At 39.3% G+C, this 144179-nt stretch overlaps 5 protein-coding genes and 1 long non-coding RNA gene across 9 annotated transcripts in view; 3 read left to right on the forward strand and 3 right to left on the reverse strand.

Annotated features, from left to right (window-relative positions):
- Positions 1-5857: 5857 nt before the first annotated feature.
- EXD1 (exonuclease 3'-5' domain containing 1) lies at positions 5858-47368 on the reverse strand. 2 transcript variants are annotated; one of them, XM_027553584.1, is made up of 13 exons: positions 46692-47368; positions 44968-45040; positions 44377-44561; positions 37300-37368; positions 31625-31682; positions 31249-31376; positions 29175-29233; positions 25746-25832; positions 19253-19357; positions 19095-19175; positions 17380-17523; positions 16290-16481; positions 5858-7343 (listed from the first exon to the last, which is right to left on the reverse strand). In XM_027553584.1, the coding sequence occupies exons 3-13, from the start codon at positions 44507-44509 to the stop codon at positions 6684-6686; spliced, it is 1716 nt and encodes a 571-aa protein (XP_027409385.1). In that variant the 5' UTR covers positions 44510-44561; positions 44968-45040; positions 46692-47368; the 3' UTR covers positions 5858-6683. The 2 variants fall into 2 exon arrangements, with proteins under 2 accessions (XP_027409385.1, XP_027409386.1); XM_027553585.1 differs by having other exon boundaries at positions 44968-47368.
- Positions 47362-83021, forward strand: CHP1 (calcineurin like EF-hand protein 1). Its single transcript, XM_027553586.1, has 7 exons — positions 47362-47675; positions 54106-54178; positions 64424-64504; positions 68433-68560; positions 75784-75845; positions 80803-80925; positions 81069-83021. The coding sequence occupies exons 1-7, from the start codon at positions 47609-47611 to the stop codon at positions 81120-81122; spliced, it is 588 nt and encodes a 195-aa protein (XP_027409387.1). The 5' UTR covers positions 47362-47608; the 3' UTR covers positions 81123-83021.
- Positions 83022-88647: 5626 nt separating this feature from the next.
- Positions 88648-104911, forward strand: LOC113900120. The gene is made up of 3 exons (XR_003513069.1): positions 88648-88799; positions 90282-90362; positions 97191-104911. It is a non-coding gene; the product is annotated as an uncharacterized LOC113900120 (long non-coding RNA).
- An 885-nt stretch (positions 104912-105796) lies between these two features.
- OIP5 (Opa interacting protein 5) lies at positions 105797-116555 on the reverse strand. The gene is made up of 5 exons (XM_027553592.1): positions 116134-116555; positions 115837-115903; positions 113366-113488; positions 111083-111164; positions 105797-108542 (listed from the first exon to the last, which is right to left on the reverse strand). The coding sequence occupies exons 1-5, from the start codon at positions 116453-116455 to the stop codon at positions 108447-108449; spliced, it is 690 nt and encodes a 229-aa protein (XP_027409393.1). The 5' UTR covers positions 116456-116555; the 3' UTR covers positions 105797-108446.
- A 73-nt stretch (positions 116556-116628) lies between these two features.
- NUSAP1 (nucleolar and spindle associated protein 1) overlaps positions 116629-144179 on the forward strand; it is a 30404-nt gene continuing 2853 nt past the window's right edge. The window contains exons 1-9 of one of the 3 annotated variants that reach the window (XM_027553588.1): positions 116629-116927; positions 122583-122651; positions 123818-124012; positions 125488-125644; positions 130708-130806; positions 131937-132046; positions 135492-135682; positions 136837-136994; positions 139658-139774. In XM_027553588.1, the coding sequence (XP_027409389.1) occupies positions 116835-116927; positions 122583-122651; positions 123818-124012; positions 125488-125644; positions 130708-130806; positions 131937-132046; positions 135492-135682; positions 136837-136994; positions 139658-139774 (1189 nt within the window). In that variant the 5' untranslated portion in view covers positions 116629-116834. Of the gene's footprint in view, positions 116928-122582; positions 122652-123817; positions 124013-125484; positions 125645-130707; positions 130807-131936; positions 132047-135491; positions 135683-136836; positions 136995-139657; positions 139775-144179 lie in introns of all 3 variants that reach the window. The other 2 variants (XM_027553587.1, XM_027553589.1) reach the window with 2 other exon arrangements.
- The window catches only part of NDUFAF1 (NADH:ubiquinone oxidoreductase complex assembly factor 1), a 26801-nt gene continuing 19751 nt past the window's right edge, over positions 137130-144179 (reverse strand). Inside the window, exon 5 of the mRNA XM_027553591.1 lies at positions 137130-138713. Within this exon, the coding sequence (XP_027409392.1) occupies positions 138666-138713 (48 nt within the window). The 3' untranslated portion in view covers positions 137130-138665. The remainder of the gene's footprint in view (positions 138714-144179) is intronic.

Here is a 144179-nt window from a genome sequence, read left to right on the forward strand (position 1 = left end):
TGCCATTTTGGCTCTTCCTAAGGAATGTTTTCTTTAGAATGTGTTTCTATTACAAAGCTTTTATTTAGCCATCAGGTGGCTTTCAAGTTATAAACAGTAATGCTCTTTGGGGAATTTGAGAACTCCAGAATGTGGAAGTATCTCATACGAACCAGAGAGGCTATACTGTTGCTTTGTGGAGCGATCAGTAGCACTGCGCTTAAGTTACTGGCTCTTCTGGTTTGCATTACAATTAAATGCCTTTTATCCATTGTTCTATATGTACCAGTTTACACTCTAGTTCATTGAAGAAAACAGAGGAAAATAAAATATTGAAAGCATTGGGACTTTCCTCATTGTCCAGTGGTTAGGACTCCATGCTTTTACTGCTGGGGCCTGGGTTCAATCCCTGGTCGGGGAACTAAGAAAGATCCCAGAGCTGTGCAGTGTGGCAAAAAAAAAAAAAAAAACTTAAATGGCAAGAATACACAGAAGAACTATACCAGAAAGATCTTAATGACCTGGATAACCACGATGACAACACCAAAAAATGTTCGAACTACTACACAATTGCACTCATTTCACATGATAGCAAAGTAATGCTCAAAATTCTTCAAGCTAGTCTTCAACAGTGTGTAAACCTAGAACTTTCAGATGTACAAGCCAACATCTGCTGGATCATAGAAAAATTGCCAACATCTGCTGGATCATAGAAAAAGCTAGAGAATTCTAGAAAAAAAAACATCTGCTTCACTGACTACACTAAAGCCTTTGACCGTGTAGATCACAACAAACTGTGGAAAATTCTTAAAGAGATGGGAATACCAGACCACTTTACCTGCCTCCTGAGAAACCTGTATGCAGGTCAAGAAGCAACAGTTAGAATCAGACATGGAACAATGGACTGTTCCAAACTGGGAAAGGAGAATGTCAAGGCTGTATACCGTCACCTTGCTTATTTAACTTATATGCAGAGTACATCATGAGAAATACCACGCTGTATGAAGCGTAAGTTGGAATCAATACTGCCAGGAGAAATATCAATAACTTCAGATATGCAGATGACACCACCCTTCTATGGCAGAAAGCGAAGAGAAATTATAGAGGGCTTCCCTGGTGGCTCAAACGTTAAAGCGTCTGCCTGCAATGCAGGAGACCTGGGTTCGATCCCTGGGTCAGGAAGATTCCCCTGGAGAAGGAAATGGCAACCCACTCCAGTATTCTTGCCTGGAGAATCCCATGGACGAAGGAGCCTGGTGAGCTACAGTCCACGGGGTCGCAAAGAGTCAGACACAACTGAGCGACTTCACTTTAACTTGATGAAGGTGAAAGAGGAGAGTGAAAAAGTTTGGTTAAAATTCAACACTCAAAACTTAAGATCATGGCATCTGGTCCCATCACTTCATGGCAAATAGATGGGGAAACAATGGGAACAGTGAAAGACTTAATATTTTTGGTAAAAGGTAAGGCCACTCTTACCTTCTGAGATGGCCTACACTCTGTCTGTGGAGTATGTTTCTCTCTAAATAAATCCACTTCTTACCTATCACTCTGTCTCTCACTAAATTCTTTCTGCGATGAGACATCAAGAACCTGAGCTTCATTAAATCCTGAGACCAGATGTGTGATCCCAATTAAAAGAGTGGGTTCAAGTCCCAATCTGAGTTGCATGGTTTCATGGCCATATAAATTTTGGAATCATCCTGTCAATTTCTATGGGGCTTCCCAGGTGGCGCTAGTGATAAAAAAAAATCCACCTGCCAATGCAAGAGATACAAGACACAAGTGTTCTATCCCTGGGTTGGGAAGATTCCCTGGAAGAAGAGATGGCAACCCATTCCAGTATTTCTTGCCTGGAAAATTCCATGGACAGAGGAGCCTGGCAGGCTACAGTCCATAGGGTCACAAAGAGTCAGACATAACTGAGTGTGTCAATTTCTATATAAAGCCTGCTTGGATTTTGACTGTGATTGTAATAAATCTATGGATTTGGAATAAATAAATAAATATATTAGAATTTGGGAATAATTTACATCTTAACAGTACTGAGCCTTCAGTGGTATTTTTCATTTATTTATGTCTTCTTTAACTTCTTTCAGAAATATCTTGTAGTTTTCAATACACATCTTGCACATGTTTTATTAAACCTATCCTTAAAGGTATCATGTTTTTGTACATGATTGTAAATGGTATTTTTTAAAATTTCAGTTACTAATTGACCATTGCTAATATTTTTTTATACTCACAATTTTTTTTTATATTGGCAGTATACCTTGTAATATTGCTAAATTCACTTATGGATTCTAGTAGCATTTTGTACATTTCTTAGGATTTTATGTGCACATGATCATGTCTTGCAAAAATAAATTTTACCTTTAAAATTTCTAATCTATAAGCTTTTTCTTGCCTTATTGTACTAGTTAGTACTTACAGTACAATTTTAAATTGAACTAGTGAAAGCAAATGTCCTTTCTCATTCTCCATTATATGGGGAATACATTCAGACTTTCATCACTGTAAGTGTGATGTTAGTTTTTCTCCCCAATTTTAAAAAATGTGCTAAAGCATATATAAAATTTACCATCTCATTCATTTTTATGTGTACTGTTCACTGGTATTAAGTACATTCATATCATTGTGCAACCATCACAACCATCAATCTCCATAAATCTTTTCAACTTGCAAAACTGAAACTCTATAGCCTTTAAATAATAACTTATAATTTCTTCCTTCCCCCAGCCCCAAAAACCACCATTCTACTTTCTGTCACTATCATTTTGATTACTCTAGACACTTCATAGTTACTTTTTGTGACTGGCTTATTTCATTGACCATAATGTTCTCAAGTTTTATCCATGTCATAGAACATTGCAGAATTTCCTTCCCTTTTAAGGCTGAATAATATTTCATAATATGTATATACCACATTTTGCTTATCCACTCATCTATTGACAGACACTTAGGTTCACCCTTTGGCTATGTTCATAATGCTGCTATGAACATGTGAAACAAATATCTCTTCAAGACTCTGTTTTCAGTTCTTTTGGGTATACATCCAGAAGTGGAATTGCTGGATGATATGGTAATTATGTTTTTAACTTTTTGAGCAACCACCATGCTATTTTCTGCAGTAGCCGCATTTTTATACCACCATCAGTGGTGCACAAGAGTTCCAATTTGTCCACAACCTTGCAAACACTTACTTTCTGTTTTTGCATAGTAGCCATCCTAGTGGGTGTGAGATGGTATCTCACTGTAGTTCTGATTTGCATTTCTCTAATGATTAGTGATGTTGAACATTTTTTCATGTACCTGTTGGCATTTTGTATGTCTTCTTTGGAGGGATGTCCATTCAAGCCTGTTGTCCATTTTTTAATCATTTTTGTTGTTGTTGAATTTTAGGATTTCTCTATATATTTTGGCTTTGATTCCCCTATCAGATACATGCTATATATATATATATATATAACTACATACTATATATGTATATACTATATATATATATAAAAAACTATGCAGGGGGGGAAACCTAAGTATAAACACTGATATTAACAAAAATATTACCTGCTTTTTCAATGTGGTTAGAGAAATAATATATTTTTTCTTCAGTTCAGTAGCTTATTCATGTCCGACTCTTTGCGATCCCATGGACTGCAGCAAGCCAGGCTTCCCTGTCCATCACCAGCTCCCAGAGCTTGCTCAAACTCATGTCCATTGAGTCAGTGATGCCATCTGACTAAATTTAGGGGAAGCCAAATTTTTTCTTAGTTTCCCATTTTCCAAATTCTATTTAATAGCACATTAATTTTAAAATGAAACATGCTTAAAATGTTGGTTGTAAAAAAAATAATAAAATGTTGGTTGTTAGGATTATAAAATGGAAAAAGATATAAAAACACAATAAATGTATTTATGGTATGGTTATGACTGTGTGTGTGTAGAGATAGAGAATGAGAGAAAAAATTGACAGAAAAGTGCCAAAATGTTAGGAAGGGTTGTTTAATATGGGATGATTGTTGAGTACTTTTTTTCTCTTTATTTTCTAAATTTTCTGTAAGGTGTTTATTGATGTTACCTTTATAAAAAATATAAGTATACCAGGATAATCATCCTCAGGTCCCCAAGTTTGCACTAGGTCTTATCTTGGCTTTCTGCTGAGACTTGCTTCACATCAAAACAACGATAGGCCTATACATAGTGCATTAAAATTCTACTGTGTAATATTAGGATTTACCAAGCCCATAGCCAGATCCCAGGCAAAGCTGCTTCAATGATTTTTCACACTATAGTTGAAAGAACACTGAATGGACCAAGAAGCAAGAAACATTGTTTCTATTCTCAGAGCAGGATCCTTCTTCAGGGAACTATGAACTCAACTCTGTTTCCTAATTCCTAAGGCAAAAGGATAGATTGCTTGTGAGACTCTGTAACTGCAGATCACATACAGAAAGGTCAGCTCAGAAAGGTGAGATCTGAGTAGGACAGATGTAGAAACTTGGTGCAGAATGAAGCAAGACTCCAAGAGAGTTTGGGAAAGCAGGCAGTATGATTTATGAACTCTCACCTAGAAAAATACTGAGTAAGAACTCAACGAGTTGGGTCAAGAACCAAAGATTTCCCCAAATTCTGAGCAAACTTTAGACATCTGAGTAATGGCAGAGAGCATTAACAACAGGGCTTGAATCACCCAAGGATTTTTGTACATTCTATCCAGGAAAGGACAGAGTTTCATGGTAGGATCTGACCGCATGGAATTTAAGTAGGGACCCCAGGCTAGAAGGGAGAAATGTATGGAGAAAAATGCAGTTCCAGTTATATAAGCGTTTCACTAAGAAAATACTATGCTGAAACCCAAAAGTTTCCTTTAGTTCTGGGAGTGAAAGTACTTCTCAAAATAGCACTGTCCAATAGCACTTGTTGAAATGATGGAAATGTTCTGTATTTGTGATATTTAATACAGCTACCCAGGTAGCTCCTGATTATATGGAACTATTGAGTAGCAAGTAGTAGTCACTGGGTTTATGGAAACATATAGCAAGTGCAACTGAATTTTTAATTTTATTTCATTTAATCAATTTAATTTAATTTTAAATGTAAATAGCCACATATAGCTAGTGGCTACCATATTGAGCAATACAACAAAGGTCCAACAGAATCCTGTTGTTCTTTACAGTCATAGAACATAAATAATGAAAAAATTCTTTTTTTAGATATGAAGAACATTACATTTTTCTTTGTAGCCTGTATACAAACATGTATAAATGTGTGTGGTATGGTTCCATAGGTGCTAAATCAGTTCTACATATTTCACAGAAATCCATGCCCTTCCCAGAGTAAACCTAGATTAACCACTTTCTGGGATCAACCTGAAAATGCATTCATCCAAGATGAACCAGAAATCACCTTTGCTCCAAATGAGCTTCTAAACTATGGATAAAGTGAGACACAGCACCCACAGGGCTGAGTTGACAGCTCTTAGGCCTGCCGTCATCTTAAGCTCAGGCCAGATCTGGGCTCTGGGGTTTGGAAGGCACAGCTGGACGTTCATTCAGTGGTACTCACGACAGAATCAATGAGCACAGACAAGGATGTTCCTAACTGAAGACTGTCTCTAAGTGCAATAAATAATAGAGACCTGTATAGTAGTCAAATTAGCAAATTTCTAGGGAATTCCCTGGTGAACCAGTGGTCAGGGCTAGGCACTTTCACTGTTGGGGCCCAGATTTGATTCCTGGTCAAGGAACTAGAATTCTACAAGCTATGTAGTGTGGACAAAAAAAAAAAAAAAAAAACAGATTTCTACCCCAGATTCTAGACTTAGAAATGCAGAAACATTCTAATTTATTCCTACCCTGACACAATGAAGAAAAGTGAAAGATAACCTAATGCCAAAACAGGTTTATTGCTTATTATACACAAAAGAATGTGAGCAACTTGCAAGTATTCAATATAAAAAGACTCAGGACAACTTGCCTTTTTTTCACCCTAAGAAAGCACACCATCTCCAGGCAAACAGAGTGCAATCAAACTTAAAGTTTACATAAAAGACATACTTTAAAGCAGTCCCTGCTTTTTAGGAAAAAGGATAAAATTGTCTAAAAGTAAATGAAATGAAATGAAACTAGAACAGTTATACTGATTCCTGTAGTAACATTAACTATTGTTTGTCTATAACATAAGACAGACTGAAAATTTAAATTGAAAAATAAAGTTGGATTTTTCAGCTTTATTGAAGTATACCTGATAAACTTACTTATTAGTATTTTAAAAAGGAAAAAAGTTCTGATAAACTTGTTGGGTATCATTTTTTTTTAACTTCTGGCTAAGAGTTTTACCAACCCCCTTCAAACCAAAAAATACAACAAAAAAATTTAAAGTATAGGTTCTTCCAGACACTAAGTCCAAAATTTTTCCCTTCTTCAAATCTTTTAAACCCAAATTATGAGAAATAATTTAGTCTGGCCACAGGGAACATTTCTACAGAATGACATAATCAGAAAATCTACTTCTTCCATTATTTAACTTATTCGTTCCCATCCTAATCAAATTCCAGGAATACAGAAAGTAAGAGGATATAATTTTCCCTGAAGACTGTGACTGGGACAAAACTGAATTTACAACATGAGAAACTTAAGCACTGAGGAAGGCCCTGATAACAGTGGAAATAAACCACCTTAATGGCCTCAAAAACAAACTGCATATCTCTAAGGCAGATTGGGAGAATCTGGATTTAACCAGGAATCAGTCTTTTCCAAAGCTGGGCAGGGAGGAAGTGTGGGAAGCACAGCTTTCCTAAAAGGATGAAAAATGTCACTTGGAGACACTCTGGTTTCCTGAGGAAGGGAAGGAGACACTGAAACATCTTGTTTTGTACCTTTGAGATCTTCCTTATTTTCCACCATCAATAACTGTTCTATCTCCTCTTTCAAAGATAAACTTGTCTGAAACTCTTGTTTAGGTATCTTGAGGTGTTTTTTTTGAGTTATTCTCTGGTCTTTAACCCCCTCTGACTCAGGGTAATTTAGGTTGTAACTGGAATCCTCGCTGGCATCTTCCTTTGTGAGGGGTAGATATTGAGGCTCTACTGTGGTTTGTCTACTCTTAGATTCTTCTTTCAGTAAATCTACATCCTCACGAGATGTAACATTTGGGGCTTTATCTTGTGTAGAATTTTTACAAAGTAAGAAACCTCGTACCTTTCCCTCTTTCCCTGCTGTCTCTGTCACCGATTTCTTTGGATGTAGTACTGTTCTTATTAGGAGTCCCTGCGCATTTACTCTATATTCTTTTGCTGCTCGCTCTCTGCGCTGCTTCTGGAAGTCCTGGAGTTGAAGCAGTTCCTCCGGGAGCTCCATACATGTAGGCTAAGAAAAGAAAATGAACACAAGTCTACTATAACTAAACTTCTAAACATAGTCCTTAAAATCACTTCTACTAAACAGTATTTGGCAAGCAAGCATCTACTCAAATGTGTTCTTATGGCACCCTCTAGTGTCTTCAACTATAGCAGTATTCTTTTTCGAGTAATTTAAATATGTTGAATCCAGTTTTGCATGTTGTGCATGTGTGTATACATAAAGATTATAGGAAAAAAGTAAGGGTCCATTCCAATCTTGCCCCAACTGCCTTAGCAGGTATACCCTGTAAAAAGCCTTTGCATATTTGATTTCTTACTAAATATCTTTTCATTGGATTATATTTTTCAATTTTTATTTTCCTCCAACTTTTTATTTTGATAACTCTAAAAATATTTTATACAATTGGTAATATTATATTTTTTCCATCTTGATTTTTCCAACTAAAAAAATCTGTCTTAAGAAATTTTTCCATGTTGGCAATTTTAATGGCTGTATGGATATACCATAATTTGTTTAACCAACTGTTATGGATGGATATTTGGGTTGTTTCCAGTATCTTGTCATCACATAAATGCTACAATAAAGGATATATTAAGAAAATGTGCTCTCTGTTACGAGGCAAATAATTTTTCCCGGGTTGCTTGCCCTTTGACTTTGTTCACAGTATTTTCACTATACAAAATTTTTGAAGTCAAATATCTTTTTTGAATTCTGAGTATTTCTGTTGCATAGAGAAGCATTCTTTCATACAATTCAATAGGAAAAAAATAAATAATCTAATTTAAAAGTGAGCAAAGGACTTGAATAGACAATTTTCCAAAGAAGATATTTAGATGGCTAACAGGTACATGAAAAGGTGCTCAATATCACTATTCATCAGGGAAATGCAAATCAAAGCCACAATGAGATATTAACATTTCTTAAGATGCCTATTATCAAAAATACAGAAAACAAGTATTGGTGAGAATGTGGAACAAAGGGAACTCTCATACACTGTTGAGAGGAATGTAAACTGGCACAGCTACTATGGGATGCAGTATGGAGGTTCCTCAAAAAATTAAAAATACAACTATTATACGGTCCAGCAATCCTATGTCTGGGTACATATTTGAAGGATTATGAAAACAGGATCGCAAAGAGACAGGTACATTCCTTGTTCACTGTGCCATTATTAACAATGGTCAAGATATGTAAACAACCTGTGTCTATCAATAGACAAATGAATAAAGATGTAGTGTATATATACACACAAAATAGAATATAATCCAGCCATTAAAAAGAAGGAAGTCCTGCCATTTGCAATAATATATTTGAACCTGGAGGGTTATGCTAAGTGAAATAAGCCAGAGAGATAAAGACAAATGATGCATGGAATCACTGATAGATGAAATCTTAAAAAAAAAAAAGCACCAAACATGTTACTTCTTAAAAACAGAAAATAGAATGGTGGTTCCCAGGGGTTGAAGGAAAGGGAAATGGGAAGATATAAGTCAGAGGGTAAAAACTTTCAGTTTTAAGAAGAATAAGTTCTGGGGATCTAATGTACAGCATGGTTACTATAGTTTCTATTTGAAAGTTGCTGAGAGTGTATCTTAAGCATTCTCAGCACACACATAGAAAAAAGGTAGCCATGAGGTGATAGATGTGTTAATTATCTTAATCTTGGTAATGATTTCACAATGTATGTTGTATAATAATGATGTACACTTTGAGTTCAGTTTAGTCCCTCAGATGCGTCCATCACCAACTCCTGAGTTTACTCAAACTCATGTCCATTGAGTTGGTGATGCCATCCAACCATCTCATCCTCTGTTGTGCCCTTCTCCTCCTGCCTTCAATCTTTCCCAGCATCAGGGTCTTTTCAAATGAGTCAGTTCTTCGCATCAGGTGGCCAAAGTATTGGAGTTTCAGCTTCAACATCAGTCCTTCCAATTAATATTCAGAACTGATTTCCTTTAGGAGGGACTGGTAAGGGACTCTCAAGAGTCTTCTCCAACACCACAGTTCAAAAGCGTCAATTCTTTGGTGCTCAGCTTTCTTTATAGTCCAACTCTCACATCCACATATGACTACTGGGAAAACTATAGCTTTGACTAGACGGACCTTTGTTGGCAAAGTAATGTCTCTGCTTTTTAATATGGTGTCTAGGTTGGTCATAACTTTTCTTCCGAGGAGTAAGCGTCTTTTTATTTCATGGCTGCAGTCACCATCTGCAGTGATTCTGGAGTCCAAAAAATTAAAGCCTACCACTGTTTCCACTGTTTCCCCACTTATTTGCCATGAAGTGAGAGGACCAGATACCATGATCTTAGTTTTCTCAATGTTGAGTTTTAAGCCAACTTTTCCACTCTCCTCTATCACTTGCATCAAGAGGCTCTTTAGTTCTTCACCTTCTGCCATAAGGGTGGTGTCATCTGCATATGACATTATTGATATTTCTCCCGGGAATCTTGATTCCAGCTTGTGCTTCTTCCGGGCCAGCGTTTCTCATGATGTACTATGCATATAAGTTAAATAAGCAGAGTGGCAATATACAGCCTTGATGTACTCCTTTTCCTATTTGAAACCAGTCTGTTGTTCCACATCCAGTTTTAACTGTTGCTTCTTGACCTGCATACAGATTTCTCAAGAGTCAGGTCAGGTGGTCTGGTATTCCCTCTTTCAGACGGAATTCTCTTTCAGAATTTTCCAGTTTGTGGTGATCCACACAAAAGCTTTGGCAAAGTCAATAAAGCAGAAATAGATGTTTTTTCTGGAACTGTTTTGCTTTTTCAATGATCCAGCAGATGTTGGCAATTTGACCTCTGGTTCCTCTGCCTTTTCTAAAACCAGCTTGAACATCTGGAAGTTCATGGTTCACATATTGCTGAAGCTTGGCTTGGAGAATTTTGAGCATTACTTTACTAGGGTGTGCTGCTGCTACTGCTGCTAAGTCGCTTCAGTCGTGTTCGACTCTGTGCGACCCCATAGACGGCAGCCCACCAGGCTCCCCTGTCCCTGGGATTCTCCAGGCAAGAACACTGGAGTGGGTTGCCATTTCCTTCTCCAATGCATGAAAGTGGAAAGTGAAAGTGAAGTCGTTCAGTCGTGTCCGACTCTTAGCGACCTCATGGACTGTAGCCTACCAGGCTCCTCCATCCATGGGATTTTCCAGGCAAGAGTACTGGAGTGGGCTGCCACTGCCTTCTGTGAGATGAGTGCAATTGTGCGGTAGTTTGAGCATTCTTTGGCATTGCCTTTCTTTGGGACTGGAATGAAAACTGACCTTTTCCAGTCCTGTGGCCACTGCTGAGTTTTCCAAATTTGCTGGCACACTGAGTGCAGCACTTTCACAGCATCGTCTTTCAGGATTTTGAAATAGCTCAACTGGAATTCCATCACCTCCACTAGCTTTGTTCGTGGTGATGCTTCCTAAGGCCCACCTGACTTCACATTCCAGGATGTCTGACTCTTAGGTGAGTGATCACACCATCGTTGATCATCTGGTCATGAAGATCTTTTTTGTAAGTTCTTCTGTGTATTCTTGCCCCCTCTTCTTAATATCTTCTGCTTCTGTTAGGTCCATACCATTTCTGTCCTTTATTGTGCCCATCTTTGCATGATATGTGCCCATCTTTGCATGATATTTCCCTTGTACCTCTAATTTTCTTGAAGAGACCTCTACTCTTTCCCATTCTATTGTTTTCCTCTATTTCTTTGTACTGATCACTGAGGAAGGCTTTCTTATCTCTCCTTGATATTCTTTAGAACTCTGCATTCAGATGGGTATATCTTTCCTTTTCTCCTTTGCTTTTCACTTCTCTTCTTTTCACAGCTATTTGTGTAAGGCCTCCTCAGACAGCCATTTTGATTTTTTGCAGTTTTTCTTGCGGATGGTCTTGATCCCTGTCTCCTGAACAATGTCACGAACCTCCATCCATAGTTCTTCAGGCACTCTATCAGATCTAGTCCCTTGAATCTATTTGTCACTTCCACTGTATAATCATAAGGGATTTGATTTAGGTCATACCTGAATGGTCTAGTGGTTTTCCCTACTTTCTTCAATGTAAGTATGAATTTGGCAATAAGGAGTTCATGATCTGAGCCACAGTCAGCTCCCGGTTTTATTTTTGCTGACTGTATAGAGCTTCTCCATCTTTGGCTGCAAAGAATATAATCAATCTGATTTTGGGGTTGACCATCTGGTGATGTCCTTGTGTAGAGTCTTCTCTTGTGTTGTTAGAAGAGGGTGTTTGTTATGACCAGAGTATTCTCTTGGCAAAACTCTATTAGCCTTTGTCCTGCTTCATTCTGTATTCCAAGGCCAAATTTGTCTGTTACTCCAGGTGTTTCTTGACTTCCTACTCTTGCATTCCAGTCCCCTATAATGAAAAGGACATCTTTTTTGGGTGTTAGTTCTATAAGGTCTTGTAGGTCTTCATATAATCGTTCAACTTCAGTTTCTTCAGCATTACTGGTTGGGGCATAGACTTAGATTACCGTGATATTGAGTGGTTTGCCTTGGAAACGAACAGAGATCATTCTATTGTTTTTGAGATTGCATTCAAGTACTGCATTTCGGACTCTTTTGTTGACTTTAAGTATACATAATTTTGTCAACTCTTCCTTGATAAAGTTGGCGAAGACATTTTCCTGCTGTGAGATAATTTTCTTTTAATACTTTTTGCCAATAATTTCATAATTCCATTTTTATATAAATACTTGATCTGTGGGATTTACTTTGGTGTAGCAAAAGATGTAATAATACAACTCTGATTCTCCTTCTTCCACAATGATTAGTCAATTGTCTAAAGCCATTTACTAAATAATCTTTTTCTCACTGATTGGAAATTCTACCTTTATCCCAATCATTACTGATATATATGAGATCTATGTTGGGGTTCTCTCCTCTCTTCCACTGATCTGCCTATACATGTATCGCTGACATTTAACATAGACATATAATATGTTTTAATATCTGACAGGACTATTCTTCTTTATGCTTATCTATCCCTATAAACATTATAATCACAGTTTACCAAAATAATTAAAGTTTTAATATTTTTCCTAGAATAAAGTTAAATTTAAAAGTTAATTCAGGAATAATTGATAGACAAAAATACTTAATGTCCCCATGCATTTAAATCCTCTTTTACACCATTCAGTGATACTTTTTCTTTAAATACTTTAAAACATTTTCATTTCTATATAATCTACTTTTTGTTACAATTATAAATGAATGTTTTTCTCCCATTATATTCTCTAGCTGTATAAATGGTATATTCTCTAGCTGTATAAATTATAAATGGGTATATTAATTTTATGTTATATTTGTACCCTTTACCAAATTGCCTTTTTGTTTGTGGCAGTCTTTTCCAATCGATTCTCTTTAGTATTTGAATGTATCATGAGCAAGTCCTAATTCCTGTTCCTCTTGTTCAATTTTTATAGTTCATTTTTTTTCCTAATCCCACTGGCTAATAGCTTCAGAAACTACTAAAGTATTGGTTACAGTCACCAATTTTGTATTTTTTTATATTAATGTTCCCAATCAAATATTATGTAGTCTTCTTGCTTGAGATATGTTTTATCATGTTAAAGTATCTATTCCAACTTTAATCAACAATGTACATAGAAAATTATCAAATTTTTTCAGCAAATAACAGTGAGGGTAAAATATTAAAAAGATAAAAAACTGTCCTTTACAGTGATAAATGAAAAACATTAAAATTCTCCAATCAAACTAACTATGCAAGGATTTTTATGTTGTTCTTTTCTTGTTAAACAGTGAGAGCAAAATACATAAAAGTTACAAAATAACCTTCTCAGCATTTATGAGATAATCATAAGACATTCTTGGCCCTAGTAAAATACAGAATTTAACATAATATAGTCGCTCAGTCATGTCCGACTCTTTGCAAACCCATGGACTGTAGCCTGCCAGGCTTCTCTGTCCATCGGGATTCTCCAGGCAAGAATACTGGAATAGGTTGCCATGCCTTCCTCCAGAGGATCTTTCCAACTCAGGTATCAAACCCAGGTCTTCCACATTGCAAGCAGATTCTTTACTGTCTGAGCCACCGAGGAAGCCCACAATATTTTCTATCAATACTAAATATTATGAACATAATATTAAAGCATTCTTGTAACTATAATCCAGAAACATATTAATAGAAGAGAAAAGTATAGGGGTTTCCATGGTGACTCAGTGGTAAAGAATCCACCTGTCAATGCAGGAGACATGAGTTCTATCCCTGATCCAGGAAGATTCCATATGTGGCAGAGTAACTAGGCCTGTGCACTACTATTACTGAGCCTGTGCTCTAGAGACCAGGACCCCGCAACTACTGAGCCCATGTGCCATAACTACTGAAGCTCACATACCCTAGAACCTGTGTTCCGCAACAAGAGAAGCCACAAGAAGTCCAGATACCACAGTGAAGAGAAGCCCTTGTTCTCCGCAACTAGAGAAAAGCCTGTGCAGCAACAAAGATCGAGGACAGCCAAAATAAAATAAATATTTGTAAAAATTAAAAAGCGCAATACATTAAATGGAGTTTGTATCAAAAATGCTATTATTTTATTTAGGACTTTGCATCAATATTCCTAAATAAGAATGGTTTAAAGCAGCAGCCTGTGAACTTTTTATGTAAGGAGCCAAATAGCAAATATTTCAGGCTTTGTAAGCCACAAACATGGCTTCTGCACACTTTTTTTTTTCTTTATGGTAAAAATTTTATTTACTATTTATAAATACATTGCAAGACAAACTTTTCAAAAATACTTTTTTTCTCAAAAACTTAATTAAAAAAATAAAGGAAAGCTAATAGGTAGGCGGAACATCTTTGAGATCCCTTTGTGGGGGAGGGCTGTGTGCAGCATGGATCCAACCAGAGGCTGTAGAGGGGTGGCCAGGGACCCCTCCCTGCTCTCCTGCAGACTTGAGAGGGTGCCCCCGGGAGAGTGGCTGAGCCCCATGCACAAGCCCCCTCCCTGCACACTTTTTTTTAAACAATCCTTTGAATTCAGTTCAGTTCAGTCACTCAGTCATGTCCAACTCTTTGCGACCCCATGAACTGCAGCACGTCAGGCCTCCCTGTCCATCACCAACTCCCAGAGTTCACTCAAACTCACATCCATCGAGTCAGTGACGCCATCCCGCCATCTCATCCTCTGTTGTCCCCTTTTCCTCCTGCCCCCAACCCCTCCCAGCATCAGAGTCTTTTCCAATGAGTCAACTCTTCGCATGAGGTGGCCAAAGTACTGGAGTTTCAGCTTTAGCATCATTCCTTCCAATGAACACCAGGACTGATCTCCTTTAGAATGGACTGGTTGGATCTCCTTGCAGTCCAAGGGACTCTCAAGAGTCTTCTCCAACACCACAGTTCAAAAGCATCAATTCTTCGGCGCTCAGCCTTCTTCACAGTCCAACTCTCACATCCATACATGACCACAGGAAAAACCATAGCCTTGACAAGACGGACCTTTGTGGGCAATGTCTCTGCTTTTGAATATGCTATCTAGGTTGGTCATAACTTTCCTTCCAAGGAGTAAGCGTCTTTTAATTTCATGGCTGCAATCACCATCTGCAGTGATTTTGGAGCCCCAAAAATAAAGTCTGACACTGTTTCCACTGTTTCTCCATCTATTTCCCATGAAGTGATGGGACCAGATGCCATGATCTTCGTTTTCTGAGTGTTGAGCTTTAAGCCAACTTTTTCCCTCTCTCACTTTCATCAAGAGGCTTTTTAGTTCCTCTTCACTTTCTGCCATAAGGGTAGTGTCATCTGCATATCTGAGGTTATTGATATTTCTCCTGGCAATCTTGATTCCAGCTTGTGCTTCTTCCAGCCCAGCGCTTCTCATGATGTACTCTGCATATAAGTTAAATAAGCAGGGTGACAATATACAGCCTTGATTTGGAACCAGTCTGTTGTTCCATGTCCAGTTCAAACTGTCACTTCCTGACCTGCATATAGGTTTCTCAAGAGGCAGGTCAGGTGGTCTGGTATTCCCATCTCCTTCAGAATTTTCCACAGTTTATTGTGATCCACACAATCAAAGGCTTTGGGATAGTCAATAAAGCAGAAATAGATGTTTTTCTGGAACTCTCTTGCTTTTTCCATGATCCAGCGGATGTTGGCAATTTGATCTCTGGTTCCTCTGCCTATTCTAAAACCAGCTTGAACATCTGGAAGTTCATGGTTCACATATTTCTGAAGCCTGGCTTGGAGAATTTTGAGCATTACTTTACTAGCGTGTGAGATGAGTGTAATTGTGTGGTAGTTTAAGCATTCTTTGGCATTGCCTTTCTTTGGGATTGGAATGAAAACTGACCTTTTCCAGTCCTGTGGCCACTGCTGAGTTTTCCAAATTTGCTGAAATACCAAGTGCAGCACTTTCACAATATCATCTTTCAGTATTTGAAATAGCTCAACTGGAATTCCTTAAGACTCTACAAATCATTTTTAGCTTGTGAGCTGTATAAAAATGGGCAAGATTTGGCCTTAATGCAATAGTCTATCAACAATATAAGCTTTCTTATATTGTGTTGGGTTCATAAAAATAACTAACGAAATATTAAATTTACCCTTTCTTTGAAAGATATATTTACTGAAAATATAATTTAATATTGTGAAAAAGTTTTTACAAAATTTAACAAAGGAATTAGGACTTCTAGCACATCAACTTTTAGTTTTATTGAAATGCATGTCACCAGTTGTATCATATGAAATAAGTGTCAGTGATCATAAAATATATATATATATTTATACATATATAAATACATATATATATACATATATATATGGTGTAAAAAAAAAAAAGTGCTCAAGTAGCTGCATTAAGCCCTTCAAGAATATTTCTCATCAAGTCTGCTGAAAAAAACCTGGTGCAGCTGTGAAGAGTGGTATCACTGTGTGTCCCCATGAGAAAGCAGAAGTCTTTAAAACAAAGCCACAGAGTGGTACCTACCTCCATGCCTCCCAGTCGGTCTGCAGACCCTTCTCGGTAGGTGTTTAGGTATCCATCCACCAGGGTAGTTAGGTCAGACATCATTTCATCCAAGAGTACCAAGCGAAGAGGGAGCAGGTAGGTAGCTTCCAAAGCCAAAATTTTCAGCAAAGAAGGTGAAAGAGGTCGTGTGAACCACAGTTCTGGGTTTTCCTAGAGATATCAAAACAATTTTCTCAGAATCTTAAACAAAACTTTAAAGAATGGTTTATTTAAGTGTTGCTTAACTCCAATCACCATGACTGTCATTTTCTTCAGTTATTACCTTCTACTTTCACACTATGGGTAGCCTTCTGATAATAAACACACATACACAAACATACTGTGTGTATACATTTGAGTGTCAGTATGTAATGGGGGAAAAATGTGGGGGAGGGAGGGAGGGTATAAGGTGGACAGGGGGAGAGAGAGGGCTTGAGAGAGAGATCAGGGCTTCTCACGCAAAACTGGAAGCAGCAGGACTGATTATATGACCAAAACTGCAGCCAATATGATCATGACTTAAGTTTACATGCAAGGCTGTTAGAAGCTGAAGAAAATCTATCTAACTTTGGGAGAAGTAATTGGCATGATTTTTGTTCCAGTGTCTTAAGCCAAATTCCCAATAAAATCCCCTCTTATCCAACTTGAAAATTTATTTTAAAGTACTTTAACCAACAAATCTGGATGCTGGTCTTTTCCCACTTGAGACCACAAACTGCTCCCATTTGAAACAACTAAGATTTTGGCAATGTCCATATGAAGACTCTGATGCTGGGAGGGGTTGGGGGCAGGAGGAGAAGGGGACGACAGAGGATGAGATGGCTGGATGGCATCACTGACTCGATGGACGTGAGTCTGAGTGAACTCTGGGAGTTGGTGAGGGACAGGGAGGCCTGGTGTGCTGCGGTTCATGGGGTCGCAAAGAGTCAGACATGACTGAGCGACTGATCTGATCTGATCTGATATGCTTTTCATAGAAGCTGTCATTTTTCTATATAAAATGCTAATAATCCCACTCACAAAGCACTTGAAAATATTAATGTCATATGAGACATACTTTAATACTCACTCGAATCCATTTTTGTCTCACTTCCAGAAAGGAGAGATGTTTAGGGGCTATTTTAAGGTGTCTGATTAAACTTTCCTGTAAAGTACTAATGCAGTTTGGAAGAAAGCCTCCCGTTTCCACGGAAAATTGAAGGACATCTGCTACCTGTGGCATTCAAAAAGAACAAACAGACCAATTCATAGAATATATTACAGAGAGCTATCTCATGACAGAAATATATTTGGAGAAATGTCATTAAATACCATTTTTCCCAAGGACCCATGTGATAGACAATGCCATCAGAAAATTTTAAGTTGTTAGGTTAACTTATTCTTAGAAATTAGAAACAAAAAAAGGACCATGCAACTTTAATGTGTCCCTATTTTCTCTTTCACTTCTTTTAATTGCCTGCGTTATGGTTATTTATTACTCTTTGGTGCCTTCAATGAATGGGGAAAGGAGAATAAAATTAAAGGATCACTTATACTTATTAGCAACTCTGGTAAAGTTTTGGTAAGGAAAGCTAATAAAATTAAGAATTATAATCATTATTTATCTGTGTGTGGTATGCTAAATAATGGCCCCTGAAGATATCTACATCCTAATTTCTAGACCTGTGAATATTATCATAAATGGCAAAATGGACTTTGCATCTGTTATTAGTTAAGGATACTGAGATAGGGAGATGAATTTGAATTATCTGGGTGGGCCCTAAACATAATCACAAATGTTCTTCTTATAAGATGAGACAGAGGGAGATTTTATTACAGGCAGAGGAGAAGGTGACGTGATGACGAAAGAGGAGATTTGAGTGATATACTTGGAAGATGGAAGGAGTCACAAACCAAAGTACAGGCGAAAGCTGAAAAGGCAAGGAAACAGATTGTTCTCTCAGAGCCTCCAGAAGAAACCAGCCCTGAGGACACCTTGGCTTTCACCTGGTGAAAATGATTTCAGATGTCTGACCTCCAGAACTGTAGGAGAGTAAATTTATGTTTTAAGCCACAAAGTTTATGGTGATTAGTTACAATAGCAACAGAAAACTAATACACTGTTAAAGGAAGACAAATTGAAATAATTCTGAATTCCTGCTTCTTGAACTATGAAAATCTGAAAAGAAAAATATGGAAAGACATGCTAGGGATTTTCTGGTGGTCCAGTGGTTAAGACTTCGTCTTCCAATGCAGGGGATGAGGGTTTAATCCTCATTTAACCTTATTAAATATTTATTTAATATTTATTAAAAATAAATAACTTATTAAATATTAATAAGTATTCTTGCCTTGAGAATTCCATGGACAGAGGAGACCAACAGGCTATAGCTCATGGGGTCGCAAAGAGTTAAGACACAACTGAGCAACTGTCACTTTAACTGATACATGTGTGGTAAAGGCATAGACATGACTGTTCACCTCACAGTAAGAGTCCGTGTCAGATTTCCAAATGACCCCCAAATTGTTCGAGTTTCTGAATGTTCTAGAGCTTAGAGCTTGCTTCTTACTTGAAAAATTCTGGAGCAAAATGAAGGGAAAAAAACCCTAAATACTTACAAATAACTTTTCTGCAGTGCTTCTACAGTTCACCAAATGTTCTCACATATTGTACAAACATATTACAGGATAAGTGGGCAGGAATGAGGCACACACAAAAAGACTTCAATAATTCATCAGACAATGCTTATTTTCTAAAGAAACCATATGTACAATGGATTGATTCTAGCATTTCCCTGCATGTACCTGGGTGTCAAAGACATTATTCAGCAAAATTCCATACTGATGAGAGAGGCAATCAGAAAGCCAACGACAATCATGAATAACCTAAAGAAATCAGAAGACAGAGTTATTAGAACCTTGTTATTACTCTTACTAGCAGATGAATCAGCTGACACACTCACCTTCAAAATTCTCTTGTCTTCTAATACCATCTGAAGTCCATTGTTGAAAGCACGACTTCCCAGAAGGAAAATGTCAAACAAGTAAACCCGGCTATTTGTGGCCACCTGCAATAGACCATCCAGACACATATTATAGGACAGAACTAGGGAAGAGGAAGACATGAAAGAAGGGGTCAAGAAAGACCTGAAAATAACATTTAACATCCACATTTTTAAAGTAAACAATACATACTCATTGACTCTTAGGGAAATAGGTTTAAATTTATCTTAAGTTAAAGAAAAAAACCCACACTGGGATCAACAAGTCCACATTGCTATTTTTCTTTCACACTGCTATATTTAAAATGGATAACAAACAAGGTCCTACTGCATAGCACAGGGAACTCTGCTCAATATTATATGGCAGCCTGGATGGGAGAGGAGTCTGGGAAGGAATGGAAACGTATATGTAGGACTGAGTCCCTTTGCTGTGCACCTGAAAATATAACATTGTTAATCAGCTACACTCCAATATAAAATTAAAAAGTTTTTTAAAAACCCACAAATACACTATCTCTGTGATCTTTCAAAAGAAAGAAAAGGACAAGTTGGTGGTTTGGCCTTTAGCTTTTTTCTTTTTTAATGTTTTATGTTTCACCTGTGGCATCCTAATATTCCGGAATATAGGTTTAAGGGGAACTAACATCAATAACACAAAATGCTATTTCTCTGAATTCCATAACATGCATGGTCACGTTAGGTGTTACATAAAATTACTCAGAAGATCCTTGTCCTCTAGCAGTTTAAAACAGGCTGGCACAAACGGTAGGATGTGAAATACTGTCACTTTGATCAATTTTATACAATTTTAAGAATTATAGGTTGTTTCTGATCATAAAAGTCACAAAGGTTATATAGATGTATAATGTATTGACTCAAATAATAAAGGTAAGAACAGATCCAAATAGGTCTTGAGAGCCAGTAATGGGACAGGTGGACGGCATCTTTGTCATTTCAGGAGCTACTCTTGGTACAGTTACAATTACCAGGCCAACCAGGCACCCATTCTCAAATCTTTCACGTTGTTGCTAGAATGTGACACCTGAAATAGTCAATTTCTGCTCTTTCTCTACCTCTTTAATTATAAAAATTGAATAGATACATTATAGAAGCTTGGAAAATAATTCTTTGCTAGACTGTAAACTCTGTGAGAGAAGAGATTATGTCCAACTCACTACTTGTAACTGAAGCAACAACTAGAACAGAGCCAGGCCCACGGACGGCTGTTATCCATCTTTTCAGTGAATCAGTGCATCATGCAGTACAATACTCCCTTCCTTTTTTTCATATAAAAATGTATATGACTCTAATAATATGCATTCAGATCTATATCCTGCTTTTTTCTCTCATAAACTTTCAAACATTTTTCTATACTATATTTGTCAACTTTTGGCAGCCACATAAAATCTATCAAATATACTGTATTATCTCCTACTGTTAATTATTTAAGTGGCTTCTGACTTTTCATCACTATAAATGCTGTCAAGATGAACAGGTTCACACAGAATTTTTTCTCCATGTTTTGAATTATTTAGGATAGATTCCCAGAAACAAACATGAGAAGTGTGCCAAATGATTAAAAAAAAAAAAAAAAAAAACCTTTATGACTCTAAACAAATATTTGCTACCTTCACCTTAGGACACAATGTTATATTTGAAAATATTTGACCACAGATGAAGGTTAAACATTTAAATAATTTAAAGAAAAGCAGTGGGAAATACTGACAGAAAGAAAGCAGATTAGGAAAAACAAAACAGAACAGACAAAGAAATACAAAATGAAAATAAAGGTTTAGGAACTGAAGGTGCCAGATACTAAGAAAAGTGAGGAGCTAGAAATAAGGCGATGGGCTGAAGGTCTGTATAAGTAAGTCTCTAAGTTACCCCTTTCCATTCCCACGGAGGACAGAAGATATATTCGGATAAATCCAACGAGAGAGGTTCTAGGGTTGGGAATATAAGATATAGAAGAGGGCAGGGGGTTGGTAATGGAGTCAGAAATGAGTCTGCACACTGAATTCTGAGCCTCCAGGCCTCTTCCCTTGTAGCTTCCAGCTTTACATCACCAGCTGGCATTGGAACAAGAGGATAGAGGGCTCCAGGGAAGATGGCTTCAAGACAAAAATGCAGCCCAGGTTATCAGAATAGATGTAAGCAGCATATTGAAAAGCAGAGACATTACTTTGCCAACTAAGGTCCATCTAGTCAAGGCTATGGTTTTTCCAGTGGTCATGTATGGATGTGAGAGTTGGACTGTGAAGAAAACTGAGCGCTGAAGAATTGATGCTTTTGAACTGTGGTGTTGGAGAAGACTCTTGAGAGTCCCTTGGACTGCAAGGAGATCCAACCAGTCCATCCTAAAAGAGATCAGTCCTGGGATTTCTTTGGAAGGAATGATGCTAAAGCTGAAACTCCAGTATTTTGGCGACCTCATGCGAAGAGTTGACTCATTGGAAAAGACTCTGATGCTGGGAGGGATTGGGGGCAGGAGGAGAAGGGGACGACAGAGGATGAGATGGCTGGATGGCATCACTGACTCAATGGACGTGAGTCTCAGTGAACTCCGGGAGATGGTGATAGACAGGGAGGCCTGGCACGCTGCAATTCATGGGGTCGCAAAGAGTCGGACACGACTGAGCGACTGAACTGAATTGAACTGAACTGAAGATGGCAATTATCAATTCTATGAAAAACAAAAAGTTGGGCAAGAAAAGAATAATCTTACTGGCTCAACAGGGAGCAATGGTTACATAGTCATAATCACATACAGCCTGAATCGTGTCTTAGTCAAAAATTGGGATATAAATTCCCCCACCAAAAAAAAAAAAAAACACTGCACCAGAAACACTACTTTAAAAAGACACACAACCCAATGTTCAAAGCAGTATTATTTACAACAGGTTATTACCTGGAAATAACCTAAGTGTTCATCAACAGGTGAAAGGAAAAAAAAGTGGTGGGAGACACACCCATACACACACAATGGAATACTACTCAGTTATAAAAAAGAACACACTTTTGTTATTCACAGCAACATGGAGGGCCCTGGAAGGCATTACCAGACACAGAAAGAGAAATACTGTAGATATCACTTATATGTGGAACCTAAAAAATACAACAAACTAGTGAATATAACAACAAAAAAAGTCAACTCACAAATACAGAGAACAAACTAGTGGGGGAATATAGGGGTAGAGGAGGAGGAGGTACAAACTATTGGGTGTAATATAGGCTTAAGAACATATTGTACAACATGGGGAATACAGCCAACAATTTTGTAATAACTGTAAGTAGAAAGTAACCTTTAAAAATTATATAAAAATATGGGTTTCTCTGGTGGCTCAGTGGTAAAGAATTTGCCTGCCAATATAGGAGACACAGGTTCAGTCCCTGATCCAGGAAGATTCCACAAACTGAGGAGCAACTAAGACTGTACATCACAATTATTGAGCCTGTGCTCTAGAGTTTGGGAGCCGCAATGACTTAGCCCACTTGCGTTAGCCCAGGCTCCATAAGAAGAAAAAGCACCATGGAAAAAAAAGCCTATGCACCACAACTAGAGCATAGTCCCTGCTTGCCACAACGAAAGAAAAGCCCATGCAGCAGTGAGGCCCCAATACAGCCAAATTAAATAAATTAATCAAATTATTTTTAAAAAATCAGTTGTATTATTATAAAAAGTTATATGCTGCTGCTGCTAAGTTGCTTCAGTCGTGTCCGACTCTGTGTGACCCCATAGACGGCAGCCCACCAGGCTCTGCCATCCCAGGGATTCTCCAGGCAAGAACACTGGAGTGGGTTGCCATTTCCTTCTCCAATGCATGAAAGCGAAAAGTGAAAGTGAAGTCACTCAGTCGTGTCCGACTCTTCGAGACCCCATGGATGGCAGCCCACCTGGCTCCTCTGTCTATGGGATTCTCCGGGAAAGAGTACTGGAGTGGGTTGCCATTGCCTTTTCTGGAAAAAGTTATATAAAAATAAAAATTCTTAAAATTGGGATATAGCTACATTGGTAGGCTCTATGGAATGTGGGTGTTATAGAGAGCAAAATCTTTATTTCACATAATAAAAGTTAATAATTTGTAAAACTAATACAGAGAACAATGACAAATTATTAGAAAAAGGAAAACAGAAATATTTCAATATGTTAAAAGTCGCTGCCTCTGTATTTGTGTGTCTGGTTCCCTGGTTTTTGAGGCTGCTACCAGAGGATGCCCCTGGATGGCATGGCTCTGGTGCTGGGGTGGCTTGTATTTGTGGGTCCTACAGGACTGTGGCAACTGGAGGGCCAGTTCTTGGCAGGCTACCACAACCCCCACCCAGGGCACTGCACAGACAGTGAATGGGGGCACATGCTCCAGTCCTTCTGTGAAGGAGAGCTCTTTGCCTGTCCTGGAGCTTCAGCCTGAGGGGCAGGTTCCAGGGTTGGTACATTTTAGTGGACTATGGAGCTGCTCTCAAGGAACATAAGCTGGGGACTCCATCTCTACACTTTCCTTCGCTCCAGCTTGCCGATGTCACCCAGAAAAGTGCTAATACACTCATCCAGAACCCTGATTTCTGTAACTGCCATGCAGGGGACATCTCCAGATTTTCCAGCTCTACTGGCCAGCAAGGTTTATGCCTGTGGTCCCATCAGTTCAGTTCAGTTGCTCAGTTGGGTCCGACTCTTTGCGACCCCACGAACCTCAGCACACCAGGCCTCCCTGTCCATCACGAACTCCCAGAGTCTACCCAAACCCATGTCCATTGAGTCGGTGATGCCATCCAACCGTCTTATCCTCTGTCGTCTCCTTCTTCTCCTGCCCTCAATCTTCCCCAGCATCAGGGTCTTTTCAAATGAGTCAGCTCTTCACATCAGGTGGCCAAAGTATTGGAGTTTCAGCTTCAACATCATTCCTTCCGATGAACACCCAGGACTGATCTCTTTTAGGATGGACTGGTTGGATCTCCGTGCAGTCCAAGGGACTCTCAAGAGTCTTCTCCAACACCATAGTTCAAAAGCATCAATTCTTCGGTGCTCGATTTTTTTTATAGTCCAACTCTCACATCAATACATGACTACTGGAAAAACCATAGCCTTGACTAGATGGACCTTTGTTGACAAAGTAATGTCTCTGCTTTTTAATATGCTGTCTATATTTGTCATAACTTTTCTCCCAAGGAGTAAGCATCTTTTAATTTCATGGCTGCAATCACCATCTGCAGTGATTTTGGAGCCCCCAGAAATAAAGTCTGACACTGTTTCCACTGTTTTCCCATCTATTTGCCATGAAGTGATGGGACCAGACGATATGATCTTCGTTTTCTGAATGTTGAGCTTTAAGCCAACTTTTTCACTCTCCACTTTCACTTTCATCAAGAGGCTCTTTAGTTCTTCTTCGCTTTCTGCCATAAGGGTGGTGTCATCTGCATATCTGAGGTTATTGATATTTCTCTCAGCAATCTTGATTCCAGCTTGTGCTCCATCCAGCCCAGCGTTTCTCATGATGTGGTCCCATAGGACTGTATATATTTGCATACTTTAAAAAGCTGATGGCCAAGTGTCTCACTTCCAGTCGCCCTGAGTCAATGTGCTGAGATCATCTCCATGGGGACACTGACAGATCTTGGGATATCCTCAACTACTGGGAGTTATTAAAAGTATAACAGGCTGCTTAGACAGCAAAGAGGTTTGAAAGACAACTAGAAGCTGAGGCAGAGTTGAATAACAAGGTAGGCTGATGAAAGTCTTCATTCAAAAGATGGAGGACATTGGTTGGGAATTCAGCTGGCTTTTTTGGTCCATTCCCCCTTTAAATACCAACCCATGGGGCCTGAGTGGTGAAGAACCCACCTGCCAATGCAGGAAACTAAGAGATAAGGCTTCAATTCTTGGTTCAGGAAAATCTCCTGGAGGAGGGCATGGCAACCCACTCCAGTATTCTTGCCTGGAGAATCCCATGGACAGGAGAGCCTGGCAGGTTACAGTTCATAGGGTCACAAAGAGTCAGACACGACTGAAGCGATTTAGCACACACACCCCTTAAATACTGATGCTGCTGAGTTTGATCCAAACATGGTTACCCATCCTCTAGCTATTCAAGGCTCAGTACAAACTTCTTTGGATACAATAGAGACCCTCATCTGACATCTCCTTGATTCAGGAAAATGAAAATAATGTGGCAGAAATCTACTGTGGAAAGTTACCAACCAGAAGGAAAGATAAGAAATTCTCTATATATCTAAGGCAAGAGAACAAAGCTGAGAAAGAAGACCTTAAGTAGAGTCTATGAGACATCACCGATGATTATAAAGCTCTTTCCTTTTGAAAATAATAAACTGAGTACGAGGAAACTGAAAGACATTCCAAACTAGTTACAGGACAGCAACACTGGAGTGACATAAAAAGACAATCACAATAAATTTACTGGTGAATCTACAATTATTTCAAAAGTTTGAAGAACTCTCTCACCTGAAGCCAACATAGTTTCCCATGACGACACACATTAGCTCCTTCTGCTGCCACACTCAGGACACTTTGCTTCTTGATGTGGAGCATCTGGTGAGAAAAGGAAGAAAATAAAAATCTCCAGGAAATAAATGCTACAATTATGACATCATGAATGGCACAAGTAAAATTGCTATAAATAAACAAATTGGATCATACTTTTTAAACTTACAAAATCCCAAACACATTTGCTTCATGCACACACACACACACACACACACACACACGTCATACTGAATACCTCTGATCTTTTCAGTGTTCACAGTTATTCCACAACTGGAAAATAAATCATTCCTATCGCAAATGCTAATAAGAGTTGAAAACTCAGATACCTTTTGTCACCACTGATGTTACAGTAAACAATTTCTAGTCCTTATGGCAAGATTCTTCATGCAAAAAACAGCAAACTAATACAGGGCAACTTACTGTACCAAAAGGGAACTCAAACGGTGGCTGAGTCTCACAGTATCTACTGCTCAGAATGAGAAAAACACAGACTCAACAGATCCTTTAAAGTCTTGGATTCATTAAATTACTCAAAACTGAAATAAGAGTATCCCCAAAACACACATTGGTCCTCTTATTAAATCTACAATCTTATATTTCAAAACATTATACAATTCTAAAATCCCTACTCCATAATCCATGAAAATATCTATATGGCACAAGATTCTCCCCATTTTACAGGTAGAAAATTAGTCAAGAATAGAAGGGCAAAGCAATGTACACTAGCACAATATCTTTCTTTTTAGAGCATAAAGTTTTCTATACTCTGAGTATCTTTCATCAATGATTAAAAAAGGGGACTGAATTTCAGTTCCATTCTCAATCAACAAGAAGGCTGCAAAACCAGGAACAAAGGCTGTATTTCCCTATTGATAAGAATTTCCAACCAGCTCTTTAAATTTCCAGAGCAATAAGGTTCTCATCTTATTTTTTGCTGCTGTCATTGACAACAGAATAGATATTTCTCTAAAGAAAATATACAATGGGAAAAGAATCTCAAAAAAAAACCAAACAAGTAGATATATGTAGAACTGATTTACTTTATTGTACACCTGAAATTAACACAACATTGTAAGTCAACTATACTCCAGTAAAAATTTGTTAAAAATAGCCAATAAGCACATGAAAATATGGTTAATGCTATTAGCCTTTGCTGCTGCTGCTATGTCACTTCAGTCATGTCCGACTCTGTGCTACCCCATAGATGGCAGCCCACCAGGCTCCCCCGTCCCTGGGATTCTCCAGGCAAGAACACTGGAGTGGGTTGCCGTTTCCTTCTCCAATCCATGAAAGTGAAAAGTGAAAGTGAAGTCGCTCAGTCGTGTCCGACTCTTAGCGACCCCATGGACTGCAGCCCACCAGGCTCCTCCATCCATGGGATTTTCCAGGCAAGAGTACTGGAGTGGGTTGCCATTGCCTTCTCTACTAGCCTTTAGGGAAATGCAAATCAAAACCAGAAAGATGTATTATTACTTCATACCACTAGGATGGCTATAATTAAAATGACAGATAATAAGTGTAGGTGAGCATGTGGAGAAACTGGAACCCCCATGTCCTGCTGGTAGGAAAGTAAAATGGTGCAGCAGCTTTGCAAAACAGTACTGGCCAATCCTCAAAGAGTTAAACACAGAATCATTATATGAACCAGCAACTCCACTTTAATTATCTATCCAGGAGAAATGGAAACATATGCCCACACAAAGACTTGTACAATGTGTGTTCACAGCAGCATTATTCATAACAGCCAAAAAAGTAAAAACAACCCAAGTGTCCCTCAAATGGTGAAAGGATAAATGAAATCTGGTATATCTATACAAAGGAATATTATTTGGCAACAAAAATAAATGAAATACCAATATGTGCTATAACACAGAATTTGAAAGTATTATTCTAGGTGAAAGAAGCCAAACCAATCACAAATAACCATACATTGTATGATCTCATTTATATGAAGTATCCTAAACAAGCAAATTCACAGAGGCAGAAAATAGATGAGTGGTTGCCAGGGGCTAGGGGACTGAGGAGGGATTGGAGGTATTGGTTAGGAATATGGGGTTTCCTTTTGGGATATTAAAAATGTTCTAAAATTCATTTTGGTAATGGATGTACAATTCTGTGAATATGCTAAGAGCTGGTGAAGCATACATTTTAAATTGTCAAATTTTATGGCATGTGAATTATATCTCAATAAAGCTGTTAAAAAAAAAGAATCTAGTTGAAAGTTAACGCTCCATTAAAAAATATACCTGGGCATACATGAGCATAAGCTTGCATCTAAACAGAAAAACCTAATGACTTCCCTGACGTCTGTCTGTGAATCATAACCTAGGCTGAATAGTTACTGCCATATGTCAAATTAATGAATCGTAAAGAAATTGCCTAAACAGAGATCCAGTCTTTTTAAAATATAAGTAAAAAATTTTATGACTCTCCTCTAAAACTGCCAATGACTCTCTATCTTACTCAAGTCAAACTTGAAATCCTTATGTCTAAAAATCCCTACCTGATCTGCTTCCTGCCCACTTCCATTTCTTAACACTCTTTCACTGTGGTCCTGCCACAAGGACCTCCCTGCAGCCTCTGCATACAAGTCAAGTGTGTTTCAGCTACAGGGCCTTAGCTCTTGCTAATCATGCCTTCTTTAACTTTTTTACCTATTTATCCGCATGATTAGCTCCCTTACTTCTTTTAAGGTTTCTGCTTCACTGTCACCTCTTCACAGAGGTTTTCTGTCTACCCTAAATAAAATAGGAGCTCCTTAACATTCTATTCACCCTACTATACTTTTGTTTTCTTTATAGCATTTATCATCAATTGACATATAATTATTTATTTTCTTGCATTAAAATAAGCTCCTTCAGGGCTGGAACTTTTTGTTTTTTTCTGTTTTTCATATAGAATTCTTAAAATTAATTTTTGGTCACACTGAGTCTTCACTGCTGCCTTTGGGCTTTCTCTAGCTGCAGTGCTTGGGCTTCTCACTGCATGGGCTTCTCTTGCACAGGCTCTAGGTGAGCAGAATTCAGCAGTTGCTGCACACAGGCTCAGTAGTTGCGGCTCTCGGGCCCTACAGGGTATGCTCAGTATTGTGACGAATGGGCTTACTCTAACACACTTAGAATCTTCCTGGACCAGGGATCAAACATTGGGACCATGTCCCAACATTGGCAGGCAGATTTTCATCTGCTGCACCACTGGGAAAGTCCTGGAATTTTATCATTATTTTATCCCAGACCTCAGAACAATGCCTGGCACAAAGCAGGCACTCAGATATTCTGTTAAATTATTAGGGAAAACAGTTATCTTACAATAAGAGAAAAATGTATGAGACATAGACATGATACCCATTTGCAGACAATACTGAGGATGACTAAGGGCAATACTTACTGCAGCACCAAACTTCTGCTGGAACTGATCAATGACTGTGTATGTCACCTCCTCTTCCTCTACAGGAGAACAATATTATATATATTTGTCTTCCTTAGCAACCGAATAGCCCTCCCACTAATTTTAGCCATACTCCTAAACTCCAACTCAACTGCAACTCAAATGTCTAGAACTACTGAGACTATGTCTAGAATACTGAGAACTATTTCATTATCACCTGTATCAGTCCATCCCACTATTAGCATCTGACTTGTCAACTGAGAATAAACAAAAGCCCCAGTGATCATAATCTCATGAAGTGAAATATTTACTCATTTCCTGTGATAATCCATGTTTCCCTCATCGTTTATGTTTTGAATATTTCAAGACAAGTACTTCCTTTTTTAAAAAAATTTTATACAATTGTTAAAGGTTACACTCCATTTAAAGTTATTACAAAATAGTGACTGTATTCCCCAGTGTTGTACATATATCCTTATAGCCTATCTTACAACACAATAATTAGTACCTCCCATTCCCCCACCCATATATCACTCCCTAAACTGGTAACCATTAGTTTGTGTTCTGTATCCATGAATCCACTTCTTTTTTGTTATATTCACTAGTTTGCTGTAATTTTTAGATTCCACATATGTGATATCATACAGTATTTAAGGTGTTCCTATATTGGGCACATATATATTTATATTATATCTTCTTCCTAGATTGATCCCTTGACCATTATGTAGTGCCCTTTTTTGTCTCTTAAAACAGTGTTTGTTTTAAAGTCTACTTTGTCTCATATGAGTATTGCTATTCCAACTTTCTTTTGATTTTCATTGTTGTGTAATACTGTCTTCCATCCCCCCATACAGTATTTAAGACATATGCTTTCTAAAAGCACATTCATAATAAAAAGTAGCATTTTAAAATAAATTAGTTCTGGTAATGGGCCAATGTCCACATATTTGGAATTCTTTGGATCCTGAAAATTATTTTTCTAATTATATAATTTAAAATATTAGAGGTATAGCATAACATATACTAATGTATATGTTACATTAATAAAACATACACAGGAGGAAATCTTTGTGACTTTGAGTTAGGAAAGATTTCTTAGATATGACATCAATAGCACAATCCATAAAAGAAAGAAAATGGATAAACTGTACATCAAAGTTTAATATGTCTTCTCTTCAAGAGATTCTTTAAGAGAATGAAAAGGCAAAGCGTAGACTTGTAGAAAATATTTGCAAAGCATGTATTTGAGAAAAGACTTGTATCCAGAATATACATAAAAAAAAAAACTTCCAGCACTGAATAATAAGAGAACAATCAAATAATAAAATAAACAAGATATGAATAGACATTCACCAAAAATGTTAAGATGTCAAATAAGCATATTAAAAAATCCTCAACATCCTTAGTCATTAGGGAAATGAAAAAAACAACCAACCAACTTCCAATGGTTTCTCTTCTCACTGCAGAGTAAAAACCAAGTCCTTTTAATGATCAACAAAATCTTCCATGATCCACTCACCCCACCTCATCCCAAATTGTTCTCCTTACTCCAGCCATACTCATTTCCTTACTGTCCCTTCAAATCGTGGGATAGTCCTCTTTCAGGCCTTTGCATTTATTCATTATTTATGCCTAAAAACCAGTTCCTCCGATATTCATACATTTTGATCCCTCACTTCCTTCAAGATTTTACTTTAAATGTCACCATTTCATTGAGACCTTTTCTGGACACCCCAAAATTGTAAAAGCACCCTTTTCACACATTTCTTCTCTTTCATTTTTTTTTCTACTTAACATGTGGCACCAGCAAACTAAAAAGTATACTAATTTATCTTATTTAGTGTGTTTCATGAACCATAACTCAAGGAGTGTAGTATCCCCAGTGTCTGGCAGATAGTGTGCACGCAAATATTAAATAAACAAATGAATCGTGATCTTTTATCTTAATTTGGACCCTAGAAACAATGTCCTAGCTGAGAGTTCCATATAGGACTCTGATATTGGTTTATATACCAACTCTGAAGAACTCTGAATCACAAAAAAGGGCTAGAAAATTCAGAGCCCTAGTACTCACCAGATGGGCTGTACTTGAAGTCATTCAGAAGAGAGGTTATTGGCACCTCAGGGGCAGGAGAAGCAGGCTTACGTACATTTAGGTCTTCATCTTTTATTGTATCCATCTTGGTTCCTTCTGTATTTAGACTATACTTACAAAAAACAACACTTAGGTGAACTTGTTCTTTGTTGTTAATGCCATACACACATCAGTGGTAAGGACTCTGGACCTTTCATAGAGAACCCATTTATCCACTGCTTACACTGATTTGAAGATACCATCTACCTGTTTCTTCATTTTAGGAACTACACAACTAGTGAATTAGAGTTAAGGTTTCCTACCCTAATGTGTATATTTGGGTAACATCATAATTAAGAAAATCATTCCATCATACCTAACAGACGAAGCCTTTTCTCTTACTGCACCTTGTTCCACTTCATCCAGTAGTTCCACTGTAAAATAACCAGATGGATTTCAACAGGGCTTCCAACCTGAAAGCAGTTACTACTCCTCTCACGCACACCCACAGTTTGATTATGTAACACAGACAGTAATTGGGAATGAAATGTTAGTCCATAGAGGACTTCACTGACCAGTAACAAATAGAGCAGAAAAGACTAACCAAAGTACTGAAGACCCCTAATCTTATATCTCTACATAGCTTTCTTGGTCATTTAGCAGGATTAGGAAACTCTCTACATGTCCACTTTACCCTTTCTGTTCCAGGGCACAGTTGTGGTCAAGCAGATTGGTTCTAAAGACTTCTTTTCTTTCCTTTTTATTCCCATCCTAATGCGTCTTCCCTCATACTATGTACTGTTTGGGGTTTTACTCTTAAATCATTCACACTGACTCTTTCACAGGCTGGTACACTAAAGGTCAGAAACAAAAGGTAACAAAAGCTAGACTGGAAATCACAAAAGAAATATGAGAGAGACATTCCACAGAGACTCTGAAACCACTTTTTTTTTTAACCTAATGGTTCACGGAATACAGGGAAATATTATATTGATATATCATTGATTCTAAGATGCACATTTTAAACAGCTCTGAAATTGGAAATGACTTAAAGTAAATACACATGATAATTAAACTGGCAGCTTTTTTCTTTCTTAAGAGTGGAATAAGAAATAATGCACTTTATCACTGATGGCATCTAAGATTCAATTAAGTATACTTGGGTACTATTCAGTGGGGGGAGAAGCTTCTCAGGGGTCACTATGTTTCAAAATGTCTCTTTTTCCTACATTCTAAAAGCAATGAGTTTTGGTCAGAGAAAGCAAAATTCACTGATAACACGTATTAGTCAATTATTATCCTTCATCTTGATAGTTCTTATTTGAGGTGCTTTCAGGACCTTGGAGACCCCTCCATGGCTAAGCCACAGAGCAAAGAAAGAAGGAGATGACCATTCTCTGATCTTAAAATTATTAACAAAGTCCAAATCGTGAGAATGAATTTAGGAGGAAATGAATCCATCTGTACAGATTCCAGAGTTTGTCGGTCAGCCTTCTCCTGAGTTAGGAGATGGTAGGAGTGATTCCTTCATTTATTTTTACAAACTCATCTACAGCCTAGCTTTGTTCCAGTCCAGAACTCTGCTCTATTGCAAAGTCTAACAGTCAAAACACAATTAAGAATCGCTCTACTACCACAACCATCACCGGCATTTTGAAAAGGTGTTCAAGGGACAAAAAGTGTTTCCAGCAGTGTTCAGTTAGGTTTAGTCGCTCAGTTGTGTCCAACTCTTTGTGACCCCATGGACTGCAGCATGCCAGGCCTCCCTGTCCATCACCAACTCCCAGAGTTCACTCAAACTCATGTCCATTGAGTCAGTGATGACATCCAACCATCTCATCCTCTGTCGTGCCCTTCTCCTCCTGCCTTCAATCTTTCCCAGCATCAGGGTCTTTTCCAAGGAATCAGTTCTTTGCATCAGGTGGCCAAAGTACTGGAGTTTCAGCTTCAGCATCAGTCCTTCCAATGAATATTCAGGACTGATTTCTTTTAGGATGGACTGGTTGGATCTCCTTGCAGTCCAAGGGACTCTTAAGATCTTGTCTTCTCTAACACCACAGTTCAAAAGCATTAATTCTTCGGTGCTCAGCTTTCTTTATAGTCCAACTCTCACATCCACACATTGCTACTGGGAAAACCATAGCTTTGATTAGAAGGACCTTTGTTGGCAAACTAATGTCTCTGCTTTTTAATATGCTGTCTATGTTTGTCATAGCTTTTCTTCCAAAGAGCAAGTATCTTAATTTCATGGCTGCAGTCACCATCTGCAGTGATTTTGGAGCCCAAAATAATAAAGTCTCTCATTGTTTCTATTGTTTCCCCATCTATTTGCCATAAAGTGATGGGACCAGATGCCATGATCTTAGTTTTCTAAATGTTGAGTTTTAAGCCAATTTTTTCACTCTGCTTTTTCACTTTCATCAAGAGGCTCTTTAGTTCTTCTTCACTTTCTGCCATAAGGGTGGTGTTATCTGCATATCTGAGGTTATTGATATTTCTCCCGGCAATCTTGATTCCAGCTTGTGCTTCATCCAGCCCAGCGTTTCTCATAATGTACTCTGCATATAAACTCAATAAACAGGGTAACAGTACACAGCCTTGATGTACTGCTTTCCTAATTTGGAACCAGTCTGTTTTCTATGTCCACTTCTAACTGTTGCTTCCTGACCTGCATACAGATTTCTCAGGAGGCAGGTCAGATGGTCTGGTATGACCATCTCTTTCAGAATTTTCCAATTTGTGGTGATCCACACAATCAAAGGCTTTGGCATAGTCATTAAAGCAGAAATAGATGTTTTTCTGGAACTCTCTTGCGTTTTCGATGATCCAGCGGATGTTGCCAATTTGATCTCTGGTTTCTCTGCCTTTTCTAAAAGCAGCTTTAACATCTGGAAGTTCATGGTTCATATATTGTTGAAGCCTGGCTTGGAGAATTTTGAGCATTACTTTACTATGGTGTGAGATGAGTGCAATTGTGCGGTAGTTTGAGCATTCTTTGGCACTGCCTTTCTTTGGGATTGGAATGAAAACTGACCTTTTCCAATCCTGTGGCCACTGCTGAGTTTTCCAAATTTGCTGGCATATTGAATGCAGCACTTTCACAGCATCATCTTTTAGGATTTGAAATAGCGCAACTGGAATTATATCACCTCCACTAGCTTTGTTTGTGGTGATGCTTCCTAAGGCCCACTTGACTTCACATTCCAGGATGTCTGGCTCTAGGTGAGTGATCGCACCATAGTGATTATCTGGGTTGTGAAGATCTTTTTTGTATAATTCTTCTGTGTATTCTTGCCACCTCTTAATATCTTCTGCTTCTGTTAGGTCCATACCATTCCTGACCTCTATTGTGCCCATCTTTGCATGAAATGTTTCCTTGGTATCTCTAATTTTCTTGAAGAGACCTCTACTCTTTCCCATTCTATTGTTTTCCTCTATTTCTTTGCACTGATTACTGAGGAAGGCTTTCTTATCTCTCCTTGCTATTCTTTAGAACTCTGCATTCAAATGAGTATATCTTTCTTTTTCTCCTTTGCTTTTCACTTCTCTTCTTTTCACAGCTATTTGTAAGGCATCCTCAACCAGCCATTTTGCTTTTTTGCATTTTTTTTCTTGCAAATGGTCTTGATCCCTGTCTCCTGAACAATGTCACGAACCTCCATCCATAGTTCTTCAGGCACTCTATCAGATCTAGTCCCTTGAATCTATTTGTCAACTTCCACTGTATAATCATACGGGATTTGACTTAGGTCATACCTGAATGGTCTAGTGGTTTTCCCTACTTTCTTCAATGTAGGTCTGAATTTGGCAATAAGGAGTTCATGATCTGAGCCAAAGTCAGCTCCTGGTCTTGTTTTTGCTGACTGTATAGAGCTTCTCCATCTTTGGCTACAAAGAATACAATCAATTTGATTTTGGTATTGACCATCTGGTGATATCCATGTGTACAGTCTTCTCTTGCGTTGAAGAGGGTGTTTGCTATGACCAGTGCGGTCTCAGCAAAACTCTGTTAGCCTTTGCTCCACTTCATTTTGTACTCCAAGTCCAAATATTTCTGTTACTCCAGGTGTTTCTTGACTTCCTACTTATGTTTTCCAATCCCCTATAGTGAAAAGGACATCTTTTTGGGGAGTTAGTCCTAGAAGGTCATGTAGGTCTTCACAGAATTGTTCAACTTCAGCTTCTTCAGCGTTATTGGTTGGGGCATAGAGTTGGATTACTGTGATATTGAATGGTTTGCCTTGGAAATGAACAGAAATCATTCTGTCGTTTTTGAGATTGAGTCCAAGCACTGCATTTTGGACTCTTTTGTTAACTATGATGGCTACTCCATTTCTTCTAAGGGATTCTTGCCGACAGTAGTAGATATAACAGTCATCTGAGTTAAATTCACCCATTTCAGTCCATTTTAGTTCACTGATTCCTAAAATGTTGACGTTCACTCTTGCCATCTGTTTGACCCCTTCCAATTTACCTTGATTCATGGACCTAACATTCCAGGTTCCTATGCAATATTGCTCTTTACAGCATCGGACTTTGCTTCTATCACCAGTCACATCCACAACTGGGTGTTGTTTTTGCTTTGGCTCCATCTCTTCATTGTTTCTGGAGTTAGTTCTCCACTAATCTCCAGTAGCATATTGAGCACATACTGACCTGGGGAGTTCATCTTTCAGTGTCCTATCTTTTTGCCTTTTCATACTGTTCATGGGGTTCTCAAGTAGCATACTCCAGTAGCATACTGAGTGAGAAAGGGCAGCTAGGTAAGCTGGCTGGACTTGTCTGCTTTAAAGTAGGTCTGGACTGGCAGTCATTAATTTGGTGAGATTGTCATCTCTCCCTAAATTCTATTTAGCTCACAAAACAATCTTTCAAGACGTAGTAATCTCTCATTTACAGGAGTCCTTTTCCTTCCTTGTATCTGCCTCAATGATCAGAAATGCAGTTCTATGAAGTCCTAGGTCTTCTATTCCCAAACTCCCTTCCACCCAATACTGATATTTACTCCTCCCTTGGAGGGCTTTTTGCTTTTGTGTTCTTGAAACCAAGGACAGTTCTTGTTTGCAACCTTTTTCCTCTTGTTTCATTTGGCTTCTCTGAAGCACACTGACGAGTGTCTATATTCCTTTAGGCAAATAATTGGATCTATTTTTGATAAATGGTTTTTGCTGACAGAAATAAAGAGCGGGGCCACTTCCTGTAATTGCAAAACCCCAAAAGGTCTGAAAACCAAAAATTTTGTGTAACTCTTTTGGGAGCAAAACCTGAACTGTCGTACTACTTATAGTCCTATTTTATCCTTCTTAGTATGATTATCCACCCATTTTTCTGCAGAAATGTGTTATTAGAGTGCTGACCAGACCCACTTGAAGTGTTATGTAATATGACCAGTATATATCCTTTGTTATTGTTTAGTTGCTAAGTACTGTCTGACTCTTTTGCAACCCCATGGGCTCCATAGGAGCCCACAAGGCTCCTATGTCCATGGAATTCTTCAGGCAAGAATTCTGGAGTGAGTTGCCATTTTCTTCCCCAAGAGATCTTCCCGACCCAGGGATCATACCGGGGTCTCCCTCATTCCAGGCGGAGTCTTTACTGTCTGAGCCACCAGGGAAGCTCCCATACCCTTTGTTAAGTTTTCAAAAATCCAGAACTAGACTTGGGTTCTGGAACATTTGGCCCCAAGGTTTCAAATAATGTACTGTGGATGTACTGTGAACGTGTGGTGTTAAACTCACTTGCTGAACAAGATAACTCCTCTCTGTTCAGACTGATAACTCTGCCTGCAAACTGACCTCTAATATTGAGAAGCAGCTGTCCTCACATTGTAAAACCAAGATGATTAAAATTCTTTAAAATAGTTCTGTTCACAGTACCTACTGCAACAGTAAGATAAGGGACAATTCTCAAATACCAACTTTAAGAGTTCATTAATGCAAGACAACATCTTGCGCCACCCCCTCACCACCAAATATTGGAATGAGGCAGAGCAGTGAGCTTCCTGCTACTGCAAATCCCGATACCAGCAAGTAGGAAACATGAAGCTCTCACCATTCACAATCTCATGTCCAAAAAACATCTTCACTCCTGGGACACTGAGACCAGTCTCTACATTCTTCACTGTTATAGAAAACAATTCATTTGATTAATTAAAAAGTAATAGTCCCTAAAACTTTAAGAAAATATGATACCTCTCAAAATTGCCCAAATCTGAATTTTATAAAAACCACCAAATTCTCTTCCCCAAGGAATGAAGATTCAAAGCTAAAATACAGCTAAATTATAAAGCTATAACCTTGAAACAAGTAGTATAAAGAACAGAGGGAACCCCAGAATGATCAAAGATACACTGAAAAGGCAGAAGTAATACACCAAATTTAAACTTCTGCCAAGAATATCCTAAGGCCTCTGGGGCTAAAGACTATCTATTTATTATATTTCTACTGATTTTCATTCCACCTAACTCCAGAAAAAAATTTAAGGCATCTGACTACTTCTAGAGTCCATACCCTTTTCATGCTACATGCCTGATCTATGAATTTTCAGAGACAACAGCCCAACCCCTGGCCCAATTACAGGCTCTTCGGTGAGTAGGTAAAGGATTTAGAAGTTTAGATGTCATGTTTACAACACAGTGTCATTTTTTCTAGATGGAAATGCTCACAGCATCTGTATATCTCCACATCTCTCAGCAATTGAAAACAGTGGAGTTTCATTCTCACTAGTCCATTGAATATATTCTTTGCTGTTACTGCTGTTTAGTCACTAAGTCATGTCTGACTCTTTGCAACCCCACTGATTGTAGCACACCACGCTTTCCTGTTCTTCACTATCTCCCAGAGTTTGCTCAAATTCATGTCCATTGAGTTGGTGATACTATTTAACCTTCTCATCCTCTGCTGCCCTCTTCTCCTTTTGTCTTCAACCTTCCTCAGCAGCAGGGTCTTTTCCAATGATTCAGCTCTTCAAATCAGGTGGCCAAAGTATAGGAGTTTCAGCTTCAGTATCAGTCCTTCCAATGAATATTCAGGGTTGATTTCCTTTAGGATTGACTGATTTGATCTCTGTGCAGTACAAACTCTGCAGACTCCCAAAAGGCTTCTCCAGCACAATTCGAAAGCATCAATTCTTTGATGCTTAGCCTTCTTTATGGTCCAACTCTCACATCTGTACATGACTACAGGAAAAACCATAGCTTTGACTATATGGACTGTCTAGGTTTGTCATAGCTTTCCTTCCAAGGAGCAAGTATTTCTTAATTTCATTGCTGCAGTCACCATCTGCAATGATTCTTGAGTCCAAGAAAACAAAATCTGTCACTGCTTCCACTTTTTCCCTATCTATCTGCCATGAAGCGATGGGACAGATGCCATGATCTTAAGTTTTTTGAATGCTGAGTTTTAAGCCAGCTTTTTCACTCTCCTCTTTCACCCTCATCAGGAGGTTCTTCAGTTACTATTCACTTTCTGCCATTAAAGTGGTATTATCTGTATATCTGAGGTTGTTGGTATTTCTCCTGGCAATCTTGATTCCAGCTTATAATTCATCCAGTCTGGGATTTTACATGATGTACTCTGCATATAAGTTAAATAGACAGTTACAATATACAGCCTTGTCATACTCCTTTCCCAACGTTTAACCAGTCTGTTGTTCCATGTAAAGTTCTGACTGTTGTTTCTTGATCTGCATACAGGTCTCTCAAAAGACAGGTAATTGATGTCTGATATTGGTTGTCTGATATTTCCATCTCTAAGTGTTTTCCACAGTTTGTTGTGATCCGCACAGTCAAAGGCTTTATTATAGTCATTGAAGCAGATGTGTTTTTTTTTTTTAGAATTCCTTTGCTTCCTCTATGATTCAACAAATGTTGGCAATTTGATCTCTTGTTCCTCTGCCTTTTCTAAACCCAGCCTGTACATGTGGAAGTTCTCAGTTCATGTACTGCTGAAGTCTAGCTTGAAGGATTTTGAGCATAACCTTACTAGATGCAAAATGAGCACAATTGTACGGTAGTTTGAACATCCTTTGGCACTGCCCTTCTTTGGGGTTGGAATGAAATGACTTTTTCCTGTCCTGTGGTCACTGCTAAGTTTTCCAAACTTGCTGACATATTGAGTGCAGCACTTCAGCAGCAGCATCTTTTAGGATTTTAAATAGCTCAGCTGGAATATATCCTATGGTCAAAGATCACCAACTGCCTATTTGTAAAGTCCCCTGGAAGTTTACTATCTTATACTTGGCTCTCATGCATCCTTTGACAATACTGTTCTCTACTTTCTTGACTTACAAGACATTCTTAGTGTTTATTTCCTTTCCTACTAATTATCCAGAGTCATCATACTAAGCACCTAAGCTAGGCACCATGCTAATTAATTGCCTATGTTTAATTATCCAGTAACATAATGAGACAGGCATTTCATTATCTTCTTTATGGAAGAATCTGAGGCTCAGAAAGATTGAATAACTTGCTCAAGGTCACACTACTAGTAAGAGAGTCAGGATTCAAACCCAGGCCTCAGTGATTTTAATATGCATCTTATAACCAGCATTTCAGCGTCTCCCTGATTTGCTCCTTCTGGTCTCCTCAGCTGCCTCTACCACCACTGCTTGCCACTTACACACTGACAGTCCCTAGGTTATGTTCTTCATCCTTCTACCTTCTCCTTGAGTGATCACATCCACTTCCTAGTCATCCTAATCCCTCATTTCTCCAATATGGATTATTTCTCTGAGGTCTACTCGAATTTTCAACTAATGGCAGACTTACTGCAAGATTTTTCAAACTGATCATTACCTTCTTGCAGCAACCAACAAACCTGTTCCTCTTCCCATTTCTATCAATAACAGTATTATATGTCAAATCTCAGTCATAAATGTAGGAGTCATTTTCCATTGCACTTTGACTATCTAATTGATTACTAAATTACTAATCCCCTCCATTCCTTGACAAGATTAAGCTCTGACTCCCATTACTTCCTCTTTACTGGGTACCTTGATTGCCTGAATAGTTCCCTGTCTTATTCTCCTTGTCTCTTGTTTCTCCCTACTTTAAAGTTTCCTTCACACTGCTATCATAGTGATGTCACTCCCTGCTTTACCCAAATAGTACATAAAATAAGTAATTCAGTTCAATTCATTCATTTAGCCATGTCCAACTCTTTGAAACCCCATGGACTGCAGCACACCAGGCTTCCCCGTCCATCACCAACTCCTGGAGCTTGCTCAAACTCATGTCCATTGAGTCACTGATGCCATCCAACCATCTCACCCTCTGTCATCCCCTTCTCCTCCTGCCTTCAATCTTTCCCAGAATCAGGGTCTTTCCCAGGGAGTCAGTTCTTTGCATCAGGTGGCCAAAGGATTGGAGTTTCAGCTTCAACATCAGTCCTTTCAATGAATATTCAGGACTGATTTCCTGAATCAGTGTATCTCCTTGCAGTCCAAGGGACTCTCAAGAGTCCTCTCCAACACCACAGTACAAAAGCATCAATTCTTCAGCATTCAGCTTTCTTTATGGTCTAACTCTCACATCCATACATGACTAATGGAAAAACCATAGCTTTAAGTAAATAGGTATAAAGAAATACATTCAACTTCTTTAGGAATATTTTTTAAAACATGCCAAAATAAAATATCACTCTTTGCCTATAATACTAACAAACTCTGAGAAAAGATACACATTTGCATTTCTTAAAAACTCAAGGCTAGGTTATTTACTGAAATTCACTCACACATTACTAGTAGCAAAGTAAAAACATATAACCTTTTGAAAAACTATTTAGAAACATGCATCAGAAACATTTAAAATATCTGTAACTCTCACCCAGTATTTTCACTTCTAGGAACTATTCCTAAGACAATAATTATAAAATATAACAAATATAAAAATGTATTTTATAATTATAATTTATTATAACTCATAATTATAAAATATACAATTATATTTTAATTGTAACTTACTATAATTTATAATTATAAAATATTACAAATTTTTTAAGGTTTTTAAGCTTTTCATTTTAAAATGTTTAGCCATTAAACTGAAGTTTCAAATAATATAAGAAAATGTTACACTGCTAACTAAAAAAATGCATATATGATATACCCAATTTCTTATGTCAACTACATTAAAACTATATAATTAAACACTAGAGAGAAATATACCAAAAATTTCATCAGAATTGAACACTGTTGAACGAGCATGTGGCATTTACTGACTATTATCTACTTAGTGCCATTTATTCAGGCTACCAATGTGCTCATTCTCCCCAGACAGCAGTGTCTATTAAATTTCCAAGACATCTCTTTAAGATGAGAAACAACCCCCTACCCTATCTTTCCTCTTCCTCCTGTGTTTACTCCACCAGCTACTACCATATCCCCTTGAGGTTTGAAGCCATATGGTGAAGATGGTACTATAGAAAGACAAAGAACAACTTTGGGGAGAGTCACAGTAGCTCTGGGATACGTGCCTTCTTTTACATGATTTGTTTAGGCCACTAGAAGTGAATCTGTTTCTAGCAGCTGAGCACAGTTCCTAACTGATACAGCATTAAAAATTTCAGGCAAGTAATTTGAAAATCTATATGACTCCGATTTAAAAGATATTTCAGATTGTTTCTCTTTGCTTTCAGAAGTTCCAAATGTTATGACATGTGGAGGTCCTTCTGATCTGCCCCATGCTTATTTCTCTCTCTAGCCTTATCTCTCACCATATCCTCACACTGAAATTTACTTAGATTGTCTTTTGGGGTTTTTTTGGCTGCACCATAAGGCATGAAGATTCTCAGTTCTTTGACCAGGGATAGAACCCCTGTCTTGGGCAGTGGAAGTGAGGAGTCTTCACCACTGGACCTCAGGCAAGTCCCATACTTAACATTTTCTGAATGCACCAAGTTTTCAGTTCTCTACTTTTACATATGCTGCTACTTCTTCCTAAAACAATGGTCCTCTCAAAGAGTGTTCTCCAGCACAGAATCAGCATCACCTGGAAACTTCTTGGAAACACAAATTCTTGAACTCCACTTAAGACCATAAGAATCAGAAACTCTTTGAGGGGGTGGGAGGCATCAATCTGTGTTTGAACAAGTCTTTCAAGTGATTCTGAAATATAGATGAAGTCTGAGAATCATTGGCTTAAAACAACCTTCCCCGCTTTTCCCAACCAGTTAACTCTTGTGAAGTTACATCTAATTCCAAATACAGTTCTGACATCAATTCCTCCTTTGAGAAGCCTTCCCCACTGTCTTAGATCTAAATTAGAAACTTTGTGTTTCCATAGAGTCCTGTGTGTCCTTCTATCAGAGGATATCACACTGCATTATATCTTTCTACTTATTTATCTGTCTCCTTCAGTTCAGTTCAGTTCAGTCGCTCAGTCATGTCTGACTCTTTGCGACCCCATGAATTGCAGCACGCCAGGCCTTCCTGTCCATCACCAACTCCTGGAGTTCACCCAAACTCATGTCCATCGAGTCAGTGATGCCACCCAGCCATCTCATCCTCTGTCGTCCCCTTCTCCTCCTGTCCCCCATCCCTCCCAGCATCAGGGTCTTTTCCAGTGTGTCAACTCTTCATATGAGGTGGCCAAAGTATTGGAGTTTCAGCTTCAGCATCAGTCCTTCCAATGAACACCTAGGACTGATCTCCTTTAGGATGGACTGGTTGGGTCTCCTTGCAGTCCAAGGGACTCTCAAGAGTCTTCTCCTACACCACAGTTCAAAAGCATCAATTCTTTGGCGCTCAGCTTTCTTCACAGTCCAACTCTCACATCCATACATGACCACTGGAAAAACCATAGACTTGACTAGATGGACCTTTGTTGGCAAAGTAATGTCTCTGATTTTTAATACGCTGTCTTGGTTGGTCATAACTTTCCTTCCAAGGAGTAAGCGTCTTTTAATTTCATGGCTGCAATCACCATCTGCAGTGATTTTGGAGCCCCCAAAATAAAGTCTGACACTGTTTCCACTGTTTCTCCATCTATTTTCCATGAAGTTATGGGACCAGATGCCATGATCTTCGTTTTCTGAATGTTGAGCTTTAAGCCAACTTTTTCACTCAGGTCCTCTTTCACTTTTATCAAGAGGCTTTTTAGTTCCTCTTCACTTTCTGCCATAAGGGTAGTGTCATCTGCATATCTGAGGTTACTGATATTTCTCCTTACTAGTGTAAGTTTTTCAAGGACAGAGACCATATTATTCTTATCCATATCCCTGCTACCCAGCACTGTACCTGGGATATAAAACTCAATAAATGATTACCAAATGAATTAATATTGTAAAAGCCTGATATCATCCCATCCTAGCCCACAAAAGTTTAACTAATAATATGGCTTAACAGTAATACTAATCTCTCAAATGTCATTTACACCTTTCAATTGTGAACTTGAAACTTACTGTGCCAGGAAAACAACTACTCTAAGAAGTCAATATTCTAGCTGAATAAAAACTCTACATTGAGGCTTCAAGATGAACACATGGAAGAGGCTAAAAGGGTGGCATGCTTAGAGACAGTAGAAACTCTGAGCCCGTTCCCACAAACCTTGCCCTATAAATCTCCTCCATCTGGCTGTTCCTGAATTATATCCTCCGTAAAGGAACTGGAATTGAAACTGGGAGGTGTAAAGGCTACACTGTGACCGTGAGGATAACAGGCGATCACTGAAGCGGCAGAGTAGGAGCACAAGATGCCTCATCTCTCCTGGAATCTTTCAGCCACTGCACTCTTCCTCAGCAGTCTACCTCCGGGCTTCTTTGTGCATGACAAAAATTAGACCCTTACCGTCTTTGGAATTCGTCTGTTGAAGCCAAAAGCAATTCTATCTAATACAGTTTTCATTTTTAATTTCAAGGTGCATATGGAGAGAAATTAAAAGATGTACCCAATTTTAAAAAAACCTATATACTGAAATTTTCCACTATCATGTCAATAGAAGTACAGGGGTGGACAAGCCAGCATACACAGTCATATTGCTCCATTAGGGAAAATAACATGCTAATCTTCCTCCCACCTCTCCCCTAAAATAGGATTAATGCCACTCTTCCAGTTGCTAAGAGAGCCCAGAATCATCACCCAAACACACTTATTAGTCTCCTAGAAGGCCGGAGATTATGAGAAATAAAATGAGACCTTTCTTCAGAACAACAATCTTGTCAGGGTCCACATGCTGCAGCACTCCTTCAAAAATGCCACAAACTAATGTGAGTCTCACTCTTCTCCACAAAATCTGGTTGAGGAAATGGTAGTCACTGCTGAGATCCATGCTATTTGATTCCAAGGGGAGTCTTCAAATAGCCTTCTTTAATATCTAAACCCTTGAAAATAAAAGAGATCAATGATTTTTTAAATATTTTGGGAAAAATGAGGTTATTTTTCCTTTCATCATACTTGGGACAAGAAAAATAAAAATATTCGAGTAATTCTGCTTATCATTTAGAATTATAATGAGAAAAAGATCATTGCAAGTATCAACTCTAACTTATACATGGGAAACTGAAAACTATAAGACTTCAGGCAAAGAGGGTTTGATTTCTTTGTCTATAAAATGGCCTAATATCACCTATCCTTCCTTAGCTAAATGGAGCAAGAAGAACACTTAGAGGCCTTTCAAAAGCATATACATACACCATTTTAACATCAGCCAAAAAAACTAAAAGATCAAATGAAAAAAAAATGATATTGGCAAACACTTGACAACACATGTTGCAATGAATTGTTTACCCAGAAATGTCCAGGATCTAATCTCTTCTGGATATAACCTCTTCTAGATTAATAACACTTCCAGAGTTTCACACTGTTAACAACCAAAGAATAAGTGAGTTAGAATTATCACAATTTCTGCATTACCAATCCAGTTGCCATGTCACTCTGAGGGCCATTCCACCCCACCTTAGCCACAGCTCAGGGACTGGGCTGCTGTGATGTCACCAACCAGTCACCAACCAGTCATGTGCAGCCTGACAGATTAAACCGCCACACGCCACGCAACGGTTTTCTAAAATTCAACTGTTTTTGTAAAAATGATGTATGCTCATTATAAAAAGGATAACAATGCAGAAATGCACAAAAACTTTATCTTGCAGAAATAACTGTCATTCACAGTAGATACTCTTATATCCCTTAGTGTAATACTGTAATTTAAAAGATGAATTCTTTTTTAAAAAAAGATCTTTTAGAACAATCCTGTTATTTGGATGTCTTTGTATTTTGAACCTCAGCTAAGTGTTCCTCCACAGTGGTTTAAATTTAAAAGTGGCTTGCCTTCACCACACTTGGAATAGTCAACTAGTGAATTTTGCAACTTAGTTTAACTACAAAAGATTGACCAAATAACTAAGGCCCAATTCATCTAGGAAGAAGGTGAGAAGTTACATAGTGTTTTTAACCAGATAAATAACTTACACTTTAATATTTTAAGGTCTAGCAAGTGTTTTCACAACTGTTGTTTGTTGCCCACAACAACTGCCTGATTTACATATGTAGAAACTGAGGCTTAAATTAAGATTTAAGACACCTGCCCAAGGTTACACAGCTAGAAAGTAGTGGAACCTGAACTAAAACCAGGCCTCTAGTGGAGATGAGTGCAGCACCGAGTGTTATGCTTCCAGAGGGAACACAGAACAAAGTCACCAGAGTGCCTGGAAAAATCATTCTTCCTTGTTCCAGTCAATTCAACAAGCAAAAGGGGAATTTTTACAGAAATAAAAGACAATATAAAAATGGAAAAACCAGCCCTTACTAGAGATAAAAATTAACTTACATTTTTAAAAGATACATAAGAAATAAGCTTGTGAAATGCTTGGGGAAAAAAGGAAATTTAAGAAATGTTAAAGTAAATCAGAAAAACATTAACACAAAGCAAAGATAGCTCTACTGCGGACGACTGCAAAAGGTAAGATTCAAGATTAGTAAGGAGCAAGGTCAGGATCCAGAGATGGGCTTCACGGCATACTCAGAAAACGGACACTCAAGTTGCTGACAACACAGATTTTTCTACCGTACTTATTTATACTCTTAAGATAAAAAGAAGCTCCTGTGGCCGAGACGGGCATATCCAACATGTCACCCTTTGCTGATGAAGGCAGACATCATTAAGTCAGAGGAGAGCAAGTCAATCATGAAAATAACTCAGTGTAACTAGAACCTCCGTAACCTAAGTTGACTACCAGCCCTCTAAGACAGTCTTCTAGGGCTTAGGTACTAAGTGAGATCTGTCAGAATTTGGTTCTTCTGTAAGTGAAACCAGTTTTGTATAAAATAACAGGGGTGGCGAAGGGGTGTAAAGGCATTGAAGCCACAGCAAATGAACTGGTTCTCCTGAGGTGTACTAATTCGACAGGTGGCTTTAAACGTTTTCAAGAAAACAAACAAAAATATGCCATGAGAACAAAATCCAAATTTCCTCATTTTTAACGCAAAATAAGAAACTTAAACGGCGGCCATACGTTAAAATCTGTACTCCGCCGTTAGGTTGTTTTTTTTTTTTTTTTCTCCAACGGAAATTTGTGCCTGTTTCAGCCAAACGGTGAATTCCTAGAGCTTCAATCTTGAACTGAAAAGAGAAGGACTTCTTTTAAGGAAGAAATCTCGGAACGTTCCAAACCCTCGGTAGCAGTTACCAGAGGGCAATCCCGAAATCAACTAGAGAAAGTACGCAGCTAGGGTGCTGACACGCTGGAGCCGACGCCTACCGGCTGTTTCCCGAGGAGCCAATCGGCGCGCGGTCCCGAGACTGGCTCGCGAGCTCCCCCTGCGGCTTGGAGGAGAGAGAGCCTCCAGGAAAAAATGCAGAGGTGCAATGCAACTCCCAGCATGCAGTTCCCAGGAGACACACCCTAGCGTTCAACCGAGCCACGTTTTGCCGCTCTGTTTTTTGTTTCTCTTCGCAATCCATACTAACTGTAGGGTGGGATTTCTAGTGTTATAGTTCTGTGAGAAACAGGTTGGCTACACTGACTGCCACAGGTCAGTGTGTTGTAAAACAGTGGGTCAATGGCGTTGCCCTTTTAGTTGCGGGCGCTAGGCACAGTGTGGCATTGCCCCTTTAAGACCGGTGGCATCATGGTTCCGGGGGCGTGGTCTGTTTTTAGTTAGACCCGGCCCGGCGCTGGGCTAATTCATTCGGGGCTGGAGCTAGGAACGTCGACGTCGGCTCCAGCGCTGAGCGCAGCCTCACTCCCAATTGGCTGGGCCTCCGGCCTGCCTATCGCCGCGCACCACCCCTGGGTTCCCTTCCCAGTCCGCAGTAGAAATACTGCCTTCTCCCTTCTTTGACCCCGGCCCTTCCTCCCCTTCGTCCCTCCCTCTTACCGCCTCTGTCGCTTCAGGCGCCCCTGCTCCCAGCGGAGCTCCCGGCTTGGTGATGGGGTCCCGGGCCTCCACGTTACTGCGGGACGAAGAGCTCGAGGAGATCAAGAAGGAAACTGGCTGTGAGTTCGGGTAGGGGTTGGGAACGCGGCCGGGCGCCTCTGGCTGGCCTCACGACCGAGGGCGACTGTCGCTGAGATCTGGAGCTGGGGTGCTGAGAGTTTGGGGGTTCCTAGGCATCCTCCAGCGCTGGAGCTTCGGGGATGATGGAGGACCTGTTCTTACAGCTAAGGCTACCCGCGGTAGGACTCTGGCTCTTGTGCGGCTCCCCTTCTCATCAAAGACAGGGGTCGCGATCACCCGTAAATCACTGATCCCGCTCTTTTCTCCTTCCCCTGCTCTTGAAAGTCCCCGAACTCTTTTCCTTTGTCTTTCCTCGTACCAAACTTAAATTCAGGAACTCTGGATAGGTCTTGTAGAAAACATTGTCTTCTTTCCTGTGACGTTTCTAGACAAGGACTTAAAACCACTGACAACTGTGGGAAATCAGACAAATTCTTGCCGCAACTGGAAAAATAAATCTAGAAAGTGAGATCGTGTAGTAAGGTTTTTGAAGACGTGACCTGGTGATGGAACACCGTAAAGAGTCAGGAGTCTGAGAGTATGAGACTTCTTTCATTCTGAGCTTGTGGAGAAAAAGTGCAGATATTGTGACTACCAGTTTTTTATTTACACTGAGGATGCTAGCTGTCCTAATTTCAGATATATTGATTTCTACTATGCTGGTGTATTTCATGCAGTCGCCATGGAAATTGGATGTGCTCCAAAAATCTCAGTGAATTTGTAGAGGAACTGATTTCTGTGGTCTAATCTCTTCCTCTGAATCTGAAAGAGGCAACAGGGTTTTGTGAATTCAGAAGCCCTGTAAAACACCATGGTACATTTGTGTAGCCCTTGATAATGGATACAATATTTCTCAGTAATCCATTATGACTCTTGTATTTTACATGAGTTATGTAAGCATCTGGGCTCTGAGTCTTCATAATTTCTGTTTTTGATAATGAGATGGCCACAAAGTAACTCAGTGATTCATTTGCAGAAAATATTGAATGCTGGGGGAACCTCAGAATCACTCAGGCAAGGGTGGCCTGAGACCAATTAAATAAATACTTTGTGATAGCCCATGCTTTCTGATAGCCCAGCTTTCTAGAATCTTCAAGTTGGAAGGGATGTTATTTAGCCTCATCCCTTGTCATATTGGTTTACTGTTTTCAGCATCTCCTAACTTAGTCATTAAGCTTCTCTATAAAGATTTTAAGGAGCTCACCACCTACCAATGAGTCCTTTTTATGATTTTGAATGAAGACAAGAAAGTAGGTAGATGTTTATAATGTGCAGTACTTGTTTAGCCACTTGACCTTGTGGTCATTTTATTACTTACTCTGATTCCAAGAGTAGAAACATAGATGGTTTGGATTCAGCAAGCATTTTATTACATCTTGTGGCTATGACCTCTGGCCACACTTGTAAACATAAGAACTACTTTAGGTCTAAGGTGACACCAGAATTAAAGCATTCTTTCTTAAAATAAAGAGTCACATAATGAGGGAGTATAAACCAGAGTGCTGGTGGGAAAAAGCTGTTTTTCCCTCAAGAGGAAGGGAGCAGTAATCCCATTCTTGTTTTATTATGTTTCACCAAATGAAAGTGGCCTTGATTGCCTTGGGACTCTAGGTTTTTTCACTGTGTGACTGTGAGAATGGAGTACTCCTGCAGAGCTATTTTCCTAGTTGCCGAAAAGAGAATCCAGCCTGAGGGAGAGTCTCAGCCGCACCAGGACAAATGTACATATTGAGCCAGAAAGTGTAATGAAACAAGTACTTATTGAATTTTTGCAGCGTCTATACTCAGTACGGGGAGAAGGAAATGGCAACCCACTCCAGTTTTCTTGCCTTGAGAATCCTGTGGACAGAGGAGCTTGGAGGGCTGCTGTCCATAGGGTTGCACAGAGTCGGACACAACTGAAGCAACTTAGCATGCATGCATGCATTGGAGAAGGAAATGGCAACCCACTCCAGTATTCTTGCCTGGAGATTCCCAGGGACAGAGGAGCCTGATGGGCTGCCATCTATGGGGTCGCACAGAGTCGGACACGACTGAAGCAACTTAGCAGCAGCAGCATTCTCAGTACAATACTGGGTATTTAAAATAGGTAGTGACAAAAGATGCCCACAAGAGTTAGGATTAGCATCAAACATGCTGCTGCTGCTAAGTCACTTCAGTCATGTCCCACTCTGTGTGACCCCATAGACGTCAGTCCACCAGGCTCTCCTGCCCCTGGGATTCTCCAGGCAAGAACACTGGAGTAGGTTGCCATTTCCTTCTCCAGTGCATGAAAGGGAAAAGTGAAAGTGAAGTCGCTCAGTCATGTCCGACTCTTAGCGACCCCATGGACTGCAGCCTACCAGGCTCCTCCATCCATGGGATTTTCCAGGCAAGAGTACTGGAGTGGGGTGCCAAGCATCAAACATAAGATACCTGAAATTATGTAGCACCCCTTCCAGAACTCAGGGAACAGTCATTGTGAACTGGCCTTGAGGAGGAATTGGGCCATGATATATGCATCAATTGATTAGATTTGGATAAATTAAGCTAGAGCATTTTGAGTGGCTTCCAGGCATCTCCCCTGACCTGCTACGCTGTCATTCTGCTGTGGGAATTGAGCTGTCAGTTTCTCCAGTTAGTGCCCATCAGCCGAATTGATTTTTAAAGCAATAGTTTTAGCATGATGCAAAAGGTTTAGAAGAATAAAAACAGCAAACACCTGAGGGTGGTGTAGAGTGATGAAATTCGCCCTGTTTTCCTCTGCTTCTTGTTCTATAAAGAGTTTGGGGAACTGTCATTCTGAAACACTTCAAGTTAAGAACAAGTACAAGACATTTCACTACTCCCTTTGCCAGAAGAAAACGTACCATAAATAAGTAAAATTGACTTTATATGCAGTATGAAAGCTTTGTTATTTGTAAGTCTAAATTGGTTAGAGTTCATGTATGACTAGTTTATCCAGTATTTGAAATGTAATCTCTTAAGTGTTTAGAAAAGTACTTCTAAGTAAGAATTCCTTGTACACCTTTAGTTTCATCATCTGTAAATGAAAATAAAAATAGTACAACTTTTTGAATTCCTAGTGAGGATTAAATGAGAAAAATTATGTAAACTATGTAGAATAGTGTCTGGGTATGTAATAAGCACCAGGTGTTAGCTATTTTCATTTTGATCTATAGATAACAATCATCTTATCGTGAAAACACCATTAGCATATGCTAGTTATAAAAACCACGTCTAGTATATAACTGGAGAGGTGACAGTATTTTGCACTTTTTCTGTTTTCCGGAGACATTGGACTAGGAATCACGTTTTCCCAACTTGAAGAAATAAAACTTTGGAAGGAGTAGAAATCCTGATATATCCAAGAGTTAAAAAAAAAATACTGTCTAAAGACACGAGTTGCCATAAAACATTTGCTATATTGTCTTAGTTCTGTTATCTTCTTTCACACTTCAGCATTTCCATAAGTTAAAATCATTTGAGTAAAAGCTGTCAGTAGGGGAAAGGTCAGAGTGTCTTGGGAGTTTCTGAAATCTCCACCCTTAGTTCACTTAACTATATGGCAATAACCTGGGTGTGAATGACTTAAAACCTTTACAACAGAAAATAGCCACATAATCCTTGAGGAACAATTCACACCAGCTGAGTAGTGATAAATTCCAATTGATTTATTTTTAGTCTCTGTCTTCTGGTATGTGTCACGTGATATGGCAAAGGTGCTGAACAGGTTTGGGAAGTAAGTTCTACAGGCCAGTGAAGTTCTATTTGTTTGAAGGGGTGTAGTGATGATGGCATTAGTGTGGATTTCTCTGTAATTGTAACAAAGAGCACAAGCCTGGCAAAGGCAACTGCTTGAGAATAATTTCCTGAGCTAGAATGTAAGTGGAAGTTCAACTGAAGGCTGTTCCTGCCTCATGACACAGGACACATTCATGGCCCTCAGCTGCCTTGCCATGGTGCCTGAGGGTTCTGCCACTGCAGAAGATCCTGCTGTCTCCAGCTCCTACTGAAAGAGCATTGCACATATTACTAACATCTTCAGCTGATTTTGGATTAAGTGATTTGCAAAACTCTGTACCTCCCCCACCCTACCCCCCCACCTTTTTATGATGAAAAATTTCAAACATACAGAAAAGTTAAAATAGTATAATGAACATCCATATAATTCAACATTTTAATTCAACGGTTGTTAACATTTTGCTATATTTGTCTATTTGTATATGTGTGTGTGTGTGTGTGTATATATATATATATTCTTTTTGATGAACCATTTTAAAGTTGCAGATAGTCAAAACTTTTCACCCCTTAAGCTTTAAGCATATATTCCTGAGGACAGGGATTTGTTTCCTGCATAACCACAATACTATTATCACACCTAACAAAGTTTGACTCTGGCTAGGAAGACTGAGGAATTCGGGTGCTGGGGAGACTTTTCATTATGTACACTTTTTGTACTATTTTTACCATGTGGATAGATTGTTTTCTCAAACTAAAAAAAACAACCTAGTATAAAAAGAAATACAACTTGAATGTGATCATTGTTTAAGAAAAGTAACCTGAAGTATAATACTGTAAGTATTAAAAACTGACCCCATGGGCTAAATATTATGAAGTTTTTAAAAAGCACTCCAAAGCAATATAGAAAAATTATGAATTAATAAATGAAAAATAAGCTATTATAACTATGTAAAGTGCACAAGTGACATATTAGGTAATATATGAAGACATGAAAACAGTGGCATTGATATTGTAAACAAATTTTGTCTTTTCAAAAAGTCTTTTGAGAAAGTTAGTCATTCTTGAACCAACTTATTTTGTGAAAACTAAAAAAAAACTTTAGTTCTAGAGCAACATTTGAGGCCTGAGGCCATAGCCTGTTCAGGTTCCTGAAGAAGACAGTTGTGGCTGGCAGAATCAAGAGAAAGGTGGAGACTAATTAGTACAGCAGTAAAATTGTACCTGCAGGCTCACAGTATAAGGATAATGATGATAATAGCTAACCTGGCATGCTTACCAGGTGCCAGACCTTGGCCAAGCACTTTTCTCTCCTGGACTGAGTTAGTTCACTGCACAACCCCATTCACTCAGCCCTCATTCGTGAGCTGTGGTGCCATGTTTGGAATCAGACTGTCAGCCTGACTCTCAGAGGAGTGTTTACTGAGCTGCGCACACCTGCCTATCGGGCAGAAAGGTCCCCACCGGCTTCCTCAGTGTCTGGGCTCCTGCTGGCTCTGCCCTGGCAGGGGTGGTTCTGCCTCTTCTGCTCCCTGCTCTCCTTGAGAGCTAGCACAGAACAGAGCCCAGGCTGGCTTGAAACCTGAGGCTGAAGAATTTACTGCTTGGCCCGGGGTGTCCTCTCATACTAGCTTTGGGCCACTCACTTCCTGTTTCTCCTGCGTGTGCCTGTGTTAATTTTGTCCCATTGTTCCCAAAACTGCGAGTGGGTTTTTGTTGCATGAGCTGGGGGAGGAGGACAACTATCAGAACTCCCTGAGCCACCCCTTTACCCCTGAAGGTACAGCCTAGGACAAAGTCCACACTTGTCACACCCTTTTTGGCTGTTGTCTTTTCTCCTTTGATAACTATTTTTTTCCCTCCTATCTCCAGTCTACCCCGAGATTAAACTATTTCCCAGGAATTCCTTTTTTGCATTTTCAAAGTTTCATTGTCTACCTGTGGTTAGTCCCTCATTTTAATTGTCAGCTTGTACCTGAGTTAGTGCAAAATGAGGAACAAAGTAACTTCCTTGTAGATGTCATCTGAAGATAGCACAACCGTTTTACAGATTGCCTAATCTTCTTTCTTGGAACCCATTCCTTTACTGGGAACTCAGTGGAGCTCATGCAGTTGCAGAGAAAGAGGCTGACCCAAGGCTGTAGTGATTTTTTACCCAAAGATCAGCCCTGAGGGAAAAGATAAAAGTCACTGATGCTTGAGGAAAAGTAAACTAGATTTTAAAAATACTGTCTGTTTCACATGCCCTAGTCCTTAATTCAGCACATGTTACCTACCCAACTGCACAAGTCTGAAACACCAAACTGATTAATAGGGATGTGTTTTTGATCAAAGCTGGAATTTTCATAGCTTCTAAGTCAGGGTACTGAAAGGTGAAAGTTTCACACTTTCCTTTTAAACTAAATTTAGCTTTGTTTTGTTAAATTTTAACCAACTGACATTTAACACAGAGTCTTAATTAACCCTAGACTTCACTCTTGAGAGTCAATTTTGTTTACTCTTGATTTATTTTCTAACTCCTTTCATTCTTTCTGTTTTGACACACTAGAGGTGAGTTAGTTGAGACATCGCACCACTTTACTGACTTTGAAGCATTTAATGGTGAGCTGGGACCAGAAAGGCAGCTGGTTTCCAAAGGGCCACTCACATTCAGGTTGAATTTGACCAGAGGACAACTTCTCTAACTGCAACTAATTCTGTGTTCTTCAGTTTCTCACAGTCAGATCACCCGCCTCTACAGCCGGTTCACCAGCCTGGACAAAGGAGAGAATGGGACTCTCAGGTAGGCATTTCCTTTCTTTATTTCCTGCTAGTGGCTGAATAGCTGCTTTTATCCAGAGAGCTTACATCTGGCAGGCAGAGAGCAGGGACCATTTCTTCACGCATCTTTAAGTGTTATTGATCCACAAGGGACTTAAACAGAACAATGGATTTACATTTATCACTAGGTGCTCGCTGCTTTACCCCCTGCTCCCCTTAGTTTGATTGGCCATTACTCGGACACGACTGAGCGACTGATCTGATCTGATCTGATCTGGTCCTGGAAATGTACCTTCGGGAATTTCAGCTCTCTCTGCTTGGATTTTCCCACAGCCCTTCCCCAAACATGGTAGCTTTCAGGAGACTGATCCATAGCAAGCCAAGGTGATCTAAGTTGCTTTGTCCTCTTTTCTCTAATTTCTCAACTCAACCCAATCCCTAGGGTACATCAGTTTATATGTATTAATGTTAGATAAGGTGGTCAGTATATTTATCTAGAGCAGTGTTTCTCAACTAAGGGCTATTTTCCCGAGTGGCCAAATACCTGGAGACATTTTGGATTGTCACAGCTGGGGAATGCTACTGATGTCTAGCGGGTCAAGGCCAGGAATGTGGCTGACCATCCTACAATGCACAGGACAATCCTTCCTAAATGTCAGTAGTGCCAACGTTGAGAAACTGGTCTAGAGTAAGTATATGACTTCAGATTTACTGTGAAGCTCTATCATTTTATATTTGAAAATGTCTTGTCATAGTCAAATGAAATATCTCCTGAGCACCACCTCCCAACCTAATTCTTAAGTAACACCTAACTCTTGTTACTATTATTTCTCAGCTTTGATTGACTGATAGAACAAAGCTGTTTGCCTTTCTGGTGGATGGCAAGAAATAATGTAGGCTTCTAGCACAGGTGTGGGGTTAGCATAAAAGGGGAAAGAATATAGTTGCTAAGCCTTTGTGTATAATCCTCAGGCAGAACAGCTTAGAAATCTATAGGGCCGTGTTTGTTTAGAGCCATGTCTGGTTTCGCTGGAAGCTGGAGTTGACCAAGATCATGCTGTCCAGTCATTAAAGTCAACGATATGGAGTACCTATCATATGCAAAGACCACACTTGTACTTTGTCTTTTTAATTTAATTTTACTTTTGAGGCAAAAGACACATTACATAAAATTTACCATTAAAAAGTGTGCTTTTTAGTGGCATTAAACACATTCATAACACAGTTTAATACGTTCACGTGTTACCACAGTCTAGTTCTAGAACATTTTCATCAGCTCAGATGGAAACCTCATGCTCATTGAGTAGTCACTTCCCATTCCTCTTTCTATGGACATTTCATACAAGTGGAATCATACAGTGTGTGGCCTTTTGTTCACTCGCTCTTTTGTTCACTAACTCATTTTACATGGTGTTTTCAAAGTTCTTTCATGGTGTGTATCAGTACTTCTTTCCTTTTTACGGCTGAGTAACATTCCCTTTTGGGCTTCTCTGGTGACTCAGTAGTAAAGAATCCAACTGCCAATGCAGGAAATTTGGATTTGATCCCTGGGTGGAGAAGATCCCCTAGAGAAGGAAATGACAAGCCCACTGCTATTCTTGCCTGGGAAATCCCATGGACAGAGGAGCCAGGTGGGTTACAGTCCATGAGATCACAAAAGAATTGGACAGGACTTAGCAACTAAATAGCAACAACAGTATTCCACTGTATGCATAGACTATATTTTGTTTGTTCATTCATCATTTGGTGGGGATTTGAGCTGTTAACATCTTTTGCCTATTATGAACATTTTTGTGTGGACTTATGTTTTAAGGATATAAACTTAAGCATATGTACTTGAGCATATACCTAAGAGTAGAATTATGGGTCCTATGATAATTTTATGCTTAATTTATTGCAGACCCACCAAACTATTTTCCACAGCTCTGTACTATTTTACATTCCCACCAACAATGAAACGCAAGTTCAAATTTCTCCTCATCAGCACTTTTTTTTAATTTATTTTTTAAATTGAAGGATATTTGCTTTATAGAATTTTGTGGTTTTCTGTCATACATCAATAAGAATCAGCCATAGGTACACCCATGTCCCCTCCCTCCCCAACCTCCTTCCCATCTCCCTCCCCACCCCACCCTTCTAGATTGTCACAGAGCTTCTGTTTGAGTTCCCTTAGTCATACAGCAAGTTCCCATTGTCTATCTATTTTACATATGGTAGTGTAAGTTTCGATGTTACTCTCTCCATGCATCTCACCCTCTTCTCCCCTCTCCCCGTGTCTATAAGTCTATTCTCTATGTCTCTTTCTCCATTACTGCCCTGAAAATAAATTCATTGGTACCACCTTTCTAGATTCCATATATATGTGTTAGTATAAGATATTTATATTTCTCTTCCTGACTTACTTCACTCTGTAAAATAGGCTCTATGTTTGTCCACCTCATTAGAACTGACTCAAATGTGTTCCTTTTTATGGCTGAGTAATATCCCATTGTATATACATACCACAGCTTCTTTATCCATTCTTCTGTTGATGGACATCTAAGTTGCTTCCATGTTCTAGCTATTGTAAATAGTGCTGCAATGAACATCGGGGTACATGTGGTTTTTCAATTTTGGTTTCCTCAGGTCATATGCCTAGGAGTGGGATTGCTGGGTCGTATGGTGGTTTTATTCCTAGCTTTTTAAGGAATCTCCATACCATCTTTCATAGTGGCTGTATCAATTTACATTCCCACCAGCAATGCAAGAGGGTCCCCTTTTCTCCACACCCTGTCCAGCATTTATTGTTTGTAGACTTTGCTCATTAGCATTTATCGTCTCTCTTTTAATTTTAGTAGATGTGAGTGGTAGACCATTTTGGTTTTGATTGCACTTCCCTAGTGGCTAATGATGTTGAGCATCTTTGTGCTGCTTGACCATTTGTATGTCTTCTTTGGGGAAATGCATATTCAAGTCCTTTGCCTGTTTTTCAATTGGAGTTTGTCTTTTTTGTTGTTAAGAGTTCTTTTTATATCTGAGATACCAGACACGATCTGCAGATATTTTTTCTTATTCTCTGAATTGTCTTTTCACTCTCTTTCTAGTGTTTTTTGAAGCACATAGCTTTAAGCTTTGAAGTCCAGCTTACCTAACTTCTTTTGGTGTGCATGCTTTTCATGTTGATTCTGTGAAACCATTGCCAAGTCCACGGTCATGAAGATTGCCCCTATGTTTTCTTCTAAAGAGTTTTATGATTTTAGCTTTTATATTTAGGTCTTTGATTCATTCTTCATCACACCCTGCGGATTGTGAAATCTGAGTTCCCCTACCAGGATTTGGACCTGGGCCCTGGCAGTGAAAGGGCCAAGTCTTAACCACTGGACCACCAAGGAATTCCCTCATTTTTGAGTTTCTTATGTGTATATACACACAGAATTTTTTGGTATATTTATACAAAATGGAAAAAAAGAAAGAGGGCGGGGTGGGGGCGGGACTTCCCTGGCAGTCCTGTGGTTAAGACTCCTTGCTTCCACTGCAGGGGATGTAGGTTCAGTCCCTGGTGGTTGAACTAGATCACACACGCTGTGCAGTGTGGCAAAAAAAAAAACAACAACACAAGACACAACAACAAAGCAGTGTTGTGTGTGTAGCAATAGAAAGAAATATAAGAGTCAAACTTTATTTTTTGACCTGTGGATATCTAGCTGTTCCAGCAACATTTGCTGAAGAGACTATATATATTTGTACTTGAAAAATAAATCAGATTAGAATATCTATATTTCCGTAAGCCCAAATACTTGAATAATTTACTAGAGTTTGGGATTATGTCTTTCTCATAAATTAAGATTTAACCATTAAGTGAAGATATAGAATTCACATTAGTTTTGTGTCCTTTTCTTTTTTCTAGAAAGTAGTTATTTATAAATGTGTATATTTTAATCACTTTCATGGTTTGCTGGGAAAAAAATGGAACATCTTTTGTAAAAGGAGCTGTTTTTCCTCAGAAAAGGTAAAACTTTTCACGTGTCAGCTAGTGTTACCTGCTCCTTAAAATGTAGGCAATATTTGCTCAGCCCCTAAAATGTAATTTCACACTCTCTGAAAAGCCAGTGAACTGACTCACTCATTTGATGCCTATCTATTAAATACCTGTAATGCAGTAGACACTGTTTCTCTTCTGGTTTCTACAAATTCTTGGTAGAGGAAAAGCTGGTAGGAAGTGATGGGGTAATTTTTTATTTCGTGGTTACCTAGATCTAGCTGACTTTTTTGTGTTCAGCTTTACAAAGTGCTTGGTCTAAATTCTGTGCTTTGATCTCTGTCATGGATGTGGATCAAAATGTGGGGAAAACCCCAAGCCACCTTGAGTGCAAGAGAAAATTACCCTGTTGTACTACATGGTAGACAACTGGCATGTTTCAGTCAACCCTTGAACAAGGCAGAGTTAGAGATGGTGGCCCTCTGCACAGTCAAATCTGAGAATAACTTGTAGTCTGCCCTTCGTGTACGCAGTTCCACATCCACAGAGGCATCCAATGACGGACCTGTAATACTATGATACTTACTATTGAAAAAATCCGCACAGAGATGGAACCATGTTCAAGGGGCAACTAAGTATGTAAATCATTTTGTTGTACCCGCCCATTGTCAGGAATTTCACACTGGCTGTGCCTCCTGACAATGGCCATCTCAGCCTCTGGCCATCTTGTTAGATTGTCTTCCCCTTTCTCTCATTCTAGCCTTAGAGAATACCTGGTAAACTCAAAATTCTTTTTTTTTTTTCCAGATTCTTTTATGGTAATAGAGTGATGTAGCTGCCTCCTTTACTGCCTTTAGTGCCAGACTCAGCTCAAGTTCTGTCTTGACCTTTCAATAACCCATCAGGGTACTCAGCTGAATACAAGTTACCTCCAGTCTTTTGTTAACCTGTAACAGGTCCCACTTTCCTAAGAAAGTTATTAGGAGAAATTTTTTTCTTCCATATTTTCTTCACTTTCTTCTCCCAAGATGCTCTATGTCTGGGGCTTGAAGCCAAATTCTCCAGAGTGAGAGACTATAGTGTACTGTCCAAGACATTCTGTACTCCTTTTTTAAAAGTGTCAGTCTGTGGGAACATGAAGCAGAAACTATGGAAGGCTTTGGTTAGAAATGGAGCTTCAGCAAAGTGCTTTCAAAGGTTCAACTCCAAAGTATGTTTTATAAAATACTACATCCATGGCCTACCCATAGGTATTAAGTTAAAATGATTGGTAATCTTCAGATTGATATTTCATGTACTGTAACTTCACAAATCTTACTTTCTTCAGGTGTCATTATTTTGAGTGAAATATTTCTATCTCTGCCATTGAAATTGGTCTTTGAAAAGGCAACTGGGTCTTACAAGGTGCCCTGAAATGGTCCTTTGTAGGTCAGGTCAAGCTGAGAGCCTGGTCATTATCTGAATACAAAGAAGGCTTCTTTTGTTTAAATATCCTTGAAAAAGTGGAAGAGACCTTTGAAAAGGCAACTGGATCCATAAGATGCCCTGAAATGGTCCTTTGTAGGACAGGTCAAGGTGAGAGCCTGGCCATTTTCTGAATACAAAGAAGATATCTTTTGTTTAAATATCCTTGGTACTGATCTAATCTGTGGGGTTAGATGTCAGGATAATGACTACCCTTTGGGTTGGGGAGCAGATAGACACAAAGGGAGCATGAAGGAAGGAAGGACAATATCTGGGTCCTGATTGTGATTGAATCCTTGATTTGGGTGCTGGTTATAATCTGCACTGGTGAAACGTCATCATACTGAATGCTTGTGATTTGTACTCTTCCCTGTATGTATGTTATACCTCTTTAAAAGTTTACTTTAAAAATATCCTGTGCATTGAGCAAGTTTAACATTGGATCTTCGTCAGATATTTTCTTTGATGTAATACCATGATGAAAAATATTCCTGGGTATTAAGTCATGCAGGTTAAATTGACTCTAGGGAGCAGTACAGACCAGTTAAACTCTGCAAGGAAGTTATTATTGAAACTACTAGTTGGCCGTGTTGTTATATATCACTTTTAAAAAGATTACCTGTAATTTTTAAGAGATTGTGTCCTAAGTGGTAGCCATTTATCTGCTTAAAAACTGAGTGCCTTTGAGATTCATTTTCTTGTTTGACTTTATCCAGAGGATAGATGATTTCAGTATCCTGGATAAGCTCTTGCTTTGTACAGAGTGCTCTCAGTCATTCCATAATGGAGTTTCACAGATGAGAACCATGATGCCAATCTAATTCTCATTTTTTTTATTACAGTAGGTAATCTTTTTTTTTTTTACTCTCTTGAAAGCTTCAAATATATCTTCCTGATGTTCTGAAATTTCACAAAATTATATCTTTTTGTGGGTTATTTTTCATTATTCATTGCTTGGTATCAGGTGAACTTTCTCAATCTAAAAATACCCCTTTGAATGGAAAGTTTTCTTCTGTTATTTATTTCCTCCCCCTCTTCTTTCTTATTGATTTTTATGCCTTTATTAGTTGGCTATTGGACCATCATGACTCAGTTTTCTCATGTTTTCTGACTGGTTTTTTTCCTTTGCTTTCTGGAGGATATCCTCAAATTTATGTTATAGACCTTTTGATGAACTTGGCTACAATCACATTTTTAATTTCCAAGAAACTTTCTTGTTCTCTGACCTCTGCTCTATCATAGTAGCTTATATTTGTTTTATAGTTGCCAAAACTTATCAAATGTCTATTGGGTTACTTATTAGAATATTTCAAACTCTCTTTTGTTCCCTGAATTATCATTACATCTATTCATCTTGGGGCTTCCCAGGTACTCAGTGGTAAAGAATCTGCCTGCCAATGCAGGAGACGCATGTTCAATCCTGGGATGGGGAGGATCCCCTGGAGGAGGAAATGGCAACCCACTCCAGTATTCTTGCCTAGAAAATCTCATAGACAGAGGAGCCTGGCAGGCTACAGTCCATGGAGTTGCAAAGAGTCAAACACAACTGAGCATACACACACGCTTTTCATCTTGATCTTACTCTTTTATGTTATTGATTTTTCCAAAATGCTGGTGAGCCTTAATTGTCCATTCCTATTTATGAAAAAGCCTGGATGGGGTAATGTAGAAAATGGGCATAGGTTTGTTTGTGGTTGGTTTCTCACAGGGCTTTCCCTGGATGGAAGGACTGACGACAAGCCGTCTATACTCTGAGCAGGACCAGTAAGTTGGTAGACCTTTCTTTAGGGCGTGTGGTTAGGGAGCAAGGGGACAGATTTGCAGTTCTCTTCCCCCAATGAAAGGACTGTGGTCCTGGGGAGCCAGCCTCCCATACTTGGCCAAAACCCTGCCCAGGTGGCTCTTCCAGTTTCTTTCCGTAGCAGCTCCCCATTTTTATCCTGGGGACAAATGGTTTTATGTTCCTGGGATGGGTGCTGGCAGCAGTGGGCAGCTGGCCCATTCTTTAAAAGTTCTGGTAATTAATTTCCCTGAATGCTGTTAATACTTCCCTCGCCTGGCAATTCTGAGTGTGGTGCCTTGCTGAGGCTGCAGGGCAGAATGGCTATCAACCCTTCTACTTTGACTTATCACTACATTTGTGTCTGTTTTCTAACTTCCAGAATTTGTCAGAATTCCTTGTCTACTAACATATTCCTCCCACCCTGATTGTTTATGTCATGGCTGTATTCCCATGTGTAAAATTTTACTGACATTTCAGAGGGGTTTAGAGAATGAGAGGAGGTAACGTGTGTGTGATCACTTTCTCAACCAAAAGTCAGATGCAGCTTTGCAAATAAGTGACTGGCCCTAGAATACTAAAATAAGTAGCAAAGACTGGATTTAGAACTTTGGCACTTTATATGAAAAATTCTATTATAAAACAGAAAACCAAGATCGTTTTATCAAGAACAGTCAACAATAATAAACTGTATATTGTTTAATAGTTTATAAACTGTTTCTTAATACTCTTATTTTTGTATTGATATTTTCAACAGTATTCCCCTTGATCTTAGAGACGTCATTGTATATACAATCTAAATTCTAAGAGTAGAGTTAAAAAATGTCAAAAGACAGGGTTTAGAACTTTACTGATGTTGGAAATCCACGACTAGATTCCTCATGGAGACTGACAGAATTAGGCTAGATTGTGAACTCACCACTTGACACTAGACCTGGTATTTTAAACTGTCTTTTTGCAACTAAAATTACTTAAGCTTGTTAGACAATTACTTAAGCTTGCCGTCTATGGGGTCTCACAGAGTCGGACATGACTGAAGCGACTTAGCAGCAGCAGTTAGACATTAAACTGAGGTATGTGGCCTTGCAATTCACATTAGCCTTAATCTTCTTTTAAAAGGAAGTAGTTATTGTTTCTTAACCACTGTCAAACAAGAGGAGCTTACATTGTGTTGATAGTGTGGACTTTGTATTACAGAACATATTATGTAATAAGAGCTTAGTACATGTTTGTTGAATTATATAATCACGACCTCCATAATTTTCTTTAATAATTTTAAGCAACCCAGTTATCTTATGAATGTCTTCTTCTAGTTCATTTATTGATGTAAAAATTATTACTTTGAATGATGGAAGATTAGAATCCAGAGTTATTATACCAGAGCTTTGCGCTTAGTCCCCTAGGTCATTTCTTACCTTTGTCGCCACCAGATGTGGTGTTGTTTAATTACTTAATTAAGCACCCTGTAAATGTTAAACCACAAGAGGATCAGAGAGAGAGAGCTGAAGGCACCTGGGTAAAATATGAACATTTTGTTAGCATCTTGTACAGAGAATGTAGAGGAATGTTTTATCTCTTCTGTTAGTAAATGTCTTGAAAGCAGGAGTCATCTTTTTGAGTTTAGATCCTTTTTACCCGCTTCTTATCTGGAAATAATTGCAAACCTACAGAAAAGTTACAAAAATAATGCCAAGAACTTCATATAACCAGTACCCAGATTTACCAGTTGTTAACACTTTGCCACATACTTTAGTGTGTATTCCCTATAACTAGGAGATTCTCATAGCAAAATCAAGAAATTTAGCATTTTCTATGCATTGTATAAAATTCTGTGTTCTATATGGCCCATATTCCACATTGATCTATTGACTCAGTAATGTCCTTCACAAGTTGTTTTTTTCCCCCTAGTCTAGGATCATGCATTGAGTTCTGTTGTATGTCTCTTTAGTCAGTTCTCTTTGATCTCAAACAAGCCTCTGCCTTTCTCTGTCCTTCATGACATTGATATTTTATAGATATATTGTCTCTGTTGTAGATAGCTTTATATTTCTGGCATAGGATATCAACCCAGGAATTTTTTTTTTTTTTTTCTAAGAAAATTGTTCCTAAACATTTTTGGGGAGAGCACCTTTCTTTCAAAAAGTTTATTTAATATGGGAAAGAAGTGTAGGCTTTTTAGGAAAAACAGCATATGTTTTGACTTACAGTTGTTATTTAGTCCCAGACTTAGTTTTAAATTGCAGTTCTTCTACTTTTTACCTTTGTAGCACTGGACAGGTTACTTTGTGTCACTGACTCACAACTTCCTCAGCTTTGAAAGGGTACAGATAAAGTGTTGACATGAAAAAATGAGATAAAGTATATTGACAGAGTAGCACATGATGTGTATAGGGTGAATGGAAATTAACAATACTCACTTTAACAGACTTTAAGTTGTAGAGGATGACTGCTCTTGCCATGTTCAAGGGTTAAATACTTCTCTAGCTCTAGTCTGTAGAAGGCACTGGAGAAAAGTCCAATCAGAGCAAGGAAGCATGGAATCAGTTATCACATTTTGTTCTGTACTGAGAATGCTTTACCGTCTGAGCCACCAGGGAAGTCCAAGATGTAAATATCATCTAAGAATTCCTTGCATTTCTTAAGTGCTGTATATCTTCTTAGCAAGGGTACGGAGGCCCCTCTGAATTTTTCCTCCCATGTTCCAGCTCTTTGGTGTTTGATACTTTGCAGTTGCTGTTCATTCTACAAACTTAATAACTAAGTGCAAAATGGTCATGTTCAAAGAATCATTTACAAGGACAGCTTAGTATTTGCTCATTACTGACATAACCTGTGTGCTGAATTCATTGGAATGTGACATAGTCAAATCTGGCTTCTTCCACTCCTGAGCTGGTGCAAGAAACACTTGGCAGCTATTAAAGTGCTATTCTTTGCAGTTATTTGGTATAATTTGCCACAGAAGTAAATTCCAGGAGGTAATATTCTTGCTCGGTTGTACTCTTGCATGACAGAAGGAGTTCATGCAAGGGCCAATGGTCTCTAACCCAAGGTGATTCTCTTGGCAGCCGGGAAGACTTTCAGCGGATTCCAGAACTTGCCATCAACCCATTGGGGGACCGGATCATCAACGCCTTCTTTCCAGAGGGGTGAGTCCTTGCAGGTGCTGGACTTCCTTTTGGAGGCTAATCTGGAGTATTGGTATTGGTTGGGTCATCTCAGACCATGATCTTCCTCCTATTGGACATTCCTAACTCAATCATATCTACAATATCTCTACCCTCTCCCTGTTTTAAACTTCAAATACGTATGTTAGCCCATTTTCACAGTTCTGTCTTTAATCTCTCTTTATCTTTGATGTAAAACTAAACATTTAAAAAACTATAGAGATAATTTCAAATTTATAGAAAAGTTGCAGAATTTGCAAATAGTATGACAGACACTTTTATGTCTTTTATCCAGATGCATCTGTTGTTGTATTGTTAATATTTTGCCTCATTTGTGAGTGCTCTCTGTCTCAGTCCTAGCCAATAAAAACATCATTCAAGCCACATACATAGTTACTACAAATTTTCTAGTAGTCACATTTTAAAAAGTAAAAATAAACAAGTTAAATTAATTTTGGATAAACAAGCTAAATTAACTTTGGCAATATATATTTTATTTAACCCCAATATATCCAAAATGTGTAAATCAGTATTTTAAAATTATTGTACTATATATTCTTTTTCATAAGAAGTCTGGCATCTATTGTATAATTTATACTTAACCATACCTATCAAGTGCTGCTGCTGCTAAGTCGCTTCAGTCATGTCCGACTCTGTGCGACCCCATAGACGGCAGCCCACCAGGCTCCCCCGTCCCTGGGATTTTCCAGGCAAGAACACTGGAGTGGGTTGCCATTTCCTTCTCCAATGCGTGAAAGTGAAAAGTGAAAGTGAAGTCGCTCAGTCGTGTCAAGTGCTATAATAATATAAAATATGTTTCTTCCAGCTTTATTGAAATGTGACTGACATGTAACGTTGTATAAATTTAAGGTGTACAACATAGTGATTTTATATATGTATATATTGAAAAATGATAACCATAATAATATTAATGAACACATTCATCATCACATATAGTTATTTTTCTTGTAATAAGAGCTTTTAAGATCTCTCAGCAGCTTTCAAAGATACAATTCAGTGTTGTTATCTATAATCACTAGGGTATATATTTTCACCCTCAGAATATATTTATCTTAGAATCTGATACCTTTTGACCACCTTCATCCACTTCCCCTATAGTGTATTTTATTCTAATATATTATTGATATTCCAGTTTTCTCAGTTTATCCAACAATCTCCTTCCTCCACTATAGGATCCAGTCTGGCTCAGTTGTTGTCATATATTCTTAGCCTCCTTTAATCCAGAACATTACTTTTCTTTTCTGACACTGGCTAAGGATATAGTTCCCCTACCACACACACACTTTGTCAAACAGATTTAGCTTTGTGTAATTAAAACTAGGCATTTGATATGCTTTACTTAACCTAATATACTGCCTTCAAAGTACTGAGTCAATATTTACTGAATCGATTAGGTACCTTTTGCTGAATAAAGCTTATCATATAATCTTGTTTTAAGTAACAATCTCTTTAACAATCTCTTCCTGGTTCCTTGTGACTTGTTTATATGACCCAGAGGACTTTTAAAATGTTACATGGTTGCCAGTTCTTAAAGTGTCAGTGAAAACACTCAGGTAAAATAAGTGGAGAGGAAATTGTAGAACTCTGAATTGAAAGCAAAGGAATTTGCAAGTTGAGAAGTTGGTCCCTCAGTAAACCTGAGTCACAGAGAAGACTAGCAGCCAGTTCCTGTGAAGACAGCACTCAGTGAGACCGAGACCTGCACTTCTCAGGTTCATGTTGACCATGAGTGATCGTCTGTTCTTCCTCATTTTCTGATTTTTTGTCTCCCTGAAGCGCCCTGTTTGTTTCAGTTGTGGTTTTAGTGCTGAATTCTTGTCTTTTTTAAACTTCTTTTGTTTAGCCCTTGCAGAGAATTGAACTGTGTCCAGGGATGACTTTCACTGCTGTGTTTTGTTTCCAAACCTTTTGCAGTGCAAAGTAAATCCTGTAGAGTCATTTTGCCAACCTTTTTTTTTTAGTGTTGCCTAGTCACATTGATCATTTGACAAAGCAGCTGTGGAAAGCTGTTTTATAAAGGCCAGACCACCTTTGTTGTGACTGTAGTGGTGCCTGTCATCTTATTAATTGATCTCTTGTTAAGGACACAGTGAGTGCGGATGTACTCGAGGTATGTATGAGGAGGCTGAGGGTGACACTGAGCTACACTGCGAGGCAAGCCCCCCTCTGCTTCTTGCTCTGTCACAATAGATATTTGACTTCTAGGTCGTATGCAGGTTCAATTTGGTTTTGTTTTTTTATTTCATTTATTTATTTTTCACTGCACTGAGTCTTTGTTGCTGCACTTGGTCTTTCTCTAGTTGTGGCAAACGGGGGCTAGTCTTTAGTTGTGGCGCACGGGCTTCTCACTGTGGTGATTTCTTTTGTTGGGGAGCATGGGCTCTAGGGCTTAAGAACCTCAGTAGTTGCAGCACGTGGGCTCAGTAATTGCAGAGCATGGGCTCTAAAGTATGGGCTAAGTTGCCCTGCGGCATGTGGCATCCTCCTGGGATTGAACCTGTGTCCCCTGCATTGGCAGGTGGTTTCTTAAGCACTGGATCACCAGGAAAGTCTCTGTTTGTTTTTTTTTTAATAGAGTGAGATTTGAAAGTAGGACATTGGTATTTAGTTTCCTTTTACTCAGAGATACTATGTCAGTGATATATATTTACCTATTCTGGCATATGACTCCGGTCTTATTACACATTCCATGATTCCTCAACTCTTATTCATATTTTTTAGAGGTAATGAAAGGTCATTCTTTTGAGTACAGAGGGTTCATGACCTAGCATTTGAACTCTACCTTTAGAAGGTGTCTGATCTGTATGTCTGCTCGTGCTTGAGACCCGATATACAACATTTATTCAATGGGGACAAACAAAGACTAGGATTTATTTTTAGGTAGCCACAGGAACCAGGCAATCTGTTCTCTCCATGACTGCCTTAGATAAATAACTATTCACATGGGACATTCTTTTTCAATATTAAAAAGCATTCTTTATTCATTCAAGTTTTAGAATTGTTTCTTATAAGTTTGCTGATTAACTGTGGCACAATAAAAAGATTTTCTCTAATCTTCAGTACCCAAAAAGCTTTATACATAAAGAGGTCTTTCAAAGCACTATGAGGAAAATATCTATCCAACTATGAGGGAATAATAAAATCATGATACAGCCACACAATTATGCAGATGGTTAAAATGTTTTGAAGTGTTTATATTGGTTAGAGACATGCCTAAAAGTTTTTAAAAAGCAAGCTACAAAATTACATATGCAGTATGTTCACAATTCTCCAAAAAGCACCGAAGAATTACTGGAAGATATATTAACAATGATTCTAACTGATTGGTAGAACTAGAAGTGGTATTTTTCTACTTTTTATCGAATTTTCAAAATGTACTTATTGATTCTGTGACAATTTTATTTCAAAAGCAGTTGTTGCATAATATGCCTTAACTTTAAAATATCACTAGGTATATGTGACTGCAGGGAAGATATGCGAGGTGGATAGGGAGACACTTGGATGAAATGGCTAACTTGCTGTTCACTTCAGAGCCTGAAGCAGTGAGTTCAAGTGTTGGCTTGTTTGATAGCACAGCCCAGCTGCTACTTATAGTCCTCTTTGGGGAAAGAAATATAAGTAAATTTAATAGGTAACTGACTCTGGTAAGTCCTGTTACCTTTCTAAGTCTGGTTAATCATTTATAAAGTAAGAATAATAATACCTACCTCAAAGGGCTGTGGCAAGACTTAGCTGAAAATATTTTATGAACGCTAAAGTACCATGCATATGGAAAGAGACTTCATTAAATGGACCTTCAGGCCACTCTAGCTATAACTGTTAATATATTAAATTAATAAGAAATAATCACCTTGATTGACATGTTCTTTTTGTTATCTTTCTTGATCAGAGAGGACCAGGTAAACTTCCGGGGATTCATGAGAACCTTGGCTCATTTCCGACCCATTGAGGATAATGAAAAGAGCAAAGATGTGAATGGACCAGAACCACTCAACAGCCGAAGCAACAAACTGCACTGTAAGGAGATAGTCTTCTGGCTTAAAATATTTGCTTTTCATTTCTTACAAATCATTTATTTATTCATTCATTTACTAAGGAATTATTTATTCGAACACAGTGGTTAAGAGCTCAGACCCTGGAGCTAAAGTGGCTGGATTTGAATCCCAGCACTGCCACTTTTTGGCCCTATGACTTTGGGCAGGTTACTTCAGATCTTTGGGCTGCAGTTTCCTTTTCTGTAGAATGGGATATTAAGTGGTTTCACATAGGAAGGTTGTAAAGATTTGATGACAGATCTTCATCTTCATCAAGTGCTAGAGTGACAGCAGTGAAAAAGATCCAGCCCACCTTAAAATTTGACAGATGTTGGGATGTCACTTAAGAGGGGTGGACAGCCAGGTTAGTGAAAGATTTCATTTTTCTCCCCATGCCTCTTGCCTCCTTTCTTTGGATACTTCTTAGATTTCCCTCTGTCCTTTGTTGGTTTGTGTAGGATATTGCCTAATCCCTTATAATACTTCTCCGAGAAATTAAAATTGATTTCTCTTTTCATTTAACACAAGTTGAAGTTGAAATTGTATTGAATTGATTTTGCCCAAGCTTCTGTTACTGGGGTGCCCACCAAATTTTTACTAGATGTTTTAAAGAAAAATTAAAAGGCTTTATAACATTGAAACAAATATGGATAAACTATAGGATATAATGCTAAATTTACATACATTTGAAAGATGGTACATGAAACTTAAAGTTTTAATTTGTAGCCCTTGGCCCAGATCTCCCTTGCCATAGGAGTATGAGTTCACTCTGCCTCTATTTCAGGTAGAGCTTGAGAAGTACTGAAATAAATATTGTTGTGTAAGACAAGAAAGGTTTTTGAACCCAAATAATAAAACACTGCTCTTCTTCACTACAAAATCATATATCTTAGTGAACAGCAAAAAACTTGAATACAAACAAAATTGAATATAGAAGAAAACAGAATTCTGATGAATTGTTCTCAAATTTATTGGATACTCTGTTTATTAGTGAATTTCCCTTTCTTCTTTCAAGACTAGGAACTGTTTGAAACAAAGCCTTGTGTCTTAATGTTTTATGAGGTTTAGTGTATATTTAGTACAAATTGCCTGATGCTGGCATTAGTATAGGAGATTATTTTCTTATTCAGTGTTGTCAGACCAGGAGTTGATCAATAATTGAAAAAGTTGGCTTTAACATGGGATCATAGAAAAGGATACATGGCTTAACATTTTAATTTACTTTAAAATATTTAAAAACAGATTCATTGGCCAACCTTTGGATGTAGGACCAAGAGTTGTTTTGGTTTGTTTTTTTAGAATTATTTATTTCTTTTTATTTATTTAGTTTTTAATTGGAGGATAATTGGTTTACAATGTTTTATTGGTTTCTGCCATACAACAGCGCAAATCAGTCTTAAGTATATATTGTTTTGTTTTAATAAAGTTCTGTTGATGGGAATTGTGTGACATTTTTTGCACAGAACCTATCTGTAATGTATGGTCTAAGGTTTCTGGTTGCAGTTTCTTTTCAGTGGAAAGAGAACTTAAAGGTACTCGGAAAGCATTCTGAGAATAGAATTTTCCAGGTGTTTACATTTCTTCCTTCATCTTACATTTGTCCTGCCACACTTTTCACAACAGTTTGGGTTTTTGGTTTTTTTTTTTTTTGCTCTCTTCAGTGACTTGATTTTGAGCCTTTCAAAAGCTGTCAGACTAATTTTCATTTAAAAAATAGCTTTCTTTTCACATTTCATTTCCTATTAAGTTATACAGCTTTATGAAAAGTACAGATAGCACAATTCTAGGATAGTTGACACACCTGCCTCTTGGTAAGAACCAGCTCAGCAGGTGGAGTAGACACTCCAGAGTCGCCCATTGGCTGCAAGCGTGCTGTGTGCTGTCAGCTGGAACGATTGCAGAGGGGAGGGGAGTGTCTGTGGATCAGTGAGTTGGTTAAGGAGAAAACAGTTAAGAGACATTCTGTGCTCTACAAAACTATGCTTGCTTTTCTAATCCAGGATGAGAGGAGGCTCTAAAGGTTATCAGATGTAATACCGACCCGTTACCTGAATTCCCATTACAGCGTGGGCTCTACCTTTTTCAAGTCATGAATTCCCTTAGCAGTCTGGTGAATACTATCAATCTCATCTCAGAATGTTTGTGAAAGTATAAAATGAAACACATACAATTATAAAGAAAACCAATTATATTGAAATACAATTAACAAAATGTTAAAACAACTTTGTGATGCAGTAATACTTCCTTATTCTATGCTAAATAATAGGATGTGACTTGGAGCCTTTGGCTATAGAGCAGCTCTGTATCTTGATTGTGGTGGTGGTTACATGAAACTACATAGGTGATAGAATTGCATAGAACCACACACACATGCACATGTACACGTGGTGAAGCCTGGATAAACTCTGGGTTGTACCACTGTCGGTTTCCTGGTTTTGATGGTATGTTATAGTTATGCAGGATGTTACCTGCAGAGAGCCTGGAGTGAAGGGTATATGTAGAGGCTCAGAGAGATATTTGTACATCCACATTTGTGGTTATTCATAAGAGCTAAAATGAGAAAGCAACCCGTATTCATCAGTGAATGAATGGATAAGCAAATTCATTAATTCGCATTGACCCTAAAGAAAATACTCCAAGTAGCATTAGTGGATGTAGTAGTATCCACTAATAGTATTAGTGTATCAGCTAGGATACCTTCAGCTGAGTCAGCTGACTTCAACAGTAAGGAGCTGTATTATCTCACTTTGCAAGTGAAGTAGGGCACGTGACAGGGTTGATTGTGTTGTCAAGGACCCAAGTTTTTCCTGCTGCTCTGCTCTGCCATCCTTAGGGTCTGCTTCATCCAAAGTGTGGCTTCTCATGGACACATGATGGCTTTAGTGGCGTTTAGGCTATGTGCTTCCCTGTCCATATCTGACAGTCGGGAGACAGTGACAGACAGGATGCCCCCTAAGCCGTGGATGAGCTTCTGTTAGGAAGGGAGAAGTCCAGAGTGCCACAGAAATGGCAGTTTAGGGTGAGGTAGAATAACAAATGCAAGTTATGCATAGTTTTTACCATTACTTTAGTCTTGGCTTTCAGATCAACTTTTACATAAAGCTGAACATGAATTAGAATTCGGTTTAGGATCACATTCATGTAAGGAGACCAGTGAAACCAAAGCTACAGGAGGAGTCCTTGATGTCTGCTTCTCTGTCTATATATTGGTTTTTCTGAATTTACCACAGAGCTGTGGAAGCAGCAAGAAGGTGCTTCTTGTTGTAGACTGAAGAGAACAGCTGAACATCATATACCTAGCAACACATTTGCTACTAAGGCAAATTTGTTTACAGTCCATCTTCCATCAGAGAACAGTCTCTTCAGGAACTCTGAGAGTATGCTTTGTCCTATCTGTTTTTCATGCCACAGTGAAAGAATGTCAAGGACAATTAACAAGGCTGAGCTGTACCTATGTAGGCACAGGCCCACGCACACATAGTGCTGCTATTCTGTCTGTCTCCAGGAATGGTTCCTTATTATTCTCTTCAGGTCAGTGAGGTTATAATGTCTTACGTGGAAGGTACAACCCATCTTAGAATGCTCCAGAGCATGGTAAGCAAGGGAGGGGTCGATAAGCTTCCATTTTGGTATTCTATTTGTCCTCTGAAGTAATTTGTTTTTTATAACACATAATGAGTAATGCGGGAAATGAGTCTGCATGAAGACATTTTATTTGGATGATGAAGAGTATTGGTGAAGTGGAGTTTGGGAGAGTAGCCAAAAAGAAACTGAGCAGCATTATTCACAATGGCTAAAAGGTCAGAGCAATCCAGGTGTCCGTCAGCAAATGAGTGGATACATCAGCAAATGATGGATACAGTCTGACTCTGACTCAGCAGAGCCAGAGTCTTAACCACTGTGCTGTATTGCTCTGATGTCAACATCAGGAGCTCAGAGGAGGGATCCAAGCTGGAGATGCCCATTCGGGAGCCATCAGCATTAGATGGCATGTAAAGCCCTGAGGCTAGAGGTGAGAAACTACACTTCTGGAGACAGGAGAGTCCCAAGTCACAGACCAAAAATGGGGGAAAGGGACAGGAAGAGAGGAAAGAGAGAAGCTAACAAAATGGCTCAGTCATTTGGCATTTGACCGTTAGTTATCTCAGGGAAAATGCTGGTTCTACTGGTTCAGGACCAGAGCTGATTGACGGGAATACAAATCAGTTAATAAATTACTGTTAACTGCAGTTTTTTCTAGAAGATTGTATCACATGATCTCTCTAGTTACCCCTCTGCTGCTGTCTAGTCTGTTCAAGCTGCTTTAACAGAATACCATAGACTAGGTGACCTAAGCAGACAGTTGTCCCAGTTCTGGAGACTGGACTCAGATTAGGTTGCCAACACAGTCAGGTTCTTGGTGAGGGCCCCTCTTCTGGTTCACAGTCTTCTTGCTGTCTTCTCCCATGGGGAGGGAGGTGGAGACAGAAAGAGAGGGATAAAGAGATCTCCTGTCTCCTATTTTTATAAGGGCATTAATCTCATCATGAGGGCCCCACCCTCATGAGCCAGTCTAACCCTAATTACTTCCCAAAGGTTCTACATTCTAATAACATCACCTTGGGGTTAATGGTTCCAACACAAGAATTTGAAACATTCAGTCCATGGCAACTAGGTTTCAAAAATTAGCTTTTCATGTTTCTCTAAATACTTGGTCAGAAAGAAATGTGTTTATTCCAGTACCCAATTAAGAAATTCAGAAGCATATTTATGGGTTATATAGCAAGCAGATTTCTATCCCTAAATCACCCTGAACATTCCTTAGTAAATAACACATTTTATGGTATTTTAGAATGATAACAGCATATGCAGAAGAGAGGGTGTGTGCATGTGTTTAAATTTGTATTCCATATTGAACTATAGTTGATTTACAATGTTGTGTTAGTTTCAGGTGTATGGCAAAGTGATACACTTATGCATGTACGTTACATTTGTTCTTTTTCAAGTTGGTAATACTGTATTAAACACGCATTCATTGTGGAATGCTTATGATCCTGTCCCTTCCCTGGGAGTCAGAAACTTCCTAATCATATAAATCTCAAATTTGGTAAACATAGTCACTCAACTAACCAAATCAAAGAAAACTGACAAACATCAGGGAAAGTCTCTCTTGTTTACTCCCCCTTTGAGAATTGTAATATGTACCTTACAAAAAGTAAATTGGATTTTTCTAAAATTTTTACTTGGACTTTTAGTGGACTCACCACCCTCCTCCCTCTTTTTTTTTTCTTTTGGTGGAGGCAGGGGGTGATGTTTAAACTTGTAGATATTCATCCGTGTTTTCATGCCTTTGCTCTCAGTGTTAGCTCTTCCTAGAATCCATCCTTTATCAGATTTCTGTTTATCTTTCAATACCTTGTTCAAATGTTACTTGAACCAGAAAGACACATCTGCAGTGTGCTGTGTTCCCTGGTATTTCGTATGTATGATAGCATTTAGAATGTATTAAAGTGCATAGTGTGTGTTGTTCTCTACTGGATTGTGAATTCCAAGGACCAGATCTAAATCTGTGTATCCTGATAACTATAAAGCAACGGATATGGGCCTTTTAGTATTTTCAGTAACTTCAGTACCTTTTGGTTTTCAGTACTGAAAACCAAAAATCTTAGCAGCATACTTGAAGTGATTGAAAGCCTCAGAAGTACAACATTCAGCTGTTGTATGGTAGTCATGTCCTCAGTGTGATGTCTCACAGTGCCTATAAAATCATCCAGTGTTACCACACTATTCACTTGGTAGCCCTTTAGGAACATGACACTGTCTGAGTGATTTCTGCTGTTCTGAATTCTCTCTCTCAAATACCCTAGTTTCTAAAAGATCTATCTATCATGTTAAAGAGAAAGAACCATGAAGAGGCCAGGACACCACCAAATGCTTGGTCTTTCTGTTGGAGACAAGTTCTTTACCTTCAGGACTCCCAAGTGGAAGAGGATTATGTCAAGTCTTATTTGAGGCAAAATGAAGACTGTAGCCTGGGACACAGCATTTCAGATAGCTCTGAGAAACTGCTCCAGAGAGGCAGCGGGGAAAACCAGTATATATGTGATTTGGGTGAAGGGGCAGTACTTGCAGTCAGGCACATATATTTTGCAGAAAGTTTCTGCTAGTCTTGTGAAGGTTAACACTCGTCATGAGGAGCAGACATCACCATGAAGGATTTCAGTGCTTCTCTAGATATGAGAAGATGCAAGAATTGGTCTCATAAAATCGGCTCCTGAAAATATATAACTATCTGAAGACCTGTCCTGCCAGTTTTTCCCAGAGCACAGAGTACCTCATTTCTGCTCTCCACCCTGAACTTTCACAGGGTCTTGAAAATCAGCAGCTGCAGAAGCACATGATTTAATCTTGTAGATGGCAAGTGCCAATTTGTAGTTGACAGTTATTTGAAATTTTACACGAGTTTGCCGAAATGGTCATTTTCCCACAGTAATATGTCCTGTAGTCTGCTGTTTGGTGCCTGTATGGCTCCTCTGTTGACTCTCCCTGATGGTGGTGCACAGAAGACTTGATGGGCTTGTGTAGAGACGGCCTAACTGACAGAATCTCTGATGGGATTTGGGTTTTATGTGTGTGTGTGGGGGGGGGGGGGGGCAGGGTTAACATTCTAAGTTAAGAAAAAGGACATTCGATTTATTAAGTTTTTTTTATTTGTCCAATGAAAGGCTGTGTTTCATCCATGCTAAGATGCCATCATTTATGAGATGCATCCCAATTCCTTAAAGTGTCTAAAAATCAGTTACAGTGTCTTTAAATCTCTACAAGTAAGAGCAGTTGCTCTTGGAAAAACTATTAATTCATTGTCAGTTTTCTGCCTGGTGTCCTTTATAAACTTGGTTCCTTGAGAAGGGACAAAACATTATTGCTGCTGCTAAGTTGCTTCAGTCGTGTCTGACTCTGTGCAACCCCATAGACGGCAGCCCACCAGGCTCCTCCGTCCCTGGGATTCTCCAGGCAAGAACACTGGAGTGGGTTGCTATTTCCTTCTCCAATGCATGAAAATGAAGTCGCTCAGTCGTGTCCGACTCTTAGCGACCCCATGGACTGCAGCCTACCAGGCTCCTCCGTCCATGGGATTTTCCAGGCAAGAGTACAGGAGTGGGTTGCCATTGCCTTCTCTGCAAAACATTATTGAATTTCCACTAAATTCTTGTTTTTTCCTACCAGTTGCTTTTCGACTGTATGACTTGGATAAAGATGACAAGATCTCCCGTGATGAGCTGTTACAGGTTTGTGGGACAATTCCAATGCACACAGCTAGCTTGTATTTGGGCCCTGCTGACTTAGTGATGTGGACAGGAATTGTTCTTTCCTTCAGTAAGCCTTTATTTAACACCTGCTGTATGCAGCATCCTGTCCTGCATATATAGGATAAAGCAGAACAGATGACCTGGGGAAACTTGAAATGCCTCCATTGAGTTCTCACAGATGTTGCCACTGTTTAAAAGCTAAGCGCCAAAGAATTGATGCTTTTGAACTGTGGCGTTGGAGAAGACTCTTGAGAGTCCCTTGGACTGCAAGGAGATCAAACCAGTCCATTCTAAAGGAGATCAGTCCTGGGTGTTCATTGGAAGGACTGATGTTGAAGCTGAAACTCCTGTACTTTGGCCACCTGATGTGAAGAGATGACTGATTTGAAAAGACCCTGATGCTGGGAATGATTGGGGGCAGGAGGAGAAGGGCACAACAGAGGATGAGATGATTGAATGGCATCACCAGCTCGATGGACATGGGTTTGGGAGGACTCCAGGAGTTGGTGATGGACAGGGAAGCCTGGTGTGCTGTGGTTCATGGGGTCGCAGAGTCGGACACGACTGAGTGACTGAACTGAACTGAAATATCTTTTAAATTCAGGCTGGAACTAAAATATGTGAGATGGTTTAGATCAGATAGTTCAGTTATTGTCAAATCAGCTTACTGGTAATTCTGATGACAGTTAGGTAAATGCAGCTCTTTCGTATGTCCTTAGGCCTGATGTAAATAAGAGTCAAAGAACTGCTGCTGGGACAGTGTCCACGGAGCCATGGTTCACTGTTCTTTGTTGCTCCCAATAGACAATTCCCTGTCCTAATGGCAACGACTGGTGTTTCATCCTGTTAGTGTTGCCCTTCTCTGTCCCTGCTCCCCGTTTCCTAAACACAAGTTTAGGAGGAGATAAAATTCTACTTTTTCCTTTTTTTAATATTTATGAATCATGGGACTTCCCTGGAGGTCCAGAGGTTAGGACTTCGCCTCCCAGTGCAGGGGGTGTTGGCTTGATCTCTGGTCAGGGAGCTAAGATCCTACATGCTTTGTGGCCAAAAAACCAAAACATAAAACACAAGCTATATTGTAATAAATTCAATTAAGATTTTTTAAATGGTCCACATCAAACGAAAAAACTGTAAAAAATCTTACGTATCTTTAGGATCCTAGGGGGCTAACACATTCAGGAATTTCCATGGGGAGATTTCTCTATTTCAAGATAAAACTAAAAAGTAAAGTGCTTTCTAGTCACCTTGAAGTGAGTCTGAACTCATTGCTTTGAGAAATCTTCTCAGTTGAAATTAAGGACCAACCCAGGGTATTCCTATTAATACATTTCTGTGTCATAGTAAAAACCAGTCTGCAGGTCAATGATTGTGTCCTTTGGTTTTGAATTGGGGACATCTTTTTTTGTAAGAAGATTTCACTTTATTTAAAATTGCTACGTATGGGCTTCTGAGTTCTGAAGAGAAAAATAGAGGCAATCACTCTATAGTTGCAAGTTTTTATCCTCTGGTCCAGATCTAGCTGCCAGAAAGATCTATTTTGGAATGGAAGGTTGATTTTTTCTTTTTTCCTATTATTAAGATAAAAGAGGCTGCGGCAGGGTTATGAGGAGGAGATCATGTGGCCAGAATGCCAGTCAGTGACTCAAGTGTTCCTCAGGCCTGAAATGACTTTGGAACAAATGTGCTTATGGATTATTGAGGTGTCAGAGGACTAATGTTATCCAAGCAAGAAGAGAATTTGAACATTTTACCAAAGTTTACAAAATTTACTTTTCTAAACTCTGCCATTTCTAAAACATTTGATAATATGAAGTTCTTAATTACTCGGTGGATATTAAAAAATTTTTTTGTTGTTTGTCGTAAGGAAAGTCTGACTGTTCATATTTTCCTAGTTTGATTTTTATAAAAAGTTCTGACTGGACTTTTTTTTTTTTTTTCTGACTGGACTTTTAAGGGTGATGGATGTTTATTATCTTGATTGGGATGATGATTTCACAAGTATGTGTACATATGTCAGAACTTATCAGGTTGTACATTTTAAATGTGTACAGTTTACTGCATACCAGCTATACTTCAATAAAGATAGTTGCTATACTCATTTTATGAGAGTAGCATAACTTGGACATGAAAATATTGTAAAGACTATAATAGGAAAATTACAGTGCAATCCCTTTTACTCACATGGATATATAAATCCAAAACAAAATATTAACACATCAAATCCAGCAGTATATAAAAGGAATACTATATTGTAGCCAAGGTGGCTTTATACCAGGAATTTGAAGTTGGTGTAAAAGTAGAAAACCTACCAGTAATATTTCTCCATGTTAACAGATTAAAGAAGAAAAATCGAATGTTCTTTTTCATAGAATTTTTATAAAATTCATCATCCAGTCATGATTTTTTATGGTAGGAATATTGACTTTACATATTTTGTAATTTTTAAATTTTTATTGGAGTGTAGTTGATTTACAATGTGATGTTAGTTTCTGCTGTACAGCAAAGTGAATCAGTTATATGCGTATGTCCTCTCTTTTTTAGATTCTTTTCCCATATAGGGAAAAGATTTTAGTAGGGTTCCCTGAGCTATACAGTAGGTTCTTATTTGTTATCTATTTTATATAGAGTAGCATGTATATGTCAATCCCAACCTCCCAATTTTTTCCTCTCCTTCCCCCAATCCCAATTCATGATTTTTTTATGTCTTAAACAGAGAGAAGGGAGCTTTCTTAAACTAATAAAAAATATATACAGAAAACCTCATCACTCATTTGAAAAACAGTAATAATAAAAGCTCCATTTGCTAATAAACTTCTGACTGGAACTGAAAGTGACACTGTAGACAGGTGGAAAGGGCACTGGCCAGGTGTGGAGGCTGGGTAGACAGCTTGGGCCACTGGCTGCTGGGACCCGTGTCCAGGCACCTCTGGACCTGTCTGTCCTCACTGACAGACGGGGTGAGTGGTTTTTACTGCACCCCCACTCCTATACCCACCCCACTGTACACATAGAGCACACACACAGTTCAGTTCTATAATTCTAAAAATAAAACACTTCACAGAATAATTGGACTGGGACCTGAAGAAACTGCTGTTTCAGGATGGATTTGTCTAGTCGGCCACACACAGTCACTGCGTGCATGCTTAGTTGCTAAGTCCTGTCTGACTCTTTATGACCCCATGGACTGTAGCCTGCCAGGCTTCTCTGTCCTTGGGATTTCTCAGGCAGAAATACTGGAATGGGTTGCCATTTCCTCCTCCAGGGGATCTTCCTGACCTAGGGATTGAACCCATATCTCCTGCATTGGCAGGTGTCATGTTTACCATTGAGCCACCTGGGAATCTCAATCACAAGGAAGATGACAAATGGCTTGGCCAGTTAAAGTTTTTGCTAGCATTGCCTCTTTTTATTTATCCTTTAATTTGTATATATTTCTCCCCAAATGTACAACTTCCAATTTTCAAGAATTGATTTGGGGATCAGGGTGTATTGATACAAATCAGTATTTCAGTTCTTTTTTTTTTTTCCCCAGAATATCCCATAACATACTTTTAAAAATCAATTTTAATAGATTGGGGAAGGGTATAAAGGAATAGGGCAAAGGGAGTCCCGTGAGTCCCGTCCTAGGGGAAAGCTCAGCTCTTACCTGTTGAAGACAGAGGTGGTGGACTAGGGCAATGCAAGGCATCATAAAAGCACCCTGTCCCCCATTTCTTGTTGTTTTAAAAGTCATGTTATTAAGAGTTGTTTGTTTCATTTAAGGTAGCAATTTTCAATGTATATTCACACCCTAAAAATGTTAGCAGAATAAGTGGGGAGCTGGTGGTTTTTTTGGTACATTTGGGAATAAATTTGGTGAAAGTGTTTTTTAACTCTCTTTATCACAGTTCTCACAGCCCTTTAACTATGCTTGTCATTTTTCTAAAAGAAGGGATTCAGTATTTAACCCTTCAAGGATCTTTATGTTCCTTGCCATACTTTAGGAATAGCTGAGCTAATGCACTGCCAAAGCAAACTGTATTCTGGTAAGATTCCAGAAAGTCTTACCAAACTGAATTAAACCTATAAGTGACTAGTTTGCCTCATGCAACAAGAGAGCCTGGGAATATATTGTCCAGGTTCAATACCTAATGATGTCCAGGAACCAGGCTGCTTCTTACTCTGGCATCCACAGTACATTTGACTTTCACCTAATGGTCCCAGGAAAACTGTTGTTCGGCATCATGTCTACATCCCGGGCAGGAAGAATGGAGAAGACCAAAATGCAAAGGACTGTCCCTGAAGTGAAGGTCTGCCTTCCTATTCAATAACTTTGCCAAAGAGTTCTGCTCATATTATTGTCTAAAATGGCCTAGATGAGAAGATATGTGTTGAGGCTTTTTGGCTGTTAAATTCAGTTCAGTTCAGTTCAGTCTCTCAGTTGTGTCCGACTCTTTGCACCCCATGAATCGCAGCACGCCAGGCCTCCCTGTCCATCACCAACTCCCGGAGTTCACTCAAACTCATGTCCATCGAGTCAGTGATGCCATCCAGCCATCTCATCCTCTGTCATCCCCTTCTCCTCCTACCCCAAATCCCTCCCAGCACTAGAGTCTTTTCCAGTGAGTCAGCTCTTTGCATGAGGTGGCCAAAGTATTGGAGTTTCAGCTTCAGCATCAGACCTTCCAATGAACACCCAGGACTGATCTTCTTTAGGATGGACTGGCTGGATCTCCTTGCAGTCCAAGGGACTCTCAAGAGTCTTCTCCAACACCACAGTTCAAAAGCATCAATTCTTCGGCGCTCAGCTTTCTTCACAGTCCAACTCTCACATCCATACATGAAGGACATCAAAGGAAGAGAGGGTGGGGGTGGCTTTTTATTTTTTAAATTTTAGTAAGAGAGTCTGCGCAACCCCTAAGTCTCTCGTAATTCCTGGTTCTCGGTCCTGCAGGTGCTACGCATGATGGTCGGAGTGAATATCTCAGATGAGCAGCTGGGCAGCATTGCAGACAGGACCATCCAGGAGGCTGATCAGGATGGGGACAGCGCCATCTCTTTCACAGAATTTGTTAAGGTTAGTCACTTACCGCTTCACTTGAAGAGCTTAAATCCTACTATGCAGGAGAGAGGGAGAAAAACATTAGAGAGGAGCTTGACACAGCATCTCCTGTTGTAACCTTCATAACTGTAGCTGGTTTTTTTTTTTTTTTTAAACAGGTTTTGGAGAAGGTGGACGTAGAACAGAAAATGAGCATCCGATTTCTTCACTAAAGGACTGAGACCAAACTATTCCTTGCTTTCTAGTATTTAAGAACTGGAACTTGAAAGCCCTCCTATCCACCAGCCCCACCTCCACCCCATCATTCCCCTTCTCCCAAAGTACTACTGCTGTTGCATGACAACCCCAAATATGTTCCGTCAACGCAAACCTGCCTTTGGTGTATAAATAGGGCATTACAGAATGGTACACCCAGTCTAATTCTGTTCAGTGTTGTTAGCCGGATATCTCCATTTCTAAATGTCACCTTCCCTTGTTCTGCTGCTGAATGCCACACGTCCATCCAGTCTGAGAAGGTGAGAGGGAATCAACCCAAGAACCAGCCAGCAAAGCTCTTTGACTGGATGTGAACCGTAGCCAGGCTGCCTTCCCACCAGCTTGGCTTTGGCATGCTCCTTCATCCTTTTTTATATGTCCTTTGCTTCCACTTCTCTTGCCCAACCTACCACTCTCTTAGTCTTTCAGTATCCCTGGTTTTTATTAAGTTTCCAATCTCCCTGTTCTACCTGGCATCCCCAGTTAGGCCTGTTAAATATATTTCAGACTTAGCAGTATAGTTCAGTGGTCTGGCAGTTTTTAATGTACCTTTACTCTTAAATGGGTATCTGGGATGTTGCCTCCCCAGGAGCTTTTCAATAACCAACACTTCTCTCAGAAAATGTCTTGACCATCTCTTGGTCCCCTCTGCTCTGTCACCAAAGGGCTGTTGGTTAGAGATGCTCTTGAAAGACAAGAGAGATAAGCGGTGTAGAGCCAAGTCTTCTAGGTGGCTTGCCCAGGTCACTCTACCTCTGGCCTCTGATTCTCAACATACATACCTACATGGCTGCTCTTGTTAGTACAGTGTTGATTCTCTGGAAATTAGCCGCATGCCTGCAGCTTGCTTCGTCTGAGGATAATGTCACCACCAGAATGGCTGCTCTGACCATTTGCTTGGTGTCTTTCTCATGGCTTTTTGAACAAGGAGGCTGGGCACCCTAAAAATATTCCCACCTCTACAGCATGGTTTATGCCTTGGTGTGATGTGCCCTGGAATACTTTTCACTTCACATTTCTAAGTAGAAAGATAAGTGCCTAACTTATCCCAGTCCATAAGATTTAAAAATTGTCCTCAGTGTCTTGAAGTTTTGCACAAAATTCTCTCTGAATTTTACACCTGGCACAAGTTAATGCTGGACGCTATAGTCAGCTCTTAATACAGGTCCAAAATACTGAATGTATCGTATCATTAGCTGCCTGGTTACATTGACTTCCTAGCTCCTCTTGTACACTACTGCAAATCCCTTAGGAATGAGAGCTCTGGGATTGGTGACACAACCTGAAGTGGCATTACAAGCCTTTGCTTGAACCAGAGCAACTCCTCTGCCCCAAGAAAGCTTAGTATAGATGTCACTGAAGCAGGCTGTGGTCATCCTAAGATCTGTCCTTATGCATCTCTTCATCCATATATCTGTCCTTGGCTGATTCTGACTCATTGCTTGCTTGCTTCTTTCCTTGCTTTGGAAGGCTATCCAAGATGTATACACACTACTTTAGGAAGGGAATTGCTTTAAAAAAAAAACTGCAAAGGGTTTGGGAAGAGTGCTTAAGAAAGAGTAGCCAGGCTGGATGACTCAAGTATAAATGAGAGAGGATTTCATAGAGAAGTATCAGTGTGACTTTGTGATCAAGTGATATAGGAATTTTATAAAAGGGAAGAACTGTCCAACACTGGTCTATTAGTGAGGTACTTAGAGGCTCCTTGACCTGCATATTTAAAGTTCCTAAGATGATGGCTTTTTCCTCCTTTTGGCTGTGTAGCAAACTGTTTTAATCCACAGTTGTGCCTTATTGTTCCATTAAAATTGTATTCTTCGATCCATCAATAAATATTTGTGGTTAAAACAAAACAACATGGTTGATTTTTGGCCTCATGTTTTAAAAGAATTTTTCATGACTCAGTCCCTGTCTTCAGGTTTGAAATCCTTTGTCTTCTTTACTCGGCTTTATGTCTGTGCTATCAAATGCATTTATTTGAACATAACTGAGCATGACGTGAGATTCTGTCAGGATTTATATCTGCTGCTGCCTGGACATACAAGGCAGAAGTGTTTGTCTAGTGGCCAGCACTGAATGCCTCTGAGCATGACTGACAGCCTCGGCCACTTCCCACTCTCTCCAGGTTGGATTCCATTTCTGTTCTTGAACCCCTGACTTCTTAAATGTAGAAGAGGTCTAAAATGGGGTATCTGTCTGTTGCTTGTTATTAATTTTTCCACAGTCTCAGTGACATAGTGTGCCCAGCTATTCAGTTCAGTTCAGTCGCTCAGTCATGTCCGACTCTTTGCGACTCCATGAACCGCAGCACACCAGGCCTCCCTGTCCATCACCAACTCCCTGAGTTCACCCAAGCCCATGTCCATCGAGTCGGTGATGCCATCCAACCATCTCATCCTCTGTCATGCCTTTCTCCTCCTGCCCCCAATCCCTCCCAGCATCAGAGTCTTTTCCAATGAGTCATTTCTTCGCATCAGGTGGCCAAAGTACCGGAGTTTCAGCTTCAACATCAGTCCTTCCAATGAACACCCAGGACTGATCTCCTTTAGGATGGACTGGTTAAATATCCTTGCAGTCCAAGGGACTCTCAAGAGTCTTCTCCTACACCACAGTTCAAAAGCATCAATTCTTCAGCGCTCAGCTTTCTTCACAGTCCAACTCTCACATCCATACATGACCACTGGAAAAACCATAGCCTTTGTTGGCAAAGTAATGTCTCTGCTTTTTAATATGCTGTCTAGGTTGGTCATAACTTTCCTTCCAAGGAGTAAGCGTCTTTTAATTTCATGGCTGCAATCACCATCTGCATTGATTTTGGAGCCCAGAAAAATAAAGTCAGCCACGGTTTACACTGTTTCCCCATCTACTTCCCATGAAGTGATGGGACCAGATGCCATGATCTTAGTTTTCTGAATGTTGAGCTTTAAGTCAACTTTTTCACTCTCCTCTTTCACTTTCATCAAGAGGCTCTTTAGTTCCTCTTCACTTTCTGCCGTAAGGTGGTGTCATCTGCATATCTGAGGTTATTGATATTTCTCCCAGCAATCTTGATTCCAGCTTGTGCTTCTTCCAGCCCAGTGTTTCTCATGATGTACTCTGCATAGAAGTTAAATAAGTAGGGTAACAATATACAGCCTTGACGTTCTCCTTTGCCTATTTGGAACCAGTCTGTTGTTCCATGTCCAATTCTTTTTTTTTTTTCAGATGGATAACCACTAAGGACTTACTTTATAGCACAAGGAACTCTGCTCAATGTTCCGTGGCAGCCGGATGGGAGGGGAGTTTGGGGGAGAGTGGATACATGTATAGGTATGGCTGAGTCCCTTCAATGTTCACCCGAAAGGAACACAACACTGCAACAGTCTATATTCCAATACATAATAAAAAAATTTAAATACTTAAAAACAAAAACTCCACCTTCAAACTTCCTACTTCAACAGTTTCTAGGCAAGACTAAATGATTAAAGTGTCACAATGAGAAACCAAATAGGATGGAGAATGGAAAATGTCCTTGGATTTTGGCAATTAGGATAACGCTGAGAGCATCCAAGGTTTTGAGTAAGGAGTGCGGCACTTTTCGAAGGATGACTCTGGCAACACTGTGAAGAATGAATTGGAACCAGAGACTATTTGGCATATTAGCATCGAAGGTGACTTTGAAGTCATAGCTGTAACTCTTGGGTTTAAATGCCATTAAATTACTAATGTTTCATCTTGGCATTCCAGGCACTTGCTGCTGCTGCTGCTGCTAAGTCGCTTTTGTGTCCGACTCTGTGCGACCCCATAGACGGCAGCCCATCAGGCTCCCCCGTCCCTGGGATTCTCCAGGCAAGAACACTGGAGTGGGTTGCCATTTCCTTCTCCATCCATGTCCAATTCTAACTGTTGCTTCCTGACCTGCATACAGATTTCTCAAGAGGCCAGTCAGGTGGTCTGGTGTGCCCATCTCTTTGAGAATTTTCCACAGTTTATTGTGATCCATATAGTCAAAGGCTTTGGCATGGTCAATAAAGCAGAAATAGATGTGTTTCTGGAACTCTTGCTTTTTCCATGATCCAGTGGATGCTGGCAATTTGATCTTGGTTCCTCTGCCTTTTCTAAAACCAGCCTGAACATATGAAGTTCATGGTTCACGTATTGCTGAAGCCTGGCTTGGAGAATTTTGAGCATTACTTTACTAGTATGTGAGATGAGTGCAATTGTGTGGTTGTTTGAGCATTCTTTGGCATTGCCTTTCTTTGGGACTGGAATGAAAACTGCCCAGCTATTATTACATGGCTTTTCACACTTTCAAGTTTCAGTCCACTATGTAGGGTATGAGTAATTTCTTATTTTAAAGTTTAGTGTCATGCCACAGGACTCAAAGAATTAATAACTGGAGTCAATCTTATAACTTCTAACACAATACCACCTTCTTTTCCCATCCCTCTGCTTCAAAAGTCCATTCAAAATAACTTGCACTGTTTTAGCTTTGCTTCACTTTGAGTAATTTTACAATCTGGAGAAAGTGAAAAATAGTTGGAGTAACTATAACATCAGTTTTGGAGGAACTTTAATATTACTGGCCATGCCATAGGTATACAGTCTATGACTAAAATAAAACAATTGATACCATAAAAAAAATTTTAAGAACACTACAACATTACTTGCAGTTTGAAAAGAATCCCCTTAATCAATTTTATCTCCCTTGCTCCCTTATGGTCTATACATCCATTACATATTTTTAACATAAATGAAACATAACATGAGATATCAGCTTTTAGAAATTAACATTGTGGTATTTCCCTATATGAACTGTTCTTCCCTGTTTATATTAATGGTTGCATAATATTTTACCAACTTGATGTATATTTACTTAGCCATTACCTTGTTTGCTTGGTTTCCAATTTTATGTTTTAGAATAATAATACAATGAGTGCCTTTCTACCCATAATTTTTTTTTTCTTTGAAAACATTTTCTAGAAGTGGGATTATTAGAGCTAACTTTGGGCATATACTTCAAACTTTGACAAAGAGAATGCCACAAGCAATCTAATTACTCTCCTTTACCGTCAGTGTTCTTTTTAGAATGTGTTTCATGGTCATCTATTTTTTTCAACTTAATTATAGAATCATGTTGCCAAGTTTTGTGTTTAAAACACTATTCGAACTGATTGTCTTGATGGGGAACTTTTTTAAAGTTTTTATGTGGATCATTGTTAGTTTTTATTGAAATTGCAGTATAGTTTCTATTTTGTTTTGATTTTTTGCCATGAGGCATGTGGGATCTTAGTTCCCCAATGGAGCATCCAGGTATTGAACCCATGTCCCCTGCATTGCAAGGCAGATCCTTAACCATTGGGCCACCAAGAAAATTCCTAGAAAATCTTGAATGATCATTTCTGTCAGGGATCTTACAGAATTCCTAAAACAACAGAGGATTACCTGGATGATTTATTGATAGAATTCTTGCCTGTTAATTCATAGACTTAACTAGGTTCTCCAACTAGCTATAACACTATTTTGCAAAAATTTTTGGTATTTGTGTTTGTTTTTAGGAATACACAAAAGAATATCTGGAGAATTTTATACATGAAGGGGGGATGACTGTCAGGAGGAACAAATAAATAAGAGAGAATCTGCATCATCCTAGTTGACACTTTTATATTTTTTGTTCTTCCTTAGTTTCCTGTACCCCAGGAAGAAAAATACCTGTTATTAGGGATTGCATTGACTCTAATCAACTTGGGAATTGCTATCTGAACAATATTGAGTCTAACAATCCATTTTCATGGGAAGTCTCTATTTAGATCTTCCTTCCCCTTGGCATGTTTTGTAGTCTAAAGTGTAAAAAGCTTGGACTTGTTTTATTAAATTTTTCCTAAGCATTTTATCCTTTGGGATGCTATTTTGAGTGCAGTTTTCTTAGTTTCATTTTTGTTATTAGTATAAAGTTGATTTTTGTATGCTGATCTTGTATCCTACAACCTGCTCAACATATTCTAGTAGTTTTGTTTTTGCTGTGTGTGTGTGTGTGTGTGTGGTGTCTTCCTTACGACTTTCTACAAAGGATCATGTCATCTAAAGACAAAATTATTATTTGTCTTTTTGCATGGTCTGCACCCTCCAGTACAATGTAGAGTAGAGGTGGTGGGAGATGGTGTCCTTACCTTGTTTCTGATCTTAAAGCCAAAGTATCGTCTCACCATTAAGTGTAATATTAACTACAGATTTTCCCATAAATGCTCTTTATTATGTGAAAGTGTTAAGTCTCCTAGTTGTGTCAGACTCTTTGCAACCCCAAAGACTGTAGCCCGCCAGGCTCCTCTGTCCATGGAATTCTCCATGCAAGAATACTGGAGTGGGTTGCCATTCCCTTCTCCAGCAAATCTTCCCCACTCAGGGATCGAACCCTGGTCTCCCGCATTGCAGGCAGGTTCTTTACTGTTTGAGTCACCACTTCTGTAAAAGTAATTTCTTGGCCTCATTTGAAGACTTAGGAAACTGGATCTCAGCTGTAAGCGGTAGGGAATCTGTACTTCTAGGAAGCAGGTCAGATGACAGCCTTAATGGTGTTTGAGGACCTTACTGCCCAGCTATGGTTTTTCCAGTAGTCATGTACGGATGTGAGAGCTGGACAACAAAAAAGGCTGAGGACCGAAAAATTGATGCCTTCGAACTGCGGTGCTGGAGAAGACTCTTCAGAGTTCCTTGGAAGCAGGGAGATCAAGCCAGTCAATCCTAAAGGAAATCAACCCTGAATGTGCACTGGAAGGACTGATGCTGAAGCTGAAGCTCTAATGCTTTGGCCACCTGATGAAAAGAACCGACTCCTTGGTAAAGACTCTGATGCTGGGAAAGATTGAGGGCAGAATAAGGAGGGGGCGGCAGAGGATGAGATGGCTGAATGGCATCACTGACTCAATGGACATGACTTTGAGTAAGCTCCAAAGACAGTGAAGGACAAGTAAGCCTGGTGTGCTGTAGTCCATGGGGTCGCAAAGAGTCGGATAGTATTGAGCGACTGAACAACAGTGTTACAAGTTCCTGGGCCCTGAAAATGAAACTACTAGTAGCATATTTTAACCTGCTGCTGCTGCTGCTAAGTCGCTTCAGTCGTGTCCGACTCTTAGCGACCCCAAGGACTGCAGCCCACCAGGCTCCTCCATCCATGGGATTTTCCAGGTAAGAGTACCGGAGTGGGGGTGCCATTGCCTTCTCCATATTTTAACCTAACGATGGCTTAAAATAGTCACGCGGCCTAGCCATAGACTACCTAACGACGAAGTTCCGCTGCTTAAACGCGGAAATGATTTTACACTCTTAAGAAATTAAGAAAGTATTTTTCCCTATTACCTCAAACCGGAGACGCAACCACAGGCAAAAACAGGCCGAAAGAGTGGGGCTAGAGCTATTGATTGACACACATTCCAACCAACCTACAACGGAAGAAGAGCGCGCCTGCGCAAGTCATTATCCAATCTGTACTCAGCATTAGCGGAAGAGGCGGGGCGCCTGGAAACGGCCGCCGCAGAGTTGGCGGACTTGAGAAAGAGCGAAGATGGCGGAGTGAGGCTCTTTGAGGCTATCTGGCCTTTGGGCCAGGGGGCAGGCCGGCCCCCGGGCGCTGGAGTGCTTCTGCCGGCCCGTGCGAGGTAAGCCGGGAAGGCTAGGGACGGGGGAACTAGCAGGAGGTGGCGCGGCCCAAACTATCCGAGGAACAGAGTGCACCGAGCCTGCCCGCAGCTGGTGCGGGCCTTGGCTGGGCGCTGGTTTCCTTCTGAGCTGCCCTTAGGGCGGCCGCCCCTGCCTTTGAAGGTGTGTTGCGCCACTTCTCAAACCCGTTCCGCCCTGACGTCAGTGCCTTGGCTTTGGCTGCATTTGTGCTTTCGGCTCGTTCCCCAATGGTTGCACCCACGCTGTTGTATATCTGGCATTTTCTGTGTCGGCCATCAGTTTATCTTTGAAGAATATCTTAATTTTATTGGTTTGTTTCTGTTCGTCTCACAACTTCTTGCCCACTGTTTTGCCTTGAGTCTCGGGTCTCAATCGAGGCCTGTCCGAGTTCTGAGTATTTTGTGTCCCCGTCCCGTTGACCTTGAGATTTGATGTAACAGGTCAGGTTCCCCACCCTCCCACACCACCACGCCCGGGGATTTCAGTTTGAGTCTGTGTATCATGTATATACTCTTGCTTAACTCTTGTTACATCCCTTTATTCCCACTACCACCTCTCAAACTTTTTTAAGGTCTGAGAAAGCAGCTTTGTCCTTGTATGACCTGATAGTTGCCTAATGGCGTGTTAGTCTCTGCTGACTAGATAAAATTCACCATAGTTTTCCAGAGCTGAGTCAGTGTACAATTTAATTTATATATATATATATATTTTTTTTTATAGAGAGAATGAGGAAGAGTTTGGGGGATTATTATTAGAGAGTAATTTGTTTAATGGGGAGAGGTTACAAAGTATAATACTCAGGCATTTCTGTTCTGTTTTTGTTTAACTTTATGGGATGTGTCTTTTTGTAATTTGAGTTGTTATGAGCCCTCACATTTGGTCTTTCAGTTAAATTGTGGGAAGGGTTCCTGTTACTAGGTTTCTGAGTTGGTGAAGCCTGTTTGAAACTGGCACGTTAGTTAGGCCCGATTCAAATGACGTGTGGTAATACAAATGAATGTGACTGGTACACTTTTTGCTGGCCCTGGATTTAGCAGAGCTGAAAATACCGGGTGAAGAAATAAAACCTTTCTGTTGCTTTTGTCTGGAGTAGTTTTTTCTTTTCATTTAGGAAAGTAAAAATATGGGGCAGAACATTCTTCCTTACAAACAGGGGAGTGGTCATCTTTACTAAAGCAGAGGTCTTCTGTGGCAGGACAGGGCCCACAGCATCATCAGATTCTCAAGGGGAACCTTGTTTAAAAACTTGAGAACCACTGCTTCAGGAGTTTTGACATCTTTATAAAATTAATGCCAGTGCAGATAAAGAGTAACTTCTTTTCTGATTGTTCCTTCCAAATAGTTTTTTATAATGTTTTAAGACTTATTTGGTTGATTTGGATAATTATGCACATGGATGCATATAGCACAAATGAGGGCTATATCCTTACTGTAATTTTTTTTCCTTCCCCTTACTGCAGGAAGAACAGTTTCCTTGCCATTTAGGTGCTTTTATATTCATCTCAAAAAGAAAACAAAATGCTGAACTCGGGATTTGGCAAGTGAGTAAAAGTAGCTAACGCTTTCAAATACTGTTAAAGTAGTTCAGAAATAGCTAGATGGAAGTGGAACAAGAAATCATTAGCTTCAACTGAGAATGAATATCACAAGTGACTATAAATTATTTATATTTACGCTAAATCATTTATTTTCAACAAAAGCAATGTATTAGATATAAAAGAAAATAAAAATTTGATCATTTGCCCAAACCAATAATTTTTATTGGATAAGGAGGAAAGATTTAAGTAGACTGTAGGAGATCAGTTGATAAAATATAAATGTTACTGGGCAAATTTTAGAGTATATTCACTTAAATTTGAATTATAAAGCCTTTTCTGCTGCTACTAAGTCGCTTCAGTTGTGTCCAACTCTGTGCAACCCCATAGATGGCAGCCCTCCAGGCTCTGCTGTCCCTGGGATTCTCCAGGCAAGAACACTGGAGTGGGTTGCCATTTCCTTCTCCAATGCAGGAAAGTGAAAAGTGAAAGTGAAGTAGCTCAGTCGTGTCTGACTCCTAGCGACCCCATGGACTGCAGCCTACCAGGCTTCTCCATCCATGGGATTTTCCAGGCAAGAGTACTGCAGTGGGGTGCCATTGCCTTCTCCAGTTGGCACCCCACTCCATTTAAGAGTATATTCACTTAAATTTGAATTATAAAGCCTTTTCAGTACACCTTTATTATCTTTTGGTATGAATCTATTCTTCTGAATTTACCACAGAAGTAAAGTACATTCTGTTGCTCAAAGAGCATTAAGTGACGGTGCTTTCATAGTAGACAGTAACTTTATGTGCAAATTAGGGTTCACAGCTACTGTATTAGTTTCCTTGGCTATAACAAAGTACTACTAAGTGGGTGACTTGGAGATCAGACATCTAAAATCAAGGTGTTGGGGGGACCATACTCTCCCTGAAGGCATTTGGGAAGGATTTGTTCCAGGCCTTTCTTCTAGTTTTTGATAGTTCTTCAGCTTGTGGCAGCATAACTCCATTCTTCACAGGGCATTCTCCCTGTGTATGTCAGAGTCCTAAATTCTCTTTTTATAAGGACACTAATCAGATTAGGGGCCCATTTGGCTTCAGTATGACTTCATCTTAATTAATTACTTATGCAGTGACCCTGTTTCCAAATAAGGTCACATTTTGAGGTACTTGTAAGACAACATACAAACTTGGGGATGACATATGACATAGTTCAACCCATAATGTCTACTTAGTCTTACACCTTGATTATAATATATGAAAACATTCAATGTTCAACTGCTTTACGGATTAAAATCTTGTATCCCAATTTTATAAGGTGCTTAAATATAGTCAAACTCATAGAGCCTGACAGCAGAAGGATGGCTGCCAGGGGCTTCAGGGAGTGGAAATTAAGATTTATTTAATCAGTACAGAGTTTCAGTTTTGTGATACGAAGAGTTATAGAGATGGATGGTGGTGATGGTTGCACAATAATGTGAATGTACTTAATGCCATTGAACTGTACACTTAAAAGGGTTAAGATGGTAAATTGTATGTTATGTGTACTTTACAATTAAAAAATGAAAAAAGGTAAGTGAAAAGCTCCAACTATGTATATTTTAATATTAAGAAAAGGAATAAAAATGGAGGAAACAGAATAAGTGCCCTTTAGTTGGTAAGCATCTTTATCTTAAGCTTGTAGAGTAAAGGCTTTGTTGCTTGGATTTATAACCTTAATTAAGTCCATGTACTGTTAAATAAAAATTCAGCTGAGTTAATTAATTTTAATTGACGCATAGTTGATTTACAACGTTGTCTTAATGTCTCCTGTACAGTAAAGTGACTTAATTATACATGTATACACACACACACATTCTTTTTTATGTACTTTTCCATTATGGTTTATCCCAGGACTTTGAATATAGTTCCTTATGTTAATACAGTAGGACCTTATTCATCCATTCTGTATATGATAGTTTGCATCTAGTAACCCAAACTCCCACTCCATCTCTCTCCTACCTCAGCTCCCCCTTTGCAACCACAAATCTGTTCTCTATGTTTGTGAGTCTATTTCTGCTTCATAATAGGTTCATTTGTGTCATATTTTATATTTCACACATCAGTGATATCATACAGTATTTCTCTTTCTGACATCACTTAGGATGGTAATCTCTAGTTGTATCCATGTTGCTGCAAATGGCATTATTTCGTTCTTCTTATAGTTGAGTAGTATTACATTGTATATATGTGCCACATCTTTATTCATTCATCTGTTGCTGGACATTTAGGTTGTTTCCACGTCTTGGCTATTGTGAATAATGCTGCTGTTAATATAGGGGTGCGTGTGTCTTTTTTAATTATGTCAGCAGAGTAAAGATCAGATTGGCTTCATTAAATGATTCATGAATCAGGAAGCCTCTCATCTAGCAGACAGAAAGGAGCTCCACTGAGCTGTAGAAGAGGAAAGGTGGGAATGGGGCAGAAACAGGGAATTATTAGCAAAAAATACATTATTTCAGGGAAGGTCATCCTCCTAAGAGGAACAGAAGGGTCCTGCTGACCAGGCAATTCCAGACTGACTGGTTAAAGGTTACATTTCTGCAGGAGGTTGAAACTGCAGTTAGGTTAGGTATTAAAGTCTTGGTTTGGTGATGTGGGGTTAGCATAAGGGACTCCATATTGGGCCTGAGTAATAGAAATTTTACATTTGTATAGAAACCTATAAATCAATAGGGAACTGATAAACACTAATCAGTGCTTTGGTACTTAAAAGTAAGTGCTTTTGTATTTACAAAGCACCTTTAAATTCTGGTGGAGAATGATCTCTAGTATACTTTAAAGGAAAAAGCAGGGTGCAGAACAAGGTGTATAGTGTACTTTCATTTATAGGGAGGAAATAAATCTACTTAAGCAGATGTATATTAGTATAGTCTATCCATATTTGGGGGCGGAAACTGTCTAACAAACCCTCCATTTGTTTCAAATAGGACACTAAAACTTAATTTGAATGACAGTGATACTGACTTTGTTTTATGAAATGTGTTCTGAATTTACATAGCAAAGTAAGAAAGTACTTAACTCCTATGGTATATCATTCTTCACGTCCTTAGAGGAAGCAAAGTGTATGAGCTATTTATTGATATATAACTAATTACCCAAAATTTGGTGGATTAAAACAACAATAAACATTATCTTTCACAGTTTATGTGGGTCAGCAGTTAGGGAGCAGCTTGGATGGTTTCTGGCTTGACGTCTCATAAGGTTATATAGTCAAGATACTAGCTGGGATGGGAGTCATCTGGTCTGATTCTGTGGTGGCTCGTTCACATGGATAGCAAGTTCATGCTGGTGGCGGAAAGCCTCACTTCCTTCCACTGTCAGCCCCTTCCAGGGCTGCTTGAGTGTCCTTATGATACAGCAGCTGGCTTATCCCAGAACAAGGCAGGAGCCTCAGTCCCACCTCTGACCTTGCCTCAGAGGTTAGTCACTCACTTCCTCATTCTTTTGCTCATTGTTTGAACACTAACTAGTATACTGCAATACAATTTTGACACTAATCATCTGGAATTAATGCAGACCCCTCCACCCAAGTCAAAGGACATGACCCCCAAGAAGACTGCCCTTTCTTTAGATGTCAGCTGTATTTTGAAGGAACCTCAGGACACTTCTACTTCTGACCAACTGGCTGCAGATTCAGGGATTCCAATGACCCTGTAAGAACCAATTTTGGGTTTTGTTGGTTTTGTATGTTGTTTTTCTGTTCTCCGTTTATCTGAGCTCTAATATTTATTTTTCCCTTCTTGCTGCTTTGGGTTTAGTTTTACTCTTTTTCTAGTTCCTTAATATATAAAGTCAGGTTGTAGATTTGATACCCTTCTTTTTCAGTTTAAGCATTTACAACTATAAATTTCTCTCTCAGCACTGCTTTTGCTGCATCCTGTAAATTTTGGTATATTGTGTTTGTTTTCTTTTGTCTCAAGATTTTTCTTTTTTGACTGCACTATGTCTTCATTGCAACACACAGGCTTAGTTGCCATGTGACATCTTAGTTCTCTGACCAGGGATCAAACCCATGTACCCTGAATTGGAAGGTGGATTCTTAATCTCTGGACCACCAGGGAAGTTCTTGCCTCAAGATATTTTCAAAGTTCCCTCATGATTTCTTCTTTGACCTGTTGGTTGTGTCGGAGTATGTTGTTTAATTTCCACTGGTTCACTTACCATAAATTCCAGAGATTTGTAGTCTCCCTCTAGGGACAAGGGGCAGTCAAAATTTTTTATTATACAGTGGTTACATAGCTCAACCTTGATTCATTTTTAGAACAGATAATTAAAGGGGTTAAATACCAGGGGCAGCAATAAGGGGGGAACACCTTAGAAGCTGACTACTACATAAAGTCATTTGACTCAGATCCAGCAGGCACAAGAGCTACATTGAAAATTCCTGTTTTATCTTTTCATCCTCTTAAGTCAAATTTTTTAATATAAAACCTTTACTTTCATAAATTAAAAGTAAATTACTTTTTTCCTGTATCATCAGCAGCAGTAAACAAGTGAGTTTAGGGACCCAGAAATGCCTAGTAAGGCACCACCTTTACAGAATGTATGTGTAAGTTTTATAGATCACAGTGTATAGGTGTAGTTTCTTCTAACTCTGCTGCTGCTGCTGCTGCTAAGTCACTTCAGTCGTGTCCGACTCTGTGCGACCCCATAGACGGCAGCCCACCAGGCTCCCCCGTCCCTGGGATTCTCCAGGCAAGAACACTGGAGTGGGTTGCCATTTCCTTCTCCAATGCATGAAAGTGAAAAGTAAAAATGAAGTTGCTCAGTCGTGTCCGACTCTTCCATGGGATTTTCCAGGCGACTCTAGAACATGTCTTTAAATTTTAGCTCATGTTGGCTAAGTGTATTTAAGAGCCCTGCTATTCATTCATTTATTCAACAGATTTTTATTAAGTGCTTACTATGGGTCACACACTATTCTAGGTGCTTGGGATTTCAGTGAACAAAACAGGTTCCTTCCTGGTGGAGTTTTCATTTTAGGACACAAGACAAACTTACGGAGGTCGCCATAAGTTTGTTTTCTATGTGAGTCAGTTTCTGTTTTATAAACACATTCTTAAATCATTTTTTAGATTCCACATGTAAGTGATACCATACAAAACTTGTCTTTTTCTGACTTACTTCACTTAATATGACATCTCTAGGTTCATCCATGTAGCTGCAATAGCATTAAGGAAAAGGCACATTTAAAAAAACACACACAAAAAAACTTCTTTGGTACTTGTTTGGTTTACATAGAATTCTTTCAGCATATTTATTTGTAGAAAGAACTAGCTTTCCCCTTCAACATTACTACCAGTTAAAACTGAACTACAGAAAAGTCTAGTGGCTGGTACAAACCTTGAACTAGCCAGATTAAGTTTCTATAATGAAATAGCTCTGTTCTCTATAGCATTCTTAAGGCCTGTCTGTGGATCTTCTCAGTTTTTCCTCTCATTTCCTCTGCTGCATTTATACCAAAGGCAAGTTCTGTAGTTCTTTTCCTTCTATTTGATTCTGAATTAATTTACATTTGCCTTTTGTAGGTTTTAAATCAGAACTGTCAGCAGTCTTGCTAGTTAGGTTTGGAATTGAGGTTTTTGTTGTTTAATCTCTGTTGCATACTAAAAATGGAGGGCTAGGAAGACTGGTTAGCCAGTCACCATTGGCCATTTTTGTAAGCTTAAGTAAGCATTCGATATGCATTTGTAACTTGTTATTTTATATACACATGTACATAAAATTTAGACTTCTCAGATGGCACTAGTAATAAAGAATCCACCTGCCAATGCAGGAGATGCAAGAGACACAGGTTCAACCCCTGGATCACAACATCCCCTGGAGTAGGAAATGGCAACCCACTCTAGTACTCTTGCCTGGAGAATCCCATGGACAGAGGAATCCCATGGATCCTGGTGGGCTGCAGTCCATGGGGTCACAAAGAGTCGAGCACGACTGAGCACATACACATATAGATGAAATTTATCATCTTAACTGTATTTAAATGTGCAGTTCAGTGGCATTAAGTATATTCACATTGTTGTCCAACCATTACCACTGTCTTTTTCCAGAACTTACTCACCATCCCAAACTCAATACCCTGTAGTCAATAACTCCCCACTCCCCCAATCCCCCCAGTTCCTAGTAACCTCTATTCCACTTTCTTTCTCTATGAATTTGCCTCATCTAGGTACCTCGTGTAAGTGGACTTTATACATTATTTGTCCTTTTTTGTCTGATTTACTTTTGCAAATATTTACAATTTAAGTGTTATGTTCAATTCCAATGAACTGCTGCTGCTTTTACATGCTTGCATTGGGTGATCATGGTACAGTACATACTGTTTTACCTGTGGTTATAGTTTACAAACTTTTTATTGTTCACTCTTAGTCTTAGGTAGTTGAAGATAATTCTTAGTAAGATGATACACATGGTTTTGCCTGTTAAGTATTTAAACATCACCTTTGAAGTACAGTACTGCTTTTAAACACAGATGTTTTACATAGAATCATTTCATGGTTATAAAAACTTGGAATATATTACTGATTTGTGTAATATGAAATTGGTATGTATATCTCATTTTATATAATACTAGTTTTTATATAAATCTAACTTTTTGTGTATACTTACATATTTTTTCTGGCTATTGCTTCTGCTTTTCTGATAATACTGAATTTGGTGGTGTGGTTGGATATTTTCTTTTAAACAATATGCAATCCAAGCAGTTTTTTTTTCCTGGGTTTTTAAATACTACTTTTAAAAAGTAAGCTCCTGTAGAAGTACCTATCTTAATCCTTCTGTTTTTTAATTTATTTTGTATTTCCAGGTATTTCTGCATTGTCTCCTGGAGTGGGGTAGTCCTACTTCTCTTATCTGGTCACCTTCCCTGTTGAAATGTGGACGTCTCTTCTCTATACTTTGCCTCCATGACTTGGACTGGAAAGGCTGCTCTTCTTTTTGCTGCCCACTCAAATTCAGCACAGAGAAGCCCTGGGGTAGAGTCATTCCGCCAGATTCTCCTGGAAGAGAAGCGACTGACATATATCTTCAGCTGCTCTTTGCTCAATCAGAAAGATATTTCAAAAGCTGAAGGCTGATGTCTGGTTTGAAACAGATGCTTTGATGGTGATATTTGTGAATTCTTTACCTTTTGTTCCAAACAAGAAGACTGAATATAAATAGCAGGTATCGGTATGACATCAGGGTTTGGGGGTTTTTTTGTCTTCCAGTTTTAATCACTATCATGATAAGCACAGTTGAGACTTGCAACAGTAAATTCCAGATATATGTTCTAATGTGAAGTGAAAGAGATGCTTAAAGAGATGGCTTACATATGTATCTAAATCCTGGCTTATCCTTTGACATGGATTTACTAGATAAGAACAAAGGTCCCATTTTGCAATAAAACTCTTGATGTGATAAAGAAGTAAAAAGACAAGATATCACAAGGTTACTTCCATATGTGAATAAACCATCACAAACCTATAAATAGCTATTTTTACATATGTAAGCCCACAGTTTGGGATGATAAGAGGAATTTTTCTCCTGGAGAAGGAAGCTGTGGTTGACTTCATTCTCAGAAATCTTTGGGTATTGGATATTTTTAAATGTTTTTTCATTCATCTAAGGAATGACCACATTGTGCAGATGCTAACCTTATGAATGCATGCTTGGGTTTAGTGAAAGACTGGTAAAAGGAGACAACAGTTTTGACTCCAGTGATGGAACCCTCTTCACTTCTGTAGCATGAGAGACCTACTGTATTACAAAGTGCTTCATTCTTTTTTGTGGAGTTTTACATAGCGCTTGAGACTCGGTTTTACATGCTGCTAAGGCTGGAAGAAAAATGGCATAAGTGGATTTTCTGTTCAGAGGATATGATGGACCCTACAGTATGAACTGCCTCAGCTATGGACATAGAGGAGTGGAGGAAAAAAGGAGGAAAGTTTCCGTATTACTCCTTTCCCCTAGGAAAAAGAAGTGAAAATGCTTTATGCAGCTCTGTCTGAGTTTATGGTGTTTCACAGGCTTACAGCTCTGTTTTTTGTAAAAGTATAAATAACTTTTTTCCTTTGACCCAAGATGGGTTCTTGGGTATTTGATTTGTTTTTGTAGGCAATAGGTGTAATGTTTGACTGAAAAGGCTTGGACTCAGGTAACTTTCTCCAGTTGGAACTGAACTTTCTCATCAGAGAATGGACCTCAAGAAGAAATGTACCCAAACGTGATTGGTTCAGTGTAGATTTAGAAAAATTCAGAGTCTGAAAAAAAGGGGAAAAAAACCCTCTCAAACAGGAAAAATAATTCCACTAAGAAAAGTAATGTACTTCCTTTCTGTTAAAACATATATTATCTGATGAACAGTCTATAGGGTAAAGCTGTCCTTACTTCTAAATCAACAGAGGACCACTGTATGAATTTCCAGGTCTTTACATAAGAAGGAAACCTTTTATAATAAATCTGTGAGTAGAGAAAGAATTTAAAGCTGCTTTGATGAAATTAAGATCAAATCATCTTAGATCATCTCTGTGATATAGGGAATGTTTGCCCAGGGCCATACGTGCTATGCTGCTGAAATTTTGGGAAAGATTTATCAGAATTTGAGAGTGATAGAAACAGCCAAAAGTGGAAAATAATTGAGCATTCTTAATCATTAGTTAATGGTCAGCTAGTTTGCATGGACATAAAACATTTTGGCAAAATAATTACATAATATAGATAAAATATAATTTCCTTTAATTGTGAGCAATTACTCAGTGTAAAGCATAGTCAAAGTAGCTTGGATAAAGGTAACTTAAATTTTTCTCTTAGTAACTTCTCAGCCATTTCCTGATGTTTTCTCAGTATTTTGGAATTGTCAAAAAACAGTGTAGGAATGCTTTAGGAATGGAACCTGCCTATATGAGTCCCGTTGGTACATTGAAAATATCAACATTTGTTTGTTAAACCCATCTTCCCCCCTTTTTTCGTCAAGAATCATTTGGCAGGGTATAGAAGAGACGTGTACCAGCAGCACCAGTGAAACTGTCTTTCCCGCTTGTTTAAATACGTGTGTGTGTATCAGACTCATCTTCTCAAGTTGCTTTACATATTTTCATTTCACAGCTAAGAGACCACTGCTTAATGCTTTCTTTCAAATTGTTTCTGCATCTTGCATGATTTTCATCAGATGGCATTTAACAAAATGGGTATATTCCAGTTGTACTTGCCCATTGTTTACTCCTACATTGTTTTCCCTGATGTATTTTGTTCCACTTCATGATGGCAAAAGCTGTAATTTTAGGCAGGACTATGCCTCGGTCTGTAGCTGTGCCTACTTCCTTTACTTTGCTCATCCATGTTAGCTGGCATTTTTTCTTTTAAAAAGTTGAACAAAAACGGGATATGTGCAATAGAAATATATATATGTATATTTTTTTTTCTAAATACTTGTGGACAAATGTTACAAGTTGTTTAAGAACAACAAAATCACCAATGTCTTCCATTTTGAGATGTGTATAGTTTTGTAAGCATTAGTGCTTGGTAGCATATTGTAGTGCCATGTTAGGGGTTAGTGCATGAGCCTAGTAATACTTTAAACTTCAGGATGAATTACAGAAAATAACTAATAGTGTAAAAAGATTGGGAAACCTAGACCTTTTTTTTTCCATAAATATTTGAATCTGTGATATTCTCCCTGGGGAAAAAGAGATTAAAGCCAAAAGTACTCATTTAGGAATAGAAATGTGGGGTCACAACATGAGATACTGTCTTTGAGGATATTTAAGCTTTCCATGAGGTAGCTGGAAAGCAGTTGCCTTTGTGTCTTTATGAAACCTTACATCAAAATGAGGCCCTATTTCATGATTCGGCTTTGCTCTCTTAAGTTTGAAGTGAGATTGTTCTTACACTGTTTTCGCATTGTATGTCTGGTAGGTTTATTGTTTTCCCACTCCTTTTGCATCAGATTATTTTATATTGCATGTTACCAAGATTCTGTGTTTATTGCTCAAGTGACTTTTTCTAATCTGCAGGCCATTTATGCTTCCATCTACAGTATGCTACATGTTAACAGAACAACACTGATCAGTAGTTCAGAGTGTCCTAGATGAATTTCTCATGGGTTTTTCCTGTTTCTAAATCTGCTGAATTGTGTATTGATGGGATTCCAGACCTTTTCATGAGAATTGGAAATGTAGCTAAATGGAGCCTACCTAGGCTAGAGAATTAATATTCTCTGCTTGGTTATAGTAATTGCCTCAGACAGCTTTCACTTTTTTTGCTTTCCTTGTAGAAATAAAAGTTTGTTTTGTTCTGAAAGCATAGCTTTCTGTAGAAAAGAAATTCCTATCTCTAAAAGTTCTCTTGAGAACTTGGAAATGGCAGTTTTCTGGGGTGATTTTTAGATCTCAGGAGAGTTCAGGATACACAGATTCTACGTTAGTATGATAGGAAATGCAAAACATTTTTAATGTGGTATGACACGTGCAGAAGCAGGCTTAAACAAATCGACTCCTGGGCAGCAGATCTCCAGGGACCCAGGTTTAGGTTCTTAGATTGTATTTAAAGTGGTTGTACTCTTGGTTCAAGTAGTTTAGTGCCTGGGAGAATCCACTTCTGAAAAGCATTTAAACGTTTTTAAAAATACCTCTGAAAAGGTAATGAATGCAAAACAACAGAGTATATAGGAAAGGATATTTCCTGTTGCAAAAAAAAAAAAAAAAAGCCATAAAACAAGCTCATAATTTTCAAGAGGTAGAATTTCAGTAGCAATAACAGTTTTGCATGTATAATAAGTTGCATTAGCAAGGCTGTACAATAGACTACTACTTGAATTTGAGACTCTGTGATCAACAGAATTCCATGAAAGGAAAAAGATGTTTTGGATAAAGAGTGTATAAAGGTACTTAAAAAAACTATGAATGTGCATGAATATATCATGTGAGAAATAGCAACTTTTGTGTTAAGTCAAAGTTTAAATACTTGGTTGCTAGAGCAGAGGTTCTTTAGAGCCTCATTAAATTAACCTTATCTGATGCTTTACCTGGAAACATACTCCTGCTGATGTATCCCCACTGAAGCTCATCGTGTGGGGATTTTGCTCATGACGTTTCTTTAGCAACAGGCCATTTATAAAATGGTGTACATTTTGCTTTGTCACCTCATCTTTCTCCATTAGTTTCCTGGGTACATTTTTTAAAGAGAGAAAAGTTTGTTGTGTGTATATATTTATGGTTTAAAAAACAAACCAAGAGCTTGGATAACTGGCTTTTCCTCATGCCTATTAGTATAGGGGAGTTAGGATTTAAAGGTGTTAAGCAAAAGGACTGAAAGGAATGGCCAAAGACAGTACATCATCTAATGTAGATGTGCTAAGGCCTGTGGTCTATGACAGCTTATTTTAACAGGAACCCAGCAAACTAGTTTCTTGATCTGAAGAATAACACAGCTCTCACATCTGGATGTAATGGTGGAACAAGGGCGACTGCTTTTACCTCATGTTCATCTTGGCCATTTAGTACCTTGAAGATTCCCAAAAAGTGTGTGTTCCCTTGTTTCCCAGGGGGAAAAGCTGAAAGAGAAATAGAGTGGATCTAAGAAAATAGTGCCTCTTGAGTACTAAATTCTTAAATGGCAACTCCAAAGGATAGAGAAAGGCTATATTAAATGATTATAGCTCCTCTTTGTATGTCCTATGCCTTCAGTTGGTGTCAGAGGCATTGGAATAACCAAGCAATATTCAGACATCTGCACGATCATGAGGACACCACTGCATATTACAGTGATGTCAACAGTTTAGTTACTTAGAACAATTAAAGATTACCCTCAACAGCCACATTAATAGTTATAAATGCTCAAATGTGCTCTTAAGTTTTTGTGGTCTCAAAGTATGGTTGATTATTTTTCAATATTGTGACCCCATGTTTACTCTTTATGTACCTGTGATATGCAAAATATAAAGAGACCCTTGGCCTCCAGGAGTTTACATTCTCATGGTGCTGCTGGTACAAGCAAATTGCTTCTAGTTCATTCAGAACATTGCTTGGCTGTTAATTATACCATGTTTGGAAGGATTCCTTGGCCAACAGTTTTCAAAAGCAGAGGGCTATGCTAAACTTCAGGGCATTGATTTTTGAGTTTACATTGTATTAGCTCTGCTGTTCATAAACTCCTTTTCCCCAGGGAGCTGTGCAGGTATGCTCATTAACGTGAATCAGAAACCATTCTGCCTAAGAGCATTTTCATCGTCTATACCACCTATGTATGCTCTTCTATGCCATCACTGTCAGTAAATGGCCAAGAAAACTTAACTGCTCCAAGAGGACATCTGTCAGTACTCTTTTCCCAAATTTTTACATTATTCTCTACCCGAAAGGACCAGAATTTGCAATTAAGCCTTTTATAACTGAATAGTGGTCCTAATTTTAACCTTTTTGTGTGTGACTTTTGTACCTCTATTCTGAAGCAGCATTGTGATAGAGGTGGAGCAGCTGCCTGCATTTCTAAGCAATCACTTTATTAACCTGTATTTACAGAGCATGTATCCTTGTAATTTCCCCTAATTCCTCTTAGTCAAAGAGTTTACTCTGCATGTTTATTAAAACTGGGTCTGGATGAAAGTATGAGCAATAGTGGCAGGCCCATAACTCTTAAGAGTATAATATTCCTAATGCATAGTTGAAAATGTACAGTGTTAATGTGGTTACTAGTAATTATATATATCCATTTATTAGTAATGAAGCAATAGAGACTTAAACCACTATCTTGAATTTATTGTTTGGGTCATTAGTTTTCATTTTCTAAGTAAAGACTCTTTCTTCCATTGAAAATGGGAGCTAGAACAGGGGCAACCACAAGACATTCAGACTGTCAAGAACAGAGCATAACAGTGCTCACCCTCTAACCTCTTGCCTGGTTCCATTAGTCCCTAAGCATGTTTAAAAACAAAAAGCACAAACTAAGCATGTTGAGTAAAAAGCTGCTGTGGCTCTAATAATCAAGTGCAGAGTTTCAGAAAGGGTATGGAGTGCCAGTGTGGAAGATGTAACCAGGAATGGGATTTGTCTGATAAAGTTTATGTGGCTTAAGTTTGGATCTCTTGTAAGACTAGAATCTTGAAAGTGAATATAGAGACAATAATGCACGTATTTCAGATGTTGCAGGATTTTCAGGTAACTGGGCAGCTCTTTGGATGGTACTGCTATTAACCAGCCGAAAGAGTTCCTTCCAGCAAAGGAGCCCTTTACATTTTATGGAAATAGTCCTTAAAATACACACACATCTATGGTTTGGTTTCTCTGTTGTTCGTGTATTCAAATTTTCAAAGAAAAGTTTTATAGCCAGAGTTTTATCCTTAATGTTTTGGTTAGACTTCATAATTTGTTGCTTAAAGTTTTTTATGACAGGTAAAAAGAGCAGCTTTTCCCATTTTGAAGAAAAACCTTGTCATTTATTTTCTTGATGTAGAAAATAGACCAGTTTATTGTGATAGCTTACAATTTTTTGAGATGATTTCTGATTTTGAAATAACCCATGTAAGAACATGTGATAATGACAAATGTACAAATGGGATTCATTGTATCTGAAAGAGGCCTAAGTAGAAGAGAATTCAGGATTAGACTGGTTTTCACTAGGCACCATCCAGTTTCACATTCTGTGATTGAAAAATATTTTTTCCAAAATTATTTCAACCTGATTTTAATCTTTGCTGTGGGATTTGATTCCAAATACCTTTGAATAACTTTCCAGTAGTTAAAAATTGAATTACTACTAATAGTCATTTCACTCAGTTCAGGAAGTGAAATGTCATATCCTATATGTATATCCCGTATGTAAAGTTTCTCTTTGGTACTTAACGATAACATGTCTGCCAAACAAACCAGTAAAGATTGAAGAATGTAAAGAAAGTAAAGATTGGAATGGGTAATTGTAATAATGCAGTAAATTATGGAGATTGAAGGAGGAGCCTCTTCACGGAGTTTCTCTAATCTCTGTCTCCATTATTCCACTGGGGCATATTAAAATGTTAATATTAGAAATCCAAACATCACAGATTTCTCCAGGAACTCATACTTCTAAACCTTTAAGTCAGAATAGATATGTTAAGGTTAGAATTTTCAGATTTTGTCTCCTTTGGTGATGGTATGCCACACTATAGATTAAAATGTTTTTCTCCCAGGGATAAGTATTCTGGCAATAATATCATCAGTCCTTAAGCAACAGTAATGTTTTCACCCTTACCTTAAAACCACCTATCACTGGTAATTTTAAAAGCTTCATATTAGAATAAGCTTCATATTAGAATAACCTTCACATAGACTTACTTCACTAGCTTGTTTTTACTGCTCAGCATCTTCTCCCTCCCATGGTATATAAGATAATGCTAAAAGACTTTAATTGACTGTTTGGAGTTTTACAAAAGGCCGCTTGCTTTCTAATCTATGCATCTTTGGGACTGTAGGTGAAATTTTATTCTTTGCTGTAAAAAGGAACTGCTGTAAGAGTTAGAAACTCTGCACCTGTGTACATATATATTTTGGCAATAAAGCAGCATGGGCTGAGAATGCACTGAAATTTTACTGTGGTATTATTTGGAATGGGTAATTTTAATAATGCAGTAAATTACGGAGATTGAAGAAGGAGCCTCTTCACAGATGTGTGCTGAGGTAGGCTCCAGATGTCAAACAAAGGACCTGGGTTTCTTGATAACAAGTTGTAGCAGTTTCTGGTGTAGTTCAAGGAAAAAACAGGTAACCATAAGAATAAAGAGGCACCACATTTAAAGTATGCCCTTATGCCATCCCCCTTTTTAACCTAAATTTAGGACCAACTTTATGCTAGGTCTAGGAGCAAATGTTTAGTTTCTGGTAAGGAAATAAGTGAGCTAAGTTCAGTAATGATAAAATTATTGCAGATAATCCATTCTATCTGAAATATATAAAACACTGAAGATGCTTTTACTATAAAACATTTAAGATGCTTTTATATTTAACTTTAAAAAGTTAGTAACTAAAGAGGAAGGTTCAGGGGAAAGGAGTTATTGCAAATTTAAGAAAGTAGATGTTACAAGCTGCCTTGAGATTTGGCTGTTAACAAAGAACAAGCTATGTGGTTTTTGTGATGTGACAACTAATGTAATAGTTCCTTCCTTTGATTTCTGAGACTTCATTTAACACAGTGATACATTCTACTCCCACGTCCTGTGCTAGGTGGTGGAATTAACAAAAACTGAGATGGTTTATGCCATTAGTTGAGGAGCTTGAAGTGTACAACTTGGAAACCTTCAATATGCAATTTTTTTGTTCTTATAAGTACATGGATTTTTTTTTGAGGGGGGGGGAGCATGCACCACATGGCATGCGGGATCTTAGTTTCCCAACCAGGGGTTGAACCCATGTCCCCCACAGTGGAAGCACAGAGTCATAACCACTGGACCGCCAGGGAAGTCTTAAGTACATGGAATTTTGAAAATACTTTTATTCAACATATATACAATGCTAAATGATATCTTTACAGTCTATTAATATCAGCCAGTCATTGATGTGAGACTTCCAGAGGAGCTCTTATACCACTAAGGCTTGTTTAAAAGTCAGTCATTTGTGAGTATCAATAACAACATTTATAAAAGGCATATACCAAAATTGGAAATGAACATGCCCTTTGACTCTGTTCCACTTTAGGAATCACTCCTACAGAAATACCTGGACAGATATGCAAAGACATGTACGAGGGTCCAGTATAGGAATGGTTAAATTCTGATGCATTCATATGACTGAATCATATGTAAGTGTTAAGTAATTGGTGAGGCCTGGTATAGAAAGCTGTGACATGTGCTATACAAGAAGCAGATTGCAGAATAATGTGAAAAATATTACTGCCTATTACGTCTGTCCACATGAATTAAAGTTATAATAATTAGCATTTATTAAGCATTTACTATTAAGGACTACTCAATTACATGAGATGTATTCAGTAACTTATTTAATCCTCACTGTAGCCCTAGTTAGCTTTTAACCCCTATTTTAAAAGAAGAGTTTAATTCTTCAAGTTAATGGCTAATAAGTACCCAAACCACAATTTGAATCCAAATCATTTGGCTCCCAGATTGCTCTACTGTGCCTCTCAGAAATATAAGGGAGAATGTACTTTACCCTTTACTTTTACACACGTCTACTATATCTGACTTTGATTCTAGAGTAAACGTGATTTGTATTTGGGAAAAAAATTTAAAGTCAGCCATCTTAATTAGATGTCAAGTCTAAGCATTTAATTTTCCATTGAAAGTTTACCAAAACAGCAAATCCAAAGTTAAAATAGCTACATAAGACAAGCTTAATTTAGATAAAATATGTTGAGGTAGACATACCATACACAGTAGAAACCCCAGGATGATTCAGTAGAGACTATTATTGGGTCTCATTCTTCAGGAATAGAGCTTTTCTGGTACCGTTTGTTGCCAGAGGCTTCCTCCTTACTTAACCAAATTTTGCAAACTGTAAAGCATAAAGCAAGTCGGAATTTTCTTTCTCAAATATTTTTAAAGGAAAATATCCTTTATGCAGTCAAAAAGGGAAAGAACTTGCTATTAAATCTACTAGCCACGTCTGAACCATGTTACCTGTGCACACCACCCCTTGGCTGTATCATCTGACTACTAGTGCCAGCCCCTCTAGGTCTGCTTGCCTCCCTCTCACCCGTTCTTCATAGGACAACCACAATGAAATTCTGAAAAAGAAAATTTGATCCTGTCATAGGCTTCCTCCTTTAAAATTCTTCCAAGAGCTTTTCATTGTTGTTGGGATAAAAACAAATATCCTTCAGGAGGCCAATACAGCTTTGCAGCCTCTGGTTTCTGGACACTATTACAACTCCTACATGCCTGTTGAGGGGCCTCACAGGGCCCTCATATAAGCCGTTCCCTCTATCAGCTTATTAACTCCAATCTTTCAGACCACTGCTGAAACACTTCAACAGAAAGACCTTCCCTGACCCCCAAACCAGGTCAGGTACCTGCTATGTGTGTTTATTTCTCTATGTCCCTTTTCTTCAAAACCCTTACTACAGTTGTAATTTTAAATGCCTTCATGTGGTTATTTGAATGTCCATCTCTAACTAGATTATAAGCTCCGAAGATACAGAATAGCGGTTTTTGCTTATTTCTAGCAGCTAGCGTAATATTTTATAGCTATTTATTAAGTGAATAATATGATAAGCTATTGAACCACACTGCTACATAAAGCAAAGTAATGAGAAAATAGCATTTGGTGAATATTTGGTGTTTTTACCATTCCTTTTATTATTTTCCTGTTATTACTATTCCTTTTCAGTTATAAACTGAAAAGATAAAGATAAATATATATTATGGAGTTAACTTGTTGAACATTACCTACGGAATATGTATGTACCTGTATTTCATGTAAGAAAAAAATGATTTCTCAGTATTCATGTGACAATTGCTCCATGTAATGTTAATAGAAGTACAACTCTATTTTCAGGCCACTCAGGAATCTTTAGATCAGAGGATTCATGGGACATTGGCTCTTAATTCTTAAATTTGCCATCAGAATGTTTTCAAAAATAAGTATTATGAAATTGATAAGAAGTCAAAATAAGACAAATAGCTATGAAACCTGGACAGAAGTCTCCTGTTTGTCATCTTCTAGAAACAGCTTTGGAGAAGGCAATGGCACCCCACTCCAGTACTTTTGCCTGGAAAATCCCATGGATCGAAGAGCCTGGTAGGCTGCAGTCCATGGGGTCGCTGAGGGTCGGACTCGACTGAGCAACTTCACTTTCACTTTTCACTTTCATGCATTGGAGGAAATGGCAACCCACTCCAGTGTTCTTGCCTGGAGAATCCCAGGGACTGGGGAGCCTGGTGGGCTTCCGTCTATGGGGTCGCACAGAGTCAGACACGACTGAAGTGACTTAGCGGTAGCAGAAACAGCTTCACAAATCACTTGGAAAATCAGTCTAGAGGTAAACATAATAAACCACATTTCCTATCCATTCTTGAAGTTGATGTTTCTTGAGAAATGATCAAACAGCACCTGTTGAAGACAGCAATAAGGCCTGCCTCTGATACTCAACCTCTGATTCTGAATTAGTTTGTTAGCTTGGACTGGTCAGGAGGCATTTCCTTCAGAATTTTCATGAGTGAATTTAAGCGAGTATGTGTTAACATTATCTTCTCTTTCAGCTGGGAAGAGAAATATAGATATCAGGTCATCTTAAATTTAACTTTCAATCTGATTCTAGAAGCCACTTGAGATTAAAACCAGTGATTAGGATCTGGTAATATTACAACACATTTCATAAGTACATTTGTTCTATTATGAAACAACTTTATACAACAAACCTAGAGCACAGTAAGGTGACAGATAACAAAGTTTCCTATGAAAAAAGACCAGTCACTGATGCTGAGTATTGCTACTTCTGGTCTCCTTCCTTCCTAGCCCTTATCACCAGGTTAGTGTTAACTCCGAAACTTGGGAAGACAAGAATAAAGTGCAATCAGAAAGCTTGTGGCGACAGAAGCATTAAGCAGTCTTTCCCTCTTTTCCAGCAGCAAGAATTTTTTAAATTCTTGTTCACAGTAACATATGTCTGTCTTTAATTGCTAATGGCCTTCAAAGGTAGCTCTGGTTGTCAGGTTTAGCACAGATGTTTCTGGTAGATGATTTTCAGTCGTGTTTTTTTTTTTTTTTTTTTCCAGCTTAGAATAGCCATATCTAAAACCAAACTCAGTGGTGTTACTCAGCTGTATGAAGTTATCATGGATAAGTCTTAGTAAAAAAAAAAAAGAAAATCCAATTTATTTCTGACATAGCACAAATCTACTTTTTAAGATTCAAGAATATTCAAAATACATCGGGAAGTTTTGCTTAAGCAGATCACTGTAGAGTCCATTAATCTTATTTGGGTGCCCCTGGACATAATGAATCATTTTTGTTACTTTCAAGTTTGCTTTTTTTTCAGTCTTTAGTGTTCAACATTTTTGCTGTGTATTGGGTATAGTTCTCTCTGCATTTATCTTACCTGATAAATGAGGTTTATCAAGGTCTTTAGACATGTAAATTGTTTTTCATCAAATTCAGGAAGTTTTTAACCATTATTTCCTTCAACATTTTTTCTTTTTCCTCTCCCTTTTGTATTCCCATTACCGAAGCATATTTAGGCATGCTTTATGGTATCCAACTAAGCTAGTTTATTTTCCTTCATTCTTTTTTCTCTTCTTCAGATTGCAAATCTCATCAATCTGTTTCAAGTTTGCTGATTCTCCAGTCAACTCAAATGTGTTGTTGAGCCACTCTACTGAAATTTTCATTTCAGTTATTTATTGCACTTTACAATTCCAGGATTTCCATTTAGGTTTTCTTTTTTTTCCTCTCTCTCTCTTTCTTTAGGAACATCCTCTATTTAATGAGACACTCATCAGACCTTCCTTTACTTGGCAGAACTTGCAGACTACAAATGCCTGTTCTTGCCTAGAATAGAGCTTCTAATGAGAAATGCTGATAGCTAGCAGAAAAGGATCCCCATGTTCTTGGCTGTATCTGCCCAGATGAAGTCTCCCTCCCTCTGAGCTGGAGGTGCAGGGGAGGGAGGGAGGGAGCAGGTTGTGGCTCGAACACCACAGGCTTTCACTGCTCTTACCAAGGTTTCATAGACTTTCTTGAATATCTCTTCATTTGCTTTATTCCTTGAAGAAAATTTCCACAGACTTAAGGTAGCTCTTTTCTTTGTCATTTGCTTTAATTATGGCAGTTTTGTTGAGGAGGGGGTCCATGGAGTTACTCAGGCCATTTCAGAAGTTCTCTCCCATACAAATTATTTCTAATCACAGTATTTACTGATCCTGCTCACCAACTTAGTTGCTCAGAACAAGGTTTGGCAAACTATGGACTGTGGGGTAACCTGCTGCCCATCTGTTTTAATAAAGTTTTATTCCAAGAAAACTATATCCATATTTTATATATTTTCTATGGCTGCTTTTGCACTACAACAGCAGAATTGAAAAGTAGAGACTTCATGGTTGAGCTTAAGATATTTGTCATCTGCTCTTTTACAGAAAAAGTTTGCCAATTCCTGGCTTAGAACATGGTCTCATAAGCTTAATTTAACCATGCAAAAAAGAAAAACAAAACAAAACACTGTTCTCCTATCCCAGAAAGTACATAAAACTCTGAAAAATAAATGCCCTGGTTACTAAATGTATAATTATCAAGGAATAAACTATTAACAGGGCTAAAAACAAAACCAACAGTAAATTCTAAGGTTGTTCTTCTGAAGGTAGTAAAGTAATAGCCAAATTTCTATTTAGAATGAGTCAGCAAGCTACCAAAACAAACCTGCTTGCTTCAACTCAAAACCATCAAACACTAGTAAAACCCATTTAAATAAGAATCCTTAATAACAGTTCTCAACACTCTTTCCTCCGAGATTTCTAAGCATAAGGTGGTTGCAAAGAGGTCAGATTTATGAACGATGACAGTCCATACCCAGCACAGAAAGGAAGAATAGGAATGTGGAGCTCAGCAGCTCTCCACCTCCTCCTGAACCAAACCTGACAATATGGCTTCACTATTTTGCTTTGTATCACAGATTCAATACGGAATGCCAAACCAAGTACAAAGAATTATTAGTGTGTCCACCACTTCACTATCCCTAAATTCATGGGTACAGATCATCAGGAACTGTCTATATTAAAGAAAACACACAACCATGATGAAAATTTACCTCTGCAACCTTTTCTGGTAGAGGGATGATGTGGATATCCATCTCAGATGCATTTACTATGGCTTTTGTTTTTAAGAGGTAGCTAGATAGAGAGCATAAGGAGAAAACATTAGTACCATATCACAGTTATGATCAAGGAAACAAACTTGGAATACCTGTCAAGCAAAGATTGCCTTCTTCCTGACACCCATTTCTAGATTCATAATGTATTTCGCAGGAAAAACATTCTCAATTACCAAGTTATCAGAGACACTATGCCTCATCTCACCCTTTTCCAGCCCGGAATCCACTAGTCAAAATTATCCCAGGACAAACTAAAGCCAGAAAACCAGGGTCACATGAATAACTGTAATGAGTGTAGGCCTCACACACCACCAGTAGACTGTGTAGCACAGTTAGAAGGGAAGTAATCACATTGTGACAAATACTGTTGGTTGCCTACCCAACAGCCATTCCTCAAGGCTTTCTTGCTAACAGAACCCAGATTTTGTTTAGGGCAGCAGTGTGCCCAGTCCTAAGAGATGAATCATAACTGTTCTAGGCTAACTGTGAAAATCTTATTCCCTACTGTCACACAGTTGCTTTCCCAGCTTAAGGGACCTATTCCCTGCATTCCCACACTTTCCATATCCTTTTCCTTCCAGTTCTGGATGCTACTTATGGATGTGATGCTTAACACCTGCAGCATCCAAGAGAAAAAGGCCATGAGAACCAGTGATGCTAACCCACAGCTCTGTCGTGGCTGAGCTACTTGGATAATCCTCGAGTAGCCAACTGTCCCACCCTGTTCTTAAAGCCACTCTTAGGTTTTCTGTTACTAGCAACCAAATTCATTCCAATACCCACAGACATAGATGTATCACAGTCCCAGACTCGGGCTACTATACTTTTCTAATTTCTTTTTTTTTTAATTTTTATTATTTTTATATTATATTGGACTATAGCTGATTAACAATATTGTGTTGGTGTACAGCAAAGTGATTTAGTTATACATGTATCTAGTTTTCCTGATTTCCCCTTAATCAAGAAGAATGTATTGACCTTTGAGTCCAGTTCCTCATTTTTAAAGACTTAAGACATTACTTAAAATCAATAATGTTTTTCCAAATTTATATTAAAATTTTGTTACTAAAAGCTTACTTCCCTAAGCAAAAACTCAATTACAACTGTACTAAAGTAATTCCTTAAACTGTTTCTAAAAGATTTGAGGTTATTAATAGCACATATTTAGAGATACTTTTCCTCGTATCTCTAAACCTAATTCTAAATAAATAAAAATTATTTAAGAATGAACTAGAAAATGAAACAAATCCCAATCCATCTCAAGACCATATTTCCTGTTAAAAATCTGCACTGAAGAACCTCATGATAAAGGGGTTTATCAAAGCGCATTAAAAAGAGAAGAAGGAAACTTCTGTTTTATGAATGGAAAAACAGGCTTTGGAGTTAAGACATGGACTCAAATTTTAGCTCCTTCACATCTCTAAGCCCGTTTTCTTAAAAACACATTGAGGAAAGCATAGCACCTGGTTATCAATGGCTGTTTTTGTTTCTAATGATAAGACTTTGATGGATGTTTCAATTTGTTGAAATAACAGAAAAGCTTAACAAAAAGTAGAATTTATAATTAGAAATATCTAAAGTAATTCATAAGAAGGAACAACAAATAGGGAACTTTTTCTGACTTTATAAGGCCACATAATTATTTTTTACTTTTATCTGCTTCATTCTTTTTCTGCAGACAAAATTTCTCTGCATTTACACACAAAACAAATAAAATATTTACCCCAAACCCAGAGCTTTCACTTCCCCACTGCAGCACCTGTACCATCTACAGATGACCAATGTCTTTATGCCTTTATTTCAAATTCTTAGGGTAAAAAAGCCTGACTGGCTTAGCATAGGTCAGGTCTGTTCCTGATCCCTTCGCCCGGGAGTAGTATCACATGGGATACAGACATGGCCACAAGGTCCCCACTGTGGGAGGCAAACAGAGGCTGGGCACAAGCTGGAAAAGTGTCTACCACAGCATTATTCTGCCTCACCTTCCAAAAGTTCCTGGAATAAAAGAATATCCTCACAGTACGATTATTAACACGCAGTATTATTATGAGACATTTACAATAGTCATGTATTATGAGACTATATTTTGGTCCCATTGCCATCTTTTTTTGTAAGAGCAGTATAGCACCTGGCTTTAGCATCTTCTCTAATACAAACATTCTGCCTTTTCTGGAAAATGTTTTAAAATTTATCTGCTGAAGAAAATCTAAGTCTACTTACCACACCATTTTGTCACTGGAAAGGCAGAAGTGGCCTCTCAAGGCAGCCAGGGCAGCATGGGTAGAATATAGGTGGAAACCAATGGGAATCTCACAGAAACTACAGAATAAAAGGTTGTAAGTGCTGGAGGAAAAAAAACAGGATATGAGTAAGAAAGAAAATCAGGGAACAAATACAAAATAACATCTCTGCACTCATTCCTAAAAGCTAGAATATAATAGGAATGAGACTGAAGAAATGTCACTTTCAAGAAAGGTTAATTACAGCCTAGATTACTTTGTGAATTCTGGCTACAAAAGCAGTCATGGATACACAACTGTCACTTTGCTAAAGTAATTTATATCTGAAAAGCAGAAAAAGAGCTAACTAATCAGATTAACATTTAAACATATAAAACTACACATAACCATATAAATTAGCCACCATTAAGCCAATTTTCAGTTGAAGTAAAACAGTCAAGTTGACTAGGGCTTATTAAGCAATTTAATAGAATGCAAATCAGGATTTTTTTGCAGATGTAACAAAAAAAATTACCCAGACAAAATGAAAAAGAAAGAAATTATATGACCCTAGCAAGTCATCTACTTTATTTTTCTTTTATCCTCTAAAAGAAATGTGGTTTTAGTTCTATTTAAACCATTTGAGTAACTAATTTACCTTATTTGCTAGTATATTATACAAATCTAAATATTACAAAGAAATGTTTAAGAAAAAATTAACTGCCATGCATGTACTAAAAGCGATTTAGAGTGGTTCGATGAGGGAAAAATTATTTGTATAAACATAATATACTATGCAGTAAAACAGTAGTAATGAAGTATAATAACTGCATGGCTAAAAATAAACAAATTCATGTCAATGAACACTAAACAAGACCAAGGAACAAATGCACTAAACTTACTGGTAAATGAAGTCCCACACTACACACGCAATACTGTATTTTTTGGAACTCAAACCTTTGGCTCATGGGTCTCAGGCCTGTGGACTTGGACTAGAACTAAACCTTTGGCCTTCCCGTGTCTCCAGCTTGTCAACCATGGCTCTTGGGACTTCTCACCCTCCATAATCGAGTGAACCAATTCCTGACAATAAATCTCTTCTTGCTGAGTCCCATGGCTCTCCTTATTTCAAAAACATACAAATACACCGAACTTTCTCTCCAGTGTTTTAAAAACCATCTAGATCTGTACTGTCTATAAGAATGCAAGCCACATAAGTAGTTTTATATCTTCTATTAGTCTTGCTTAAAAAAAAGGGTAAAAGTAACAAGTGAAATTAGTTTTAATATATTTTATGTGACTCAGTATTCAAAGACATTATTTCAACATGTAATCAAGGGAATTCCCTGAGGGTCCAGTGGTTAAGATTGGGCACTTTCACTGCCCTGGCCAGATTTGCTCCCTGGTCTGGGAATTCAGACCCCACAAGCTGCACAGTGTGGCCAAAAACAAACAAAAAAACAACATCAACAACAGCAAAACCCATGTAATCAATATTTTTAAATTATTCAATGTTTTGGACTAAGTTTTCAAAATCTTATGTGTATTTTGCACTCAGCATTTCAGTTCAGAATGGCCACTGTTTTAAGTGCTCAGTAGCCACCATCTGACAAGTGGCTACAGTACTGGACAGCATAGATCTAGCTAGATGTATTTCTAAGAAGATATTCAAAGAGCTTCTGCCTCAGGCCCCAAATGAACCAATTCCAAGCAGGCCGCCACTCCTTCCCAGTTTCCTTTGGGTGGGAATACACTCCTGGAAGGATAAGGAGTATCTTTCAGTTGGGAAAGAGGAGCTACAGAAGTCTTCCTGGTTACTGAGTACAGCAACTAAGAATTCCTAAACGTACTCTATTTAAAACTAAAATTGGACCAAACAATGGTCAAAATGAATTGTCTTGCTGCTAAAATCAACTGAAAATTGAGCTCTGTACTGAATTCAGAGTACTCTGTTGTCACTTCTAAACCACAGTACAGACACGAGGCAAAGTTCACCAGGCAGTATTCAAGGACCTAACTTTCAACCTGTGTTTTTCTCCAGGTTCCTAGGTTACAGCAGAATTAGTCCTACTGTAGTTTATCACAAATTCCAGGTTTAATGCAAGTGTATAAGTCCTAGTTATGTCAAAGGATTACAGTTTATAAAAAGTGATTCACTTGAAGATAATTTTCTTTTTTCCCCTCCTGGACATAATTTTCTTAAATTCACTTCACTTGCACAACCCACGAGGGAAATGTGGCCCTCAGATCTTAAAACCTTTACACAAATATCTTTTCCATTTCGTTAAAACATCAAGTTCGTACAAGACAATCAGGTAAACGGAGCATTCTTCAAGTACACTGTATGAACGAAACAGACTTTTCTCCTAGTGGAAGATAGGAAAAAACTTCTGGTCCAAGTCGGTTCCACGCTCTTCAACCTCAATAAGTCAGGAAATAACTAGAGACAGTTCTGATATTTTCAGTACGTACCTGCCTTTGAGCGAACCTTCAATGCCAACTAGGAACGGAGCCTCCAAAACTACATTATTTGTGACTCCTAAAAGGCAAACACAGGTCAGAGTGACTACCTGTGAGGCACTGAAAGGGAAAACCTCTCCCAGCCAGAAAGGCTCATCATGGTCACGAATATAATAAAAAGTTATTCGCGCCCCGCCCCCTCCCCGCCCCGACTCCTGGCAAATGAGTTAATTTCCTTCCATATTTTCATCCCGCTTTCCTCCCAGCCGGCTCTCAGTCACCCAGTGAGAAGGCGCCGCGCTCACTCACTGGAGAAGACCACGGCCCCGAGGGACCGCGACAGGTCCCAGGCGAGGTGCACAGAGTCAGCGAGCACGGCGTGGCACTGCGCGCACTGGAACACGGCGCATCTCTCGGGCTGCAGCCATTGCGGCAGCCGCGGGCGGGACGGCAGCTTCTCCAACCCCAGCCCTGCGGGGCCGACCGGAGAAGACCCTTTCACCACCTGCGTGTCCCACTCCATGGAAGTCGCAAAAGAAGGTTCATCAATCGCTTTCTTAGCCCCATCACAGAAGTCACCCTGTGGCTGCTTTGCAACTCCAGAAATATGCCTCCGCGGCCGAGCAGCCATTTTCCCGCAGTCGGCGCCGCCGTTTCAAAGACTATTCAGGCCCCACCCCAAGTTCTTTTCCTGCGTCCTCATTGGACAACGTGAACCCGGGGCTCTGCCGCGCACTTTGTTGCCTGGATACGCCGTTTGGCGCCTAGGTTTTGGGGAGGTGTGAAGGAGATCGTGGGTCAGGTGGAAGGGAAGTCAGCCATCCTATTGGTCAGTACCGGAAGACCCGCGCCTTTAACGCATTTTTAACCAATGGAAGTGCAGCTTACGTAATTCAAACTCTCTATAAATACCGGTTTGGTCAACGCTTAGAGTGGCGCCTGAGCGTTGAGCGGCGCTTCAGCGAGTTAGGTACCGGACCTCTGCGTCGTTGCCTGGATTGCAGTTCGCCATGATCGTTCCCTCCCTGGAGGAGCTGAACTCCTTCAAGTACAGTGACCTGCAGAACTTGGCCAAGAGTCTGGGCCTCCGGGCTAACCTCAGGGTACGGGGCCGGTGACGGGGGGATAGGATATGCGGCTTCTTTGAGACGCTGTGGGAGGGGACCGAGCGGTAATTTCGAGGGCTGAGGCTACTGTCCCGGCCCTGGGGCGGTAGATTTTGGTTCATCCAAGGGTCCAAGTAACTGCAAAACCGAGAGGGTGTCAAAGTTTTCACCTTTGTTGAGGCTGACTCTTACAGGAACTCACAAAGATGCCCGCCTCCAAAATTGTTAGCTTTGGTTTTATTGGGAGTACTCTATTTATCAGTCCATCGGTTAGGAAACGCAGGCCCTTTAGAAAACTAAAGGAATGCTGCATCTAAACGCCAGTTAATAGGCAGTCGCGAAAAACTCCAAACAGCTAACACTTTTATAAATTGCCTTTGCTTCTGGAAAACTCCAAACAGCTAACAGTTCTGTAAATTGTAAGAGGTCCCAAAATTTCCTGCTACTTGAATGGAGGACCTGGAAGAAAGGATGATTTTTAGGGAACCTCCCCCTTGTATAAGTTTAACTCAGCTCTGATTCAGTAGGATCGTTCGTCTATTGGTCATTGTTGTGGTAGTATTCTATTCAAAACCGATGAGGTCTTTGACTCTGATACTGGCAAACGTTTGGGGGAAAATGTTCAGTTCGGAATTGGATGTATATATTGTTCTGTATATTTAGTGGAGTTTCCCCATATAATATTAAAGTATACTCTGGAGATTTATTCTGCAAGCTGTAGTATTTAAACTGAGTGAATGTTAAGATCAGTCCTCACAGATATTTTAAGTGGTTAAATTAATTAAAATAATCAGTACCCAGGTACCAGTTGGGGCTGAAGGATAAAGAACTATCTCTGGAGATGTTTTTGAGCTATAGTATTAATATTTAATGGCCTCCCAATGCTTCATGAACAAAGTCTTTTAAGTCCCTTTCATTATTTTTTTGCAGTCTGGCTGGAGTCTTTTATCCAAGGCAGCAGCATCCAGACTGCTGCGTGAACACTTAGCACCTTTATCAGTCTTTCTGCCTTTGCTAATTCTGATCCTTTGGCTTCAGATCCCTTTCTCTGTCCTTTACCTGCATGAATAATTCCCAGTTACTCTTCACAGTCCAACTGAAATGTCATCACTGACCTGGCACCTTTTCTTTACCCCTCCTCTTCATTCCCTTGGCCACAGGTCCACCGCCCCAGTAATCCCAGGGACCCTCCACACCTTTAAGGCAGTGTGATTTCAAGTACTTTTTCTCTACTCTTGCAGGCTTCCACCATGCACTCTAGTTATTTGTATAGCTATGTTCTCTTCTCTACTGAATGTTAAGTGCCTTGAACAGAGATCTCATCTGTCCATCTTGGAAGTGTTTATAGCACTAAGTGCAGTACGTTTTATTTGGGATGTATTGGACTGTTATTCAGAACTACGATTTACAATCACTTCTTGGCAGTGCTAGAGTAATGCACCAGAAGGTGGTTCTTTTGACAAAGTTATTATGGAGGTTTCCTACTTGAGTTTGGAGCTCTGGCTAATATTAAGGCCCCATAACTTTTTGGATCTCTGAAGAGCTATTTTAAGTTCAAAAGTGGGGACTCGGGTTCAATTTTTCTGAAAGTCTCACCTATGTTTTTCTCATAACCAACTGCAGCCAGTTTCTCCTTTTAAAATCTAACTTCCACACCATCAACAGTGTTCTTTTCTTTTTATAAATTTATTTTATCCAAGTATAGTTGATTTATAATGTGTTAATTTCTGCTGTACAGCAGATTGACTCAGTTATACGTGTATATATATATTCTTTTCCATTATAGTTTACCACAGGATATTGAATATACTTCCCTGTGCTATACAGTACCACCTTGTTGTATATACATTCTGTATATAATAGTGAGATACTACTCTTAATAGTAAGGGAAAAGGAAGGGACAGTTACTAAGATTTATTGTACAGCCACTGGTCCTTTTCTCACTATTACAAGCTTAGATTATAAAGACTTCTGCTCTTTCCACTTGATTGCAGCTCCCTTCCCTCACCTGGCAAACTCCACAACTGGGTAAACCCAGCTATACACTTAATCCTTGCTTGTACCAACCAGCTGACCCTGGCTGGAGATCATCTAACTTTGTTCACTGTGCTTAATTTAAATGTGACCATGAATTTAATTTATGATTTATTTGATTCTCCCACATGTCTTTGGTAGTCATTAATTTTCCCATTATTAAGGATAATTATTTCCAATCTTCTTACCTCAAATTGGCTCCCTTCCAACACTTGATGACTTCTCTTAGGTCATGGAAAAACAGATGCAGTCAAGCTGAGAATAGCCTCATCGTTCCATCCCCAGACCCACCTGTTATATGTTATAGTAAAAGGCTGTGCCTCAGGGCAGCCTGGCCATTTGTGCTAGAGATCCCATTGCCCTCTCTGGGGCTACAACTCCTGCAATTATTCCTCTCTGCTACATCAGTTTCTCTTACTCTGGTGGCTCATTTCCATAATGTGCACAATCACATTTTATGTTAATTTTTATTTATTTTTACTTTTGTCTGCACTGGGGTCTTCACTGCTGCTCACCAACTTTCTCTAGTTGTGGTGAGCGGGGGCTACTCTCTAGTGGCGATGCGTGGGCTTCCCATTGCACTGGCTACTCGTTGTGGAGCTCTAGGGCACACAGGCTTCAGTAGTTGTAGCACAGAGACTCAGTAGATGTGGCTTGCAGCTGCTAGAGCACCTGCCTCTGCCACAGGCACCGCATTTCATCATTGTTTCATGTTTGAGGTTTTCACAGCATTTTTTTTTTTAATTTCTTTATTTAGCTCTATCAGAATCTTCATTGTGTCATATAGGATCTTTCATTACTGCACATGGACTCTCTAGTTGTGGCCTGAGGGCTCAGTAGTTGCCCTGTGGCATGTGGGATCTCAGTTCCTGGACCAGGGATGGAACCTGAGTCCCCTTCATTGCAAGGCAGATTCTTAACCACTGGACCACCAGGGAAGTCCTGTCACAGCATTTTAAGATGTTCTAGAAATCTGTGCAGCATACAGATTTAACAATACTTTAAAATTTGCTAAGAGGATAGATTTTTTTTTTTCCTACAGAACCACACGACATGCAGGATCTTACTTCCCTGACCAGGAATTGAACCTGTGCCCCTTGCAGTGTAGTGTGGAATCTTAACCACTGGACTGCCAGGGAACGCCCAAGAGAATAGATCTTAGGTTAAATGCTCTTACCTCCAAAAAAACCAAACCCCACAGAATCCAAACAGGACAGTAGGTAACCTGGAGGTGATAAATGGTTTGGCAGTGAAGACGGGTTCACAAGTGAAAAGCCCGCCTGCCCGTGCCGGAGATGTAAGAGATGCGGGTTTGAACCCTGGGTTGGTAAGATCTCCTGGAGGAGGGCATGGCAGCCCACTCCAATATTCTTGCCTGGAGAATCCCACAGACAGAGGAACCTGGCTGGCTATAGGCCATGGGTCACAAAGAGTTGGACACGACTGAGGGACTTAGCACACAAACATATCAATTTGTATACATTAAATATCAACAATGTCAGTCATACCTCAGTAAAATGATTGAGGGGGAAAATAAGTCAGAAGAACGAAGAATGCCTAATGCCTAATTCTTTCCTACCAATTCACCCACTTCCCAAGAGAGTTTCAAAAAACAAGTAGAAAAGAATGTATTCCTTTATTAGTACTAGCTGACATGGTGCTTGATACCTTGATACAGAGCCTTCAGGTAAAACTCACAGCCTAAGCACAGTCTATCCTGTGCCCAGAAGCTCAAACTAAATTGGGATCTCTGCCTCTCTTGCCTGGTTGTTATTGTTCAGTCATTAAGTCATGTCCGACTCTTTGTGACCCCCTGGACTGTAGCCTGCCAGATCCTCTGTCCATGGGATTTCCCAGGCAAGAATACTGGAGTGGACTGCCATTTCCTCCTCCAGGGATCTTCTCAGCCCCAGGATCGAATGTCTCCTGCATCTCATCCACTGAGCCACCAGGGAAACCCATTCTTGCCTGGACACATAGCCAGTTGTAAACGGTACAAGCAGAGAACAGAGACTGGTAGCCGGGCACCCCTTGGGAAGGAAATCTGCATGGCTGGTAGGAAGAGGGAGCCCAGCCATGTGCTTGACCTTCTAAAGCATAGGAAAACATAACCCATCAGATTAGTATTCCTCTTTCAGGAAAGAACTGGAAGGAAAGCTTCCCGTGGTAGAAGGAGGAACTCCCTGGAGACCTGTAACCATCCTCCTAAGACTCTGTATTTGGAGTTCTCCGTCTTTGGGACTGAGCTTCCTAGGTGGTGCTGGTGGCTCAGACTGTAAAGAAGCTGCCTGCAATGGAGAAGGCCTGGGTTGGATCCCCGAGTCAGGAATGTGTGAATGGCTAACCACTCCAGTATTCTTGCCTGGAGAATTCCATGAACAGAGGAACTTGGCGGGCTATAGTCCATGGGGTCACAAAGAGACACGACTGAGCGACTAACACACACACATTTTAGGGACTGCCCACATACCTCCCCCCTACTACCGCCACACACACATATGCTTCACTAGGTACCCAAGCCAGAAACCTGGGTGTAATAAAATTTCCCTTTTCCTCAGCCCCCACATTCACATTGATTTTACTTACTAGGAAAGTTATTAGTTCGTCCATGTGGCCTCAGCCCTGTTCTAGCTCAGGCCACAGTTGTCTCTGGTTTCCTACAACAGCCTCCTTGCAGGTTCCCTGTCTTCCATCCTACCCTCATCAAATGTATCATGCACATTGTACAGACAGTCATCATCCCCAAAAATGCAGAACCCACTGCCCTGCAACAAACTCTGCAGACTGCCTTTAAAGGTCATCCTCTTAAGAGTCTTACAAGGCCTGATAGGATCAGGCCCACTTTCCCAATATTCTCTCTCACCAGCCTGTCTAAACAGCTCCGTGCTCAGACCACACTGAACTTTAGTTCTTGAAACTGCACTCATTCTGGCCTTCCCATGCAGTTTCTTTACCCTTTTCCCTACTTTCCAGTCTCCTATTTGTTCTTCTGCTTCAGCATCTGGTGACCTCATGCCTTTATCTTAGAGCTGGCCTGTACGTTTACCTACTGGACTCAACCCTAGTGCAGCACCTACCTGTGTTCTCACACGACATCTAAGCTTCCTTATGCTGGCATTTACCCCACCACACTGTAATTGCCACTTTCCTCTCTGACTTCTCCATTGTGCTATGAAATCTCTGGGGACAGGAACCAAGTCTATCTTGGTCATCCTACTCCAGCCTGTCTGCTGCTGCTGCTGCTACTGCTAAGTCACTTCAGTCGTGTCCGACTCTGTGCGACCCCATAGACGGCAGCCCACCAGGCTCCCCCATCCCTGGGATTCTCCAGGCAAGAACACTGGAGTGGGTTGCCATCTCCTTCTCCAATGCATGAAAGTGAAAAGTGAAAGTGAAGTCGTGTCCAACTCCTAGAGACCCCATGGACTGTAGCCCACCAGGCCCCTCCGTCCATAGGATTTTTCAGGCAAGAGTACTGGAGTGGGGTACCATTGCCTTCTCTGCCAGCCTGTCTAGAGGACATTTGATGAATACAAGAACAGGAGAAGATGTTCAATGAATCTTTTCTTGCTTATTTGATTTTTGACTCTACTGATAAGGTCTTTCACTTTTCTGCAGGCAGATAAGCTGTTAAGGGCCTTAAAAGCTCACCTTAAAAATGAAGCAAGAAAAGAAAATGAAAATCAGGTAAGTAACATTTTCATCACCCATTAAATAGCAAAACAATCAGTTAATGAATGAGAAACACAGTTGCTGATGACTTAAAACATGGTATTTGTTACCAAAGAGATTATTATTAGTAGTTGTAAATCCTTTCATTATTCTTATAAATGGCAAAACTGCCTCTATAGTCTGCTAAGTTAGATGTTTCAAATAAATGCAAAAGTTAATTACTGGTTGCTCATTGGAAAAGACCCTAATGCTGGGAGGGATTGGGGGCAGAAGGAGAAGGGGACGACAGAGGATGAGATGGCTGGCTGGCATCACTGACTCAATGGATATGAGTTTGGGTAAACTCCGGGAGTTGGTGATGGACACGGAGGCCTGGCGTGCTGCAATTCATGGGATCGCAAAGAGTTGGACACGACTGAGCAACTGAACTGAACTGAAGTTTATGCCAAATTGTATGAATAGGAAGGGAACTGGATTTGAAGTCAGAAAAACCAAGTAGGAGCTCTGTCTTTTCTGTGTACGTAAGCTTGGAAAACTCAAATTATTGATTATTAGTTTCCTGTTCTTTGAAATGGAAATAACATCTGCTCTGCTGAATTGAGTGTTATAAGAGTCACATGCAGTGGAGACTATGAGAGTGACCTGTGGTAAACTATAAACCACTTTTGCTGGGAGTGATTGTCATGGCTGCTGCAGACCCACACCAGAGAGTTTTGACAAGGCTTGACACCTAAATGGGTCAATGATGTTAGCTGTCATTGTATTAGTTATAGCATAAATTAATTCATGCACTTTTAATAATTTGTGGGCATTCCCTGGTGGTCCAGTTTTGAGACTTGGCACTTTCACTGCCATGGGCCTGGGTTCGATCCCTGGGTGGGGAACTAAGATCCTGCAAGCTGAGCAGTGTGGCCCAAAAACTAGTAATAATAATTTCCTTGTTTACATACACTAATATACCTTTGAATGCTTTGCTAGCCTAGTTTTTTAGCTTGGGTTAAGTGTGATTATTTCTTTTTGAATACTTTGTAATTCTCGACTGTGCCTGTAATTTCATGCTGGAGAATTTTAAAATTATCTCTTGCATATGTAATATTTTTTTTATTCAGTTTAAATTCTGATTCTTCCTGAGCATTGTAACTGTATACATGGGACATGGCAGATTAATGTCTTTTTTCCAGGATGAAATTCAAACTTCTGCATCCTCTTGTGATGAGCCTGAGATACAGACCAGCAGCCAGGAACAAGCTGAGAGGGAGCCGGATGACCATGTCACCAAAACCAGAGGAAGGCGTAAGACTGTCCACAGGAGCCCTGACTCGCAGGCAAATGGAAATGTGCAAACTGAAAAGAAGCTACCAGCTGTGCCCAATCTGGTATATTATTAGGGAGCTTTCTCTTATTCCCTTATGATATCAGGTGATGGTAAACACTGCTCTGAGCTCAGACCCAATTCTGGCTTTATCATCACACCTCAGGGACTGGCACTCAGGAAGTACTTATTAAGTACTAAGCACAGGGTCTTCTCTGTGGTCCAGTAGCTAGGACACCATGCTGTCACTGCCAAGGGCCCAGGTTCAGTCCCTGGTTGGGGAACTAAGATCCTACTAGCTGTGGGGTGCAGCCGAAATAGAAGTATAAGTTCAAATTAAATGTATATTAAATAAATAGGAACATTCATTAAGTGTTTACTTAAATGAGGTGTATAGTAAATAAGAAGGAAAGAGATATCAGTATCAAATACAATATTTTTTTTTCTTCCTTCCTAACTTGTCCTGGGCCTAGTGATCAGCTTAGTCTTTGAGCAGTGTGGTCATATGATTCCAGGCACTTCCCCCACTGGCTTTGAGAGGATTCTGGTTTTATTATCCTCTCATTCATATGTAACTTTTGCAAGACGGTCCTAACTTTTATGTTCTAGCTTTGTGTAGGACCTTACTCGTCAGCCTGTCGAGGTCCTTCAGTGTTGGTTTCTCCTCCCTCCAAGGGCTTCCTCTGCCATGTATGCCTCCAGTTGGCCCTAGTCTCTCCTACGCCCAAACGCACATTCTCACAACACGTGGTGAGGCAGAGAACCCGATCTGCCATTCAGAAAGAGCTTAGTCTCTTCCTTTTCTTTCTGTAACTCCTTTTCCCCCTCCATTTGGTACCTATCTTTGGAAGGCAGTGATTACTTTTTTCTTTCCTTTTTTTATGTCTGACTATAAAGTGAAGTCACTCAGTCGTGTCCGACTCTTTGTGACCCCATGGACTGTAGCCTGCCAGGCTCCTCAGTCCATGGGATTTTCCAGGCAAGAGTACTGGAGTGGGTTGCCATTTCCTTCTCCAGGGGATCTTCCCAACCTAGGGATCGAACCCGGGTCTCCCACATTGCAGGCAGATGCTTTACCATCTGAGCCATCAGGGATAAGCGGTGTTTTAAATGATATATTTTTTTTTCTTTTGGCTGTGCTGGGTCTTTGTTGTGACTTGTAGGCTCCTCATTTGCAGTTCACTGGCTTAGTTTCCCTGCAGCATGTGGGATCTTAGTTCCCCCACCAGGGATTGAACCCATGTCCCCTGCACTGGAAGGCGGATTCTTAACCACTGGACTACCAGAGAAGTCCCTAATGATATTTTTTTTAATTGAAGTATAACTGACACATAACACACTATCAGTTTTGGGTGTACAATGTAATGATTCAATATTTGGGATGATCATTTCACAGTATATACAGTGTTCACTTAACATCCATCTCCTCACATAGTTAAATTTTTCTTGTGATGAGACTTTTTCAGATTACTCATGGAAATTTTCAAATGTGATTATTTGTCATTTAAATAATTTATTTCTTTTTAAAATTTCTAGCAGAATCATTCAGAGATAAAACTATGTGGCCCTACTAAATCCCAGAATCAAGAAAAGCATGAAAACCAGGTTCTCAGAACTGCTGTAGAAGTTCCTTCTTTACCCAACGAGAGTCAAGGAGATGAGAATACGGTGTCCTCAGGAAAACATGGAAGAGATGGTATGCAAGTAATTTTTTAAAAATCTAAAATTGCTAGGGTGACTGTGCTTTAGTTCCCTAGGACTGCCGTAACAAAGTGCCACAAACTGGGCAACTTAGAAATTTATTCTCTCACAGTTCTAGAGGCTAGAGTCTAAAATTAAGCTGTCAGTAGGGCCATTCTCTTCCACATTGGGGAGAATCCTTCCTGGCCGCTTTGAACCTCTGGTGGTGGTTCTAGACCTTGGCTTGCAGCTAAATCTCTGCCTCTTCGTCATGTGGCATTCTCTGTGTGTGTCCTTATTCTTTATATTGTCTTAAAAGGATACCAGTTATATTGGATTGTGTGTGTCACGTTTGACTCTTTGCAGCCCCGTGGACTGTAGCCCACCAGGCTCCTCTGTTCATGGGATTCTCCAGGCAAGAATATCGGAGCAGGTTGACATTTCCCACTCCAGGGGATCTTCCTGACCCAGGGTCGAACCCTGCGTCTCCTACATCTCCTGCAGTGGCAGGCAGGTTCTTTCTCACTGCATCACCTGGGAAGCCCAGGTCTATCCCAGTGACCTCAGCTTAAGCTGATTACATCTACAAAGAACCTTTCCAAATAAGGTCATTGCACAGTTACCAGACATCAAGACTTCAGCTTATCTCTTTCGGGAAAACTGTTCCACCCATTATAGCACTATATAGAATTTCACAGCGTTCTGCAGTGAGAGCAAAAGTTAGAACCAAGTGTAGCAGGCCATCGGGTCACCTTTAACAACTGGTAGAAACCAGAATAAGAGTGATAGCTGGAAAGTTTCAGGCAGTTAATCGCTAGGCAGGGTGAGGGGAACCCACATTCTACCCATTAGCTCCTTCTGGCCTGCTCCAGAGACAGGTACAAAGGCCTGTTAGCCCCCTCAAGTAGGACAATTAAAAGGGATCTTCATGGTCTACCTTCCCAGCAGTGTGACTGTTTTATTATGATAAATGTATATTTTACTTAGTCTGTAACCTAAAAACTTCTTCTCTAAACCTGCTCAACTAAATGTTTGTTTTAGTAAAGCCAGAAGACATCCCTGGCAGTTCAGTGGTTAGGACTCCTTCATTCCACTGAGTGGGGCGTGGGTTCTGTCCCTGGTCAGGGAATTAAGATCCCACATGGTTCATGGTGTGGCCACCAAAAAAAAAAAAAAGGCCAGAAAACTTCAGTTCCCCTTTACCTAATAGGACTTGGCGCTTTCTGATTTCATCCCTCAGGTGGCCTGCCAGTTGCAGCAATGTCTCAGTGTTTGCTTCATCCCAGTAGTCTGTCTGGGACCTGATGTCTGCCTGAGGGGACTGGGAGAGAAATGATCCACTCATGTCCACCAAGCAGTTTAATGCAGAATTTCTAACGCTGAGCCTTCCCATCTTCCCCAGCATTTTGAATGTGTTACTAAATTTAGAAAGTTAAAGGAGTAGAGATTCTAATTCAGTAGGTCTGAGGTGAGCTTGAAATTCTGCAGATTTAATAAGCATCCCCAGGTAATTCTGATGCATATGCCTCATAAACCCGCTTTGAAATCTTGAGATGAGGGGAATGTAAAGCAATATGACAGAGTCAGAGGTGGGTGTAGAATTACAAATGTCTGGTATTCCACCAATCACGTTGTCGAGAAGACTTACCCCTAGGACTCAGATTTGAAGGCATGGGAAAAATGAGGGTAGATCCTGTAAGTCAGGTTTGCCCACTGAAGTGCAGGCTGTCTGAAGGAGAAAAATCGGATCATGTAGTTTCTGGTGAGAGGAATTTTTTAAATTTTATTTTGACATAATTTTAGACATGAAGTTGTAAGAACAGTAACACGAGTTCCTATATATCTTTCACGTAGATTTCACAAATATTAATATTTTGCCATATTTGCTTTACTTTTCTACTTATATATGTATATACATACTTACATGTGTTGTATACATTTTTTCATAAACTGCTTGAGAGTAAGTTTCAGATATATGCCTTTTTATCCTTAAATATTTCTGTGTGTTTCTTAAAACATAAGGACTTTTTCTCACAAATGTACAGAGTGCAGTTCATATTCCACATGATAGTTAACCTCTAACAAACAACCACTTGTCAAGGTTTGGTATAGTATCAAAGAAGAATATCCACAATTATCTTAAAAGGCCATTAAATAGTCTTCACTTTTAACCACGTAGCTGTATATGGCAAAATTTGTTTTCATGTATTTCTTCAACCAGAACAATATATCACAACATAGTGTATGCAGGAGCAGATGAGCGAATCCAGCTGCCTTTTATTATCAGACGTTAAAGAAATTGTAAAAGAAAAGAAAAAATAACCACTCTACTCATTTTTTTTATTTAGAAACTTTAGTCATTTTTAATTATGTTAAGGTATAGTGGGTATATTTTTAGTGAATCAAATATCTTTAAATGTCTTAGTTTTAAGTCTAGTATGGTACATATTGATACATGAACAAAAATTCTTTGGGGTCCTCAATTTTTGAGAGTAAGGAGACATCTGAGGCTAGAAAGTATGAGACTTGATAACTAACCTTATTTAGACAGGCTTATTTAGATTTCATCCCAGCAGTGTCCCTTAAAACAAAGGCAGACTCAGTCTTGGCATTTTGTTGCCATGCCTCTTTAAACTATTTTAATATGGAACAGTTCCTCAGCCTTCCTTTGTCTCCCAGTGTGTTGACGTTTTTAAAATACAGACCAGTTTCTTGGGTCCTCTGACTTAGTTTGTCTAATGTTGTTGATGGTTAGAATCAGATCATGCCCTATTGGCAAGAATCCCACAAACTAGGACACAGTGTCCTTCATAGTCAGCACCCCAGAGGGCACAGGTATTGTTTGGTTTGTCCTATGACCAGTCTTGTTAACGTGCATCACTTGGTTATAGAGGTGTCTGCTAGGTTGTTCCTTTGTTGTAGTTATTATATTTTCATTTATAATAAGCGTGCTGTGAAGAGTGGCTCTGACTCTTTACATATCCTATTTCATGGCCAAGGTCCAAGCAAAAGCCACTGCAGCCCCTCCAGCTCTATCCATTCATTCTTTTGTCTTGTTTTTCAGATGCATTGGGAAACGTTAAGGATGTATGACTTCATAAGTAGCATTTCTTGAAAAGTCACTTACACAGTATTTAGTAAATTACCTCAAACTAAAAATAATATTAGTTCGAGCCTGGGCCTCGTCGGCTCAGGAATTGTCCCTAGGCTCCCGGCCGTGACTCCCTCGGGCCGGCTTCACGCTCCCGGCCTCCCGAGGCATGGTCTGGGTTGGGGCGCCGAGCGAGACCGGGGCCTCTCCTTGGGCGGGCTTCAACTCTCAAGTTCCCGGCTGTCTAGCCAGGACCCCTCGGGGTACTTTTGTGGGGGAGGGACGAGTCATGCACTCGTCCATAGAGAAAAACAGTGCGGGGATGTGGCCGGGAGGACAGTCGAGTGGAGCAGGTAGAGGCCCCCGAACTGAAGCCCAGTGGGAGATGCCGAGGAGGCCCAAATCCTGGTCTGGGGGATTCGACGCGGGGGTCCCTGGATGGGGAGGGAAAGGAGGAAGGAGCCGTGGCGGGGAACACGCAGGGTCTGGAGCTCGGAGGGGAGGCCTGAGCTGGTCGGAAATTGAGAGTGAGAGGATGAATGGAGATGGAGGATGAGACCGCCAAGTCATCTCCATCCGAAGAATGGGTTGAAAGAGCAGGAGCTAGCCAAAGACAGCCATAAAAGCGTGGTACAGGGGAGCGGGGCGGGGCGGGGGTGGGGTGGGGGTGGGGGAGGAGAGTCGCCCCACCCCAGTGTACAACGCATCAATTTTAAGGATTTTATAGTTCTTGGCAGAGCATGAGCCCACACCACGATAAGGCATGATGAGGCCTAATAAATGTATTTTTGGTTTGGTCATTACTTGGTAAACCGAAGACATAATGAATATTTAAAAATTTTTATTATGGAAGTGTTCAGACTTACACAAAAGTATAGAAAAATACAGAAAATAGCATACAATTTAGAATCCTAAGTACTTACCACCTAGCCTCAACCATGAATGGCCACCCCCAGTTGCATAACATATGTGTGTCAGTACGCCTCAAATCCATACTGATAAACTTTAAGTTTTTTTTGTTTTCCATTCATGTTTAGTGAGTATAAAGGTTCCATTTTTCAAGAGTAGAGAGTTCTGGAAATTGCTTGCACAACGGTGAATGTAATTAACACAACTGGATTATACACTTAATGATTAAGTGGTAAAATTTATGTCATGTGTTTTTAACCACACACACACAAAATGTCCTTTCAAATTAGAAAAAAAAAACAAAAAACTACGGAATTCTCTGGCTGTCCAGTGGTTAGGACTTGGTGCTTTCACAGTGGGGTTCCATCCCTGGTTGAGGAACTAAGATCCCACAAACCCTGCGGTAGGCATTAAAAAAAAAAACCTAATGCTGTAAATTAAGAAATAAAATCTGAGTTCAAGTGTGCAATGGAAAATAACTTGTTGCCAAGTAGAGGCCCATAGAGTGTATTTCTCACTATGGAGGCTCTGAAATGAACCTGTAAAAAAAAAATAAATAAATAAATAAAAATAATATTAGAATGTGGAAGATAAGTAGAGGGAAATAGCAACCATTATACACATCATGATCTTAACTAGATTTAAAGAACAAAAGCAAAACAAGCATAGAAGCAAAGGACCTGAGAAAATATGCCAGAATGATAATAGTGTTTCTTAGGCTGGTGGAATTGTGTGATTTTTATCGTTCTCGTTAAAACATCTAGACATGTTCATAGCAAAAGTTCTGGAAAAGTGTTTTTAAATTTCTGATAGGCTTATATAGCTATACAGGAAGCACAAAATTTCTGTCTGCTTGGAATATGAGCTAAAAATGTGGTGATGCTATAACTAATTCTTTGTGCTCCTTACATACTATTTCTCCCACAGCCTTGCCGGAGACTAGCACATGAAAATGCTCCATGTTAACTTACCTTTTTTTAAATTGAAGTATAATTGCTTTACAGTGTTAGTTTCTGTTACATTTCTTCATGGGAATAATTTTTAGAAATCTTTCATTAGTTCTGTATCTTTGGATTCAGGTAATGAAGACCCAAGGGTACCTTCAAAAAGAAAGAAGTCTCTCTACACAGATGGGTTTTCCAAACCTGGAAAAAATAAAACTGCAAGCACTACTCCAAGTAAGTTACTCTGTTGCCTGGCACATAGAATGTTGATTGTGGGTATATTTAGAATACTTAAAATGCTGCTCAGCATGTATTAGAAATTCTATTACTTATTCTTAGTGAGAATGTAATCAATTAGAATCTCACAGAGCAGAGGTAAACTGTTGCCCGTCTTGGCCTGCCTTACAGCCCTGAGCTAAGAATGTCTCTTACAGTTGTAAAGCATTGTATAAAAGAAGGAACATAACTCAGAGACCACATTGTGTGTGGCTGTCAAGCATAAAATATTTATTGTCTGCCCCTTTACAGACAAAATTTGCCAGTCCTTGGCATAGAGCTTTCTTAGCATTATGCTTAGTCACTTAGTCATGTCTGACTCTTTTCAACCCCATGGACTGTAGCCCACCAGACTCCTCTGTCCATGGGGTTCTCCAGACAAGAATGCTGGAATTGGTTGCCATTCCCTTCTCTTCTTAGCATTATAAATTCCCTTCTCTTCTTAGCATTCCCTTATCTTCTTAACATTGCTGCTGCTGCTGCTAAGTCGCTGCAGTCGTGTCTGACTCTGTGCGACCCCATAGATGGCAGCCCACCAGGCTCCCCCATCCCTGGGATTCTCCAGGCAAGAACACTGGAGTGGGTTGCCATTTCCTTCTCCAATGCATGAAAGTAAAAAGTGAAAGTGAAGTCGCTCAGTCGTGTCCGACTCTGTGCGACCCCATGGACTGCAGCCCACCAGGCTCCTCTATCCATGAGATTTTCCAGACAAGAGTACTGGAGTGGGGTGCCATTGCCTTCTCCTCTTAGCATTATAAAATGTCAAATTTAAGTAAAGGCCATTAATTAATTGGTGAGGTGGAGGACAAATCTGTTAATCTTTTCTTATCCTCTGGACTAAACCAAGATGTCAGTAGGCAGTGAAATGGAGAGATTGTCAGTGTTTGATAGTTTATAAGATGAATATGCTTTTTTCCTGAGTTTCCAAAAACTAAACGTTTTGAAATTCAAATTTTAGCAAAAATGATGTTTGAAGTTGAATATTAGGAATACTGAGATGAGAATAAATGTTAATAGAAAAACATAAGGAAGGTGAATAAATGGATTTTGTCTTGTTATTAATTTTCATATTTGGGGAAATACTCTAGACTTTAAGAAGCTTCACGAGGCTCGTTTTAAGGAAATGGAGTCCATTGATCAATATGTTGAGAGAAAAAAGAAACATTTTGAAGAACACAATTCATTTAATGAACTGAAGGTATGCTGATAAAATTATGTTCTTAGTGGTACTGTTTGATTTTAATGTTGATATTGTGTATTACATAGCATGGTTAATACAACTAGCTTTCTATTATTCTATTACTGGAAAAGATTTGAGTTTAATGTATTTTTATTATTTTAAATTTGTTTTTGAGAATTTTCAAAACCCTCCAGATAAAGCAGTGAATCTTTACTATAAAAAATAATTAAAAAGAAAGAAAAAACATTAAGAAAATATAACTTTTTAAATTTTTTAAAATAGAAAAATATTTAAAGTAAATAGTAAAATAAAAAAGAACAAAAGAAAGGAAGAATTCCAAAATAGCAATAAGTTACTCTGTTTTCCACAATCAGACATTGTGCCTTTCACTTTTGTTGGGGAAAAACTGATTTATGGCTGAAGCCACCTTCTTTTCCTGTCTCTAACCCAAAGGGAAAAGGGGTGGCTAACAGTGGCTAGCTTGAAGGCTTACTGTCATAACTGAGCTCCCTGGACTGGGGGCCTTCAGACCAGATAGTGCTGAACTCAAAGTCTTTTGAGTAAGAGAAGGTGAAGTCAACCCCGAGGTTGAGTTAGCAGAAGAGTAGTGAGTTAATAACATCCCAGGAAGTTGATGTTACTGCCTTACATGGTATCTGGTGTTAAAGGGGTGCCTCACATTTGGATGGGAAACATTCTTTAATTTAATAATACATAATAACCTGCCTATTTCTCAAAGAATTTGAGCCAGTTTGTGGTATTACAGCACAATACAGTATAGAGCTGTTCTACAAAGGGCAGAAATGAGCACTGTTAGCACGTACAGTGTCTGCTATATCAGTTACTGAGTTGAGTTTTGAGTTTTCTGATACCCGTGCCAATTGGGAAATGCACTGGATAATCTCTAAATAATTAAAAAACAAACAAACAAAAAAATACATGGTTCTTAGAGACTTAATCTTGGATAATAAATGTTCACTTGAACAGTGTTTATAAAACCACTGTTACCACAGTTGAAGACAGTGTTATCAACCTTATAGCAAGCAGGAGCATCCCCAAGTCAAGGCATTAAACGTCTCCATCTCTTCATATTGATCTAACAACATGGGTGGACAATCCAGAGACGAGTCCATAAGAAGACTTGTAAATTTTAACAAGGGCTAAGTTACAGCATTCATCACTAAGTATCAGAGCATTCATTACTGAATACTGGGACAAGAGGCCCATCCTGGGAGTAAGGGAGAGGGGAGTGGCCTGCTGATGCTTTATAGAAAGGAGATAGCTTCTTTCTCTGCACAGGCATGAGCTAGCTGCAAATATGCCTGGAAAGAGAGCCACTCATTTTCCTTACCATGAAGCTGAGTCTACTTAAAAACTATATTAAAGTCAAGCTCTCTGTACACATGATATGGATGAATTAATTTTCTAGGTAAAAGGTAAGGGCAGAACAACTGCTTTAACCATAAACTTGAGTGTCGCCTTGAAGATGTGTTGAATAAATGAGTAGCTTATCTTGTTTCTTAGTTGACAGTCCCATCTGAATGAGTTTAGTTCTACAAATCCCACCCCAGTGTCACTGTTTAATCAGGAATTACCTGATGAGATGGGCTATTTGGTATGATCTATTTGGAGACTAAATAAAAAACGATGATGGGGACTTCACCATAGCTAATATGGTTTTCTTAACAGTTGATATGTTTGGGGGCTGGTCTTTTGGAGAGTGATAGACAGTAAGAAGTGAACAGAGATCTAGGGAGAATCATCTTGGCTGTGACTAATGACTATCTCCACGATTAGTTGCCTGATGGCTCCTCTACAATGGGATCCCAGACTTTGTGCCCCAAGATGCCTGTTTATTTTGCTAACAGTGGGAATGATCAAATTTTTTAATCTTTGATAATATATGGAAAAAAAAACCCAATTGAATTTTCATTTCTCTGATCATCAGATGTTACATGTTCATGTTACAAATCTTTATATGATATAATTGGTTGGTTTTCTGTGAATTTGCTTTTTCTTAATTTTTGCCAATTTATGAGCCACTTATCTATATGAATGACGAATATTATGTACTATATGTTCTAAATACTTTCCCACAGTTTATCTTTTTAACTGTATTAATGGTATCTTCCCTTGTGGAAGGTTTTATTGTTTTATTAAACTTTACAACTTTTCCTTTTAAAACTGAGGGTTTTGTGTTGCCCTTCCTGTCCCAAGATCATAAAAATATGCTTTTATTTTTACTGCTTTTATTATTTTCCCTATGTTAATCTTTAACCCCCATTTTTATTTTTATGTATGTTATGACTGAGCTCCTTGCTTTGTTAAAACAGGATTTTTTTGCTAAAAGAAAGGGAGAAATTTATTAGATACATTGCAAACAAAATAGTGCTACTAGAGTCAGCATAATATTCTACCTGAAAAGCCAGAAAGATTGGTACTCACTGTGAGTAGAATCACTTGAACATTTTAAGTTGCTCAAGCAAAGATGCAGAGTTGATGGTTTTGGCACCAAGTGAATTGTGAGGAGACAGTGTAGAAAGTGGGAATTTTAGGAGAAAGAAGAAAACAAATGGTGTGATTACATATAACAGTATACTTAAAACATCTAACCTGAGTTCTTAGCTTACAGTAAAGATACATATTTACTAAATATTCTACTTTTAAATTCATCTTACAACATGAATCTCTTCTGCTTGTATGTTAAAATGAGAACTTAATGTAATTCTCTGCTTCCTTGTATTCATAGGCTATAATCAGAATGTTTCTTTTGGCTCTACATTGTCAATTCCCATAGTCCTATTTCTGTTGTCAGTTAGTGAAGTTAGATTTCTTCTGCCTGCAGCAGAGCTTAGACTAATGATAGTAAAACATTCCATCATTCTTTGTGCTTTGACTGTATCTAAAAAAGATAACATAAGTGAAACCCTTCCCTGCTGTTTTATGGAAAGCATTCCCCTTCCTTTCTTTTTCTTTAGGTTTTTAAAAAAGAACTTTAAAAAGCTATTGGAGAGCTAGGGTTGGGTTGGGGAGTAATTATTTGTAGATTTCATAAGCTTTTTACACAGTAGGTTCTTCTTTGAGTTTATATTTAATAAACTGCATATCATGCTGTCAAAGGAACCATCTTTCCAAGAGAACCATTTATCCCCCATCTCTGGCCATGGGGGACTGTAGCCACCTGCTCTCTCTAGTGAGAAAATACCTGGGGACATGGGAGCTACAAAGGGCTTTCTGTAACACAGCAGAACTAGAAGTTTCTATGAAATCAGAGCCATCTTAGCAGCACAGGTGTAGAAAACCACCCAGCCTGCCAGGCAGATAGGATGGGGTGAGGTAGTAGACAAGGAAGGATGACAGGCTTAAAAGTGAGGATGAAATGGAATGAATGGGGCACTCTCCTGCACTTTGCCCAGAAGACAATACTGTCTAAGAGGCCAGGCTTTAATGTGCTGCATTTCAGGTTCTCCAGAGGCAGCCCGTCACTAAGGGAGTGCCGGCAACTCCAGTTCCTGCCCGAGGAAGACTCTCTGTGGCTTGTACCCCTGGCAGCCAGCGGCGCTCGCAAGGCCGGCCCCACGCAGGCCGGAGCACCTTGTGTGTGAAGGGGTCAGCCAAGCGCTCTGCTCTCTCGGCAGCTAAGATGAATGTCAGGTAAAGAAGAGCTCCAAACTGGAATCCAGGGTGAGGTCTCAAAGGCTTTATCGCTTTTAATACATTTCAGGAGGACTACATCAAATGTTTTAGAGTGGATGAAAAGGAGAAAGGATTGGAATAGAACAGCAAACATTTAAGTTAATCTTTTTTCCTTTAAATTTGTGTTTTCTTGTTTTATCCAACTTTCTTAACATTGGATTCATAAGTAAAGATAGAAAAGATAACATGGATATTTTACTTTATTAATTTAATGTATGTCTGCAAAGATGTCTATATAAATTTTTCCATTGACTTAAATATCAATGAAGCTGAAAATGTCTCAATGTGGTGAACTAAAGAACTGAAGTGTGAACATCGTAGCCCACTAGGTAGTGCAGCAGCATAGCCACCTCATGCCATTAATCCCTGTTTTCTTTGCTTATGCCTTTCCTGGCATCAGGGTAGCCCTCAACTGTGACCATCCCCACAGAGGAAGATCTTCAGGCTCCTTTTTTCTTTATTAAGGGCATTGCTGCATTTAATAGCAGTGGTGCATGGTAATACTTCCCCAACATGTGCAATATTAGACATAGTTTTTAAAAGCTGAAAAAGGCCCTTGAGTTTGGAATTCTATTTATTGAGTTAGCTTGGAATATGAGGTACCTATACTTGGCAGTTCTGATTGTATTTATTAATATTTAAGAACACCATGGTCAAGGGCTGGTCCTTGCTTCCTGCAGGATACAGAACAGCCTGGACATGGTAGCAGAACCATTCATACACATCTGTTTTCTTAATTCTGTTGTAGAATCTTAGTGGTCTCCCAATCCCTCTGACTTGCCCTCATCAGGAGGAGAAAGGGAGCTTCTTCAAGTACACCTGAAACTTGAGGCCCTTAGGTGTCTCCTTTGAATTCTGCTTTATACTGTCATTGGCCAAGGCAGGGAGAGTAGAGAGTACAAAACCATATTTTACAAGTAACAGAAGTTGATAAATGACTTGCTGTAGCATCATTGTTTAAAAACATTCACATTCTGTGAAAGAGGTTCATTTGTATAACAAGTTATACTGAGGCCCTTTCCGTGCTTGGTGAAGGGTAGGTGGTGGTGTTTATAAGCTCAGCCCAAGTTACTCTTGACACAAGTACTCACGTCTTATTCCCCACTATTTAGGTTTTCAGCTGCTACTAAAGATAATGAGCATAAGCGTTCACTGACCAAGACTCCAGCCAGAAAGTCTCCACATGTGACCACGTCTGTGAATACCCCAAAAGGCCAGGCTGTGCTTGGGACACACAAGTTAAAGACCACAAGGGGTGAATCTGTTGCTGGTAAAGAGACAAACCCCCCTCCCCACACTTCTGCTTCATTTTTAAGCCATGTAACATCCTAATAGGATTGTTTCTTTAAAGCCTCTCCATATCTATAGAATCAAAAGCAAAAATTTCTCCATAGCATCTATACTTGTGAGGGAAATGCAGAGAGACAGACGAAAACCTGATACCTCGGCCCAAGGTCTCCATCCTGTCTAAGACAAGCCCCAAGATGGTGACCCTCCCTGGAGAACATTTGGCCCCTCCTCAGAGATTAGGAGGAGGATCGCAGCACTCATTATAGCCTCTGAATGGTTCTGCCAGACCCTGAAACTAACAGGACCCAGAGTTCGTGGAATAAATGCCATGCTATTGACTGGTAGTAGGGTGTATAAGCCAGAATGAGCCATATAGACACTCTTCTACACCCTGTCTACTTAATCATCGCCTACAAAGACCAGGTGGTTTTCAAAAGAACACTGCAATAGCAGTGTGAGGGTTTAAAACATTATCACCCAACAGGTTAAGGCCTGTATTAGAACTGAGTGTATCAAAATTCTCTTGAGAATTCTGAATGAATGTCAGACAAGAGGGGCCTTGGTTCCCTGAGACCAGAGTAATCCAGCAGGAGTTCAGACTAGAGGAGAATATTGTTGTCGTTCTCTCTCATTCGCATTTACCCTTAATCTTTTCTATACCAGCAAGCAAACATTCCATATAACATTCTAAATCATCCTGTAAAATGGGAAGAAAGTTTGGGCAGAAAGCAGGGCTAAAAAAATGAAGAATAAACTTCCTTAAGATGGGACTCTTGTCATTTTACATGGGACATGAGCCACTGAGCAGCAGCCACCTGCCTAATACTGAGCAAGGACCCACAAATGCCCACAGATAAGGACATGAGGAAGAACTACCTCTATGCCATATCCTGAGTTTTCTCCTCTAGGTTACTCAGGAGTGTGCCCAGCCGGGATGGGATAGTTTTCTTTCTCCAGTTATCAAATACGAATTTTATGTAGATGAAATCAAACTGATTTGTTTCTAATGATTTGCTTTATTCACTCTGTATGTTTCAAGAACCACTGATAAATGAGCTAAAAGTTCATTCATTTTCACTGTGTTTTTCAATGGTATGGATATATTTCAACTTATCCATTTTACTGCTCATGGACCCATTGGTATTTCTGACTTTTATTTTTTAGTATTTATTTACTATTTATTTTTGGCTGTGTTGGGCCTTAATTGCAGCACGTGGGCTCTCTAGTTGTGGCACATGGGCTCCAGAGTGCGTGGTCCGTAGCTGTGGCAGACAGTAGATGTGGCGAGCTGGCTTAGGTGCCCTGCAGCATGTGGCATCTCAGTTCCCCGACCAGGGATCAAGCCTGTGTCCCCCATGAACAAATTTTATTATTTTATATAGTGTAACTATGACCATTGTGGAACACATCTCCTATCCATGTATAAGAGTTTCTCAAAACTAGGACTGGGGGGCTACTGGACAGTAAGGTATGCAGACACTTACATTACTGGTTGAATTGTACCAGTACATCCTCTCAGCAGCAGTGTGACAGCCCCATGGTTCCCCTCCTTACCAAAACTTGATGGCAACACAATGGAATGGCTTCAGCACAGGGGTTTTGTGCTTTTCTGTGTTGTTTCACTCGGTGTTCCTAGATCCTGGTTACTTGTTCACATATTCAGGCAAGTACCAACATCTGACAATGGTCTGAATGCAACCTGTAAGGGGAAAGGATTATAAAATGTGTCAGATATATGCTGCCCAACTGTAGCAAAAATGTGGCTTACCAAATTATACCATTCTGGCATGTTTTTAACTTTATGTTACAAAAATTCACATTCTTCATATTCACTTTCTATAACAGCCTTCATTAGTGAAAACCAGAGCCATGAATCTTTTAATCTCTATGTGATTATGTTCCCTTCAGGCTTTATCTCTGTTTGTGTTAATGAAAATGTCACTATTAATAATATATAACTTTTTAAAAAGGTAGGGAATTCCCTGGTGGTCCAGTGGTTGGGACGCCGAACTTCCACTGCAGAGAGTGCAGGTTCTATCCTTGGTTAGGGAACTAAGATCCAGCATGCTATGCAGTGCTGCCAAAAAAAAGGGTAAATAATATCAGGGAAACAGCCTGAAAATTTACCCAGTTAATTTTTTTTAGTTGAAATATAGTTGACTCAGTGTTCTGTTACTTTCAAGTATACAGCAAAGTGATTCAGTTATACATATAAAAACATATATATATAATCTTTTTCAGATTCCTTTCCCTTTTAGGTTATTACAAAATACTGAATATAGTTCCCTGTGCTATATATAGTAGGTCCTTTTTTAGGTTATCTATTTTATATATAGCAGCATGTTTATGTTAATCCCAAAGTCCTAATTTATCCTTCCCACCCAATTAATTCTTAAAACAGAATTCTAAACTCCTGTTGATCCTAGGAAATGTCACAATCTGGGGAGCTGCTGACAGGGAAACAAATCTCAGGGGTTAGTTCTCCTCAGTAACTCTTTTCTCCCATTTCTCCTTTTTAACCATACTTCTGTTTCAGGCTGTTCATATTAAATTCTATTTAAGATTGAGCAGTGATAGTTTAATAAAATAAAAACTTTGGCAGATCTTTTATTCTAATTAAACCCTTGGATTTTGTTATTTTAGTTATTACCCCATTCAAGTTGACAACTGAAGCATCGCAGACTCCAATCTCCCATAAAAAACCAGTGTTTGATCTCAAAGCAAGTTTGTCTCGTCCTCTCAACTATGAGCCACACAAAGGTATGTGGGAATGTCTTGAGGTACAAGAGTTAAGACTAAACAGTTATGCATCTGAGGATGTGAAAAATCCTAGTGACTCAGTGGAATCCGTACTTGGCCTAGAATTCCTGCCTCTGCCCTGTGTCCACGTGACCCATAATTTAAAAACTGTCCATTGAATAAATACTAAATAATTCACTTATATTTTTGTTAACCAAAGACAGTTTCTAATCAGTGTTGCTAAAAAGCATTAATAAAACTTCAGCCAAAATCAAGAAACTTGAATATTTCTATGGGTAAATGAATGTTTTCTTTATAGTTTTTAAAGGATCCTAGGCTGAGGACCACTGGTCAAAACACCTGGGACATTTATTGGCCAAATGTCTCTCTTGGGCATATATTAAAGTATCTTCACATCCACTTAAAACATCAGCAATTAATGTGATCTATATGTCAGTGCTTCTGGAATTATTTTAAAACAAACTTCCTATAAAAAGCATGTTTATGTAAGTGTTTAAATTACTAATCTTAATGCAACAAATATAATAAAAACTAAGTCTTACTTAGAGGTAAGAGTCAAACTGAACCATGGTTTAAAAAAACTTCCCCCACTGCATTTTTCTTCCCCAAGTTTTCCCATCTGTGGCAATGGCACTTCTCTAACCAAGTGTCAGGGCAGACGTCTGGGAGTGATCTTTGGCTGTCTACTCTCCTCGACACCATATGCAGGCCTTTCAACTCCATCTTTGAAACTGATCTGTAATTTGACCACTTTTCACCCCTTTATGGCTACTGCCTTTGGTCCTAGTCACATCATCTTACTGAACTCCTAGAATAGCCTCTTGGCCCCGCTACAACTTTAAAAACGAATCAGAGCACATCAGTGCCTTGCTCTGAACCTCCTAAGGTTTCCCATCTCTCTTCCACCATCATTTCGTTGTCTCCTCCCTTCTCTGACTCTGTGCCAATCACACTGGTGTTTCAGCTCCTCAGACACATTCATCTCATTCCCTCCTTTAGGTCTTTGAATTTGTTATCCCTCTGCTCTACCAATAATACTATTCCCATTGATCTTTGCACAGCTTGCTCCCTTTTTTTAATGGGGCATCCACTTGACTGTCACCAATCTAGGAAGGTCTCTGTCCACCCCCCGCCCCCCACCTCACACACACACACTCTTTACTCCTTCAGTGCAGTTTAGTCACTCAGTTGTGTCTGACTCTTTGTGACGTCATGGACTGCAGCACACCAGGCTTCCCTGTCCATCACCAACTCCCGGAGCTTGCTCAAACTCATGTCCACTGAGTCGGTGATGCCATCCAACCATCTCATCCCCTGTCATCCACTTCTCTTCCTGCCTTCAATCTTTCCCAGCATCAGGGTCTTTTCCAGTGAGTCAGTTCTTTGCATCAGGTGGCCAGAGTATTGGAGCTTCAGCTTCAGCTTCAGTCCTTCCAATGAATATTCAGGACTGATTTCCTTTAGGATGGACTGGTTTGATCTCCTTGCAGTCCAAAGGACTCTCAAGAGTCTTTTCCAACACCACAGTTCAAAAGTTTTTAATATGCTGTCTAAGTAGGTCATAGCTTTTCTTCCAAGGAGCAAGCGTCTTTTAATTTCATGGCTGCAGTCACCATCTGCAGTTATTTTGGAGCCCAAGAAAATAAAGTCTGTCACTGTTCCCATTGTTTCCTCATCTATTTGCCATGAAGTGATGGGGCCGGATGCTATGATCTTAGTTTTTTGAATGTTGAGTTTTAAGCCAGCTTCTTCACTCTCCTCTTTCACTTTCATCAAGAGACTCTTTAGTGTCTCTTCACCCTCTGCCATAAGGGTGGTGTCATCTGCATGTCTGAGGTCATTGATATTTCTCCCAGTAATCTTAATTCCAGCTTGTGGTTCATCCAGCCCTGCATTTCACATGATGTACTCTGCATATAAGTTAAATAATCAGGGTGACAATATACAGCCTTGACATACTCCTTTCCCAATTTGGAACCACTCTGTTGTTCCATGTCCAGTTCTAACTATTGCTTCTTGACCTGCATACAGATTTCTCGGGAAGCAGGTAAGGTGGTCTAGTATTCCCATCTCTTGGAGAATTTTCCAGTTTGTTGTGATCTACACAGTCAAAGGTGTAATCAATAAGGCAAAAGTAGATGGTTTTCTGGAATTCTCCATTGGGTGTTGGCAATTTGATCTCTGGTTCCTCTGCCTTTTCTAAATCCACCTTGAACATCTGGAAGTTAATGGTTTACGTACTGTTGAAGCCTGGCTTGGAGAATTTTGAGCATTACTTTACTAGCGTGTGAGATGAGTGCAGTTGTGCAGTAGTTTGAGCATTCTTTGGCATTGCCTTTCTTTGGGATTGGAATGAAAACTGACCTTTTCCAGTCCTGTGGCCACTGCTGAGTTTTCCAAATTAGCTGGCATATTGAGTGCAGCACTTTCACAGCAGCATCTTTTAGGATTTGAAATAGCTCAACTGGAATTCCATCACCTCCACTAGCTTTGTTTATAATGATGCTTTGTAAGGCCCACTTGACTTCACATTCCAGGATGTCTGGCTCTAGGCGAGTGATCACACCATCATGGTTATCTGGGTCATGAAGATCTTTTTTGTATAGTTCTTCTATGTATTCTTGCCACCTCTTCTTAATATCTTCTGCTTCTGTTAGGTCCATACCATTTCTGTCCTTTATTATGCCCATCTTTGCATGAAATGTTCCCTTGGTATCTCTAATTTTCTTGAAGAGATCTCTAGTCTTTCCCCTTCTATTGTTTGCCTCTATTTCTTTGTATTGATCAATGAGGAAGGCTGTCTTCTCTCTCCTTGCTATTCTTTGGAACTCTGCATTCAAATGGGTATATCTTTCCTCTTCTCCTTTGCTTTTCCGTCTCTTCTTTTCTCAGCTATTTGTAAGGCCTCCTCAGACAGCCATTTTGCCTTTTTGCATTTCTTTTTCTTAGGGATGGTCCTGATCACTGCTTTCTGTACAATGTCACAAACCTCCATCCATAGTTCTTCAGGCACTCTCTTAGAAATAATCTCTTGAATCTATTTGTCACGTCCATTGTATCATAAGGGATTTGGTTTAGGTCATACCTGAATGGTCTAGTGGTTTTCCCTACTTTCTTCAATTTCAGTCTGAATTTGGCAATAAGGAGTTCATGATCAGAGCAACAGTCAGCTCCCGGTCTTGTTTTTTTGCTGACTGTATAGAGCTTCTTCTTCTGCAAAGAATATAATCAGTCAAATTTCAGTACTGACCATCTGGTGATGTCCAAGTGTAGAGTCTTCTCTTGTGTTGTTGGAAGAGGGTGTTTGCTATAACCAGAGTATTCTCTTGGCAAAACTCTGTCAACCTTTTCCCTGCCTTATTTTGTGCTCCAAGGCCAAATTTCTCGGTTACTCAAGGTATCTCTTGACTTCCTACTTTTGCATTCTAGTCCCCTATGATGAAAAGGACATCTTTTTCGGTGTTAGTTCTAGAAAGTCGTGTAGGTCTTCACAGAATCCTTCAATTTCAGCTTCTTCAGCATAACTGGTTGGGGCATAGACTTGGATTACTGTGATATTGAATGGCTTGCCTTAGAAACGAACAGAGATCATTCTGTCATTTTTGAGATTGCACTAAGTACTGCATTTCAGACTCGTTTGTTGAGTATGAGGGCTACTCCATTTCTGCTAAGGCATTTTGCCCACAGTAGTAGATATAATGGTCATCTGAATTAAATTCACCCATTCCAGTCCATTTTAGTTCACTGAATCCTAAAATGTTGATGTTCACTCTTGCCATCTCCTGTTTGACCACTTCTAATTTACCTTGATTCAGGGACCTAACATTCCAGGTTCCTATGCAATATTGCTCTTCACAGCATTGGACTTTACTTCCATCACCAGTCACATCCACAACTGGGTGGTGTTTTCACTTTGGCTCCGTCTCTTCATTCTTTCTGGAGTTATTTCTCCACTCTTCTCCAGTAGCCTACTGGGCACCTACCTACCTGGGGGGTTCATCTTTCAGTGTTCTATCTTTTTGCCTTTTTATACTGTTCATGGGGTTTTCAAGGCAGGAATACTGAAGTGGTTTGCCATTCCCTTCTCCAGTGGACCAGGTTTTGTCAGAACTCTCCAACATGACCCGTCCATATGGGTGGCCCTACATTGCACGGCTCATAGTTCCATTCCTTACTTAGTCTTATATTTCTTCATAGCATTGCCTGATGTTACCTTACTTGACAATTATCTGCCTCTCCCATTGGAAGACAGCAAGAATTGTTGACTTCTTGGTTCACTGCTCTGTCCCTAGCACCTAGAAGAGTCCCTTGCACACACCGGGTTCTCCAAAAGTATTTGTCATGGGAGTGACTGATCACCCTAACTTCTACTGATGGTAGGAAACCTGGTTTAGAGCTTCACCTG

This window comes from Bos indicus x Bos taurus, chromosome 10, assembly GCF_003369695.1.
Source record: "Bos indicus x Bos taurus breed Angus x Brahman F1 hybrid chromosome 10, Bos_hybrid_MaternalHap_v2.0, whole genome shotgun sequence".
Lineage (NCBI taxonomy): Eukaryota > Metazoa > Chordata > Mammalia > Artiodactyla > Bovidae > Bos > Bos indicus x Bos taurus.

What these genes read in the sequence shown, in the direction of transcription:
- OIP5 (XM_027553592.1), bottom strand. Translation starts at nt 116,455, where the DNA reads ATGGCTGCTCGGCCGCGGAGGCATATTTCTGGAGTTGCAAAGCAGCCA. An exon ending in CGGGGCCGTGGTCTTCTCCA is followed by an intron (nt 115,904 to 116,133) that starts GTGAGTGAGCGC and finishes TTTGCCTTTTAG; the next exon opens with GAGTCACAAATAATGTAGTT. An exon ending in GAAGGTTCGCTCAAAGGCAG is followed by an intron (nt 113,489 to 115,836) that starts GTACGTACTGAA and finishes TTTTTCCTCCAG; the next exon opens with CACTTACAACCTTTTATTCT.
- EXD1 (XM_027553584.1), bottom strand. Translation starts at nt 44,509, where the DNA reads ATGGATCTCAGCAGTGACTACCATTTCCTCAACCAGATTTTGTGGAGA. An exon ending in GGAAACTATGTTGGCTTCAG is followed by an intron (nt 19,358 to 25,745) that starts GTGAGAGAGTTC and finishes GGTCTATTGCAG; the next exon opens with GTGGCCACAAATAGCCGGGT. An exon ending in TGAGACAAAAATGGATTCGA is followed by an intron (nt 16,482 to 17,379) that starts GTGAGTATTAAA and finishes TGATATCTCTAG; the next exon opens with GAAAACCCAGAACTGTGGTT.
- CHP1 (XM_027553586.1), top strand. Translation starts at nt 47,609, where the DNA reads ATGGGGTCCCGGGCCTCCACGTTACTGCGGGACGAAGAGCTCGAGGAG. An exon ending in GATCAAGAAGGAAACTGGCT is followed by an intron (nt 47,676 to 54,105) that starts GTGAGTTCGGGT and finishes TGTGTTCTTCAG; the next exon opens with TTTCTCACAGTCAGATCACC. An exon ending in CCGAAGCAACAAACTGCACT is followed by an intron (nt 68,561 to 75,783) that starts GTAAGGAGATAG and finishes TTTTCCTACCAG; the next exon opens with TTGCTTTTCGACTGTATGAC.